General features: G+C 30.8%; 2 protein-coding genes across 3 annotated transcripts; one reads left to right on the forward strand and one right to left on the reverse strand.

Moving 5' to 3' along the window:
• The first annotated feature begins 4,711 nt into the window (after window positions 1-4,711).
• Window positions 4,712-5,638, forward strand: LOC130443019 (uncharacterized membrane protein DDB_G0293934-like). Its single transcript, XM_056777462.1, has one exon. It carries the CDS (start codon window positions 4,712-4,714, stop codon window positions 5,636-5,638), a length of 927 nt encoding a protein of 308 aa, XP_056633440.1.
• Window positions 5,639-17,904: 12,266 nt separating this feature from the next.
• LOC130442511 (homeotic protein Sex combs reduced-like) lies at window positions 17,905-113,722 on the reverse strand. Of its 2 annotated transcripts, XM_056776674.1 has the most exons (3): window positions 112,656-113,722; window positions 22,717-23,055; window positions 17,905-19,619 (listed from the first exon to the last, which is right to left on the reverse strand). In XM_056776674.1, exons 1-2 carry the CDS (start codon window positions 113,356-113,358, stop codon window positions 22,751-22,753), a joined length of 1,008 nt encoding a protein of 335 aa, XP_056632652.1. In that variant the 5' UTR covers window positions 113,359-113,722; the 3' UTR covers window positions 17,905-19,619; window positions 22,717-22,750. The 2 variants fall into 2 exon arrangements, with proteins under 2 accessions (XP_056632652.1, XP_056632653.1); XM_056776675.1 differs by lacking the exons at window positions 17,905-19,619; window positions 22,717-23,055 and adding an exon at window positions 97,382-97,410 and having other exon boundaries at window positions 112,656-113,644.
• Window positions 113,723-144,179: the final 30,457 nt, after the last annotated feature.

Below are 144,179 nucleotides of genomic sequence, written 5' to 3' on the forward strand. Positions count from 1 at the left end.
TTAGTATTTCACTAGAAAAATTAGAGTATTATACCACCATAAATAAGTTTTCTCAAATATATGTCAATACAAAAAAATGGTTCGAAGCAGCTTAATTGAGATAAACGCACAAGAAAACATCCAACAGTGTAGTTTGATAATCCAAAAAATATGTTCATTGTAGTAAAGATCCTTCGACTAACGATCGCGAAAATCTTGAAGCAAAACATTGAAAATTGTTAAACGAACAAGTGTATCTACAAACTCTACTCAACACCTTTAGGATAAAACGAATAGAAATATTTAAAAAGGGAAAAAACAAAGTAAATATATAAAAAAAGAGTTAGAGCCAGAATCTACCCTCCTAAGTCTAACAAAACATACAGTAACCATAAATGAAGAAGATGAACCTAATATCCAATTACCATCTCAAGAGTTACCAGTTAAGTCAGAATCATGAAATAGGTTGCCATTGTTAACTGGAGTTAAACTAAAATATAAAGTTAAAGTTGAAAGATTACAGAGGGCCGATTTCTATGCACGCAATTTCACTATAACGAAACCGAATCGCATAAGATTCTTGCTCCGAAAAAGAAAATTGATTTCTACAATTAGATTTTAACTTAATAATTTTATGACAAATGTTCTTACATTTATTGAGCACTGGATTTGGATCTTTTAATCATTTGAATGGGTATAACATATCATCTATTTCACTTTTCAGTTTTCAAATTTTTTTCTGCATATTTTTCCGTTATTCTCTCTTTTAATTCATTTTATTCGCTCTATTCGATATTACTTTGAAAAAGTAGTGTCTACCTCATTGTTTTCTTTTGACGAAAGAATATGATGCTCACTACATGTTTCTGAAGTTACTTGAAGACTTTAAATCATTGCGCTACGAACGAATGTGGAATCAAGTTAATATTTTCAATATCAGATAACAGGGAACAGTCAACGAACATATTTACTCGGCAAAATAGAATAGCACAATATTGGTGAAAACCAAGAAGCGTATTTTCAATACCTTTGTTGATAATACAATCATAAATTAAGCAGAAGTCGTTATTAAAACAAAATAGTAAATTCAAGGTAAATGCAATACAAATCGTAATCTGGGGAATATTGCGAAAGAAAACAACATAAAAACGGAGGAAATTAGAGAAAGAAGAGAAAATCAGCAATACGATCATATCAAAAATATCCACAATAAATATGAAATAAACCAAAAAATATATATAGGTTGGACAGTATGAGTAAAACTCAAGAATTGAACTTTGTATTTGCTTTCTTGATGAGGGTCTTTCCAATCTTTCGGTACAATATCAATTGAAACGGATTCTAGCTGTACTTGGTAATGTCAAATTACAAGAAAAATTATTAAAGAGAGAGTTGCGAAATCTAATGATCTGATTATATGGTGTATATACGGAGTTTTATCAAATACAAAATAAAAAAGTAACATAAAATTTGATTTGAGTTTTTTTCAAAATAATATCCCTGGCTAGTGAAAAACTTCTCCTAACATTTATTCTATAATTGGAAGTATTATATATAAGATTTCTTTCCGAATATGTTTTACTTGCTTTATCATAATAATCAGAAATTCTGTCAAATCTTCTACCTTTTATCACATATTTTATTTTAATGAATATCTGAATCTGGTAAATACAGTGGATGTAGACTGTCGGGAAGACTTTTAATAAACAATACAATGCCAATTAGAAGTGATTTGTGATATGGCGTTTTGTTATAGTGAAGAATGGCTAATTTTGAATTTCTGCGCACATGTTTTCGCAAATATTTCATTATCCCTTTATATAATTAGGAGTTTGATATTATCTTGATATTCGACTTCGATTTATAGACATTGATATTAGTATTCCATCGCTAGCTCTGAATTTTTTTGGGGTCACAGATACAGGTAAATAACAAAATTTCGCGAACTTCTATATAATTTTCTTTCAACTTCCAACAAAATTTTTTGCGCATTATTTGAAAATGTAAAAACCATTTTACAACTCGTAGCAGACTGCAAACTAAAGCGAGTTCAATCCTGTTACTGTCTAATATATAAGTTCTTGCATGATAAGCTTTCCCATTAAATTATTATCGCCCAAAATCTTTCTAATTTGTAACTTAATAAAAATAACTTTTTCTAACTTGGCTGCCCCGAAAAAACTTGTCTTAGATTTTTAAATTACTCTCTTCATTTATGTTTAAGTGAAGAGGAGGAAGAAAAATATTTTTGGTGTGAGGGGCACCTAACATTTCCAGATCCCGATTGAAATTCGATCCTAATAGATAAATTTCAACTCCTATTATGTATTAACATAGTTTTCAAATTGTGTTTGAACAACAAGCGCCATTCACAAGGAGAAATCGCAGCCTTCCTTTTTCTAAAATCTCCATTTTTCTTTTCTTTACCAAGTATATATTGAATCATTAAATTCTTTTTTTTATACAAATATGACTCGTAGAAACTGACATCAGACGTGAATATGTTTGTTCCGCAGAGCTTAGTGAAGGATACTTATTATTTCTATTATTCCTTAAATCAATATCTTGCCAATCCAAAAAGGCATATCTGCATTGAGAGGAACAGGTCTTACGACAGATTTCAGATTTGAAATTTAATCTTGCGTTTTTCTTTTTTAGAATTACTTTTTTGTCATGGAAAATAACAATAATCAAAATAGATGGTGGGTTTCCGCCAAACCATTGGAACAGCAAAATGCATACTTCTGTTCTTTTCCATTCACTGAGACAATGATACACTACATGAGGGACCTACTATTGGTCTTGAATTCAAGTCATAAAATTTGAAATCCGCAAACAGAAAATGACATTTTGAATAGTGGTATGTATTACTGCTTTGTGAAAATGTTTTTTATGATTTGTAAGGTATTAGCATTATAAAATTATTCTTTAATTTTTGTTAAAAAAATCAATTAGACCAGTGAAATTGTTAATCTACAGCTTTACATGATCTTCATTGAATTTGAACAACCGTACGACACTGTTAGTAGAGCAAAGTTGTAAGTAGCAATGAAATACCTTGAAGTATCTACTAATTAACATAATAAAGAATAGTAAAGTAGATGTAGGATGTAGACAAGGAGATCCACTCTCGTCGTCGTGGTTTATCATAATATTGGAAGCCATTTTGGAAAAAAGTCATATTGAGACTACAGGGACTATTTTTTAACTGAAACATTAATGTATTATTTATGTAAAGGATATAGTACTTTAAACTAAATCACAAATAGAAACGCAACGTCATAGCTGGACTATAAGTAAGAGCAAGAGAACATGGACTATACATAAATGAACAGGAAACGAAATATAGGGTTATGGAATGAAATTATCATCAACATCAAGACCAATAAGCAATTTATCAATAGACATGCACAATTGAACAAAATACTGTTTGAAAGTGGCAACACAATTAAAATATTTGGAGATAATACTTAGAAATAAATATGGGACGTTTTGCAATTTTACCGACAAAGACGCGTTTGCTTCGAAAAAAATCGACATTTTTTCAAAAATCTACTTTCTTTAATTTTATTTTCACAAGTTTTTTGGACAATATAGTCTTTATAATAATCCTAAAATTTCATTTTTATTGTTTTTACTCATTAGAAACTTATTTTGACGTAATATTCGAAATGTACGATTGAGTAAAATTAAAAATTGATCTTCCTTGAAAATCAAATAGAACCCTTCATTTCTTCATCGAACTTCTAAAAAATTAAAACAATATTATTGTTGAGTCGATATGTTTTATATTTCAGTTGTTATCTTCCGTCAAGCATTTTGTAAAACAAAATACGCGAGTTATGGCAATCATTTCCAAGAACCCCATATAGAAGAAGCTGACGACACTATAAAATTTCGCTTATCATAACGTACACATTATGTATAAATAAAAGAGACATGTTAATTAATCAGTCAGTTAGTTGTCATATAAGAAAACGTAAATTTTATTGTCGGGAGTTTTTTTAGTGTAAAGTAATAAATAAAGTTTTTTTAAAAATTTATTTTCCACCTTCGGTGATTTATTTGGCGCAGTCAGTAGGATTTTTCGGGTCGAACATATCATATGTGCGATTTCGTTTTAACGATTTACCGAAATAAATCGAACACTTAGCTACAATTGCTGAATTATTGTAGAGGACATTTGTGCAGTAAGTTACCATATCTTTGGTATCTTCCATCCACTGAGGATCTGTTCAAGCCGCCACCAACTATTCAACGAGATCTGGGACCCATATTGCCCAAAATCTGCGAGAATCCTGTCGTGAGTTCTCATAGCTAATAAGGCATGTTTAAAATCATCCTTTATGTTCTGTAAGTACAATTTATGAATTCTGAAGTAACTATTAACGAACTAACTCGAGCATTGAATAATTTATTATTAGAAACCACTACTGACTCTAACCCGACAAATTCAAGTAGTACAGTAAATAATCAAATAGATATGGCGGTATAATCTTTCAAATGGGAATATTCAAATTGTATTCCTGATTTTGACGGAAATCCAAATGACTTGAATAGATTTATTTCTGTTAGCGAATCACTCATAAGCAATTTCATTGATAGAACTAATCCTAATAATTGCCAAAATGTTTATTTGTTGAATTCGATAATAGCAAAAATAAAGGGTAAAGCTAAGACAGTAATTAATATCCAAACATGTAATACTTGGAACGAATTGAAAGATATCTTGATGAGAAATTTCTCGGATCAGCAAGATGAAGTATGTCTCAATAGGGATCTTGTAATGTTAAGACAAAGTTCTAATGAAAGCCCACAATCATTTTACGATAAGTGCTTACACATTTTGAACTTACTTTGCAGTTATGTAAACTTACACGAATCTACAGAAGAAGGTAAACATTTAAAACGACAATTATACCAAAATTTAACCTTGAAAACTTTTCTTTCTGGACTAAAAGAACCTATCGGGACTACAATACGTTGTATGAAACCAATCTCGTTAAGCGAAGCAATGCAATTCGTTTTACAGGAGGAAAACGTGCACTATTTACAAAATCCATCGAGAAATAATCATAGAACACAACCTTTTAAAAATAACTCGAGACCAGTATATGATTTCAAACCTAATTATCAATCACCTATCCAAAATCAGAATCGAAATTTTAATTCGCTCAGTTCCAGTTCACAAACATTCAATTCTCAAACTCCGAATAATTTGTTCACAAGACAGAACAACTTTCCTTCACAACCAATCCCAATAAATCCAAGAACTACATATCAAAAAATTCCTAGAGCGTCGCAAGTTTTCAACAGACCCAATCAAAATGTAAACGTCTTCATGCCAAATCCGAACGCAAACTTTCCTAAGCCAACACCCATGTCCATTAGCACACGAGCTACCGTTTCAAATACTCAAAATCAACCAATATATAAAAGGCCGCCGCCATCTACAAATAATTTTAGACAATCTAAAAGGCCGAACTATACTTCTGAAGAATTATATAACGTCGATATTCAAGAAAACTATGATATCGAAAATTGGGAATATTTGAATAATAATTATAATGATTCTGATCATACTACTGATCAACTTTACCTAAATAATTCTAATTCTAATAATGACGATAGAGTAGATAGAAACGAAAATTTTCGTTAAGTGCCTCGGAAAATTCGCCTATAAATAACAATCCTATCATAATACCTTTTAATAACGTCAAATCAAGTGAATTACCTTATATCATTTTACCTGAATATAATCTAAAATTTCTCGTAGATACCGGATCAAGTCGATCATTTATAAATCCCGACTTGGCTTTTAAATACTATTCTAGCGAAATTAAAAATGACCCTTTCGTAGTAACAACAGTATTCCAAAAGTCTGCCCATAAATATCGAGCCGACATTCCGGCCTCAAACATATTTAAACTCCCGAGTCCAACAAAATTAAAATTTTATCTTTTCAAATTTCATAATGTTTTTGATGGACTTATAGGATTAGACAATTTAAAGATATTACAAGCAAAATTAAATTTCCAAGAAGGATTTCTTATCACTCCTTCTAGTAAAATAAAACTACATTATCACGAAGTTAACGTTGACCTTAATCTTGTAACTGTATCCCCTTGAACACAACAAGTTGTTAAAATAAAAACAAGTGTCACTCATGGAGATATTATTGTACCTTATCAAAATTTTTATAACTGTGAAATTCCACAATGTCTTACTACTGCAAGAAATGGATATGCTCTAACAACAATATTAAATAAATCCGACAGTACCGTATCATTAGATTTTTCAGAACCATTTCAAGTAGAAAGCTTCGACGAAAACGAATTACAAAACGTTGACCTAAATAATATTGACTCACACAATACACCATTAGACCTTAACAAAATTAGAACGGATCACATGAACAAAGAAGAAAAGCAAAAAATACTAAAACTTTGTCAAGAATATAGCGATATATTTTATAAAGAGAGCGAACCACAATAAAAAACAATAAAATTAAACATAACATACGAACAACAGACGAAATACCTATATATTCAAAAACTTATCAGTACCCTTTCATACATAAGCAAGAAGTTGCTAATCAAATTCAAAAGATGCTAAATTCTAATATTATAAGGCCTTCAAATTCACCCTGGTCTTCCCCTATATGAGTCGTAAGCAAAAAATTAGATGCCAGTAATCAACAAAAATGGAGGGTAGTCATCGACTATAGAAAATTAAACGAGAAGACTATAGAGGATCGATACCCACTACCAAATATTACAGAACTACTTAGTAAATTAGGAAATTGTCAATACTTTTCTACAATTGACCTAGCTAGTGGGTTCCATCAAATAGAGATGGAAGAAAAGGACATTGAAAAAACAGCATTCAACACCGAAAATGGCCATTGGGAGTTTCTGCGCATGCCTTTCGGATTGAAAAATGCGCCAGCGACGTTCCAACGTGTTGCCGATAATATATTAAGAGGTATACAAAACGAGATGTGCCTTGTATACCTAGACGACATTATTGTGTATTCAACCTCCTTACAAGAACATTTAGAACGCTTAAAAACGGTTTTCCAAAGACTCAGAGAAGCAAACTTTAAAGTTCAGCTGGATAAATCGGAGTTCCTAAGGAAAGAAGTAGCTTATCTAGGCCACGTGGTTACGCCAGTTGGAGTTAATCCAAACCCTGAAAAAATTCAAGCAATACTTGACTATCCAATTCCTAAAACACCCAAGCAACTCAAAGGATTCTTAGGATTACTTGGATACTACAGACGTTTTATAAAAGACTTTGCACGATTAACCAAACCTTTCACGAAATGTTTAAAAAAAGGTGCAAAAATTGGACTTAACAACGAATACTTTACATGTTTTGAGACTTGTAAAACTCTATTGACTAACGAACCAATATTACAATACCCAGACTTCAATAAAACATTTAATCTTACTACCGATGCGTCTAATGTAGCACTAGTTGCTATCTTATCACAAGGTCCTATCGGACAAGATCTCCCTATAGCATATACTTCAAGAACACTCAATGACTCAGAGCAAAAGTACTCTACAATTGAGAAGGAGCTACTTGCTATTGTTTGGGCAACAAAATACTTTCGTCCATATTTATATGGCCGTCAGTTCAATATAATAACAGATCATAAACCTCTCGTGTGGTTAAACTATTTAAAAGAACCAAATTCCAAATTACTTCGTTGGAGAATTAAATTAGAAGAATTTGACTATAAAATTTTCTATAGAAAAGGAAAATCAAATAATGTAGATGGTTTATCGCGAATAGAACTCCATACTAAAGATACCAATTCATTTTGGAACGATAAGACATTTTGGAAAGATGTCGATGAAATTTTAGGCGAAACTTCAAATTATTACAATAACCCTAGTACGTCAAAACAAACGAATCAAACCTTAAATACCCCTTCACCAATTACCAATAAACAAATAAACGACACCACGATCGACAATACCCTACAAGATAATGACGATTTCTCAATGATAGTCAACATTGAAGAAAAAATTGCAGAAGACGACATTCAGGAAAACTCCAGTGACCAACAAAATAAAGATGTAACTGATAGCGGAGATACAATACATTCGAATTATGATGAAAATTCATCTATAGGCATACCGTCGATTGAATGTGCTTTTAATTATGGCAAAAATCAAATATTCCTTAAATCAGTTTTACATTCACCCGCAAAAATAAAAAGAATCGTTTTATTCGGCAATAAACAACGGTTCCTAGTTCAGCTATCTAAAAATAATTTTGAAATTGATGTAATCAATCTTATTAAAGAATATATAATTCCAAATGTTCAATATCATCTATACTTCGAAGATCCTAGCCTTTACAAACCATTTTCAGCTTGCTTACAAAAATATTTCAAGTCATCATCTATAAAACTAAAAAGATGTACCATAAAATTGCTAGATGTTACAAACAAGGACGATATCAAGGAAATAATAAAAAATTATCATGAAAGTAAATCAAATCACCGCGGAATTAATGAAACCCTTCAAAGAATCAAAGAAAGGTATTATTGGCCGGAAATGAAAAAATCTATTCAAACATTTATTAACGAGTGTGAAATATGCCAACAGTGCAAATATGATAGGCATCCTGTAAATTTAAAAATGAAGTTGACACCGACTGCGAATAAACCATTCGAAATCATCCACATAGATTCCTTCACTTTTGAAAACTCAAAATTTTTAACGATAGTTGATAGTTTTTTCTAAATATGCCCAAGCATACCAGTTAAATACACTTATATAAATAGCGAACAAATTGATAAAATACTTTTCCCATCCCGGTATACCAAATCAAATTATTTGCGATAATGGCACAGAATTCAAAAATACGGTAATTACAGAATTACTAGGATTACATAAAATCAAAATTCATTTTTGTTCCCCTGATCACCCTCAATCGAACGGAATTATAGAACGATTTCATTCAACGATAATAGAGCATTTAAGACTGTTAAATTCAGAAGGATTTTCCAACACATCTATAGAAACTAAAATGACAAATGCTATACTAGCATATAATAATACATTACATTCGGCTACTAAATTGAAACCAATGGATATAATTAACGGATATATTACTGACAATGATCCATTCGATATCGAGATCGATAAACTTCTAATCAATGACTATGTTAATAAACATAAAGAACGTTCCAAATTATTGTATGCCAAAATCAATGCTGATTTATCTAATCAAAAAGACAATCGATTAGAAATAATAAATAAAAATCGAGAAGGTCCTGAAATATTTGTAGCAAACCAAAAGATTTTTATAGAAAAGAAAAAGAGACAGAAAAACGCAAACAAATTTCATAAACCGGTTAGTATCAAATCAGTAAATACCAAACGCAAAGTAGTCTCGACGGCAAAACACGGAAAAATTCATATGAGTAACATAAAACGGCCTTTAAAAAGAATATATTCATTTGACACGTAATTATCATTTCAGGTTACCCGGAATCCTCGGATTCAAAGAAATAATTACACTTAGAAACCTCCAAGATAACTCTGGTCTACTACCCGTGAAACTTGGCACCGTAAAAGTAACCGAATACTATCACTCAATATTTTATTATTATGATATAAATCCCATAGTCACACAATTTCAAAATTTAAAAAATAAGCAAATACTAATTCTTGATACTGCAATCAAAAACAAAATTTGTCAAAATGAAATAACTAGTCACAAACATTTCTTAAAATTTTCGGAAAGAAAAATAGAAACAAAATTAGCAGAATTACTACCTCACGAAAACAGAACCAAACGAGGGTTAATCAATGGACTCGGTTCAATTTTCAAAACTATTAGTGGAAACTTAGACTCCAATGACGGAGAACGTTACGACACCCTTATTAGACAACTTCAACAAAACCAAAATCAATTAAGTGATAAAATTAAAACTAAAAATTCCGTAGCAATATCTCTAATAGACAATTTTAATAAAAGTATTCAACAAATAAACCAAAATCAATTTATATTACAACGCAAATTGGAATCAATTGATTCATATATAGGGAATCAATCTAGCTTTGAGACAACTGCCTTCATAAGAGACGTAATCTTCCAAATCTTGAATTTGTACGAAATATTAAATTCAATATTACAAGATATAGAAAATTCAGTATCATTTGCAAAAGTTGGGATCATGCACCCAAGTATAATAAAGCCTAGTGAATTGTTCAAACTTTTGGAAAAACTATACAGTAATGTCAATAAAGATCAAGTGCCTATAAAACTAAAGATAAAAAATATTCCAATTTTTGAAAATTTAATAAAAGTCTCCTATTACATAAGAAATAACAAAATCACATATATTTTACATGTACCTGTAGCCTATGCTTTTGATTTCGAACTTTATCATTTGTATCCCATACCAATTCAGAGTTCAACTTCTAAACCTCAAGACCACTTCCACCTGCCGTCAGATGCTCCTAAGTAACTCTCAAATATTATCAAAAAGACTCGAAGAATCAAACCAGTGGATCGTCGTCCTTCCCAAGAACACAAACATTGGTACCTACCTAGCCACTATCCCAGCATCCTGTCAAATTACCATAAATTCCGAAGTTATAATAAATAATGGCCCGATAGAAGCTGAAAGCCAACCCATTTTTATCCCAAGATTGTACATACCCAATCATGAAAATGTCATTAACAAGATTCCTAATTTTAGCCTTCCAAAAATAGACCTAGATGACCTTAACACCCTCCGAGAAAGAATTTTCAGAAATACTCCAAATTTTAAGAACTATACACCTTCCTATATTCCAAGCACTTGGACGATAATAATTTATTGTCTCCTAATCTTTCTATGTTTATACTGGGCCCTTAAAATAATTCGACGCAAAAAACCAATCCAAGAAAATCAACCCGAAGATGTTCACCTTCCTTAGCTGCACCCCATGGAAGCTGAAACTTCAGGAGGGAGGAGTTATGGCACTCATTTCCAAGAACCCCATATAGAAGAAGCTGACGACACTATAAAATTTCGCTTATCATAACGTACACATTATGTATAAATAAAAGAGACATGTTAATTAATCAGTCAGTTAGTCATATAAGAAAACGTAAATTTTATTGTCGGGAGTTTTTTTAGTGTAAAGTAATAAATAAAGTTTTTTTAAAAATTTATTTTCCACCTTCGGTGATTTATTTCGCGCTTTAGCTGTTTGGACTTCAACTCTAAGCAACACTATGGCTTCTTTTCCCCATTTGGCCTCAAGCCAAAATGGGAATCGGGTGGAACTAGGCGTTATTATTATATTATTGGTTTCCAGAAAATCTGTTGTATTACTCCTTCTCGTGATCAATTCGTAGTTAGGTGAATTTTACACCTCTGTCACGAAGGATGTCTGTAAAAAAACTGCGAAGGAGTGGAATAACTCATGACAGACTGATAATTTTTGTCTGCAGCTAATTGAGCCAGCCTACATTTGATAATTGATTGGGATAATAAGACTTATCTCATATTAAAACAGCCCACTTTTTTTCTGACGAACCAGTAACCCAGTACAAACGAAAGAATAATTTTCATCTCATTGTAGCAAAATTTTTTGAAAAGAGAGCAGCTGACGATATTGAAGAGTTTATTAAATTAATGAAATTTCACTATTTTATGTAGCACTTAAAGTCAGCTGGAAGATAAAGCTGTTTCTTGTTAGCAAAGACGAAAATACTCAGATTTTTATGCGAATTCTAATTGGAATTCTACCGTTGATAGGCACTTATATGTCCACCAATTAATTGATCAACCACGTGGAGTGCTAAGCTAACATTGAGTTACTTTTGCAAGAAATTTTGTTATTGTCATAATTTAGATTTTTTGAACGTAAGATAGATGTCATCGACAGCCCAATATCAGTTTAGGACCAGCGGCAGCCATGACAAGAGTTTCTCAAAAGAGATTGTATGAAACTGTATACATCTCCAATAGAAGATTATTAGCCTCAGCCTCTTGTTAAACTGGAAACTGTGAACATAAAATCGGGTTCTCGACATAACCTATCTATAGAAAACATCCACCCACAATTAAAGAAAAATGAATGAATAAAGAACCCAGTAAAAAGAAAGTCGACTACACTACGGATGAAGATAGGGATATTCGGGTGATGATTTATAAAACTATTCCTGGCATTGGAACAATATTCAAATTGGTAGAATCTGATATAAAAATAATTCCATATTCTATAGAAGACAAAAGAGAAAGGCGTGTTTGTTATAAATTTGCTGAACCAATAGATGTATTCGAAAAAAAAAAAAAAAGAAAATTAGTCTCATTTTACTTATATCAAAGAATGATTTTACCAGGAACTATTTTATGATACATTGTAAGAGAAATATTATATTTAGTTTTCGTTCAAACAAATTTCAAAATCTTGAAGGATCAAGTTCAAATGTTTGCTAATGCAAATCTACCACTCTGTGGTCCTAAATAACACATTATAATAATATTACACAGTAGCAAAACAAAGTATTAACATAATTTCTATATTTATTTCGATTATATGCAATATACTTCAAAGTTTGTTGTGTTATCAAGCAAAAATGTGGCAGAATAGTAATAACCTTTTCACTGCTAGAGTATTACTTTATCAGTAATTTCTGTAATCCATTGGAATGCGTTTATGGGACTGTTATAGTCTAGACGTACTAAAATGAGGCAAAGCCGGAAAAGCTTCAATGGCCCAACTATAGAGGGGCGTCGCATTGAAAAGGTTGAATGTCATTTATTTATATATTTATTATGGAAATTTTGAAAAATAGTAAATGCTCGTATTCTAGTTAAGAGAAGTTAAAAAATTTTACATAGTAACTAATGAATTATTTTTTTTGTAACTGGTGTGTCTACTTTTTCATACTGTTCCAATAAAAGTTGATCAATAAAACCTCGAAGCATTATACATTCTCTGATAACTGAACATACATTTTATGGAAAAACATACACTTTTTAAGAGCAGGAGCCATAAAAGTGGTGATATATTCCAAAATATTATCGATATCAGTGAGAAATTCAATCTGACAAAGGGGCCTAGAAAAGAAGAACGAATGAAGAAATAATAGCCGTGCATCAACCATTAATTAGTCAGGTATTACCGATTTCGATGGCAGTATCACGTCTTCCGAATAAATAATCAAAGCATATCAGAGAAGTTATTAAGAGCATGAGAAGTGGAGTGAGAAACAAAAGGAGAACAAACAAGAAATTAATAGACGAGGTGAAAATGGATCTAAGAAAGTCTGGCAATAGAGAGCACAGGACAGGATCAAATCAAGAAATTTACTAAAAAAGATCAAGTAAACAATACCATTCAAACTCTGAAGCCATGGTACAACGCAGCGATTTTGCACTTATATGTACTTATATAAAAACAGAAAAATTTCTCATAATAATTTTATTCAGATTGGACAATTACAACAGTAACTATTAAATCATAATTGTACATCTTAACTCTTCTTTTTCCACACATACACACATTTTACATCTATATAAATAAATTGAACAAAATAAAAAACAAAGTTTGAGCTAACAATATAAACATTATAATACAATTTACAATGCGTCTAACGAACACATCAACAGGAGACAAAGTATTTTGAAAATGTTTTCTAAAAACTAATTCCATTACAGGAAAAATTATTAAAAAGCAAAATTTTATTCATTGTTTGGAAGTATGTAGTTTTTTGTCTTTCATTATTGTATTCGTTAAATTTTACAATCAATCTCAGCACGTCATGTGTCTATTTTTTGGATATACAGTCCCTGGAGAATTAAATTTAATTTTATATTATAACAAATTATCTTATATGTTACAGAGACGGCTTGTTTTACTGCTATCCTTAAGATAAAATTTAAACAAAGTTTTGATTACAATTATAATAACATTTATTCCTAATAATTATCACTCCAATGCCGTCTTTTATCTGTTAGAACAATAGATGAGTATCACCATTGATTATTAACATTATTTAAATTTAATGAATATCATCAAATATATGTAAAAAAAGTCAATTTGAAATTTTTTGAATTGAGAAATGGAAAAATAAGAATATAATAGTTAAATGGAAAAAATAATAATTATAATTTTAAGAAAAATATTCTCCTATAAAAGTTCAAAAATTACCGTGTTGTAAATAGGAATTGGATACTTAGGTTGTGTGATTTTAATTCATAGATTCGCCCTATATTTGATTAAGCTACTATAATTGTTTACTTACTTTTATCCATCTTATCTTCACTGCTCCACAATTTTCTATCTGTTGTTAAAGGGAAACTGGGATTATAAAAAATTTGAATTCAAAATATTGGATACAAAAAGGACGAACTACGATAGAAAGTTGGCTGGTCGATTGTGAACTAATGGATCAAATTTTTCTCTGTGGCTTCTCTTTGGATAAAACAAAAATTAAAGCCAATTTGCATTTGTAATTAATACAAATTGATAAGTGTAAATGAGAGAATTAGTTGTACATAAAATGTTTCAGTCGACAAGAGAATCGTTAAGAAACCGTAAATCGATGTTTCCTTTTACAGAATTTGGTATCATAGTTCAGTTAATATAAATATGAGAAAAATGTTAGTGATAATATAGGGCTTTCCTGATTATTTGACTTCTAGGACTCTCAAAAGCCACGTTTCAAATTTTCCTTTTTAATTCAGTCGGGTGATATATTATTAGTGTTTATGTTGCTCAATATTCTTGATTTTAGGACTGTTATGTTTCAAAATAAGTTTTTTTTAATAATTTTTTAAAAGAAAAATGAAAATTGAGGATTTCGACATTTCTTTAAGTCTTTATGAAAATATAAACATATCAAAAGATCCAAGAAATTATTGGTGTTTTGTATTAAGTATTATTGAACAAGTCAGTCTCAGTAGTTTATTACTTACGTTGCTGAGAAGAGTTAGTTATATATGACCATATGACCATAAATAAGTGACTAACTGAAACAACTTGGCAAGGATCCTTATCATTCGGATCACGATTGGTTTAGCCCGATCATAGTTTTCGAAACAGAATAGAGTTGTTAAGCGGTCAGATTAAAACATCATTATTTAAAATGAAAACTAGATTCCAGAACTAGATAAAGAAATGGGTATAAACAAATCAGAAGAGAATGATCTTAGTCTTCTCTAGAACTGTCGTACGACTAGACAGTAGGTTTTTGTACGGTACACAATATTTGAACCAATATTTTCAAACATAAGATAAAAATATAAACAAACAAAACTTTTGTTGTGGAAACAGCTTCCAGAAATGACGAAATACATAATTATGTACCTCAAAGACATAACTATATGATCTATATATTGTGCTAATCTTGGCTTCAAATTCAAAATATGAATACCTAGAAATCCATTTAACGAAAGAAGAAAGGTAGGTTACCAAAACAATATTTTTGATTTGCTGCAGATTTTTTTCTCATCTTAAGACGTTTTTCCAATTTTTGAAATCAAACATGAAACTAAAATACATTTTTAATGCATTTGAGCAAAATTAAAGATAGAGGTGTGATTATTATATAGTATTGCTAAACAACCAAATTTTATAGGAATATTAGATAATTTCATATTTATTCATCACATGGTGATACAATCTATTGGCTTTTGTTTCATGTATTCTCGGTATATTTGTAAGATCATGCATTCGATACGGAACTAATATAATAATTTAATTTTAAAATCATGACCCTATTTACATGAAGGTGAACTAGTATTTACATAATATTCTTATAAGTATATAATCACACTTGTTTTCTTCTCAAACTAAACAGTCAGGATATTTTAGAAGGTTTTAAATTAGTAGTAAAATTTTTTGTAACAATGTTACTCTTTTCACTTTCATTATCAATAATGAGATATTTTATTCATCAATGATAGATAAAATGAATCACATACTCAATTAACTGCTCGATAGTTTACAAGATACTAAGACTAAAATAAATGAGATATTTCTAGCGAGGTTTTAATTCCATATTCTTAGAAGCAACTTCTGTAAGTTGGAGATGAGTTCATGAATCACACGACTGAGTATCAAAGCAATATGTAAGATTGTGAGCTAAATAACCGAGAATGCTAAGATGGCGTGATTAACTGAGTGGTAACCATAATCAGCATACGTATCTCTTGGAAAAAGTCAAATGTAAAAATGGCTTTTTTCTGAATAAAAAAGTTCTTCTTGAAGCTAGGAATGATATCAAACAGAGTCAAAACTCGAATGACGCTAAGCTTGGTTATTAAGGTGGATGAGGATAGACAAGAATCGGCCAAAAAGTCACTAATTATCGTATATTTTTGTTTTATCTTATATGAAGTTTCTGGATTGTGTAGTTTTATTTATCAATTAATACCAGTATTTCAAGTCTTAATCTTATTATAGCAAGAATCTACTCTTTTCTCTAATATATCTTTTACTACCAACATTGGATACGAACCATGGATTTTACTTGTGAGTATAACTTTATTCCATAAAGTGCTACAGTACTTTTCTTAATACGAATACAGCATTACTGCAAGTTCAGAAAATTTAGTTTCTCTGGGACTTACTTTGGTCACTTTAGTTAACAGTTGTTTTAGAAATTATAAATTGTTGTGACTCCTATATTGATTGGGATGACTTTGGTATTCCCGTCTCTCTATATAATATTTGTTTCTGAAATATAATAATAGTAGCGTTATGTGTTTTTACTAGTGTAAAGAACGTGGCTATGTGATCTTATAGTTGATAAAGCGCCTTATCACTAAGGAAAAAGTGTTGTTAAGCATTATTTTTGTATGTACGCGAGTGATTAGCAGGCCGGACTAAGTTTTAAGCTAGTAATAGTAAAATATGAGCTTTTTCATATAAAGGCACCAACCAATGTAATTATGCTTCTCGTTATTGACAAATATCGTTGTTTTGGTAGTATATTTAACCAACAGAAGCTTAATTGAAGGTGATTATTATAAATCTGTTACTGATACAAGAAACGTCTTAGAAAAAACGTGGGTTGAAAAAAAGTCTTTAGCGGTACATTTCTATCCAAAACTGTCAATGATGTACGTAAGAAAATTATATCGTTTTCGGCAACCTTTCCGTTCCAACTCTGGCTGAATATCCCCGGAAGGCTAGAACCTTACCTAAAATTACCTAAAGAAATGAAAATGTGGCAAAAAAGTGATGGGCAGCATACTAATTCTATTAAAATAAACTGAATGATACTAGAAACTTTGGGTTTTCATACAAAACACGTAGAATTCACGCGTAAGAGGAAAATTGTGTGTAGTTATACCACAAGTGTTGATTCCAGCTTCGTTCCATTGTTGGGTACTCCTTTGACACGAAACAAAACAACCGGTCAACTTTCCAATGTCGACGTTGGAAGCAAAACATTCGTCGAATGACATCCGCTCTACAACTACACGATGCGTCCAATCATAACAGCATCCTACGTTGCAAGTATTGGACCCATCGTGTGGTACCGGCTTTATAATCACGAATAAATAACATCAATTAGTCATTTTCTATCAATGAAACAGCAACAACCCGTTTTTTCTCTAAATGTATGGAACATTACAGTCATTCTCGAAGCGTTTTGGAATTTTTATTCCAATTTCAAAGAGCGCTTTATGTATATGAATATATTGATAATATCTTAGTTGCATAGAGATATATAAATGAATATACAATATTTTGTACATAGAACCCCTAGCAGACTTCACTTAACTGAACTGTAGAACAGTTTTGGAGCCAAAGTATTCCTTGTCATGGGTTTGCAAAAGTGGTGCAACAGAGTAGTCGACCAGATCACCGGATATCTAGACTTCGGAAATCGATAATACGCCACTACGTTTGTAAATGTTGCAAACGACAGTCAAGTTTCTGTTAGAATATAATTGGAAAGTTCTATTTCAATCAACAAATTTTGAACTACAAGAGCAGGTAAGTGTTACTAAAAGAAGAAATATATTTGATTAGTGGGAAATAAACCTCGTGTAATGCAAATTATCTATAAATAGATATATTTTTATTGTGGAAATAAGCTGGGAGGAATTTTATTCTCGACAATATTTACGATGAATGTATATAGATTTAAATATTTAAAGCTATAGGAAACGACATATTTGCAATTTTTGTGGATTTTGACCTCGAATACCTAACTAAACACGCAGACATGAGACGTTATAATACGAGTACTTGAGACAAGTTTTGCAATACCAAAATGAAGATATATACGAGTTTTCAGATTGTTGTTGTTAAGGTGAGTTTAGGTAAAACTTTCAACTACATTGGAGAATGTATCTCATGAATGTTATTTATCCGAGAAGGCTGATTTTTCAATATTATGTGTTAAGGTGAATACAAATAATGTCTAGGTCAAATAGTAAACCTATATTTATGACGAGTAGTCTCTGAAATTGCGAAAAAAATTTAAATTTAGCACCGTCTGGGAAGGAAAATTTTTCCAAGAAAAATATGTGATAAAGAAGTTCGTTTCGAAAGTACTAGCTCCATAAGTGGAGTGAGCAAACCAGAGTAGCTTTTGATTGTTTGACAACATAAACGTATTATACAAATAAAAACGACTAGAAGACCTATTTTTTATCATGTAATATACTATAACAGTAATGTAGCGAGTAATATTTGAAACATCTTTTTCGTGTATATCTATTACTTCAATAGGTATATCTTTTGTTTTTCTGCAGAATTTAATGTACACAAAACAACAATATGTGTTACTAACCTTCTTAAATACCCTGTTAAATTGTTAATAAAAATGTGAGCATAATGTCTTTTTTTGAAAAAGAAAAATATACAACAACATTGAAAATAAGATGTTCAACAATATTGCACTGTCATTCAAATTCAATTATGCATTAAATAATAAGTATATGTTAGAAAATATAAGAAACAAATAAAGCTGTTTATGTAATGTCATTAACAAAAAAAATTATAATAATAAATATTTTCATAATAACAGATAATTCATTCTCATCAACGCATCAAATATTTTACAACTCTCATCTGTTATTCTGAAAACATTAGGTTACATTTGAATTTTTAGCGTATTGTGTTTAAATCCTTTTTGTTTGATTTTAATATATTTCTATAAGGATTATCCAAGAATCAGCTGCACTATTCATTCACAGCTTTTTTTCATAGTAAACCAATACGTTTGAACGTTTATTGGCACGAAACAATAGGTTAATCGTGGTACTTCATGATGTTTCACATATTTCACTAGTAACTTTTTCATAAGCTGTAAGTAGAAGAAATTTCTTTTAGTTTCTTCTGTATTTCTACGAAACATCCAATTTAGTATAATTGACAATCTTCTGCAAATCTTGAGACAGATTTCAAATTACTTCATTGCTGTCCATTATTCATGATCTTCTCTCAATGTGATCCATCGCGTTACCACGACTCGAAGACTGCCCTAAGATCCGATTTCGACCTATGAAGGTCCGCAGTCTCCGTTGTAGGTGGCCCAGGGCTAGCTGTAGGGACTTCCGCAAGCGTAGAGTCCTCGCTGCATGCCTCCCATACCTCCCATCCCCATTGCCTGGTGGAATGCATATCCTTCGTCCTGGAGGGACGCCAGGTGGAAATCTGAAACACGTGAAATGATTCAGTACTGTTTTTTTTTGCGTTCCAGTTTTATTTTGTAGGGATGGAAGGATTTGGGAATTGCTTTTGATTAGATATTTTTATTCGAAAAATTTTTTTCAACATCTACAATAAATGAGTTTGAATTTCTAAAACGTTGGTAATATTTATACCTAGCACATCATTCACTACTGTCCTCACACCAGCATTCACAATTACACAAAACGATTATACTTTCGGTTCCCGAAGACGACAACTTGGCTATCAAAATGCACGTTAGACAGCGTAATTGTGCAATTGTGAATGTTTACGTAGTACGATCTGTGTTCAGGGAGCAAATGAAATTTGTTTTATGAACATATGATTTCACCATGACGCCTACAAAACTAAATTTTTAAAACTTTTCTGGAAATTATCAAGGTTGGTCTAGCATAGCACGACATTATAAGATATTTTATTTTTCTTGAGGTCATAAAATAAATGTAATTATAACTTAATATGAGATGAAATAGGTAAGAACAAATGAAATTATGTTTGAAAAAAAGATTAATTAAATGCATTTGTACATGGAATTGGCCGTAGTTTGATTTGATGTTGGAATAAATCAGGATCAATTATATGAATATTAACAAAGATAAGCTACGTTTGACGGGAAAACTAAATGGTACAGAAATGGTACAAATTTATGATATTGCTAGCCAAAAATATTATTTTAAGGCAGAAAAATTCGATTTCGAATATGTTATCTTGTTACTTAGTTTTTAATAGAATATTCCACCGTCTTTTTTAATAATATCATTTTGGTCGACATTTATATTCTTTTGTTTTCGTATAACAGTTATTTTTCGAATAAAATTATTCATCAGAAGTATGCTTGTAATTAAGAACTACGAAAAACAGAAAAGTTGAGCTAGAAATTGACTGTAAGCAAATGTGAACACATCATTTTTAAAATAAATATCTCCTATGAACAAAGAAATAATGCAATAATTTTATGAAGTGACTAATATAGCCAGAATACTAATTCTCACTGTTTTGAAAACATTGAAAATATACTTTTTCATTTGAATTTTCTAGCCTGTTTTTTTTTCAATTATTTTGGCGACGTTCATTTAGGTACGTTTGCCAATAATTGTTGGATTCGTCAACCATTAATCGTCAAATAATGGGTGTTTGTTTTAGAACCGGAGAGCTTAAATTTGATAACACAGTTGTCCACAACAGTAAATGTGACAGTTCTGAGCCATTTTAAGTTGTTTTGGTTTGGCAATTCTTCATAAATAGATTGATGTCGGTGTAATTTTCCACATTCATCTTGAAAGGAATAGTTCAGTTAGAGAAACATATCGGGCTATATGTGAGTTTGATGGTGTTCATAATCGACTTTTATGGTAATTAATTCGAGAAACTGTGGACCGTTTTCATAATACTTTTACTAGAATCGATAATGAATATCCAGGAGAAATTTGCATACAATAAGCAATTGCCGCCGTTAAGTGTAGTTATGATGATTAACCAAATTTATTAGTTGTCATCGTCCTTAACAAGTGAACTCAATAGAAAATCTGAATCTGAATTTGTGTGTACATAAAATTTAACGTATTCCGATCGTTTATCAACGGAGTAGCCGGAAGGAAACTTTGCCTTGATCCACCATTTAATTTAAAAAAATTATTCAGTAAAGAAGCACAATTTTGATTAAGTAGTTATCTAAAGAAACGAAAGTACAGGATTTTGGGCGATGACAATCGACAAGTTTTATCGAAACAATATTGTGCACAGAAAAGCTGCATTTTTGTTACGTTTTATGTGTCAGTCTCATAACAGAATGAAAACTACATCACTTAAAAGTCCCCTGGTAAACGGATGGTACCGCCAATGTCGAATAACTTTTTTTGTTAATACCAAACTTTGAAAAATGTATTTTAGTTTGGTTCATTCTGTGCCGGGATATTAAGATTAAGGACTCTACGTTATGCTTCATCGACCACAACGGTTGAAATGGTATGAGCAACCGCAAATGGCGTGAGATAGCCGTGGAATCAAAGATATCACCAGACAGTGTATTATGCTTAAATAATTGTTTGTGAGAAATATTTGCTTGAAGTAAGTACCGCTGATCAAAAACAACGACCCATCGACGAATCCAAGCTCTAGTTGAATGTCCTTATGTCGAATAAACAGTACTGCACTCCTGAATTAAAACTATTACCAGCTGAGTATACAATAGTTGCTAAAAGCTGTCCAAGGTAACCAAGAACTCAAACAATCAGCTGCCGAAGTTATGGCTTCGGGATATACAAGGTATTTTGTTCAACCCCAGAAATGTAAAACTACCGATAATGGATGTAACGTGTCTTTATTGGATTGATTTAGTGCAAAAAAATACAATATCCTCCTCATATATAAAAGTTAGAAATTCTGTTTCTTTAAGACAAGTTGAATAAATTGATTAGAGCCTTCTTGCAGGCTTTGAAACAATCCTCCAGAGAAATAAATTTGCTTCCACTGTCTGCGGTTAACGATATTGAAGACTATTTTGAAATCAAAGACAAATCGTTCACCAAAAAGGTATTGAAAAATTAAAGAGATGTTAGCGCAGATTCACTACTCTTGAAGGTGACTATGTGCTGATTAATGTTGGATTTGACATATTATAATTCGAAGTTTTTCATCCAAGTTTCCGATAAATGAATGGGATTCAATTTCTTTATAAATATGTATCTGAAATAAAAAATAGACCTTTTGATATAATATTTCATCTATTGCACCAGATCACATTTTTATAATTATTACAAATATTTTATAACTGTTATTAATTTATTGTTAATAATTAATTTAAAAATAATTTCTAAAATAACCAATATAAAATGGAATTGATTTATAATTATATCGGTCAATTTCTAGCTCTAAAAATAGAAGTGAAAACAGAAACAAATGAGCCTACAAAGAAGCAATTTTCAAATATACATAAATACAAAACTTCAATTATTTACAATATAAAGGTGTCCAAGAAACTATTCCCTGTGTAGCTCCGAATTTGTTAGAATTTTGGCGCAAATTAAAACTAAAATGGAACAAAAAACATAAATAAAAATACCTATATAATAACAGAATCACATTCAAAAAACATCCTAAGTTGCAAGATGAGCGAACTGGCTAGGATGCAGGTCAAATTGATAGGGGTGACCATATGGGGACATGTGATAAGGAACGATATTCATACTGGCCATCTTGTGCTCTTTTTTCCACTTCATTCGTCGATTTTGAAACCATATTTTGATTTGTCTCTCCGTTAAACAGAGTGCATGAGCTATTTCGATTCTTCTCCGCCTCGTAAGGTAACGGTTGAAGTGGAACTCTTTCTCCAATTCTAGTGTTTGATACCTAGTGTAAGATGTCCGTTGTCGTTTTGTTTCTCCATTTGCATTCACTGTACCTGCAAAGGAAAATGAAATTGAAATTGTTTCGACTTTTCAAGAGTTGAATTATTTGCGAAGTTTTGAGAATACCTAAATACCTAAAGTAAAATAATGGAAGACTAAAAGGCATTTCATAACGTATCAATACATTCAAGAGCTAGTTCATAATAAGTATCACTTTTAAAAAAAAATATGAATTATCGTTACTCATCAAATTTGTTCTTTTTTTGCACGAATCACGGAGATTTTTGGTATTCAATTCCACATAACAATTATCGAAAACTGAACTATGAATTCCCTAGACTATTAATCTTAAATCATTCCAATATGAGATCGACATATCTGCGAGGAATTAAAAACCATGAATATGAAATTTGCTTATTCAAATTTTTCTTCCAGAAAATGGGAAATAAACAGAAAAAATACGACGTTTCTTTCCACGGTGAAAGGCTTCGTTAAGTTAGCAGCAGCATAGTCTCATTTAATTTTTCATATAAGTCATAGTATTTATATGTAGATTCAGCACTGTATAATAATGAAAATTATTGTTTAGATTACTACAAACTACATGAATTATAATACCTTTTCGAGTGAAGAGCGAAAGTAAACAATCTGGTCAGTTTATCGCCAGTAATAATACGATTCGTTGGATGAATAATTATCAAGCAGATAGAAACAGTTCTGAATGACCAATGAAATGAGTAATAGAAAAATATAAGAAATAAAGCAGAATCAGTTTATTTTTGTATAAATCCACAGGTGCCTTATGTCTTTCATTTGGTCTTTTAATCTACTAAATGCAGGACAGATATATATCATATTTTACGCTATTGTTTATGTTCATTGGGAAACGAATTTTTTCGTCTAGAATTATGTTCAAAGTGAATATAGATATTAAATATAGAATAACCTTTTATTTTTTTTTTGTTTGGATACACCATGATTTACTGCGTCCACAAATGTTAACTAATATCAAAAGTGTCATCATGCCAAAAATATAGTTTTATACGCACATGCTGGGTAAAATGAAACATATACGATTCGGTTTTTTTCTTCTTCCTTGCCAAAACTTGTTCATTTAAATGAATTAATCATTTCTAATATACAAGTATTTTAAATTAGTCGATGCGCGTAATATATGTAAAAACAAAAATTTTATGTAGTTACTCATAAAAACAACAACTTGCAATACGAGTTGCTTATAAAATAGTACATACTCCGTTTTAGATGATTTGGACAAGATTTTATATATTATTCTCCTCAATATATGTTCAACACAATTCAGTACCTAACACTTTCTCTTGCTGTTAAAGTCATACCACTCAACCTTTTTGTTTTCGCAGAAAAAACTTGGTGTGGTACTGATAGCTAAATATATTAGACAATTTTTAATAGGACATTAATAAGAATTTTTTTCAATACGAGTATAACAAGTTTTTGAATCAAAATGTTTCTACTATGTAACTAGAAAAAGTAATTTATCGACTTTCAAGTTAGAGTACATTATAATCTATACAATTACAACTTGATATTTTATTATAAAATTAAAATAACTAAAAATAGGGATTGCGTCATCAACGATACCAAGCATAACCTTGTTTGACTTGCAGATGTCATCATTAGGTATGTACGACTTACTCAATTATCTGCTTGGCGGCTACAAAAGTTTCACAAATCTTTTTTTAGGGTAGAATAGAAAAAACTACATAGGTACCTCGAGAGAAGAAAGCGTTTCCTCCCTGTGATATTAATCAAATTATCCATATGAGGAAAAGCATAAATTTCTTCCTTGGTATGTGAATATGTATCATTTTTTGACATTGTCTGCGTTGAGTAATATGCACTATGCTCAACAATTCTTTACTGTCTGTCTCCTTTTCAAAGATATAAGATTGTCCAGTCCACCAAAATTGGTTGTAAAGTGCATCCTCAAACATTTTCTTTGCATGGTTTCTTGTATAACCCGGATTTTATAGTACTTAATAATTTGGATACTTTATTAAACAGTATAAAATTCCCCAACATTCTCTTTACTCTTTATTGTGATTTGTATCGATATTCATCTATATGCATCTCGTTTAAAGATAGATTAATCTATTTGTCTAACTCTTGATTTCATCTGATTTCTATGTATTGAAAAATTTTATAATAAAACAAAAATTTAACGTAATTGAAAAAATAGCCCGTGGGGGAAAGTAGGAAAGCATTGGCACTTGGGTACAGTGTAGGAAGCTGAACAATTTCAAACATATAAAACAAGAAGACAAGAATTAACAGGTATAATTTATTTTAAAGACTATTTTGGCTTTTTACTATGCATGTATTTTAGTTTTATTGGTCAATGTAAGTCCGACGCTCAGGTGCTAGAAAATCCGAACGGGAAGTTCAGTACCAAAAAATGGAACCTCGTTTGTATTTATGGTTCTGTAATAATTGAAACAGTTTTATAAGAAATCGTATGGAAATGATAATATTGAAGTTAGTAGAAGCTAGATTTCCTAGATAATAGACCTCTTTACGTTAAAAGGGTCTGGAGGAAATTAACCAATGATGGAATTATTTTTGAAGGGAAAAAAACAAATTGAGCCTTGTGCCTCCTCAAATTTATAACGCGAACGAATCAGCTCTTCACTAGAAAATGATTATTGCCAGAACGAAAAATGAGTAGAGAACGTGTAATTTTTCTAAGATGTTGCAATGCTAATTGTTCACTAAAATTAGATCAGCTTGTTCACCTCATATTGTCTGCTAAAGCACGGATAATTATAAAGAAATTATAATGTGGTATCATCAATTATCAATTCCATTTGTTACAAGAGTACTTTGTTAATATATTAAAAGTCAAGAACTTAATGGATGTTATATGTTGATTGTACAATGTCCGGAATTGTAATTCGTAAGCCTTCACTGTATTTACCAGATTTCACCCTCAGTGATATTTTTCCATTTCCTATCTGCAGAGTTTCACTTGCAAAAGAGATATAGATAGTTCTATAGAGTGTGTAGTATCTACCAAACAGTTTTCTATTGGATACATCCACAAATATTTCCAATGAAATTGTCACATTGTCACATCATAATCTACTATATTCACTAGCGAGAATTAATGTAATTTTCATTATTTTATACAATAATTTTAAATTTTATAAACTTGCATGTATAAATAGAAGAAAGTAGTTGAACTATCACAACATCTAAGAAACCTATACAATGATTAAGTCAAGTTTATTTGACATGAATTTCGAGTTGAAATTAATGTAGTAATCTATCTTTTACATTTTAAATTAAATTGGCCTGTCCGGGACACAAAACCGATTATTAATAATAACATTTGATTTTCTTTTTGTATTCATACATCACAAGATTCAAAACAATACATATCGCATTATAATAACAAAGAATATATTATAAACAGTACAGATTGAGTTACAACAGCCTCTCAAATATTCATGTACAGAGTGCGCCATTTAAAATGAAAAGTGTAAAATCTGAAGTGATTTACCGATCTTAATTAATTGAAATGTCAAACAAGTATAACATGTACTTCAATTAAGTTGGAATTTCTGAAACCGTTGGTGAAATTCATACTGAATATACCACCACTACATCAACACTCACAATTAAATTGTCTACAGCGCGTTTCGATAACCAAGTTATCGTCTTCAGATACTGAAGGTAAACTGTAAACGATACTTGTTATGGAAACGCGCGCAGTATAATTGTGAGTATTGGTGTAGTGGTGGTGCAAAAAGTGTATTCAGTATAATATCTACTTTAATAATATTTTTAAAGTCGAATGTCGAAACTTTCTATTATAAAAAATTGCTCCAACCAAAATATCCATTACCATCATCATTACATTACTTAAAATCATTTCTAATGTTACCGACTGATTGTTATATTGTATTTTGTTAGTTTGGTAGTGAAGACAGTATTTTGCTAACCCATATGTTTAAGTCAGTTTGACATAGTGCAAGACAACGTGTAAGGAATTGCAAGCAAGTTAAAATATTTCATAGCTAAATTTAGTACGTCGTTAGACATTTTGAAAATCTCTTACCACTATATTATCCATGCATCTAAAAACAATTCTATAAGTAAATTTAACATATAAGGTCAAATTTTATTTAATAGTTTTTGATCGGTTTAAAAATGAAAATAACGGAGTCAAGTGAAATGAACAAGGAAAAAGTGGTCAGTGAATAAATGGCAGTAATGATATCTGCTGCTGCTTCGCATCGATAATGTTTCGAGTGCAAAATTTTGCATGAAACAATCAGCTGAACTTCATCTGCGCATACTTTTGATCCAGAAATATTTTGTCTTGCATTGCACCATGTCAAACTGCCTTTAATTATTCCACTTACAATAATAATTTCTAACGTGTCACAATTATTATTGTCTCATATTAATCTATTAGCGTTCAGTAAATTGAATTGCTTCTGTTCCAAATGACAATTATACTCTATTTTCTAATAATTTTTAGAAAAAACTACCACTTGGTGAAGAGTAACGTCGATATTCAATAAATAAACCTAGTTACATTCAACTCTAAGTGTATGAAACAAATTAATAAGAATATTGAATAGACAATTAAATTATAATTTAATATTCCACTTTTTTCCAAAAATCCTAGTTTTCTTTATCAAAATACCATCTAATTGGAACCAATGGGCGTTACGCTTTCAAAAGTTGTTAACTCCTCAGCTTTTGCGCAATGATTTATGCACATGACTGTTGAATTCTTGAGGAAATTCTCTTACTTGGACAGGGTTTTATGGATTGATCCTCAGAGAAAAAAGTCTGGATTTATTAGAACAGAAATTATACCACATTGGATAATTTTTGTTCAGTCATTGGCTCACAACTGTACAAGATGATAATTTTAAATCCAATACATACTACAATATTTTTTTAATTGAGTACTCTCTAATGACATGACCGGAATTTATATCCAGTAATGTTGATTGGATGATTGAATATCGATATTCACAAGTTTCTGCAGTTGAAGAGTTCTAAAACGATTATTTGATTGAAAACTTGCTTCGACAACAGACAGTAGAAGGGTAGATGGAAAGACACTTTAATATGGTTCTGCTGAATCCTGCTTGCAGCGCCAATACTGTAAATTGCTCAGAGAATCAGATATTTATATCGGCAAATCTAAAATGTTTAATACTCTCTAGTAAAAACCACTTCTTGAGAAGTGACATGACTCGATTTTCTGTCTAATTGTGATGGTTATATAGTGGAATATTTGTGTTTAGAACTGAATGATAATATTTATCCATATTTATTAACGAAATTTGCATTAAATTTGAAGGTAAGAGTATGATGATAATTTTTGGTAGGAAAGTTTAACGAAGATGTTACAAATAATGTAGGAATGTTTTGATGTAATCATTTACCCAACAAAGTTCTTTGTATCAATAATTCATTTGTTCAGTCTATACCTAATGTTGTTTGATTTTACAGTTCATTATTCAATGGGAATTATCGGCTCAATAGACAAAATTATGTGACGAGCGTAGTGAGCATAGCTACGTCGATAAATAACATTTCTACATAATGTGAATGCTATTTTTTAAAGTGTTGAGAAAATAACTTTATTATACATTTTATTCTTCTAGTACCTCGGCTCGGAGTTTTTATATGAAAAAGCAATATGTTTAGTCATAATTATTTTCAGTTTTTAGTATTTAAATTGGATACAAATGAGCTTGGAATTGCATTGGATTTTTCAAGATTTTCCACAAAAAACTATTTGTAATCAATTGCGTACACTTCATGAGGTTCATGAGATTAGAAGTCGGTTCCACATAAATTAACCGAATCCAACCAAAATCTATGAGTACAGAAATGACAAACTGCCGCATTTTTCGCTGAATTCTGTTCCGAATTTGAAACATATGAAGTGGGTTCAGAGGAATTCCAGAGAAATTCTTCATAATGAACTTTTACCAACCAAATCATTATGAGAAAGGAGCATAACAGATACGCTGACAAGTTTGAAGGCTTCAATAGTATTTTTTTGCTAACAAGCAATACTTCACTAACAGACGAAATCTCTTTGCATCCATTGTTTCTTCACTCCAAATGCTACAATTTAAAAACTAATAGTACGACAGCTCTCAAATATATAAAAAAATAATTTATATTCAATACCAGCAGCTCCATCTTTGTGTCAGCTCATGAACTTTTCAGTCCACTTGATATTACAAAAACGAAAATGTTAGACGGAGCTTTTTGAGGAAAAGAGTCCTCGTTAACTAATGGGAAAGATTTAATTTTTGGACCAATAATGATCTATTGTATTCAGTAAGATTTGCGACGGAAAATCCATGGGATAAGAGTTATTTGATTATTCTACAGACATCACTATATCTCATTATTATTTGTTTCATTTCTTGCAAAATTGTGAATATCGAAATTATAGGCTGAGATTTCAATTAAGAAGATGTCTAAAAAATATGTAGATAAAATTTTTTGAATTAAAATCACAAGATTTTACATGCTATCTGCTTTATGTTAATCTAATAAATTGATGTCAAAATCTATTAGACTATAACGTTTAATACTGTTTGATGTTTTTATGATGATAGTGATACGAAGAGGCTCACTTATATAGGCCATGGAGCCAATCGTGCTCTATTATGAAATAAAATATAACGTTTGGTGGATGCGCTGGGTACATTCCCAAGAACATTATGTTTTTTACTATACGGTTGCAATTCTTTGAATCGTATTTATTAGTTGTTTATAATATGTTGTGATTATTTTTGTAGAGAAAATTTGTAAGAAATGCTTTCAGTTTGTTCATGGCATTCTAGAATCCGAATTATCTAAAAACCCGTCAGATAATAGGTTAGTGATAGTAAATAGTGTTTAGTGTATAAATAAACTATATCATTTAGAAACACCATGAGTATAAATTCATCCTACAGTTAAAAACTGTTCAAATAAATAACAAGGACATTACATTAGCTTCGACAGAACTTCTTGAGACAATAACTTCTCTAATTATCCCGCTATGTACATTTATTATCGATATGTTTCATAGTAGCTCAAGGAATAGACAGCATTGTATAAAATAAAAAGGTTGTATATTAAATTAACGATATTTATACCATTTTTTGAACTAAGTCAATTATAAAACTGAACTAATTCGTAAAGTTGCGTCGTATAATGTTGTGTGAAATATAAAAATCTGTCAGAATATAAGAAATATATTGTCCACCACTTGCTTATAATTTCTTAACACGCCCACATTGGTCGGAATATTTTGAAGAAAAAGTACAAACTTCATTTCTAATCCAATTATATTTGGAATAACAAAGTGGCGGAATCTAAAAAGCGACATTAAAGTGATATACAAACATTTTGCAATCCATAGACACGGCCAAATGACACGGTAAACAGTATTTCATTTTGGAGCATAGGTATTTTGTAGCCCGTCTCACTGAAACTTGCGACTGCCACTGAATAAATCACAAAACTGGCATGAGGCCAATGATGAACGCCTACGAGGAGATCATTTGTTACAGATTTTATGTTATGTTTTATGCGTGTGGGCTATTAATAGTCGCATTAACCAATTTAGGAAAATATTTCTCATTTACTTATGAATGAATAACTTTTGATATACATCTCTATTGGGATCGTTGAATATGACCCAAGATTGAGTAAATACTGATAGAATAGAATAGGTTCATAATTACCAGCTTATTTGAAAACATTTTCAGACTGCAAGACAGATTGCTTGAGCGATGAATACCCAGGAAGTAGAAAAATAAAAAACCGGGAAACATTTACTTTTAAATGTATGCTAAATAATCAACATGATGAAGATATTTTATCAGGCAAACTTCAAAACTGCAGCGTTAACAACCAAAAAGTGTATATAATTGTAGATTTATCAACGACACAAAAAATGCAAATTAGTAATGACCACAGTAATGTAGAAAAATCTGTATATAATTTGAGCACATGTCGTGATAATTTTAAGAAGAGATATGAATTTCAAATATCTACTATCTATCTATGAAATTTCTAGGTAAACGATTGCTTATCTCTCAATGTCTAGATGTGTAGAAAAAATCACAACAATTTCACCTTGAAAATTGTATTTTCAAATAAAATGAAGGTTACTTGTTAAATAAAATAACCCAATAGAAGATTCGACATTACATTTCTATGAAGATGCGTTCAAATCATTTTGAATAGATAGTGGTGTACCATGATATCTTACTATAATAATTTCTTGGAAAAAAAAAACTACTAAAAGGGGTAAGGGGAGTAATTAATGAAGCAAACACAGCTTGACAATGGAGTGGCTAATTGGATCAATATTGGAAAATTTGAAATTAAACTGGAGAAAAGACCGGTCGTACTCCTCATTAAAAGACGACAATATCGCCAATATAGTTGACATTACAGATTAAATACCAAAATTACTTTTTTCCCATACATGTAAATAACGCTGTAACGGTTGAGTAGATCGCCGAAACTGCTCCCTATATTGTTAAGGGTAGTAAATACGCATAACACAACATGCTTTGCTTGTTTGACATCCGGCAGCAGTTAATAAGAAACAAAAAAGGATATAGACTTATTCTAATTCGAGTTGCAATAATAGTAATATTCCAACTAAATATCGAATACGAAGAAAATGCGTGATAAATATGTAGCAATAATGGGTTTAATAAATACAAGAGAACACCTACCCTTCCAATAGCAAGAAAAATGAAAGAATATTTATGGTAGCTGTATATTAGACTAATTTGTAACACAAAGTCATAAAAGGTAAGAATTTATAATGTATATTATATTATCGCCCAAACTTCATTGAGACTCGAATGTTTAATGCCAAAGCAAGATATGTATTCGAGCAAAGGGAAATCATTCAATTAAATAAATATGATAAGTTTGTTCCAGCAGTATACTCAGAGCAGATTCCGAACTTTGGTGCACTACGCTTGACTTGACCATAATCTATTACGAACACGTATTCAACAATTTAAGCTGGAACACCATCTTTAACATAGGTAGGGAAACGAAGAAAACATCATCTTTGTTTTCAAACCGACTAAATATTCTATCTCCATCTTAAAAGTATTCTACAAGTTGATAAAGCACGATATACGATCTGAAATATGCGTTAACATGCGCGGATCTATTATTAAAAACATTTTTTTTTGTCTCGAACTAATATTGAGCATTCAATTTATTGCTGGAACGTGAAACTTTTGGAACTAAATGTTCATATCTAAAAACTATAATAAGTATTTCCAAATAAATTAGTCAGAAAGAAAAATTTCACTTCTAAATGTTTTTTCCTATACAGAAGAAATAATAAATTATGCGGTATATACACAATTCCCTTTTCTATTTTTATCAGATAGTAGCTAATGCGTACGAGCTAGTCATGTTGATTGATTCTAATTATTGTCTGCATTTTGCAGGCAGTCATTTTAGAAGAGTTGTATTGTACGGTCATAATACCGGTGGCAAGATTGCTATTCTTCATCCAGTTTGAGGATTATAAGAAGCTCCAATGCAGTTTTTTTGATAGATGCATTTTGTAATTGAGCTGTTGTGACTGTGGATTGGATTCTGAGGACCGGTACCATCACATTCTTAAGGGTCAAACACCACCGAGAGACTGGTGAGCCCGTCTTTGTATGTTTCTCGGACTTCATTTTGACTAATTTCAACGTTTTGTACCTTTTGGATGTAACTTTTATCAGAAGAACCATTCAGATTTGGTTGACAAGAATCCCAGTAGTAGATTGAATAGTAGATATATACAAATTTATGTTATTTTCCTATCTAAGTTACAGCTACCTATGTTGTAAACTCGTTATATACACATGGGGAAATCTGGGTAGATATCACTATATATATATATATATATATATATATATATATATATATATATATATATATATATATATATATATATATATTGTAAACGCTTCTAAATGTTTTTGATTTGAGGTCTTTTAAAATTAGTTTTTTTTTAAATAATTTTCGTAAAATTGATGAAAAATTGACGTTTCGAATAAACTTCAGTCAAAATTTGTATGAGGAAAAACATATTGATTAAATCTAATGTTTGTTATAAATTGTGCATTATGAGTAAACTTTTTTTATTGCAAAAAAAGGAAAAATTATGTCAATTTTTTATCAATCAAATTATTAAAAAAATTAAAAGAGAAGAGAGCTAAAATCAAGAACATTTAGAAGTATTAATATATCAAAAGGTCTAAGAAATTTTAACATATCGGATATGGATTATTAGATGTTATGGAACAGTTAGGAAACAGTTCAATATCACTGTGACTTAACATATATAGTTTTTGTATCACTTAGATGTAAAGTTTTATCCAGTTATTTTTCGGTAAAGTGTATATGTCACTCTGATTTAGTATATTTAACTTTCTTCTGTAAAGTATTTTGTTATTTAAAATTAGATAGGAGCTTTGCTTAAAGGTAACCAGTTGTGATATTGAGATAGCTTTTTGGAGTGGTCACGAGTGGTTTTTTCGATAGCCTATGCAAGAGCTTCTATCTACTTTTCTTATATTGCAATTCGCTAGATTAGCTTAACATTCATACTTTGTTTTTCTTCCTATAATTCGTTATGTTAACCCCATTTGGGTAGCCCTTACTTTTCGCGTTGATTCATATATAATATTTGGTAAACTTCAATTAACTCTCACATTTTTTTTTATAATAAAACTATACTATCCATACTATATTTTTATCGTGTAGTTAGAACTTCCCGATAATTACCCCGGTTTGGTAAAATAGATACAAGGTTATTAGGTATATGCTTATTATTCTGTTGATTAAAACTAACTTAAGCTCTTCAAGAATATAAATCCATAGTTTTCAATCGGAATTGAAAGTTCAGTTAGAAAAATTTGATGATGAGCCACACGAAATATACAAACTCAAAATGAAAACTCATGTTTTATACATACACACAGTTTGTTCAAACCTAAAGTGACTTAGTTCATTTAACATATATTTATTCATCAACATTCAATATCTTCCTTCACAATTATCACAATTTGCCTTTGTTTTATCCAATATTTGAGCGTTTCCGATTTGCGCTTTTTGGTATTTGGCATTATGTCGTCTTATCCAGTTCATTCACGGCACAGTGCTTTCTTCTCATATACTCAATATCCAGAATATATACTTTATTATTAGTTACCATTTTGAAAATGGATTAAATTTTTACTTATTTATATGATATTTGCCATAATCCTCAATTTCCATAAGCTTCCTGATATTGTTAATTTAAACTTTATATATCTTCAGCATGAAATATAAGAAATTAATTTAAATGGATTATGTTCTGAAACACAAAGTGAATACAGTACAATATGGTATGAATAATGCCAAGTAATGTTGTACATAATTTTTAAAGGACTCTGAACACTGCGATAATTAATTACATAATATACTTTTAGTTAGTTGTCTTGGTCGTGCGTTTCAGTCTATTAATTTATTTGGCTCGTGTTTATTCTCTGCGTGATAATTTATGTACAAACTTGTGTATTAATCTAAACAAAGCTTGAAAAATATGATGAAAAACAAAAGTAAATTTTTCAATATTTATTAAACTATATCATAAACCATACATTTGTTGCGATACGACTGTTTTCTCTTTTTGCTCTCCATTAAGATTAGAGACTAATACTTCTTATTTTTACGAAAACACACAACGGTGTAAAAATTGTAGCAGTGCCAGTTGAATAGATCATTGTGGAACTTTTGCGAAAGCGCAAGTGCTTCGAAGTACCTCTCTTTTATGAGTTCCTGCCTTATAAATATTTTTCCGGTATTCGAAAACAACAAATGTTTAATAATATCTAACTTTATCTGTCATAAATATATAAGAAAATACTTCAATAGTTGTACAATATATGGAGATACCTTCCATATTTATAGTTTCCACTGCATTAAGTTATAGCTGATGCCATCAGATTACGTGCGGCTGTGTATACGTCACAATTTAAATTAGTTCTGTATTGTATTAGAGATGAAACAAGTTAGGGTTCGTTATCTCATCTATACGTAATAAGCAAAAAAATGACATTATTTTATGTAACACACACGTTGTTAGTAGTATGACATATGTGTTTGTATGTTTGTTACTGAGTTTTTGGCTTCGAATTACCCTACTTTGAGCAATCAATCCAATTTAAACTTTTCAAGTACTGCTATCATTCAATCAAAATATCTGGATTATTTTGATTAGATTCGCCAGGAATCATAAATTTCTGATTGTATCCTCTACATGAGAGTAAGAAAGATGGAGATGGCAGGCGATCTACATGAGCGCGCAGTCCCAGACTTACAAAATCTAGATGCCACCATTAACACATCTGTACATATTAAAGACGGGTCCAAAATAGAATAACAAAAAAATAGTTATACTAGATAATCTAAAAAATAAATTATAGTTTGAATAAAATATAGTGCAAAACACTCAAAACACGCTTTTAGAATGTTTAATGGCACTATTATAGAAGCGTGGGGTATTTTTGTGTTTCGGAATTAAATTAGTAAGAAATTATAACGAGTCCTAGATTTCAATATCACTATATGGAGCGAGTTAGTTAAATGGTGAACTGGGGACATAAGAGTCCCATCGAGAAACTATACCGTCTATCTTACCGTAGATAACCAGTTTATTGAGAAGTGAAGAATTTTGAGTAATAAAAAAACCATGCCGTCAGTTTCCTGACTGGGAATCAGGCTCAGATCCATTGATTACAGAACGCAAAGTGAGTTTAAATATGTTATCCAAAGCATCCAAAGCTTTTATAATAGTGACATTAATTTTTGCCGTACTAATTCTATTCTTATGCTATGAATTATTTTTTACTTTTTAGTTCTTCTTTATCTCTCTATCTTCATCTTTATAACCTATAATTTATCTTGGTTTTACTCAACCTCCGTATTATTATAGTTATCATCAATTAATTATGATATACCTACATTCTTTCTTGTCTCTATCTTTTCTCGAATTAAAAACAGAATTTGATGAAAATCTTTGCATCATTAGATCAGTGGGTTTACCAAATTGTTAACAATAAACAATGTGTATGAGAAAGGTGCCAAAAATGTTAACAAAAGAACACAGCATGAAGCTGATAGCAATATTTTGAAAGCTCTTTAATAAGGATGCTAATAATTTTTAGTTTAGGTGCAACGTAAAATGCGCACTACTACAACATCAATGGTATCATTCAAACTCTTTGATAAGACCTAAAAATGGCAATGAATGTTGTGAGGTAAATATTATGAAATGATAATGAATCTTTAGCAATATATTTCTGCTTCACAACAATCTTCGGCAAAAACATACACGCAACAGTGTACTTTTCGTGGAAAGTATTGGATAATAAACAGCGCTGACCTAACATCTTCAAATATTCGTTTATAGTAAAAATCGTTCGAAAATGATAAGTTGGAGGAAATTGTTATTCAATATAAAGTTAATGATGATTATGTTAGAACATGACGAAATATTAAAATTTTAGTATGGAATATAATTCTTAAAAAATTACCTTCGTTTATCCATATTTAAACATACGTCTTGTATATATCGTCTTGAAGTATATAATGAATTAATACGAACTAGTGAATAAAAGATATTATAGTTTTTCTAGTGAATAATACAGTGGGACCAAAAATGTTCAGTTCACCAGTGCGTTATACACAAAATTAGCAGCTTATAAATAAATAATTTTCGATTTGCCTGATGAATAACTTTATAAATAATTAGTTTTTTCAATATTCATTATTATATTTGTTATAGTAGTTTCAAACTGTTCATAGAAATTGATTAAAACTTGTAGGCACTGTGTATTATATATCAAAACTATTTTTAACAAATATAATTCTTGTTACAAGACAGTTGCACAACCAAAACCTAATTTTTCATCAAGGTATCACTAGAAAATCTTGTCAAAGATGTAAATTTATGTGTATCAAATTCACAATAGAATATGGAACGCTATCAGATGGTAAAAAAATGATGAATGATTGTGGAGCACGTCATTCTCTTAAAATAATTATTGTTTGATAGTGGCCGATACAATAAAGAACGACAACTCCACTTACTTTTAATAAAAAAGTGTATTACTATTATTTGGGGGGAGGGAATATTGATAAAGGAATTTTTAAAAAGAGAAAAAGTTGGAAGAGGTTCTTATAATTTTGGTGTTAATAGAAAAAATGATTTCTTTCTCAAAAGCAAACAAATTGTATTGTTAAAATTTATAGATGCATACAAAAACAGTATAATAGAAACAATATAATAGAAAAATAATGAAACTACTACTTCTACAAAATTCTATATATACGAGGATGGTTCCAGAAGTACCTGGCCTGACCTAGACATGGTGGTAATTGCTTGAAAAATACCACTGTATAGGAAAGTACACAATGTAGACACCATATGTATCAAGGATGAAGAAGTCATGTTGTTTAGTATTTGCTTGGCAACCATCAATAGTGAACATTTCAGTGAATTTGTAGATATAGAAAAAATTGGACATCGTTATGGGATACAATACTTTTATTTGAAAGGCTAAAATAGATTCTACTTTGGGTAAGACTGCTCCTCCATTATCAATAGTAAATTATTGTGTACCAGGGTTTAAGCTAGGTACGATCTGAAAAGACCAGAACCGCAATTGTCGACCAAATGATGTGACGATTCCAGAAAGATTGAAGAAAATCAACAAAGCGGTATTGGATGATCGTTGACTGGAAGTGCGCCAGCTTGTAGATATAGTAGGCATTTAAAAAAGTGCAGTACATCGCATATTAACTGAACATTTGGACCTTGGAAAGCTATGCGCAAGATAAGTGCCACGGCTCCAAAGAAGGGAAAGATCATTCTACAGACAATGTCATGGCATCAGTTTTTTTGAAATGCGCGTGGGCTAATTTCCATTGAATACATTGAAAAAAGTAAAACTATCAATGGCGAATATTATGCGAAATCATTGCAATGTTTAAGGGTAGAAATTAAGCAAAAACAGCCGCATTTGGCTTATAAAAGTATTGTTTTATCAAGACAATGCACCAACTCACACATCGTTATTGCAATGGCCAAAATTATCGAATTTATATTTGAATTACTACCCCATTTGCCAGATTTAGCCCCTTCGGATTAACTTCTGTTCAGTAAGTATGAGAAAAGTATATAGAGCTGAAAGGAAATTACAACGAAAAATAAATATATTTTTTTCCATAATTTTTGTATTTTCTTTGTTAGGCCATCCTTATAATTAATAATATATTTTACTGTAATATAATTAATCTGTTTGGATCAAATTATAGCATACGCAGATGATAAAGTCCTGATAAAAAAATGAAGATGATGGAGAATTTGTAGCAGAAACTGAGAGGAGAGGGAAACGAAATTATGTTGGGAATACATGATGAAAATATAACGAAAATTGTATCAGTATATGGTGAGCAAATAAAAAAAATAAAAATTTTAATTTGATGAAGTACAAAACTTCAAATATCTGGCAATATTAGCAACTTATAGAGCATATCGTGCAAATATGTTAAAAAGCAAAATATTGAATAAAAAACCCAAAATGAATATTTACGAAACGGCGCGTGAACAATGGCGTTGACAAAAAATTGGGATTATCTGATCAAAATTAATGGAAATGAATACATATAAAGTATGAATTATGTAATGAAAAAGGTAAATGAAAGAATGAAGAACCCTTACTATAATGGGAGGTAGAAGAAGAAGAAAATCGAACTACGGGAAGAAAAATCGATGAATCGGGGAATTACGGAGAGAAAGAAATGAATATCTCAACATGAAAAATACTTCATTAGTTGATAGAAAAAATTAACAAAATTGAAAAAATTCAAGAATTAAATTAAGAATGAGGTTGATATTGAACTTAACTCAAATAATGTCTATAATTATAGAATTTTGACAAGAGGACAATTCAAAATATATGTCACAGGAAGGAACAGAAAAATTTGAGAAAGACTTGTTACAAATAAGATTTTTGCTTTTCGAGCTGTATTGGTCAATGTCTCTTCATAACTATTGTTAAAATCCTATATTTGATTATCTTTAGATGGTTAAAATCTCATGATTTATACTACTATTACTGCCTAAATATAAGAATATAGTATAAAAATACTATTTAGCTACTCAATTTAGATTATTATTAGTTAGAAAATCGGAACATATCCGAATAACATACCTCTTTTTCTTAGCCATCACTGTATTTTAGTATATTTGGTTATAGATATAGTTATTTTTCTGACTAGTTTGTGGTGGTGAGGGCAATGTTCAAAACAACACACTACCGGCAAGTACATTCCAAATGTATTGCTTTTATTCCTTTTTATAGTTCATCTCATTATGGTAGTACCCCAATTTCCTACTAACTTATGTACCTGGATTATATCCTGCTTCACTGAATGCATAAACAATAATAGCTCGAAGGCATTTGAAGATTCCTAAATTTTCTTTGTCGTTCAAGATTTTATTAATATCATGTGCATAAACATTGAACTTTCTTCTTCTCATGCTCATGAATTTTTCTCTCGAACTAACTCTCTTTTCAATAATACTCTTATGATGATTATGATTATTTTTTCTTTTCCATAAAACCTACTATGTTCTTTTAAGAGCGTTTCTTTACACTTCTTTCTTTGCAGTGATCTTTTCACAAAAAAATTAATGACAAACGCATGTAATGTTTTATTCGCTGGACGATAATTTAAATGCTGCTTCTAATATTTATTTTGCCAATTTTATCCAGAATTATGTTGGTCTATTCCCTTTCAATGTAGTAAAAGAGGCTATTCTATATTTACCTATCAACTAAGACTTACTGAAAATTCTACATAAAATTCGTGAATTAACACCAAGACATATTATTCCAAAGTTGGCACATCACTTTACTTTGAACTTAAGTATGAATAAGAAAGGTCATATATTAGAATCTAATGTCACTTATTGTAAGAAAATTGGTAATTAAATTTAGACTTACATATTATTATAATTCAAGATGTAGTATGGTGAATATATTATCAACTATTTTACTTATGTTTATCCATTGAATGTTTGATTTCCATATTATATTATTCTTGCCGGTAGTTTCCGGTTAGTTAGTAAGGTATTATTACTGTTTTTTAAAGTCTTTCTAGAGTAGAGAGAAAATTATTTTCTTCATACATTCAGTAAAATAGAATTTTCAAAGTAGTAGTCTTAACCTGTATAAATGAATACCTACCCAAAACAAAGCAGAACAATATGTAGTTTTGTACATTTGTAGTTACGAAATATATTATGTCACACACTACCCAAAACCAGTAAATACCAAAATAGTTTTCTTATTCCTCAAACAGTTCTGCAAATATGGATTAATTGGAGAATTTTTTTCAAATCTACATTAAAACTGGAACTTTCAGTGATTCACTCGTCAGGACATAATCTACGTTACTTTCCTATGTATGTAGATATGTTGACTTGTAGATCTACAGCTGGAATATTATATGAATGAGTTATTTAAAATTGTAAAACTACAGAAACTTGGATCACAATGTATTGAATGTTTGTAAATTTAAATGAATATTTCAGTTTACTTAATATTTTAAATTATTCTGTTGAACACTCAGTACATTTAAGACTAATCACAAATAAATCTCATTATAAATAATTTGCCTCCTACACAATGTAACTCATCCGTAATATATCTCTTAAGTTTTCTTCCTTTGGGTACGCAAAACTGTGGGTGACCGGTATATAACCGCGGTCCTGTTGCGAAATTAATTTATACAATATCTTCTCTGTTTTTACAAACTCTTAACTGCTTCATAACTGTGTTATAATTCATCACTTAGGTACTTAGGAGAAAATAATATTCATGTTGGATGACTGTTTACACAAGTATTTAAAACGTAATCCTTTAAATTATAAATTATGCGTTAACGTATACGCCAGGAAATAATTCTCAGTGTGTAAAACTTCAAAATGAATTGCTTGTTTAGGAAGTATTTAGCAGCAATATAAAATTATAGAAGATTCAAGATTAAATGTTTGTGTTTTAAGGAATAGCGACTTTTCAATGAAAAAATTTTATTTTTCAATATAATTCCGTTTCAATTTTTATCACAACATACAATAAATAATCTGCATTACCTTTTTATTTGGTAGAAATCAGTAAGCGATGGAACAAATCTCTTTTACAGCAAAGCCCAAAAACACTATGATCATGACTGCAAAAACAGTTTTTGTTTTCTTAGGAGCACATTCCTCAGATTAAATCCATTGTTTCGCCAGAATTTTTGTTTTTGGATATAATCTGTACTCAAGTTTCTTCTACTGAGAGTTATTAACAAAAAAATTGACAACTATTATGTTTGTAGATGTCGAAGTATCTGTTTGTATTAAACAAATATTTTTTTAATTCTTAAAAAACGAATTAACACTCGTAATTGATATTTTTCCATAGTTATTCAACAAACAAAAACAGTTTTTGTGAAATTTTGACGGATGACATCAAAAACATAGCGGCAACTGTTGATATAAATATTGGGAGAATCACTCTTATATCAAACCGTCCTCGTATCTTTCCCCTAACATTTCACAGAGATGTATCTTGAAAATTTCGGAAATAAACGTCCCTGTTCTCACTTTTTAAAATGATAAAATTTTTTTAAAATTTTGTAACTGTGCCGGCAATATCTAAACTATGTTATTTTTCAAAATTAATATAATTCAAAATCATTTTTCTCGTATCTCAAATAAAAAACAGATAAATATATTTAACATTAGAATCCTTTTCTCGAATTAGTTTTATTGTCCATTCGTATACCCGAAATACAGAAACCGAACAAGTCGATGTTAACGTCGTTTAATGGTTAGTAGTGGGTTGGTCTCGAAATCTCAAAATAATCTCTCGAACAAGAGTGCCATTGTCCCTTCCCTTGGGTTAAGCGAAAGGCATTCACGCTGCTTGACTGTCACTTCTAGCATTCCCGATAAAATAACAAGATCTGACATATTCCCCATGTTACCCATTCCAGGATAGCTCCAGACGCTGTCGCGACTCATCTCGGTCTCAGGCCTCACATATCATATATCTGAAGTATGATTGGCATGTTTTTCTTCTTTACTTTTGTTGAGAAATATCCAAATGGTATCGTATTTAACCGATACGTTACGAAATAAAGAACAATTTTGTGCTCAACAAATTTAGTTTTGAAATGATTATTAGAGTAGTTGAGAAAATACATAGACAAAATCTCTTGAAAATATGGTTGCACCTAACAATGGTAAATTCTATTGTCATCATTTGTAGTCCAGTAACTTTATACATCACAGTATGCTTCAAACCCGGTAGTTCTGATTTTTTACAGATCTGTTTATGATGCTCGCCCAATTAATAAACCAGGTTTCTGACCTTGAACGTCGAACGCAACTTTGTCAAAAATCGAAAAAACCGCGATAAAATAGGTTTTGTTTCAAATTTTGATAAAAAAAAAGTAGACTAAACTTGCTACAATATAGATAATGCTAGAACTACCTCTGTAAACCCAATAGTTTCCGAAACTAAACCTTTTAAAGTATAATTTTTTTCCAACTTCGCAAGTCTGTCTTTCTGATTGAATTTGGACCCTGATAATACTAAATGAAGCCCTTTACTTTTATAATGAGATGTTAAAAAATAAAATGAGAAGTGTGGACAATGATATTTAAGGGTGAAGAATGAACTAGGAAGAGAATTCAAAGAGGAGGTGTGAGTTGTGTTGTGTCGTACACTTGCGGCCGTATATCCTTTCGTATGACTTCAGCTACTGCTTTCACCAAGCGGAGTCTTTCTGCTTTCTGAGAATTTTGTGACCGGTGTTTTTAAAACAAACAGTCATGTATTTGAAAGGTCTATCAACGATGAAAATATCCTTCTCATACTTTGCAAATAAGCGAGTTTTGACTGTTCGTAAATAAGGTAGTTCTCCTTCTATCTCTTCCATGAGTTCATCAAGAGAGAACTGACACTTTTCAGCATTCTCTTCCACAAACGAATAAATCTTTTCCACGGCTTCATCAACTTTGGGATGCTGATGATTTACCCTGGACTTGGGCTTGGGCTTGAAAGGCTACTAATCTGTGTTCTTACTTATACGCTCTTCTATTCAAAGCCCCATTCATGATTACGTTCTCAGCTGCTTTCAAGATTGTTGCAATGGCTTTCTCTCCATTTCTGCTACAAAGAACTCTTCAGTTATGTTATCTCTATATAGACAACAACAATGCTCGATGCACTTGACCTTCACTTAAAGTCTCTTTACAAATAAAGCACAAACCTACGCTTGGACAGGATTTTTTCGATTTTTGGCAAGGTGCGTTTGGCGTTCGAAGTCAAAAGTTTGGATTATTCATTAGGCCAACTTCATAAACAAGTATGGAAAAAATCAAACTACCGGATTTGACAAATACTATCCTATACTTTCAGGCGAAAAAGTTACAGGATTATTGTAACGTTCAAAATTTGATTACTTGTATTGAAAAGCAAAGAATAACTATTTAATGAAGAGAGGTTTCGGTGATCGCAAAAGAACTATGATCAGGTAACTTGCTTATTTAATGATAATTATCCAAATGGCAAATAAACCTGCAGCTTCAAATGATACAGTTAGTGACCACGATAGTAGTAGATATTCGATTTAAGAGATGTTTAAATTTATACGGGCACATAAAGAGAAGAACATCACATAATAAGTCGAGTGAATGAAGCAAAAAGATATAAGAAAAGTAAGAAACGGAGTCTGAGGAAAACTTGGCTGCAGCAAGTAGTACAGTATGGATGAAGAAGAAAGAGAAAAACAATACAACCAAGTAGCAAAGGATTGGAAAGAGTGGAAAGAGTGAAAAACAAAAAGCCAAATGCTCTGACGCTCGAATAGGCATGAATAGTTCAAGAGAAGAAGGAGAAGAATAATTCTGAGGGATACAGGAACATGATAATTTATAATTTGAGTTGGTTTTAAAATGTACCGCTTAAAATAGATCATACTTCAGTGTTGCTGTTCGAAATCAAGTCAGATGTATCAGAAAATTTTTATGTACAATGTAATAACACGTCAAATAATAAATTGCGTAATTCCAAGTCAGCTTAGTAAACTATACTCACTGTCAATAAGAAGCAGGGATATAATTTAAATAATTTAATTAATTATAAATAATTATTGAATAAAATTAACAAGTTATTTAGATTTGTTAATTATTTTTGTAGGAAAAACGTCTCGTTAATTAAATTTTTAATATCTGAACACAAAATAATGTTATAATTATGCGGTCTTGACAGTTATTTTTATAATTTGACATATTATGGAAAAACAAATATATATAGGGTATACTAATTGAAAAAATAAATTCAAATAAGTTATTCAAAAGTAACACTGCACTATTGACGTGATTGACTAATTGAAAAAAAAACATTCTTTTGTACACAATTCGGAATCTTGTCAAGTTACGTTATTTTGTGATCATGTTGTATAAACTGAATTCAGCATATTTGTAAAATGTTTTTAATTTAATATTTTGTTATAATATTCTACAATTAAAAATTAAACTCAAAACTCTATTATGTAAACTTCAGTGGCAGGCAGCCATACAGGTAAAAAATGGTTTTTCGTATCTATTTATGAGCTCTCTATCTGTGTTTGGTTTGCGCCTAATCAAAGTACCAGAATGGTCAAGTTATACAGCAGAGGGTACATTAAATTTCCCTTTCTATTTATATATGAAAAATCTACTAAAACAGCCCCTATAAATATTTGTTTCACCACCGAAATTAAATGTTTTAAAAACAGATATTAAAATGCATAATATTCTTCTTGTTGCTCTAATCACAGCACATTATAGTCTCTAGACATTAAAAAGCTTGATTACGAGAAGGGCAGTTTCAAAAAATGAGCTTAGTATAATCCTCAACTTCATCGTTTTCTTGGACATAGCTCTGATATAATCATCCGTCAAGGGTCACCTTCATGACATTCAAGCTATTCATGAATACTCCACAATCTTCAAACTTTTGATTCAAAAATCCCCTAGATTTGATATAAATTGTTTCGGATGCTCTTCAGATATATAAGTAGTCTCAGAAAGGTTTTTCAAAGTTTTCTTTAGTGTTGTCTCATTTATGAAACTCCAAGTTTCTGCAGCCATATAACAGCCTCGATTATGTTTATTGCGTTATAGTTGGCAGTGTTTTCTATAATACCGTTCAAATTTTTCAATAACTCCTTCGTTCATTGGTTGTACTAAGTGGCAGTAATAAGCACGACCATGTTGAAAGTGCAAGAGTTTTGTCACGTGGGCAGTACCTTAGGTTCCGCCGGTCGCTAGCATGGCACGCGATTCAAATTTGGATATTTACATTTGGCTTATGAATTCGATTATTATCAACCCATCGATGATTATGTTTTATATCATTACAGTTAATGTGTTTTGAGGTTATTGAGTTATATATGTATATTTATTAAACTGTCCCAATTATTTGGAATTGTGGTAAAGTTTACACAAATTGTTTGACATCTTTTATGCTGTCGTTTTCTAGGTAAATGAGGTGAAAATATTGAAGGTTATTGTTAAATTTTATTCTGATTGTCACAAAAAGATGTTAAGGTTGAGAAAAGGAAAATAGAAGTAATTTCTTTTACTAAGGAAGTAAGAAGATGAAATTCTCACTGTATGTAAACTTATTTTATTTAAAAAAGGAAATTATAAACCACTAAACCAATATGTTACAATTATTTGAACACATCATTAATGGAACTATGCTATAATTACGAAAATAAAAAAAACTTACGGTAAGATTGTGTAGTACCTACTTCATTAATAAAGATAGGGATACATTTACAATTGAAGTACTTTTAATTAGTACATTACTTTATATCGTGGGTTTCGCAACGGCAACAAATATATCTGTAGCAATTAGCGATATAACAATCAAAATCGTTGTATAAAATGAAATTACCCGCACAATATTTTTTTTATTCTTCCGGTTTCACCCTTTTACTAACGGTTACATCTCTATCGGGTCGGTTGCCAGTAAATAAATTAGAAAAAATTATGAAAGTATTGGATAGAAGATTTTGTCATTACAAAAATAATGATATTAGTTGAAATACTGAACAGTCTATATTTTTAGGGAAACAATCGATCTCCAACACAACTATTACGATGAATAAAGATATGGAGTAAATTAAAGGATCTATTTTATCCCCTTCTCTTGCTGCGGTATTGGTGATGTTAAGTGATCTATTAATCCCTCTTCTTTCAGAAAGTTCATAATGTAGGGTGACTCTTCATCTTTGACAGATGTTGATCTTCTACTTCATCGGTACTCATGTGTAATACTTGGATAGAGATTTCGTCCTCTACGTAGCAAAACCTGAACGTTCCATTCTTTGCTAATCCTAGCATCTTCAGAAGTACATTGAGGTAGCAATAGCCCAACAGGAATTCTGTTAGTATTTGTAAATTGTTTCTACTTAGGTTGATACATTCCACTGTCTTGACACTTGTATATTTGTCCAGTAAGTAGTTTTTCCCTCTTTACTTCATTTTATAGAATTTTCTTGTGACTTATTTCACCGAAGGGTCCTACAAAGGGTTTATTCGTTCCTACGTATCGTATCGTATACTATTTTATTATATTTCTGATTATTTATAGTATAATGCTTTCGGTTTAGTTTTGAGATAAATTTGTTTCTAAAACCAAACTTTCTCAATAATGTATACCAGATTTGATTATTTTTTCAGAAAGATTTCCATTTATCACTGATGAATCCTTCTCTGAACATTGAGTGAGGTTTTTTCTGCTACGGATTCAAATAATATATGCGATAAGACTAAAAAACACTTCTAGTGTAACCGGGAATGACATGGTTGTACATAAGTAGTTCTTTGTACCTTTGAGCGATTGATTTTCGTGGTGTTGAAGATGAACTAATAGGTCATATTTCTATTCTATGATAATTTAAGCTGGTTCAATCAGGTAACTTCGCAAACAAAATCGAAAATCTGACTTATTTGACGAGACATTAGTTAATGCCGGTTATTCGGTTGAAGGAGTTGAGTTAACCACCACAAGCATCAAGATATTGTATTTCAAGGATGTTGGATAGGTTTTCAAGCAATAAGGTGAAAAACAGTGACTCATGATAACAAATACAGTGGATTTTTGGAGAAAAGTACAGGATCCTTGATTATGATACAATTAGCGACAAAGGCGTGATTGTAAACCGCTTCAAACTGTTGTTGGAGTCTGTCCTCCTATCATAATCAATAAAGCAAACGTATGCCCACTTCTAACAGTCAAGAATCTGAAATTCAATAATAACTACGTGATAATGGTATTGAATTTATTGTAATTGTATTTACACACATATTCACATGGAGCAACTGAAAAAAAACTGAACTCAAAAGTGACCAAAGTCACCAACTTGTTGCTAACTGATTAGAGGCATATCTCTGCACCTCAAAATATGACTGACTCAAAAGTAAACAATAGATCACTTTTTTGAATAAATAATGTTATTAGAAAAACATATTCATTTCCTCATTTTAACCAAGTGTGAGAAACAATTCTTCAGCCCCTTTTCAATTTTAACTATAATAAAATAAATTACCTCACGTCTAACCAAACCATCAAATCTAAACTTTTTTGCAAATGTACATACTATCATACTCGTCCATCTTTGGTATTTTGCTCGCACGTTTGGAGCTCGGTCCGCAAGCATACTTTGTAGATGCTCGACTCAATACGAAGAGAGCAATTTGACGTATAGGCAAAACAGAGTTGATCAGAAACTTGGACAGCTTAGAGCAAAAAAATGGTCATTGAACTGGCTCTGTTTAAATATACTTCTGCGGCAGATGCTCTTCCGAGCTGTCTAAGATAATTAAAAACACCAAATTTATTGGAAATCCGTTTTTTGAAGGAATGCAAGCTTGTGAAAGCCGCTACCAAGGCACGTTTTCCCCGAACACCACAACTTACAGAAGTTCAAGATCAAAATACACAGGGATCTCTACACGGCAGGCACCACTCTAACTATTCGAGTGTAATAGGGTTCAACTAGTTGCTTTTTACATAATAAATAACAATTATAATTACAAAAATTAATAAATAAATGGAATGAGGACAGTACTTGTATTAGAACGAGGTCCTACATTGTTGAAGTGAAAAACTTTTAATGCCTGATCAAACTTGGCGAAAATCGTGTATGAGAACTAGATCATCAATCTTTCTAATCACATTTTTTTTTAAATGACAACCAATACTTAAAATTATAATCATATAATTATTGTAATAAAATATTACAAATAATTCAGATCCATCCGCCACTGGTTCATGAATTAGAATGTTTCTATGTACCGATAATATGTAACTAATTTCATTTTTAGTTTGTTAGACTATACTAGAAATGTTGGACGTCTGTTAAGTTATTAGCATATAAGCAAGATGTAAATAGCCTACAAATTATTCTTATTCAAATCGACACGGTGTTTACTTTGGAGGGTAGGTCCCAAAAATTGTCATAAATTTTAATGAGACCTTGTAGCAGTTTAAAGTCGATTCATACTAAATACAGAACGAAACTATTTACAAACTTTTATCCTTGAAATTAATGTGAAGATAATATTTGCATGTAACAAACAAGGACTTTTGTTGGACTCCAGTTGACAGGTAAAGGGGTCTCTTCAATTTATCGACTATATAACAGTCAACATTCATTTTACAGATTTGTTAATTAGCCACGGTATTATTTGAATATAAAAGCTTTGGATATTTTATGTTTATTTAAATAGGTTTAATGATTTATTGCAAAAGTGAGCTGCATAAATAAATGAACTATTTGTATTATTTCTATAAATCCGAATATATTAATGATTTAATTGATTATTCTTTGTCGAAAACTAGTGGCATTTTAGGCATCCAGAGATTTATTTATCGTACATAAACTTTTTCATTTATACCTATTAGTTATTCCTTCCTTTTTTCTTTTGTTTTTCTACCTTCATTACTTTCCTCTTCATTCTATGGAGAGAATATAAAAGTTGAAGTGATAGGGTATTGGCATGTATTGATCGTATTAATTATATTGATGATAATGATTCAATTAAATATTATTGATTGAGTGATTTATAACTAATATACATACTTCCGCTTTAATGAACTGAACTAAATATAAGAAGTGACCTGGTTATTTTCAAAATTCATTATCGAAATTTAGCACGTTACTAATTTAGAAATAACCAAACGTGTGAGATAAAGCGTCGAATACAGTAAGGATGGATAGCTTTTGGCAAGTTGAGTAGTACCTTGAAATCAGACTTACCAATAAGCCTAAAGAGAAAAGTATATGAGCAGTGTGTTATGCCTGTGATGTCCTATGGGGCAGAGACGCTTACCCTCACGAGACAAACTGCAGGAAAGATGAGAGTGGCGAACGGACAATGGAAAGGGCAATGTTGGGAATTACGAGAAGGGATAGAATTACAAATGAGAACATAAGAAGAAGAACAAACGTTGAGGACATTATTGAAATTATAGCCCCAAAGAAATGGAAATGGGCAGGCCATGTAGCCCGAATGACTGATAATAGATGGACGAAAAGAATATTGGTGTGGAGGCCAAGAATGGATAAGAGAAGTAGAGGCAGGCCGCCAACAAGATGGAGTGACGATGTAAAGAAAACTGTAGGAAATTGGATACATACAGCTCAAAAGATAGAGATAGATGGTGTAAACTAGAGGAGGCCTATATCCAGCAGTGGATGGAAGATGGTTGATAGATGATGATGATGAGCACGTTCTTTAATTGTGAATAATATAATTTAGATTTTATGTTTTTATGATATTGTCATTGTTCCAAATCTTATGTAAGTAAATAACTAAAAATATACATGATTTATCCAAAGTTGGGAAAGCTTCTAAATTCAACATTTCCCAATAATGCATACATAAAGAATCAAATAATTTGTGATATTTCTAAGTTCAAGATCACACCAAAATTACTCAGACAAAATGTGGATTCTTGAACCATACGGTGAATTAGTTTCAAACTATTTGGCGTATAATTATCATAGTTTGCAATGATAATAGATACTCTACACCGTAGTAAACTTAGTTAATTGAACAACAATTAACGTGAGGCAGTGATTTTGGTATAGTTAATACCTGGAAGACACGATGCTAGTACATTACGAAAAATATTTAAAGCAAGTATTTTAAGTATTTTACATATTGCCACTGTAAATCATAGATTTTCTTACGGTTATGGTAATTATTAGTTCTCGTCAGAATGACATATATAATCTATCAAAATAATCAACAAGAGTATTATTTGTCCCTTTTTTCTTCTTTTCACGTTAACTAATGTTTTAATTATGTATTGAGAATTGATATTTGAGGTAAGTCTACCAGTTAATTACATATAATTTGAATAGCTGTGTGGTGCAGGTTCAGGTTTTACTCATATGTTTTGGTCTTGTATAACTTCACATTACTGGTGAACAGCCTGTGTATCTAATCCGACAAAAAGGTTTCTAAGTTGCAGGATATTAACATTCGAGTTGTGTTCATAATGTTCATGACCATATGAGCTTTAATTTTATATTTTTTATTATTTTATTCTATATATAAGTAGTGTATAAAATTTAGTATAAAATATCAACTATAACTTCTTATAATTAAACCGTGTGCGAGAGAGAGAAATGTTTTATTGTCAAAAAACTGTTACAATTTGTAGGCAAAAGCTTGTAAAAACTAAGAAACAAACATAAAAATAACTAAATAAAGATGATTTACTACAGTATACAATACGTCGTTTGGATATTTTCTTAACTAGAACAAGATTTCATAAGTAATATATCAGATAAATAGAAATTGTCTAGATAACTGGACTATACTTAGATAATACATAAAATATTCTCATTAATAACATTTTTAAATATAGGTATAGAAAAGTAGCGTATTTTGCTGAAAAACCTGTCCTTAACTGCTTACGAAATTCATTATATACCATAACTTTCCAAATATTCCTTTAAAGCTTTTGATTCAAAAGCACAATCAATTTATGATCGCGTGCTTTACTGCCGTAATATATTATATAGTTCTCTTTAAGTTCAAAATATTCAATGTCATGAAATTACTTTCCAGAGCTTTTCATTTCTCGAATTTCAAATACTTCGATTCACCTTTTGATTGATATGCAGGTGTTTTATATAAGTAGTAATAAGACATATTGTAACTACATATTCAAGAGGCATAAATAGAAATGGGTCTTACATTGTTACTAAAATTTATTTTCATCTATATTTTTTAACTTGTTTTCATCACCTTCAGCAAAGAATTAAAAGTCAAACTTTGTTGTTATTTTTCTCTATTGTTACAATTTAGTTAATATAAAAGTTAGTTGATGTGGCAGTTCTCATAGTACAATGTGCTTCGAAGACGCTTAGAATCCAATATACATAACGTACTGTAACATGAGGTTGCTCAACATTTATATTTTACACAAAGAGTACTTAATAATGCACTTGTAAACGATTTGTGAAAAATTTTGAAGCCTCATAAACTTAAATTGAGGAGCGTTAACCTTGTTACTGCAAGGAGAAACTCAATATATTGTGTTTCTCGCATCAATACAACGTTGTGTAACGCCACTGGCACAATAATTTTAAACAAAGTTATCATAAAAAGGTTAAATACGGTTGGTTTCAGGGCAAGCACAAACAGTTAACTAGGGAATCTAGGTTTTGAAACTGTCGGAGAACACTGCAAATGTACCATCAATGAATTTACTCCAATTGAGGCCAAGTTCCGTTTGACTAACTACAATTGACGTATCTTGGTTTGGAAGTAACGAGGCCCAAGATATAATGTCGAATTCAGGGCTCCGATAAGTGCTTTTGGCGAAAGTTCTATCAATTTTTTAGAGTGAAATTTATTTTAATGGTCGCATAGACTTAATAATATCAATCCGTACAAAAATTGTACCTTAGAGATTAACAAACATGATTTTGCCTTTTTTGGATGTAATTGACGAAAATTTCGTTTTAATTGATTCAGGTAGACGTACTCACCATTGGGAGAATGTACTCTGCCTGATCATTAGACATGACATCCATAAAACAGTTGGTTCCCCCTAGGGGGGCGAGAGACTGTTACAAGGGGGGCATGAAGCTGTTTACAAAATATCATTTTTATAAGATTTGTTTCTATAACATTTAAAATTGTCATTTCTTATAATAAGTAATTATTTTTTATGTATATTTTTATATAATATTGTTGTTATTTTGTAACCCATTAAATAAATTACAATATCAGTATTTTTGAAATAACATTGTTTAAAGGGGGGTGCAGGTACAAAAAGGTTGGAAACCACTGCCATTGAACATTTTTTTAGGCGCTGTCAACTGGTTGGTTGTTTTTATCAAGTAATAGCAGTATTTTTATTATTATTAATTTATAAGATATGGTTGATAATAGCAAGTCTGGGGTAGTGAATTATGAGTTGAATCTAACTCAATTTATATAAGTTATCAGGCATTATATATTCCTTGAAGAAAGCAGTGAAACTATATTATATCAATTCATAGTTTCACATCAAAATTTTTAAAATTAATTTCAAGCCATCTGAAAACATCCGATGATTAAGTGTTTGTATTAAATTTGTTTCTAATAATATCTAGTCTATAAGTTCATATATCATAATCAGCATAATATAATATAAAATTGAATAGCATACTAAGTTAACCAGGAGTTCGAGATGATTTAGACGTAAGGGACAAACCATGCTTAGAAACAAGCAAATGATCTAAAACTGTTATTTTGTCGAAAAAGACACATTTGAACTTATAGAGTCATACTTATAAACACAGGTATGCTACTTGAAAAGTTAAATTTTGTCGATGTACATACTCCAAATATACCAATTTTTAATTAACACATATCCTTCAAATTACTGGATATTTCAAAATAATCTCAGAAATATTATCAAAAATTTTTATATTTTCCATCACGAAATGTACGCTAGATATAACTTATCTAACTTATCTTCCGTTTGATTGCGGCCATGTTGTTGAAGCTACATATGTGAAATAGGCTGTGATTTTTTCAATTTATTTTGCTAACTTTTGATAAAATTGTATCAAAATAGTAAAGTTTCGTGTACTTTGTCTAGTTAACGATCGCCATAATCATTATTCTGAAAGGATTGTTTGTAGTGTGATCAATAGAATTGAATACACTGATTAAGTATTCGCAAAATCTACTAGGAACATATACGCTGTCCATGAGAATATATAGAAGAATACAAGGCAATCAATTCTACGTCGCTCATAAGTTCATGGCCTTCCTCATACGATATCATATCGAATTTTGCTTCCATATATAGAAAATGATGTGTGTTTGCTGAATAGGATCTGGAATAGTTGGAAATTAGCTCCAGTAATGAGTCCCATTTCTGAATGAATGGATGTATTAATAAACACAATTGTCAAAGTTAATTTTATGTCTTTGAAAGCCACGTTGGTCGGGAAATCACCGTTAATGGCAAGCGCTATGTTATATATATTCTAAATGAGTGGTATTAAGTCAACTATCATCTCACGTTAAGATGATTGACCTAAAAAAATTTTTCTCGTAGAGTTTTCTTGAGTCCTAATTTTATGTCTCAGCCACAAATATCAACAGCTTTTAAAGCCAATTTAACCCATGTGATCAGTCAAATACAGCTTGATTTATGCGCCAGATACTCGAAAATGTATCAAATGCTTATGACAACGCGCCGCTCTACAATACGCTTTTGATTCGCTAGTTTTTGACTGCTAAAATTTTTATGCTTATCCAAATTCTTCTTACTCGAGATATAGACACCATGCCATTTCAAGCTCTTTCCTAAAATAATGAATGTGTTTATAGCGTAACGGTCTTAGTGAGATAAAGAGATCAAAAAGAGAGTAGATGAAAGCCGTCTCGAAAGAATCTTTCTAGAAATGCTTCAAGTCCTGAATTCTATGTTAGGTGTTAGATAAAGTACATTTCTAGTATTATTTTGAAGGACATTGGTTTTTTATAAAATAAATCACTGTATTTTTAGACCACACCCTGTACATTCCAGTCAAAAGTTATAAATTTCATGTATCATGAATGAATGACAACGTTGACTGCTGTTAATATGAAAGGAAACCAAAACATAACCCTTTAGCTTGGATATTTGAGATGTTTTCGTATTCATGTGAACAAATTCTGAATACTCGCCTCCTGAAATAATAAATTTGACAAGAATTTATTTGTATTACCATATTTGATTCTCAATATCTCATTTTGTAATATTATAATTAATGAAAATATGAATTGTGACTGTGACAAACTACCGTATAATATATCTAAATATCACTGGCACTGTATATTTTACCAAGTTGAAATAATCAATCAACATGACTTCAAAAAACAAGTTCTTATAAACGCAAAATAATTTTATATGTGTATAATAAAATTTGGTATAATTAAAACAGCGGGATACACATCAACTCTTCACATGTTATCACATGCTGACATCCTTCTGACCATTTTTTATGATTTCGCTTCTGTTTAGTGAAACTATAATGCATTTTACATAAAGTGAACGCGGAGGGTTTCACGAAATTAATTTGACAGTAGTTGCGTGTCTAATGTAGGTAATCTAGTTGCTTAATGACTTATTTCGAGGGTCATAAATTTTCACTAAAAAAACATTTGATTCAATTGTGTGATCCATATTTCATTTCAATTATAACCCTACTATGTTCTTTATTGATAAAAAAAATTGGAAGTTTAAAATAATTTATTCTCCTCTCTGGAAAATACAATGTAGATCACTTACAGCAAAGGGTAGACCCCTCCAAGAAATGAATTGTCCAGTTAAATTAGACTTAATAACAGTGATCGGATAAAAAAAATTGACAGAGCTAAATTTCCTAGGACGCTTTGTATACAATAGTATAAATAAATTTTCAAAAGTCCCCATTAATACTATGTGTTGTAAAAAAGTTATCCAAGGTAGAAGTAAAAAATTTTTGAATTTTCCTCGAAAACTGTTATACATAAAATACAGTCCCCATTAATATTTCCTACAAAAGTGTTTACACGCTTTTTTTTCCCGAGAATGACCGTTTCTAAGATATCGCCGTTCTAAAACCTAAAGGATTTGCATTCTTTACAATATTCACACTTTTCCACATATGTACATCTAGTCAGGTACTCAATACCTATAAATTGAAATGTCTTTTTTGTATTGAAATCATAAAGTTCTGATAATATATAACCAAAAGAAACTATAATTGAACAACTCACTGCAACAAATAAAAAAGTTGCGGTTGGTGAAGATGTTGATTTGTTTGTACTACTGCACTAATTTCAAATTTGTAAACTTACCAACATTATAGAACTTAGAAAAGCCCAACAGTACACAGAAAATATTCTTCAAATAGTTTATTTGTGTAACTGATATGCCACAATCATATTCTATTTTCAAACACGATACATCAGCGATCTGCTGAAGAGATGAAACATCAAATTTTTTTGGAAAAAAGATTCGGTTTACTCCATTGAAGTAAGTACTAGAAGAAATTGACATTACTCGTCAAACGATAATCACAAAAGGAATTCGCTTTCTCCTTAATGTTTATGGAGCTCCAAAGAAAATTGATTATATCCACAAGCAGAGCCATCTTATCAATTCTTGCGTAATTAACATTCTATTAAGTTCAGACGTGGCTAGGAAATCAACCAAATCCCGAAAACTGGAGTTTTGAAAGCGATTCAAACTATCCTTCCACCTGCATCGTAAAAAACTTATCAAAATATTTCTAGCAGTTGTAAAAGAGGTTGTAGTACTAAATGTGACTGAAGAAGGTTGTCATATTCACCAGTGCCTTCTAATTTGCAAGGGGATTCTTAGACTAATGTTTATCATCAAAAGCGGAATAAGAAGAATTCGATTAAAACAGCTGAATAAAATATGAACATTGATTAAAACTATAAATTGAATTAATAACCTCTATCAATATCGCTAATATTATGAATGAATTTTTATTTATAACAGATCGTGAACAGGCTTATATATTGGAAAATGCGCTAAATACGCCAACTCATGGGTGTTGTGGAAAATGTATTCATGTAAAATGCAGTTTTTAGAATGGCGATATCTTTGGAATGGCAGACAATTTTTATGATGTAACGTTTTGATTCGAACAATATTCTCCAAAATTACAAATCCTGGAGTTTTGGCTTTTACCTTAAATAATTCATTCAGCTCACTTGGGTGTACCCCAAGGCCTCTATAAAAATTAAGCTCGGTCGGATATTTTGTTATTTTAAATATTGTAACCGGGCTATAAGTTATTTGACTAAATTGTTAGTGATTTACACGACATGAGATAGTTCAAAATTTCGACCCAATTTGGAAATCTCTTTAAAAATCGTTGGTATTAAAATGATAGACCAATAATAATTATGATTTGACCATCCACATTATAAATTTGAAAGTAATTTTTTTTGTTGCAAACAACGATATATGAAGAATTTTCATTTAAATATCGAGTTTAAAAAATTAAATTTATATTGAGCATCAGATAAACTGAAATATTAACTAATCTTAAATTACATTTCTTAAAAAACGGATAATTTATGTGAATTTACATTTATTAATCGAGAACGAGTTTGCAACCAAGCAATATCGAAGTTTAACCTGATAATATGTTTGTAGTTTAAACTTGAGGAATATAGGGGGTTTTTTGAGTAGATACACGGAATAAATTATTTCCACTCTAGGGTAATAAGTTGACTTATAGCCTGTCATCAAGTTGACTTATAAACCGTCGTCAAAAGCAATCGATACTTGGTATTTGAAAACGGTGTTAAAATATGTTGTTTACAATGAAAACTGTTTCAACTAGCTAAACACAATAATTTTCACTCTTCTACATATTCCACATAGACGATTCTTCTTTGACGACATGCAGTTTTTTTACTTGTCGCTCCTCACAGTACATTAAATGATGTATTCTTACCGCAATTGCGGTTTATATATGCCCTCATCTTAATTCAAAGGAATTTACTTCGCAACAATTTATCTACAAGATTTACTTGTTTTTGTTTTTTCAAAATTCGGTTTTAGTGCGTTATTAGGAGATAGGATTTTTTTCTAAATAAGCCAATTATGAAGTTGTGATTTAAGCAGTGTGGTCATGATCCCTTTAATCTTGAATGGTAACTTGGATTATACATAAACAGACATGGAGATTAGTATACATGCATTATTTATTACATTATAGAAACCTTTTGAAATAATATCTCATATTCACTCAAACTATTTCTCAAAATCATCATTGATCATGATTACTGTTGCTTAACTGTAGAAAAAAAACATTATTCAACTTTTTGTTTATGTAAAAACACCATTTGACCTTCCCATTTTTTCTTTATTGCTCCGTCGCCTTCTGAACAAAATCACATAATCCTAGACATTCTGTTTGAAATTATAATACTTGTAAATGCACTCAAACTGAACTATACTTTCTGAAATATTCATAAAGTGGTTGAAAATTAATTATTATTAATTAATTAATTATTATTTGTCCCATTTCAGTTATCAATTTATTTAGATGAAATATCTTTTTATACTAAACATATGACTAAATTTCCCTCGGGATTTTAAATTGAAATTTAAACTTTCGTGTCTTACAAATACACCAGTAAATTTTTTAATGGTAGTACGGTTTGATGTAATGTTTGTATAGTGTTCGAATCGAATAAGAAATGCTCTGATAATTTTTCTATCCATTTATATCTGTCTGTCTATTTCCTTTCTGATGTCGTCCTCCCCAACCCCTAGGCACAAGCGCCAGTAATGGGGGTATGTGACATATGCTACGAATGTTTCAACTACAGTAAGAAAGAAAAAGTATGAACGACTTTCAATTATAATAAACAGTGTAGATCTTATTAAAGTAAATTATAATCAAGAAAATCTAGAGCATTGTATTTGAAATCATTTGTATTTATCAATATACTTCTCGATATAATTTTCAAATAATATTTAGGTGTTCTGAATTTAAAAGAAAACTAAAATTCCAAATTTAATACAATTTTTTGCGTTATCTATTTCATAATCTTGAGATAAGGCTGCCAGTCTTCATTATTATCAAATTATCAACTCGCCTGCTTAACACAACTATTTGACCAGTTGATCATAAAACTATTTCAAGACAATATCGACTCACAAGTTTATTGATAGCTCTGAGGGCCTTTTTCACAACCTATGGTAAAACTGGAGATTAAACTATGGTTTGAACTCTAGTTGAAACCAAGAATAAACAAGATTGCTTTATTTTATTGGTCACACTTGTTATAAATATAACAAAATTTGTTCCAATATTTATTTTTATTTAAGAAAGTTGTATATACAAAATTGAACAGAAGAAGTTGTGCAATATCTATGAAGTAGTGCTTTTGGCTTGTGAAGACATACAAAGAAGGCAAAGGAATTTAATGATGAAAATAACAGAAACAGTTTTCTTTATACAAACAAATTTGAAAAATGTGGGACAATTTATCGCTCTAGAACGAATAACTTTTTGTTTCCACGGCGCGTCTACAATGTTTATAATTGCTTCATCATCGTCGTCAAGTTCATCCAAACTTTATCCAAATAATATCGAAACCCTTTATAATATTGTAGAAATGTTAACAGTTTGAAAAAGTTTGAATCGGATCCTCAGTCTCATGTTAACTGTTAATTCTCACTTCCACGCAGAGTTTAAAATTATTTTTATCATTGCTAAAAACTAGTGAATAAGACTTATTGCAGCAAAAATTAATTATTATTAATTCTGCAGAGATACTGAAAGTCTTTGACTGGAACCTTAAAAACCTTCTATAAGTTTTTGATTTTGGGGAATAAAAAGTCAAAGTCAAAGGGCGATATAGTCGATTTTAGTGTGGCTTGAAACTTGAGTTATACTCATTTCTTTTTCTTTTCTTGAGTTATTTAATGATGACATTTGCTGACTGTGACGGCTAGTTTCTGTTTGATACTGAACAAACCATCTTTAATTACCCGTAATATTGGGATCGAGCAATTTCTGCTCCCAGTTGATTATCTCAGGAACCAATAAGAACAGCTGAGAAAGAACTAATGACGCCACGCATTTGAGAAAATATGTATAGATAGAGCAGGGTTGCCACATTGTGCAGTGGGTGTGCTTATTTCAGGGTGATCTCAAGCGAGGTAAAAAGTCCCATCCGTTAAATATCAAACCTCCTACACCCAGATATTTGATTTTACTTCGATAGAAAACAGCAGAAAACCAATTAATATAATGGGTTGTTTTGATATTCCATTTGTCGTCGTAGTCACTTTCCAAATGCCAAAATAATATTGCGAAGGTTTCATATGAATATATTGTTATTATTTTCTATTTTACATGATAAATATGCTAGCTTATGCTTGAAAATAGTTTGACAAAACGTTGATCGCAACAAATACTTTTTGCACCAGTTTCAATCAATATTTTTTCTACGATCATACAAAATCTATGATTCCTCTCAACTTTTATGAAAAAACTTTATAAATTCTTTATAGTAATGCCTTCACAATACATACTGAGTCTACTTCATCCAAGTCTTGGGCACACAATTTTTAGAGCTCATATTGGTTCACTGTTTTATCATATACAGAAATTCATAAAGTGGCTTCCTATGAAATTTTTTTGATGAGCTACTACAAAGTTCTTTATTATGAATGCTATTAGTTTATTTGTAAAAATTGTATTATTTCATTTTTTTATTTACTAGGTAAAGATTTTAATGACACTATATATGCTTATTCTCTTATCTCTCTTATTCTCTTATCACCAAGACTTTATATGTTATAGTCATAATTAATTATTGAATGATGATCATATTTCCATCAATCAAAGTGTTACCCAAGATAGACAGGTGTTACAGAAAAGTAATAATCTATATAAACTTCATTTTATGGAAATGTAATACGTAAACCATCAAATTATCACATAATTAATTTCAACGTAATACTTAAATGATTGCATATTACTGGCTTATATTTCCCCTCTGGTATTGAAACGGGAGTCCCTGCTACTGAACTTGTGAGGAACGATAATCGCGTCGACGTTTCGAGGGTGAATTGTTAAAAGCTTGATAATTTTTAGTATTTGAATGTCGTTAATCAAACATCCTTTGGCAATTCTCTGTTGTTGTTGGTCGTGATTATGCGAGCACGAATTCGAATATGAATTAATGAATAAAATGTTGGAACGCTAAAAGCACCGAGGGATCGATATTTCTCGTCGTTTAAAAACAGTTTCAAGCTCATTAGAAATTAATTACCTGAAAGGCTTCATTTTCTAGTTCATACCGATTTACATTATTTATTGTTTATTCTTCAAGTTAACGGAGTAGTTTTAATAAAAAAATTAATAGTTATCATGAACTAAAAGCTATAGCTTCTGTAATGTGAATATAACCACATAAAATAAATGAAACACCAGGTGAACAAAGTGGTATTGGGAATACTTCGAATAAATAATTACAATTTATGTTAATTTTTTTATTGTGAACGGTTTCCTTGGCGTGTATTATGATCTAAAAATCATAATTTCCAAACCATAAATTTTATCGAGTTTAACAGAGTACCTTTTTGTTGAAAAATCGATTGAAAAATTGATTTTTGCTATCTTTAGATCATACAGGTTCCTCTTGCAAAAATTTCGTATTGTTAACCAGATAGTAATGTAGAATTAGTTATTTCGTCAAACACACATCATGGATACTTAATCATCCATTAAAAATTAATAATAATAACATTATAAAGAGTTTTCACAGTATCAAAGCGTATAATAAAGTTAAAGAAATGTTGTAATAGTGTTTGAATGATTTAATGTTATAGTGAGAATCGCTAAGTAGTGAATAATAGTGAAACGTTTTATAAACTAGTAGGACATTACAAGAAAATTTGATAACTTTGCAGGACAAGAGAAGCAAGCAGAATTTTAGAAAATCAAGACTTTGTATTCTAAATACAATAAGAATAATATAATTATAATTAAATTGAAGATGACTGTAAAGATTATATTCAAGCTAATCCGAAATAAAACCTGAGGAATTCAAAATTAGAAGACGACACGAGTTCGTTCTCTTTTCACGACATATCTTATCCTAGCATTGAAAATACATAATCACGAGAAACATCACAAAATATCATAAAATATCAGATATCAAATCAACACGTTACTTAACATCAATTGAAGAAACTAAAAAAACATTTGGACAATATATCAAAGATTTAGTATGACTTTGGAATAAATTATGAAGAAACTAACTATATGAGTATAGAAACATTAGAAAATGGGCCAGATGATTTGATACAAATAACGTTATAAAACAGCTAACGAAGGCTACATTGAATGTAGACGTTTGAGGATGTTAATAGTTTAAAAATATAGATGGGAGAGAACAAAAAAATTAGTAGTGTACTTGGATAAAGAAAAGGCAAATACATTCAAACTAAGTCTAAAGAATTGAAGTGCTATACATGTTACACACAATACGAATAATGAAATAGAATTGGAAAATCCCACAAAAAAACCCTTAGGAATCAGAAAATCCCTTATTTAATTGTTTTTTTCCCTGTTCCTTATAATAACGATATTTACGTTGAAACGTCACTTGATGCAATGTGTCATATATTTTTTATTCATTTTTCAGTCCATTCATTGTTTCGAGATACTTCATTGGAGTTAATCAATAAGGGGAGCAAAGTGGAGCATAACTAAATATTCATTCATATTTCCAAATTAGCATTGTTAAACTCTACATAATTATATATTCTTTCTACACCTTTGATATTACGAAATTTTTATATAACTCTCAAGTTATTGAAGTATTTTACCTAAATGTTTTTAAATAATGGTAAAGCAGAGCGGGCTCTAGTCCTCCTTCTATAGTATCTCGATCGTATAATGTATAAGACGAAGCAGAGGGTTGAAGGACCCGCGCTGGCCGGCGTTGGTTTTGAGTGACAGCACGTGATGATGGAAGTTTAGGGGTAAGTGAAAAAACCTCTTGCCATTGAAATTTGGTTTAAAAACTGCGAATATCATCATACAGTCTTCAAGTAATTGAATTTTGACTTTAACATGTTCACAGTAAATGTTTTAAATTTCATAAATAAATTATTCTCAATAAAATTTTATTATTATTTTATTAGATGACCTCTAATATTTAGACATGCTAAGCTTGAATGTTTTTACATTAATTTTTTTATTAGATAACCAAAATAGAACTACTCTTTCGAGGTGTGTTCATAACGCTGAGTCTGATGTGTTCAAGGGGTACACAAACACACGCTTTTCCAATTGAAAGCTCCTTCTATATTTTATGATTTAAATCTGTCAGATGTACGTGGGCTTACTTATCAATGCGTCGTCAAATATGATCGAGAAATATCTATAAAATATAAATTAGCTAGAAAGGATTAGTTCACCACTTTTCTCAAGAGGAATATTATGCTATCTAACCAGAACCAACCAGCTTAGGAAAGGCGACATCATTTTATATAACGAACGTTGGTTTGTTTTATTCTTCCAGCTTACACTTCTGACAGTTACTTTAGTATATTTTTTCGATATGAAATTTATGTTTGTTTTGGTTTCTATAAGAAGTTTTAAATATTTTTTTATGTCTTTGTTTCTATCAGAAATCTCAAATATTTTGTTATGTTTTTGTTTCTATGTTACATACGTTTTACTGTGATTAAATTTCTACAAAAACTTGGCCCTAGTTACCCTGTAGGATGGTTAAAGAAACCCTGCCTGTAGGGTCTTATGAGTCATATGAATGTTTACCTTATATAGTAAATTTATTCAGTAAACTACGGATTTGTTAAAAATCTTTTATCTCAATTTATGGTCCAATTAATAAAAATTGAAATCATTGCAATAATCTTTATCCTAATAGGTGAATTGATTTGGGCAAGAAGAAGAAGAAAAAAAATGTTGATTAGATTTAGATGTGGTCAATTACATTAAATTTTTCATACGTTATTAGAGAAGTACTTGTAATTGTCATTCCAAATAATTAGGATAATGCCTGGAAATGATCATTTGGAATACACAATGGGTATTTGAAATACATAGTGTATTTAGCGAAAATTAAGAAGTTGTTGGGGCAACACAAACAGCTACAGTTATACAAATTACCTATAAAACTTAAATTCAATTTATGAGAAATTTCATACAAAGTGTAATTAATCTGAGAGGGAATAAGGATAATTTAAAATAATGATCAACTTAATTGGCACACAAAATTTGAGCCCCGATATAGTTGATTATTCTTCAAGTCCAATTGGATACTCTAAATTTCAATATAATTGAAACTTGATATTGATACTTCAAAAGAAAGTCACCCTTATAAAATTAATTAAAATATAAAATTATTAAATTAGTATTGTAAGAGCTCCAATAATCCAAGGATTACTGACCATCCGTTATGACAACAGACTAGTGTTGAAATATTAGTGACCGCTTATATCCTGATCCTACGTTTATGATTGAGTACTCAGAAGATCTACTGTTCCAAAGTACTAAGACCGTGGACTGATATCGTAGATACAGAGATAATTAATGCATAATATTTAATTTTTTTTATATTAAAGCTTTTGTTTTAAGTATAGTGTTGAAACGAAACTGATATTATTAATATTTTGACCATCTACAAGCAAATGTTTCATATAGAATTTTATATTTTAAATACACAACTTATACATCTCGAAGTATTAGTATATTTATTCAGAGGTCATTAGTTTGGTTGCTTTTACTACAGCATGGCAAATGTGTGTACCACCTGTTGCTTCTCACACCTTGCTACCTTGATGTGTAATCCGTCTTGTAGTTTTATTTTTTGATTGTACAAATTTGAACAGACGCAAATACGCTTAAAAATATAGTGTATCAGTTGGAAATAGTTTTCATGCTGTGAAATGGAGAGAATATTTTAATGTCATAACAAAGATTTCATCATGTATGTTCGAGGAGTTTATTGGTTTTTAGAGCTTGAGGAGTGTTAACAAGTCATTATATTTTGACGCAATATCCTTCATACAAAAATTTGATGGAAGATGGAAATAAATTGGTTGTGTAATGATTGGTAGTATGCTATTCTATTTATAAGATTCTTTTCTTCACATTGATCAGTTGTTTATTTGTTCGGGAGTGAATCCGAAATCTCACGACACAAATTTTATTTGACTTTTGAGATAAGTACTTAAAATTTTACTCAACTGCATAAATACTTAATTTTGGGGCTTAATATGCCGCTAATCATTTTTAAATTTAATGTATATTATTGCATTCTTATTACAGGGTATTTGTGTTTGGATAGGGGATTTATTCTTTGAACAATATTTCTGTTTATGCTTTTATAAGAATAATTCTGTTTAATAATACACAATCATCAATAAATTTTCTAGCAATGTAAAAGGCCAGTTAAATTTATTTGAATGATAACAGGAAGAAAAGAATTTGCATATGGTGTTATTCATTAATTTAGATTAAAAAAGTATCATCTAATTAGAACAATTTCAATATAACCTATCATTTTAATATTGGTGTTATTTTACTAGTAAATAAATATATTGCTCTCGGTATTAAATACACAGGTGCTTCGAACTGGTATTAAGCAAGGTATATCCATTATATATATAAATACGATAAATTAATGGTTAGTTAAATAGAGAAAGACACTTTAAAATACTTGTAGTTATTAATACGGGTTTATAGTAACATTTTTTGAGCGATAATGTTGTTGACTATAAAGTAATGAAACAAGAATTGTATGTATGATATAAGAATGTAAAGCAATATTAATAAACATACGAACAGGTTAGTAAATTTATTTTTCAAAATGTTTTAACTATCCATGGGAAAGCATTTTTTACAGTTGATATATTTCTCAGCCTATTTTCAAATGGCAGTAACAATATCTGTTATTTCTAGTTAAAAGCATTAAGCTTTTTCTTTATAAACACAAATGAAATAGCTGCTTTTAAAATAAGTCTAGCAAACTGTTATAAAATTATCACTGGATTATAATAATTAATACTTTGTCTTGACTGTTGATATTCATTCATTGCCAACTGTATAAAAATACTCATTTATGCAACTATCCAGGCTACTTTATAAAGAAGACTTATTTACTGTTCATTGACATAGAAAAGTAGACAGTTACTGACTATCGTCACTTTATTTTTTTTAATGTTTCTCGTAACTAGCACTCAGTGAGAACTTATGATACAAACCAATTTGGAGATTTAAACCTACGATGACGGTTTTAAACGTTTGCTTGAGACTTATTAACGTATTCAACTTAAGCATCATTACCGAAAATTACATAAAATAGTGACAGTGATATCACCAGAAATTAAAAATGTTGCAAATACTCAGAACCCAATTTATGCAAATTTTTCCAAATAATCAAATACATAAAAATGTTCATCACCCGATGATCTCTTCAAAAAATGGTAATGACTTGAATCAATTCAAAGATTTAAGTCAGTTTTTCAAAAAATCAGGCAACGGATATGAACTTTAACAGTCTACCCTTTTCATAAAGCAAAATATATTATGGTGAGGCCCTTGACGAAATACTACTTCTTCTCCTTTTTCTTTATTTTTCTCTATAACTCTTTATACGTAAGAGTATTGGAATTTTAGTTTTCATTTACTTTTCAACAATTTTTTCCATTCTTTATGATCCTTTGCTACTTCATTCATCTGCTATATTATTATCCTTTATACTCCATCTTCCTGTGATACGAAATACTCAAATAGTAGATAGATATTTCTTTATTATAGGTTGTTCATGTTATTGGAATAACTCGTGCCTATAATATTATAAATGGATAGTAAAGATACTGCTTGATTAAAATACACATTAGATTTTAATTTCGGGAAATACAAGACTATGAGGGCTAGTAATAAAAATACACAGCCATGATTTTTAAATCTTCCAAAGGAGAATGTTCAAATCAAGTTGTAGAAATCAGCCCTATTGCCAAAAAACCGAACGAAATTGATACCTTCGCCGATCCTTGGCTACGTTACTGGTAAACTGTGACACAATTATAGCGTTACGGTGGATAGAAGAGCTCCACAGGTTCCGAAGGCTGATAATGAATGAATTGATAATATTAATGGAAAAATTGCCTGTGCCATTGAACAAAAGCCCATTATTATAAATCTAACATTTCTTCAGGTTTGGAATTATAATTAAGGGCGGCACTTTCAATTTCCTAACTACAAAATTAATGATTCAGAATAGTTTTAATTTCCAAGCCAGCGCACTGTCCGTGACAACCAGTGAAGAGTTACATAAAATACCAACTCACTGAGAGATTTCCACTTTTTATTACTGATTATTATTGTCAGGCAATTATGTATTACTCTTAGCTATACATAAATAAATATTTTTTCAATATTTCCAGTATCATTGTAGAAACACCCAGAAATTTATTATTGAAACAGTTGAATTGAAAGGATTTTCAAAAGTATGATAATCATATGTACAATTTTGTGAGATTACCTTATATGTTTCAAATTTTCCCAATTGACCAAACAAAGAGTCTATCTCAAAGAAACTGACCTCAACATCTTAAAAATAATACGTAATACGTAATAGTATCTCAAAAAGCAGAACATAGGAATGTTTCAAATTATCTTGTGCCAGAAATCGATTTCAACAATTTAAAATTAATAACATATTTCATTCTAAAGAAATAATTGCTAAAAACTCATCAAACCTTATAAGAAAATGGTAGATGTTTATGTCTCTACAAATCTCAAATAACCACTGTAAGACACCCGTTTCAAGATTACTGAAAATACAAGAAAATTACTGATCTCTATAAAAAGGATCAATCATTATTCTATCATTCTCATTACTATGCCTTTGAAAAAGTTTTTCAAAAATACTAAATTTTTGCCCTTCTATAAATGACGGAATTTTTCTGGAAATTTTGAAAATGTTAAAATATAATAAATAAATTTCATCACTTTATAATAAGGATAAAGAAAAAATTCTCTTATACATTATTCTATCAGAAACTTTTTGATTCATCAAGCCTCAACAGTTCATTCAGTTACTACTTTTTATTGTTTAAAATAAGGATTTAATGTAGAATGACATTGACTAATTCATTTCAATAGATCTAGTTGTAAAAATACGAAGAAACCTACAGGAAATAGTAAGATATATTCAAACTAGATATAATGATATATAAAGTTGTAGGAAGCTGTTTAAATACCTGTGTCTTATTCGACAGTCCATAAATAAATTTCTATGCAATTTTAAATTTATTTTCAGTCTCTTTCAAATACCCGAAATACCTATGTGAATACTTTCCAAACAATCTTTCCGACTAGACAGGTTTCCTTACCCTCTAAATTTACGAGCCGGCTCTGTATAATTAGAAATTGATTAATTTTTATGAATGTTTAGCAAACCTTACATAAAAGTGAACATTTAAAGATTTGAATTAAACAAGTTGCCGAATGTTAGGATCGGACTGGAAAATATTTGCCGCCGAAGTGTTTACTATTATTTTTTTTTGTTTGATTAACAGTACCGCTTTAGAAGTAGAAGAAATAATCTTAATTATATTATTTCTATTAATAGTAATCTCTAATTCATAATTGATTTGGCAAATTACTGGTAAATAATTAATGATTTAAAATCTTCACAAAGACAAGATTAAAACTTTTATTAAGCTAATTGTGAAATAAACTTTTGTTAAAGTTTGATTTAATTCCAACTCAGTTATGTTCAATTCAATCAAATACTACCTTTTTTCAAGTCTTATTGATTTACCAATTCTTACTCGGTCTAAAAATAGCTTTTTCTCCACTTTTTTGCTCCAGAATTCGCACATCAGCGAGAAATTTCGATTGTATTGTCTTTGAATGATTTATTCAAGATTAAATTTTTGAAAATTCCCCTTTTCGAATACAATTTCGTTTAAAATTTTCATTCATATATTGATCAAAAGTTTGCCTTTTAAGTTAAATTTTGCTTTTACAGATTTAATTACATACAAAAATGACTTTTGTTATATCAATTTACTTCTAAATTTGCCTTCAAGTTCAATTTCATGAAAGTTTTTCTTTTGTCGCAGTAACATTAGATCAATCGTTCACTTATCTATGTTAAATTTAAAAATTTTTCTAAATTTACTTTGATGAAAATTAGCATTCCAATTTTTCAAATAATCTTTTTCATAATTATTTTTTTTACTTAGAATGTCACCATATTCCCCTTAATTTCGTAAAAAAACTAATTTTCTCATGTTCAGTTTTGTTGAAAATTTACTTCTCTTTGATCAATTGGATCAAATGTTTTTTCTTTCATCCTTAATTTAATTATGAACACACTTTGTTAATTTTAGTTGAAAATTGGACAACATTCTTAATCCGCTTTTTAGAATAAAATTTATCAAAACTGCCTTTTGAAGTTCTCTTTAACTATTTAGCCTTATCTTTACTCTTACATTGTTCTCAAAAATATTCTCAATCAAGTAAAAAATGTTAAAAATTCTCGTTTCAAGTTCAGTTTGTTTGAAAATTGGCATTTTAGTTGTAATTCGGTTATTAATTCGCTTTCCTAAGATTAAATAGTTCAAAAATTCCGTTTTTCATATTCAATTTTACGAAAATTGATTTTAAAAATTCACTATTTACAAAATTCGTTGATGGTAAGATGAATTTATAGCTTTTATAGGTTAGTCTTTTCTATTGTTCTGTTCTTAAATAACAATTTTTTTGAATAAAATAAAAAAACTTTATTATACCTCATAATGATGACTGTTTCGTAACTTAAAGTTGTGAAATTATAAACCATGAGTCGTCGCAATAAAAAATGTTTTAAAAATGAAATTCACTAATTGTTTATTTGAATAAACATATACCCTTTTTGATTTTACTTCAGATGTTGAATGTCTCATAGTGCAGTCCGATGCTGTCCACTGCAAACACCAGGTATTAGAAAAAGCTTTTTATAAGCCACTTTTTCAAAAGTGTATAGGTTAAGTTGCCTATCGTATAAGTTATTTATAATCTGGAATATTTAACTACAACTGTTCGTAATTTACGAGGTCGCAGCAAGATTTATAGCGTTGGATTCTTATACGTTTCGGATTAAAACAGCCTCGAATTTTTATATAACCAAACAACAGGTATGTGTGAATAAATTATTGCTTCTTCTAGTAGCATTTGCTTTTTAAAGAAATATATGCATATTTATACTTTATTAGGAGATGAGACACGAGATTGTTATCGTTTGATTTATAAATTGTCAAGGGAGTCAAATGTGTACTTCACTTAAAATATTTTGGGATTGCTTTTAAATGAAAGAATTTCAAAAAACAATGCTGGCAATTTTAATGGCGGTATAATGTTACTAATTGGTTTGGTTTTAGAAAAATTATGGGAAACAACCAATAACGATTTGTATTTGTCTGATTATCTTCGAAAGCATTATATTTAAAATGTCAACAGATTCCGCGCTTATATGCCAAGAATAGAAAGATCGATAAAAAATTATAATTCTCATTTTCCGGTTAAGGTTCTAAATCAGAATTTTCGTAACATTACCAGGTTAATAATTACATGTTCATTAATTTACGAATATATAATTTTCTAACGGTGCCAAGACAATCAGGAGTCCGAGTCGAGGGGCATCGGATATAATCATTCTATATTACCAGCAATAACCCACTTAAATGTTATATGAATGGACAACACAACCTTGAGTAAAAGTGGATTATATTCCTAAAAAGAACAAAGTTGATTGATAAGGCAGTAAGTGGCAAACATGTTGTTTATTATAACAAATGTTAAACACGTTTTCATAGTTACTGTTTCCAATATACAAAAAAATTCTGTAAAAATTGTAATAGTAAACATAAACGCTGTAGCAATGATTGATTAGAAGCTATAGTCTCTTTTAGATAAGTCAATTTACGATGGATGAAGAGTGTAATGTTTTTAATTAAAAGACGACACCTATAGAAACTATTGCATCTGAAGGTAAAAGAGAAGTTGAGATACTGCAGATAGAACGACGCGTTTAATTGTAAATTTAATTTACAAAAAATGATTAACTTGCACCCAATTTGAATGAAATTCATTTAGTAGCATCAATAACTCTGTCGCAAATTGTGGCAAAATTGTTTACCGAAGTGTGCAGGTCTGATATATTCCAATTAACACTTAATAGAAATATTAAGTACATAAATAATCGAAAGCTTGGAAATATATTAATTAGAGTAAGTAGTACAATTTGGTGTTTATTAGTATTGAATCAATTCCATTACGAAAACGCTCATAAACTAGCTGGCAAGACCAAAATATATAAATATATTAATGCATCTAAATGTTCTTGATTTTAGGTCTCTTCTGTTTTAAAATTAGTTTTCATATTAATTTGTGTTTCCGGAATAACTGGACATAACCGTTCCATTGGAGAAATGTAGAAAGGTCAATACTGGATGATTGACAAGCATTGCCAGGAGTGTTCGTAAAAATCAGGGCAACCAATCGCATAAGACGAATCATTCTCCACCACGACAATGCGAGGTCTCCCATATCAGTTCAAAAAACGTTTTTAAAAAGTCAAACAGAATTGATGGGTCATACGCTATGCAGTCGTTGTTTGGCACCCTATGATTTCTTGTTATTGCGAGGTCAACGGTTTTCTACACCTGAAAAGCAATTGATGCGTTCAAATCACTTATTTTGAGGCACCTATACCAGAATGGAAAAAATGCTTCGACAATTTGTTCAAACGCATACCATAGTGTATTGATCTTAATAGAGAATATTTTAAAAAACAATTAAGCCATATCCAATTTCAAAATTGAATCATTAACGAAAAGAAAGCTAATTGATTATTTCATTGGAGGCATGACAAATGAATGTGAATCTAAAAATATATCAAGAAGAATGAGGAGTATACTAGATACATAGATGATAGTAGATAATACTAAACTTATTAAACTCATTAATAGTATGTATCCAAGTACCATTCATGTAAAAAGAACAAAAGAGATCAACAAAAACAATGCGGAATTTACTTTATTATTGTCAACACACAGGAAGATTTTCATTGTTCTAGTTTGTTGATTTTTCACCTCAATGATATTCCCAAAAAATTATTATTATTATATCATAGCACATATAAATGAGATAGAGCGCCGTCAAGCAGTGTCAACATCAACTAGAAAAATTGATATAAATGAGTTTATATTGTAAGCATTCACCATAAATATGGTTTTAATTTTAAATTCAATTGCAATTTGGAAAAATATCGTAAAAATCAATCAATAGAACACATAACCTATAGAAAGCATAGTTGACAAATATTTCAAATGGAAGTACATTTGAAATTCTGGAAAAAAATTCAGAAATAACTTCATGTTTAATGATGTAGATTTTATACTGCACATACTTTCCATTATTGCGCTGGGACATGTATGAAGTAAGTATTCAAATTGATACACATCCTTCGTATTCTCAATAATCTAATATGCACCTTTTTTCTATACAATAAGAAATATCAACTACACCCATTAATTAGAAAAAGACTTATGCAATGTTATGGTTAAATTATTATTTGTGGATATTAATGACCGATAAAAATTTGTAAACATTCATTAAGTCTTATATATAAAGGAATAACATGTCGGCATTTTAACTACCGCTCAAAGATGAATTACATTAAATAGACATTATCTCTTTCCTTTTTATCACATACATTGTTATTGAAGCTATTAATAAAAGCCAAGCATAATTATTTTCACTTTGTTTACGAGAAGATAAGAGTTTGTTAATATAATTATATGCCAGGTATTTTTTTTACAGCGATAAAAGCAGACTGACATTGCAAGTAGATTCCAATAACGCTTCCATTCATAAGTAGATTTGACCGTAAAACTGCATTTATAAGAATAGGTTAATCATTATGGCACAATAATAAATTACCCTTTTTCAAATTAATCTGATGTTATCAGCTCACTTGTTCTCATTTTGATATGATGGGCACGGTCTAAGATAGAGGTCTGGAAACCAAGCCCAAATTGTATATAGCGGTTTGGTTCATTTGTTGTCCGGTGTCTAAGTGTTTGCCATGGAGCGGTACTGCTTTCTAGAGATGCTAGAGATGAACGTGGGTAAGGCACGAATGAAACTTTTGACATAAAGCGTAATAAAACTCAACATCTCACTGTTTACACTAAAATATTCCTATACTAAATAAATGATTAATTTTGACGATATTTTATTTGGTAAGGTGAAGTAAAGTAAATAATGCTTTAAACATAATCACAAATTGGTAAATTTTTTATTTATTATACTTCTTACAAATTATAGTCTAACATATTGTCATTATCATAAATTATAACTTCATACAACACAGAACAAAAGAAAATATTAGATGATTGCTACTATATTTTCATTTATAAGAAATCTAAGCTCATGTCTGTCTTTTATAAAAAAATTCCGTATTATTTCCTCCAAGAGATAATATTTTTACGTGAGTTCATTCCACAGTACTCATTCGGAGGAAATGGTACGGTTTAAATCTCTAGTTCCTTGGTTCTACTTATTTTAAAACTTACAAGTCTGCATTTGCGAGAACTAAAACAATACCTATACGAATTTCACAAATAGATGACTTGGTGCAAAAAGTATAAATCACAGTACGTTCTTACGTCTCACTAGGACTAAACTACAATCACAAACAACGAAGAAGTCTTTTATAGTTGAAGAATAATAAACAAAGCATCCTGTACCTAGATGGAGTGAATTATTTTGTCATTTCCTGAATGGATTATGGGGTAGGCCAGAGCATTTGACCGGTTGTGTATGTGATCTGAACAAACTCTTTCTCTTGTGGCTATGTTGATCACAGGTATATAACGAATTCATGTAATATAAATCATAGTGTCAATGTTTTTTGAAAATATTTATAATAACAATATTAGTAGTTAAGCCACAATCGTACTGCAATCAAACAAGAATTCAAGGGTATTCAAACTACAGATAATAGAACAATGGAACAATTTTAGATCATCCCTTGTGCAAATAATTCACAAATATATGAATTGAGAACTTATTAGCAGTTTAAATTGGCCAGTTATATCTATTCCACAAAAAACTATGAGTCAATTGATTATCTTAATGTACAAGTTATTGAAACATTGAAAAGGTTACAGCGAATTCTACAGCTTTAACATGCTTTATTATAATTTTTCTATTGAATTTTATCGACACAGTCACTTAGTTTGTAGAAAGCATTTTTTATATTAATATATTCGGTAGAAATACACAGAGGAAGAAAGTATTCACTTTGTTTTTGACGATGTGTGTATTATATTTATATCACATGATCGGACTTCGGAAAGCGTTACTGAGTAGAGTATTTTATGAGAACTGCTTAAAACTATATACAATAATAAATTATTGGGTGCATTTGAAAGCATTGAAATTGCTAGATGGAAGAGTAAATAGCCTAAATAGGGACAAAGGGCAAATTCCTTACATTTTATAGTTTAGTAGCAAAAGAATGAATATGAAGATTCCCACCAAGGAGTTTTTTCCTACTGGAAATAATTTTCGCGGGAGAAAGTTTATTGGTGAGAAAATTTAGTATAAAACAGGTAAGGCAAGTCATTAGATTTTAGTTTACCTTCAGTCGTGATATTGTGAGTGTTGGTGTAGTTGTGGTGTAAACAGTGTATCATAAGAGATGTTGCATCACTCCGCAGCTCGGTTTTCTTAAAAGTTGGGTGGCGTCACTTTGTAAATAAACCAAGAATAATACTCAAATGAAGTGATGAAATGCAAAGTGACTAACATTTGCACGTTATTGCCACTAAGAAATAATTTTCCATTTTATGGTTTTTACATGTAATAAACATTTATTTGAATATAATGTGTTTTGCTTCTGATATATCAGACGGGCCAATAAATGTTTTTCTAATTACCAGTTAAAGTTTTCTTTCTTATTCATTATTATTAATAATTTGAATGATGAAATTCACTATGTCATATATTATTTTTTGATTCTGTATTTCTTGTTTTTTCGTCGGGCGGAAGAAAATCATCAAGTGTGAAAAATCAACGGACTGGGATGAATTTATCATACACTGACAATTCAATTGTAGGATATTTTCACTCGCCTACACTATTTTTCGTGGCTCTGTGAAGGAATTATTGATAGAAACAGAACCGACTTTAGAAAGAATGTAAACCTTTGATGAGAATGTTCAACTATCTTCCATTGAATGGCATTAACAAATGCACATATATGAAATGAGGAAAAATCAGTTAGTGTTACTTGTTTTTTTTGGCATAATTATTCACAGTATATGTGCTTAAGATAGTATTTTATACGCGCAAGAATGTTTAATCGAAAGAATTTTTAAGTGATTAAAATATATGTAAATCATTTTATTCACAAATCACATTTAGAATCTCTCATAAAAAAAGTGACAGTTGCTGTAACGAAATGGTGACTGGGGCTCTGTTGTATTAGAAAGGCATATCGAGTATTTTCTATGTAATAAGCTTGATTTAGCTAGAGTATTTCCTAGTACTAATCGTTCTTTAAAAGAGGAAGTTATCCATTGCTTCTGAAAACTGAACAAAAATTTCTGGATGAAATTTCAATTACACGGTATGGATGTGTGGATAAAATTTCTTCGAGTTTCTATGCTAATTTTATGTCATTTTTCTGCTGTAAAATTATTCAAGTGATGAGAAAGCTAATAAAAACAGATGATAGGATGAAGGAAATAAAATAATTTCGGTTAGATCAACAATTACGTTGCCAATCAATTAAAATATAGTTACCATTTCTTTAAATAAATGATTGAAACGTTCAATTTGATTTTATTCTGGACCTGAACATAATTTTAATTTCCATTAGAATTAAACTTAATGATTGGCACACGACTGTAGACAATAATCAGTAATACAAACAAAATAATGATTATTTGAACTTGTATTGAATAACTATATCGATGAACTTGATAAATGAATACAAAAATCATGTATTATCAAAAGATGGATTGGCTCAAACTGCGAAATTAGGAGTAGAAGGAAATTTGAGTGAAAATAAAAAAGTATAAATGACCACATAGGTATGTATTGAATTTACATATCTTGTATTTATATTTATATATAGTAGCTATATGATATCCTTTTTGTCTAAGTGTCAATGACTTTTTTGAGTGATGATTTGTTAGCCACATGTGAGGAGATACTTCATATTTAGTAGAATGCCATCAATCTGTTAATAAACGCAAATCTTTAATTGTATAACAGTTCTTAGAAAGTGGCAGAAACCCCCCAAAATTTCGCGAAAGTAACGAGCTTATTATTTAGTTCAACTTCGTTTTTTAGTATGTTGGACTATTTCAAGTGTAGATGACAATTTGCAGAACAAAACGGCGGTTCTAACTAGGTGGAGGATATTTTGACACAAAAACGTTGAAAGTGCAACTTAAAAATTGCCATCAAGAACATTTCCACAAAAAATGATGAGAACGTAAATAGAAATGGTCATTGTGTACGACTTTCTAAATCTTTTAAAAGCTACATAGAAACATCTCCAACATCTGACAGTATGTAATTACATCAATAAATATTAGAAAAATATTCTCAAAATACACAGGGTATAACGACATAAAATTTTTATTATATACTGTAAATTATTGTACGATAGAGCTCATGATATAATTCCGCACAAACAAGATGTTTAAGTAGTTTTGCCAGCTATTTAGAGCCGTAACTTTACTTTTTCACAGATTTATTACCCCCCTGGAATCGCGATTGGGCCTTATCCTCACGGATGCCACTTAGTTAGGATCTTCAGAGCTGTCTGTGAAAAAAAAAGGCCTTAACCAAATCATCAAAATCATCAAAAACGTTACTGTTTCTCTTACTATTATTCATGTTGTGATATTAATAGGGACAGTATCACTATGATCTTATAAAGTAACAGCAGTTTTCGTTATAAATTAAGGTACTCAGAGATATATAAAAAAATTAGTACAAAAGTTACACAAACTCAACTGATTTTTTGCCTAGTTATTATAAAATGGAAATTTCTTGGTGGAAAACATATCAAATCTAACTGAAAATTCTTATCTAAAATTTTATTTTCGTCATATTGTATGTCGAAGATGTGATTATATGCGTATATTGCTTTTTATTTCTTATTTTGAGAACTATGGTTGCTCAGTCTTGTAATAAGAAAATTCAGAATATCTACAGATCTATGTGAAATTATTCCAAAAACTTCTGAAAATACCAAATATATAAAATAAGAGAGTTCAGTGGAGTAAAATAAACAGTATGAACTAAAAAAAAGATCCAGGGGCAAGACTATTTTACCAATACGGTCATATCGTTTCCTCGAGTTAAACGAATTATTTTTTACCGCATTATAACGGCTCTTATTCTAATATGTAACATTTTTATTAAAGTAAATTTTTCCTCTGAGTTCGCTTGCAGATGTCAATTTATCGGGCATGTGGAATAAGCTAACAAGGCATGTCTTTCCAGAACACTACAGCATACAGAAGTTTGAGATCAATATCGACAGGCATCTTCACATGACACCACTCGGTCTACTCGAGTGTAAGAGGGCTTAAACTCTTGTGCCTGCTTGTTTCATAAAGAAACTATATGCAGAGCAACTGTTGCTAAATGATTTGTTTCACTTATTCATTGAAGAATATTTATTCCAAAATTTGAGTTAAATCTAAGAGTATATTTCCTAAATATGTTTCTTGTGTTAGCTTAAGCTTTCTTGCTTCTATTGCTCATTTGTAGAGCAATCAAAGTGGAAATAATTCGGATAATGAGTAATTTTACTAAATATTGACGTGTATCATTTATGTACATATTCAATGTATTGATTAACCACAGTCCATCACTTGACAATTAGTTACGTACTCACCAGGTGGTTTTCAGTAAAATTTAAAAATGTGGCCCTTCCTGTATATATTTCATTAGTTTATAATACGATATCCGTGTATGAATATTTATGAAGAATTGTATTAATTTAAATACAAACATGTAACTTACAATATATTCATATGTATGAAAGAAGTATGCTATTGAAGCCGGTTCTGTATGCGTTGTTTGTTCCCGCGCCTGTCTTTCACTTGTCACTTAAGCTGTCTTAACATGAGTTGTGATGACCTTTTGAAAGAATATATCTCGTTGAGGTCACTATTAAGCAGCTATTAACCTACACATGTGTTCATATACTCAAAAAACTCATGCACAAATAGTATGAAACATACAGTAGAAGAAGCTAGAAATTTTTATCATTTATACATTATCCAGCTCAAGCGAAAATATGTTTTTATTTTGTTGACTTGATATAAATTAATCCTATTTGCTGTTCATTAAAAATACATCAGTATTAATTTCCTTTATAGAAGAAACTGTCATCTTGTTTTTGTATTCTTATTATAAGAAATAAGCCAAAAAGAGAAGTTTTTTTATTTATCACATGGCGCACAAAAGTCGGTCCCACCGAGGTAACACAAAGAGACCTTACATGCGATACTCGCCGTGTATTCACTTTTTTATATGTAAATGACTAGCGTAACATTGGGCTTTGAGACTCAATGAAACGTGAATCAAAATATCTATTGCTAAATACACAAAATGTTGTGAAAATAAGTTGTGGAAATACAATAAATGTGCAAATAATCATATAATATAAAATATAAAACAATGAAATTATAGTTTATTTCAGAAAGGTATAGAGTAATAAAACCTCATTAAGTATGCAAAGGGACCACAGAGTGACCCAACGAATATTTAAGCCACTTTCATAGTTTGGCATTGATTTCATTGTAAAATTCTTTCTTTTTATCAATTACAAGTAGTACCACCCGGGTTGGGGTCAATATGTAGGTTTAGCCTATTGTTATCCATTCACAAACACTGAAAATATGCTGCTGCCAAAGGGTGTGCCGGTAGGATACACGTAAAAAGGAAAGTCGAATCTGAAGTAGGGTTGGAATTAGGCAGAGGTACTAGTAGAAGGTTAAACGGTACCTATTAAACGCGAAACCTAACTGTATAATCTACTACCTAAGTAATTCCTATACAATATTTCAATACCTACACCTATGACCGACACTAAAATTGAGCAGAACTGGACGTAATTCCCCATTTTATTACTCTATACCTTTCTAAAATACACTATAGGATAATAAGATGTTTTTGATATCACAAATCGATTCAGAAATTGTTTTGATTGTTTTTGTAAGCTGGTCTAGACTTTCTACTGTCTCCAATTGTCCCAGAAAAGTTGGAACACTTTTAACCATGTTGTTAAAAAATAAAATTCCACATGGTCACAACAGTCACAAAATCAAATGTTTTCAAATCCGATGAACTATCAAATGATCATGGCCCATGAGCATTATCGTTTCTCAATGGTATTCGATTATTTTACATTTATCAGTCGATTTTCAATACTTTCAATAATTAACTTGAATATAATGAACCATTTGGCGAAGCGGTTTTGAACTTTTTGATAATCATTCTAGTTATAATATGAAACTATAATGAAAATCCATTTAATAATATGAATTAAAATCAATCAACATAACGTGATTAATGAGTTGTACTTTATCCATGAAGATTCATATCTTTTTAATGATAATTCTTTGCATTCATTGATAATATTCCCATTATGGGAAATCGTACGTTCGGCGAGTTAAACATACGATTAAAGTAAAGATTAGATCCAGACCAAAATTACATTCAAAAATATGTTGGAGTAGTTATACCCCTATACTTGTGAAAATATTGTGGAACTCTCGAGAACAGAAAGAACTTCATTTCATTTAAAACATACAGTGATGTTGATGTCATCTCACGAGGGCTTATGGCTGATTTTTTCGCTCCGCCCATCACGCACAATAAAAATTTGTAAAAGTTTTATTTTTCCCTGTAGTATTTCTTTTTATACAAAAGAGAAATTGTCCAAAGAAAATCTAAGAAACAAAATCTTCTTATTTAAGTATATGAAACAGTTGGTAATCGATAGAATCTGAAGAATATGCGTATTCTCAAAACATTCAAAACCTATTTGACCAAATGTTGCTATTGCAACATAGACAAGTGCCTGAGAGTGTTATCTTGATGTTAAAGAAATAATTTGGACAACTTATCGGGAATTTTTCTCTGATCACCTCACGTGGCACTGAATTGGAATGATAAGCTCCTGGCTTGCATTTTGCAGTAAATGTACACAAATTAAATCTTTACTATTCCAAAATACGGTTAACATTATCTCCATGTTTCTACTCTTAATCTTAATTATTATTAATTATTACCAATGTTACCCAAACATTTTCTTTGTCTTGTATATACTGTGCTGAAAGACGACTACAAATGTCTTTTCGAGTTTATTTGTGTAAATCTGTTAGTATCAGATTGTGAGTGCTCAAACTGTATGATCACTTGTACACGACTGTCATGCCATGTAATATGATATTCCATTTCATGTTCAGACTTTTGACCAAATATACGACATTCCGCTCCTTTGAAGTTTCTATAATACAGTTTCAAGACCAGTTCATTCATTCACCCGAACTGAACTAAATGCAACCAGAAATGGACGGTAGACGATAGCAGCAAATAGAGGCCACGCTAGGTTGGAATCTAGTCTAATATCGAGCACCAAATATGTGGTAACGTACAAAATTACTATATTTCGTTATAGTTAGATACATGTCTATCATATAACTCATAAATGAATGAATGAAATCAAGTGTTGGAATTTTGCTCTTTGTTGGTGATCTTCGCATCAGTCAGAACTACATATGATGATGCATATTTCCTGACGAATAAACCAATTCTTGTGATTTTACTTTAAGGACTACTCTTTTAAACGCAAGTATTTAATCACCGCGCATTGCTTTACACGATATATTTTGATAATGGGATGCAGCTCTCTCGAATTCGGGTTTCTAATAGACATTCTTCAATAGGTTTGGACTTGTCAGCTTCTAGCGTGCGACTTTACATAATAGGTTACATTTTTATGTGAAACTTAAAGTTAGGGTATGGGTTTGGAAATTATCTTCCTCCTACTTAGGTAATGATTACTAATAGATTTCTGTTGTTATGGGGATTATTGATAACAATAATATTTATTATTTTCCGAACCCATTCAAATATCATTATAATGATCCAATTTTTTAAAATATTCACTTTTGATAATAATAGTAAGCACACCACTGTTGACGGTACATATTTTATAGTTGTTTGTCAGGCTCTTAAGAAGTTGAAAATTAATTTTACTCTTTATGGTACGCCAACTCCTTCCAGAGAACAAAAATAAATATTAATTTTTAAAATAAGTCAAGTATTTTGACAAATTTTTGGTATAAGCTGAAATAAAAAATGAATGACCAGTTTGTGAGTAAGAGTAAGTAGTTTAAAACATCTGAGTATATAAGGAGTGAAGGCGGAATTAGCATACTACAAATAGAATTACAAATGCCAGGAAGTCAAAATATGTATACTCGTATACTGACGTAATGTTTGTAATTTGGAATAAATGATGTTAGTAATACCATTCAGTTTCATTCTGTGTGCTGTGATCAGAAAAGAAGACCAGATTTATCATAAGGCAATGCTCCAGTGGAGCTGCCTGTAAATTGTGTTTTATGTATGCAACAATTTGATGGATGGTTTCAGTGAAAAAACGACAGAGTATGTATTATGGCTATAATCATGGGTTGGATAGTTTCTCTGATAACGTCATTTGCTATTTTTCCAAGGATGGCTCGGTTTCCTATTTTGTAATATTTTTTTTCTGTAGCTTCATTTTCTGTTCTTTCTACTTTATGTTCTGTTCCTTATTCTCGTCTTCTCTCTACTTTGCTCCATTATATTATTTTGAAGTACTGTAATATTGTTTGTATACCATTTACAAGAATTATTACTCTTGTTTCAATAAGTAACTGCTGATTCCTTCCTTGGCGATGTTCTAGATTTCTAATCATATTTCTACTTCATTCTTTTTTAGGAATATACAAACGCTCAATATCGCCACGTGGATGCAGAACATTGTAAATTGTGAGGAGCTTACGTATCTGGGCATCATTTTTATCATTCATTTCAATTAATTATTTCATTCCTATGGAAAAAGCAAATAGTGAATGTATAGAAACAAGTTATTTTGATGAATTTTCTCCTGATACACCAGTCAAGTCAGAATTCTGCGTAACATGATGGCTACGATTTGAGCTTTTATTAAATCATTCAATAGTTTAAAAATAGATATACCAATTTATTATCTCCACAAGCGAATCAGTTCACTGACTCAAAAATAAAAATGTCTAGTCTGGAAATAATTTTATCTTGATTTTTATTATTCATTCCTGTCTACTCGCTAACATCTGTTGAACTTTTCTTGTTCTAATAAAAAGGTAAAGCATGTTTGTTATTTGATTATGTACGAAGTAATATTTTGGAGTATGTTAGTCAACTATTCTAAAAATTCCTGTTGTTACTGAATTTACTTGGAGTCATACAAGTAACAAAATATGTATGTATACGAAGTGCGGTTCTTACCTTAACATATATTTTTCCTTCATTTCCACACACACTCTTCATAACTTCAGACTAAAGCTTCTATGCCACTATAAAGATATCTATCTTTAGAGTCAAAATGTCCGTATACTGCCTGTTTAATTTCATCCTCGCTGTTAAATCTCTTACCCCTTAACACAGTCTTCGGATTTACGAACAAAAACTAGTAGGACGAGATCAGGTCAGAGCTATATGGTGGGTGTGCCATCTGTGAGAGGCACAGTACCCTTGGGAAGCGAAGTAGGTGGGCTGGAGCATTGTAATGAAGCAACACCTCGGCCAATTTTGCCGTGTTTTCCGTCGATAATTTTTTGATTCAAATACCTCTGTAACTCGAAGCTGAGTTCACGTTAGTCTTTTATTCTTTGAAGTCAATCAAAAGGATACTCTCCCGTCAATTTTTTTGTACTTTTCGAGACCTTTGCTCTTTCATAGTAAAAAACCAAAATTTACATTACCCGGTACAATTGATCGAATTATACTTTCTGGATTCTCACGGGAAAGTTCTAAAAATCAACCACAACATTCTACTCGACGGTGCTTTTGCAGTGCACTGTGATATCGCCTTGCAAATTTTTGTCATATTTAAAGATCCTTTCTTTCACTAATTGAATGTTTTCTGGACTTGTCATCTTCATAGGATAATACTACCCCAAATGGTGACGGTTAACATTTACTATGCCATCTGATATCTACCACAAGCAAGTAGAAATTTAGGGGTGTGGGCATATGAACAACATGGGCATATTCCCTACACCTACCTTATAGGACCATAAATTAATGTTCTTATGAAAATTCGATGTGCGAAAATAGTAGATAAATGAAAGTTTCGTTAGGTTCATTTAGGTTGTTTTGTTTGAATGAGAAAGCACAGTTAAAAAATTACAATTAATGTGATAAATGAAAATTTCGTATTTTCTCACTCCAGCTGCGTAGTTATCACTGAAGTCATTAAAAAAAATTTTAATTCTGAAATGGCTCCATTTCCCTGGTAGATAAATAAACAGATTGATTACTAACGTTACTTGCTATAATTTTGGAGTAATAAACTATATTTATAACAACACTGTTTTCTGTGTTAACTTTTAGACGTTATGATATTAAGACTCAATCGAACACGAATAAAGCCGCCCAAAAATGTCCATCGACCGATAGAAGACTCAGACCTACCGGGCAGACACCACAAAATAAATCATCAATCACTCCTGTCTTGAAGCAGTTGAAACAAAGCGGTATAAAATCAGCGGGAAATACGAAGTATAAGATACTAACTAGACTATACTTGGAGAAAGATGCATTGTATCATGGTTTTTATATACGTAACAAAAACTACAACTACAGATTTCATAAATAGATGATGGATTAGCATTTCGGAGTCGTGAAACGGAAACTGTCTTCGTCAATACGCCAATTTCAACTTTCAACAGAGATATAAATGAAATACTTTTCAACTTTCCTTTATGTAGAGAAAAGATACGAGAACGATTAAGTGAATCGTAACACAATTAATCAAAAGAAATGATTTTCAGTCGAATGTTTTGATTCTAACATCGGCTGTGAACTTTTGACATATAACATCAAGGACATAAAATAGATTAGGATTTTGATTTGTGCACGTATCCCGAATGTGGGTTTTTTAAATAGATTTAAGGAGTTATATGAATGAAAGTAAACAATGGATATAATTCCAAAGTAATATTTAGATGAAGAAATGAGAATAATCTACATAAGACGCAATGTTTTTTTACCTAGAATAACTTGTATTTACAAATTAAGTTCTAGTGCGATACCGCAACACTTTTAATGGTGAACGCACTCAGAACGAGTTGTTATACGAGTGTTAAGTTATTTACAGATACTTGAAAAATTCATCTCCATGAAAAAATGGAATTAAATCGCGATTATTGTCTTGTTATTGGGCGCGAGCAGATTTTGTTGGATTGGGCTGGTTTTGAACGATCCTTACAGTCGATTTTTGTTTAGTTTTGGGTTGATATTCATAGATCTATGATTCGTCTCCTGTCACGATCTTATAGACGTTTTTTGAAGCACCAAGATTGAATTTTTTCAGTATTTATTTGCATCAATCGACACGATGTAAATTCATTCTGTAGCGAAGTGCCACACAATTGAATTCGGAAAACCAGCGAAAACTGGAGGCTCGAGGTGGTGCTTCCTTATCAAAATTCAAATCGAGTTGATCGGCACATTGATCTTAGTTTAATCCACGTCGAAAGTCATAGAAAATCATCGCACGATAATGTTCAAGATTCAATTCCATTTTTTGATCAAGTTAAATGTATCAAGTATCTGCAAACAACTCAAATGGTACTCGTATAGTAACACTGAGTATGGTTTATAATGGCAATTTCATGTTTGACATATTCACATCAGGTTGATTTATCACAAAACTTAAGTAGCAACCCTAGTACAAGTTGTCTTTTAAGAATGGAACTCCGCTGAAGACGGAATAATTATTTATTTTTCACTTTTACGTATAGAATGTCTGTTCCATATTATTCACCAGTAAGAGAAACAATATGAACAGTTTAATATATAATCTATCTAGTATAATACAGAATAAACACAGAATACGAGGTCTGGCTATTAAATAACAAGACTGCGCGCCTAGAGGGCCTTGACGAGTGGGGTAAAAAACGAATATCTGCATTGGGTATCTAGATATCATGTCTATGCACTTTCCAAAACAAGTTTCCGTCACTATGATAGTATTTGTGCAGTAGCAGTTTGAAACGAACGTGTTTTTTCTCGTGCCGAAAACCATGTGTGACGAAAAACAGGAACGACGTATTTATCTCACATTTTTCGTTACTCCGACTGAGTACTATAAATTGTTGCAAGAGGACTATGAGGACAATTCTCTATCTCGTGCGCGTGTTTTTGAGTCGTGTAAGCAGTTTAGTAAGGGCCGAGAGAGGACTGAAGATGACCAGCGCCCAGATCGCCATATGACTGTTTCAACTCGGAAAAAGTGACCAAAATCAACCAAATTATGCGTGCAGATCATCGAATGAGCATCCGGATGATTTCCGAGGCTGTAAATGCCGATAAAGAAACAGTTAGAAAAATTTTACAAGAGGAATTACACATGACAAATTCTGTGCGATGTAGGTGCCAAAAATCTGACTCCTGACACCCTAGCGTCTACGGGTCTGCTCAGATTTCCTTGAAAGGTTAGAAAAAGATCTTCTTTGAAAGGGACCCGATTTGAGTCGATGGCAGCGGTAAAGCAAAAAACGGCATAGCTCCTGATGGCCCTCACAAAGAAGACCAGCACTGCTTCGATCAATGGAAAAAACGTATGTAAAGGTGTGTGGCAAGGGGAAGGTGAGCATCCGACTGTAGAGTAATTTTTATAATAAAACCCTTTTTCGTAACCAGTCTCGTTATCCAATAGCCTGACCTCGTATGTCAAATATACTTGAATAAAGCATAGAAAAAGAAGATAAGAATTTTACCAAAGTTTTTCTTTTGTTTCATTCACATTAGTGATTATATATATATATATATATATATATATATATATATATATATATATATATATATATATATATATATATATATATATTTTGTTACTTATGCAATTTCAAACAGCTGGTAAAAGACGTATCTTTTCTAAACACGACGTTGAACTTTCAAACTGTTTAGTGTGTACTAAAATTTGTTTATTTTCTTGTAGAAACTATACAAAATCCAAACCTTAAACTGTTTTCGATCAAAAAAGGGGCTCATAACATTTGGGTTATCCTTTACTTAACAAAGCAATTAATAAAACCTTTCTATTTAAGTATTTCGATGATTTATCCTGGATTGAACTGTGAATAATGTGGTTTTGGTTTACATTAATAAAATAGTTTACGTATATAAATCAATCAGCAATCAAGAACTAATTTATATAATTTTGTTTTCTGTTTTATAGCAATTTTGGAATAGAAAAAATAATTTGTTTAAATCGGTACGAGAAATGGTTTTTAAACATTTCTGATAGATATATGGTGGGATCATGTCGGTGAGAAATAAAACAAAAGGTCACTTTTGAAATTTCTAGACAAGCTCTGTAAACTTCTAAAACATTAGTTGACATTTTTATATAGCTAAATAATCTCAACAACAAAATCTTCCAATTTAGAAACTTTAAAATAGTGATTATCTCATTTTTCTTTTATAACTTCGAAAGTAGTACTAGAATGTCACCTTAATGTAACGTAAAATAGATGTGTTACTAAGTGAACTAATGGAATTAGTGGTTATTTTGGTTATAGGGTTTTCAGTAAAATTATTTCAAAATATAGAAACGGTCACTACAGTTATTTTATTTCTTTTTCGCTAAAAATTTTTTCCCCATCAGCTACTCAGTCATTGAAGTTATACCGAGAATCTGTTAACAACTTATTTATTAGTTTGTTTTGATTCAAATTCCTTTCCTCAATTTTTAATAATGGACCATTACATTCTCTCATACTTCTCATAATAACGACGAAATAAATGATTGCTGATGATATGTAATGATTTTTCGAGTAAATTTGAATGTAAAATGTATACTGCTCAATTTCGAGGTTATATTTTAGAATTTTCTTATTCCTCAAGCTCATATTTATTTTTGAACATGAATAATTTTATTAATACAAATACATCTTATATGCACATCATAATGAATTTAATAATATTTCGAGGATATTAAGCGTTTACTACTTTATAATGTTTGCTATTTATAAACAAAGATCTGGCAAGTTATCCAACACATTGAGTGACATGAAAATTGTATAAACATTTAAAATATGTCATTTAAAATGGCTTTACATGTAACAATTAATCATCATGACTTTCGTAAAGTTTTGTAAGTATAAAGTACTTATTTTCAGATGAAGTAAGAAGCGCTGAGTGAAAATTGGAATAGCTTTATTCTTTTTAACTCCTCGAGAAAGTCCCCGGAAATGTCAGAAAGCTGTATAGAATACCAAATGTAAAATCGAGTGTCCATGATGATATTTGAAGTTAGAGAAAACGAGTCAAAAAAAGTATGAAAACAAAAAATGAATTGAAAACATGTACGTGAAATGAAGATGTTTGGTTCTCAATTGCAAATATTGGAATGCATTCTACAATTTATCAATACAATATTTTCCATTTTCTGTATCTCATTACATTTATATTTCTTCTTTACCATATTTGTTACAACTTTACTTTTATACCTTTTTTTTTAAATATTAATAATTTTGGCTTGTGGTTGCTAGTATTGTATAAAAATCCACATTTTCCAGAAACCAATTAATAAATTTTAGTGAACTATCGATTATTATGAAATGGTTCAACAACTATCTAAATGTAATATAAAATAATGATAAACTTCTAGGTGTTCTACAAACATTAATTGATAAGTAGACTACTACTTTCAATTACTGGAAAATATTTTCAAATATGTTATTCCGATTATATCATTGATATCTGAATATAGTTAGTGTTATTGCGAAAACATCATTATGATTCGTTAAATAAATTTGTATTTTCAAGGACGTAATCATGGATTGTGTTTTTGACCTTTTATTTTGTTCGTGAAATTGTCTAATGAAATACAATTCGTAATTAAGTTTATCTCATAGTCTCTCTTTTATTTCAAAACTCAATTGAGTAGCTTGAAGACAATGAGAAGCCAATAACTTGTAGTTTTACTATTAAATTAATTCCTTGATGCGACTATGTAGTCCAAAAATCTCATGTTTTGAATCAAAAAGAAGAAAGAGTCATCTAATGTCGATGTATTTCACGACAGCATTAACACAAAAATTGATGAGTATCTTCGGATAATAGGATAATGAGAATTCCTTACTTTACTTAAACATTTTGTTATAATAGATGTAACTCAATAAACGTAATTATAGTTATTTATGAAGTGAGTCCTATAAGTGATTTTTTTAGTTTGGGAATGAAATGAGTCAAGCGAATTAAACAGTTTCAACAACAAAATGAAATCACTTTTAAAACAAATGGCATACAATTTTTTTTTCTATAACTAACCTATTTTAATAATTAAATAGGAGAATTTGGAATGACATTAAACTGCAAACTGCATTTTAATATTCAAATGATAACAAATATTTCAAACGGAAAAAATTCAACGCATGAACAAGCTGATAAGACATACTTGATGGAAGCTGTAACTATTTTCGCATGGAGCCTGTTGGCATGAATATTGTGTAATTTATTGGTAGAAGACTTATCGAAATGACAAATAAATCATTGATCATACAACTTCCAAACATAAAAACGAAATTCAGTCGTTCTTTCTGTCTTATAGGGAGGTATATTGACATTGCACTGCGCCCTTCTGTTTTTTTCCTGAAATACATGAATAAAAAGTGAGCTACCATTCTAGTTGGTATAAATGCATTTGGGAAAATGCCCTTTCTTGTTACTGAATTTCTGAAACTGGCAGAACCAAAGCCACATAGGTAGAGGCCACTGTTTCATAGATTCTCAGCTTGATTGCCAATAGGGAGTAAGTGATGCTTCTCACTTTTATCTGTAGTTGTACAAAAAACATCTGAGAGAATATGTGGCATTCTGTGGCAATGTTTATTTATAAAATATTCTCAATCTGGTAAAGTTTGGGTTAAGTAATATTTAAAACAATTAACACTGTATTCCATACATGTATACTTATATTAATAGTTTTATTAAGGTTTCTTGTCCATTAAACTTTGCTGAAAGAGTGAAGAGTTTGTGTCATCCGACTTGCCTGTTCTATTATTTTTGTACTATAATAGAATTCTTGCCTGTACTTCTAAACAATATAAATATCGTGAGAATATAACAATGATAAATTTATCATTGAGATCAATTATTGTTAATAAAATTCGATTTCTTTTGAACAATTAGTCATCAGTATAGTATCATCCCAAAGATATACTAAGCAAACATTCTAGACAACGAGAAACTGGTTGTTACTTTAATTGATTGAAGTTATTTGTCTTTAAAGCTGTCATATTTCTCCAACATTTTAGGTTATAACTTCATGAAAATAATCAAAATCAAAACCAAGAAATTGAAGGCCAAGTTCAACCATTGATTTAAAAAATAAAATATCTGTAGATATTAAAATCACTTATTAATTAAAAATGAAATGAAATAACTGATAATAACTGATTTCTTCTAATCCTGTGTTTTTGTAATTATCAAAATACAAAACAAAAAAGAAAATTGAATTTAGACAAATATAATTTTCAAAATTGATCTATATTTTGATATATTTTTAAAAAAATACAGTAAAATGACTGAAAAAACTTGACATTTTGAACTAAACTATATCTATGAATAAGGAAGTGTGAGAGTGATAATATTCATGTTCTGTCAATGTCAAATAATTGTGTGTTGGACGAGATGTATTTCTATAAAAAAGATTTAGTGAAAGTCCATAAAATTTCTTTTACGAAGACGATTCGACATAACGTATAGTTACTGATATAAAAATCTTGGAATAAAGTTTGTTGCCTTATTTCATAAGTTTTTCTGATTCATTTGAGCCACTAACCAAATATATCAGTATATTGCGTTTGTCACGCCTCTAATAGCCTATTCATACATTCGATTCGCAATTGAGTCAAATTTCTCCCATTATTTCCAAAAACCGAATAACCCAATAATTTAAAATTGGGACAAAAGGACGGAAACAAAATTGACATTTTTAGATACGTACTCGTTGGAATTAGTCACATAAAAATGCATCTGTAACACCCCTAATTCACATATGGCAGAAATACGAGGTAATCTTAAAATATTATGCAACAAACCAATGTTTCAAATATTTTTCTTAACCTTTATGTTGAAAATAAATTGTCTTTTTTCGATAATAATCATACAGTTTGAGTACAAAGGAAGTATATATAATTTTTCATTTGATTATACTCCATAATCTATGTATTTTTATAGACAATTTCAGTTAGGCTAATGATCAATTCAAACGACTATAGTAATACGATTTACTGCTTGAAATAGGAGCTATATATTATACTATCTAATCATGTTTCATATGAATTATTCCCTTTAATGTTAATTGTGCATCTTTGTCTTTTAGTATAAAATTAGGTATTGCTATAAGTAGCCCTTCTCAATTGTCTCAATATACTAATAATATCATTATATACCAATTTTACTCTATTTCAACGATTATGTCTTCTTCCTTCATGTATTAAGACTAGCAGCTACAATCTGGGACCGCTACGGCTTCTTAATCTGCTAAAATAGTCGCTTTAGAGACATCGTGTTTAGGGTCAAACATATCTCTTGAATAATACATTAACATCCAATATTTGGATGGATGGTTATATGTTCACAATAGAAAACGAATAATTGACCTTTTCCGTTATTCAAAGTCGTAGAAAATTATTGTCAATGTTTTATTTCAAGTAGAAAAATTATAAGCTCTGCAGTCCACAAGGGTAATGGAAGATTTGCCAAATGATATACGAAGAATGAGGTCAGAAAAACTTGCCGACGCTTTGTTCCTCATCAAAAATAAGCTGGAATGGAACCATTTTGATTCCAATTCTTTTATTGTGATGGTCATGATATGGGAGCCAATCCTAAAGAAGCGTAATGGATTGACATAAAGTTAAAAGCTAAAAATTGGTATGATTTTTATAAACACAAATGAATATTTTCAAAAATGAGGAATCATTGTCTATTACTTCTGCTTCCTCTTCTTCTTGTTCTATTGTTTGGTGCAAGTAAATTGCTTCGATAACGGAATGTCTTCTCCTTGGTATCGTATAAATCCTTTTTAGATGGTGAGTCAATCACGACAGGTCTTGACAATTAGTACATGCAAAAGGGCGAAAAAATGTAAATATTTGAGGTCGCTTATTGCATTATATCTGTCTTTACAGTTTCCAAAAATTGTGTTGAGGAAATTTTCCTGTTGACGAATAGAGACCACTCTAGGTAGTCGATCTTCTTCCAACCCCATGAAGTGAACTACATCTTGTTTATCAAATATATTAAAACAGTTGTTTCATACCTAATGAAAAATGCTGACGTGTGGATATATTTATAAATTATCATATGATCTACATATTTGACATATTTAATTTTATTATTAAGTTTTTGCTCACACGGCAGAAACTAAAAGTTTGACACCATCACTGGTAGAAATGCTCACCGAAGAGCAACTTTTGCAGTATTGGTTATCAAGAATTGCAAAAAATGGCTGATACATTGATAGACAGGCTTATATGGTAAGCAGCAATTTTTTCGGTAGCTTCGTCTTAATGGCTAGAATAGACTCTTTGGTTTTATATTTCGAGAATATCACTGTTGTATGTGCACTGCTACCTTGAGATATATTGCCTCTAAATCTTTCAAATTATAAAACGATTGATTCTGTTTATGCTGAGGTATGACGAGATTTCTGTAGAAACTTTCGATTTTCTTCAAAATATTATACCTTATAATCAATCTATTATAATATACTCTTTAGAAAATTTCACAACTATTATTTCATAATAAATGAGCAAACAGGAGAGAAATAAGTATAAACAAATAAATATAAAATATCATCCTTTGTTTCAACATGTCTCTCTAGATAGAATCCATTATGCACCAAATTATCGATTATCTTGGATAAATATAATTATTGCATTCCTTAAAAATAGTTGAATGGATGTATACTTCTGTAGAAAACTTTCAAAACTGTCCTCGTAGAGATAACTGAGAAGTAAAATCGGTGTCTATTTTGAACCGTCATTTCTTGTCCCTTTGCTTTCCCAAAGACTCCCGAGGATATTTATGGCTCTAGGGTCACAAGCCATTGCTTTTACCCGCCGCATTATTACCCAACAGGGTTTATATTCGATTGTGCAGACGTTAGCAAAATATATACACCTGTTGGATCCAAGTTGTTGCTTCGTCGTTGGTTAGTATCTGTGAAGGCACGAGGCTATCAAATTCCCATAAATAACTTGGAGATTTAGTACTCGAAAGTTTTTGTGGGTTCATTTCTAGTCGTTTTAAATTCATGCAAATTGGCTACATTAATGTTTCATACAGATTTTATTCAATAGTAATGAATTTTGACTAAATGCTAGTCAATAATAACAAGAAACATGCGATTAACATATCATTATATTATCCTAATTTCATATTTCCCATCATGATGTCACTGTGTGTAGCTTTACATTAAATAAATTTCTTTAGATGTTAAAATATTTGAAAATAGAATGAATGAAATATATTGGGTTGTTCGATTAAATTTAGATGTCAAATAAAATAACTTTTTCCACTACCGTGCGTAAAGTACGTTCTATAGACACATGTGTGAAACATACTTTACGCACTAATGCGTATGTTCTAATTTTGTTCAAAATATTATTTAACATATAATATATTTTATCAAAAATCAATATAAACGTTATATTTTCTTCTTAAGAAAAATGAAACTTACTTTACGCACTAGTGCGTGAAAGAAATTACTAATAAACTTTTGTAATTCGATAAAATATTATATGCAATTAGTGTGTAAAGGCCTCTTTTCAGCTCATGTCATTGCGAGAATATTCATATTCGTCCAAAAAAGTCTACTTTACACACTTATTACATAAATAACTATTTTACATTTTCTTAGTTATTTTCGGTTGTATATTGGAGTTTTATATGAATTTGGTATAGAATATCTAGTTACATATGTATACAAATTTAAATGCTCTTTTAAGTTTAGAAATTATTGTATGAAAAAACTTGGTTTTGAATACAGAGAATAGAATTTCGCTTTGATCATTTTCTGTAATAAAACGCGTACAATTTAATTATTGAAATGATGTTGAAAGTGAAATATTACACAAAAAACAGTAACATAGAGGCAATTTTATAATATTGACAGTGAGATTATCTTAAGTAAATGTGTCCAGCTTTCAATATGCTCTGAAATTAATCAAAAACAACTTTTCTATAAAATACTTAAAAGTATTTCTATTCATACCATAGTCATTTTTAAAATAATTTTATTACTAGTAGCGTTACTAGGGTTAAATTTTTCCCATAATTTTCCATTATTGGCATAATCTTCTTCTGAGTATATACACTCGTTTTAAAGGAGCTCTAACATTTCTGATCATTCCAAATAATAATTGCCGTTTTTGTCCTCGAAATGTATGCGTGTTAGGATATTTTGTTCCTTATAACAAAAAGTTCTCATTCTACGAAAAATAAAAATTAATTAAAATGTGATCTAGAAATGTTCGAATAACGTGTGAGGTTTATTACACAACCATGTATTTATCAAATCACATAAGTTGAATGAATAAAATCTGATGTTATGATGATTCGACCCATGAATTAACGACCAACAATTTTGCAAAGAAATGGATCAAATAATTCATAAAGAACCAATGATATTGCTCCAAATAAATATTGGCTCTAGCAATAAATAAAATAATAATATGAAAATAGAATACCTAGTTTCATTGAGAAAAATCCAAATGCAAGTCCAGAAAGTGTAATGTAATGACAAGTAACATTTCATTTTATAATAAATTTGCTAAATTATCTCAACATATGGCGTAGAATTGAGATTTCCTAATAAGACTGAAACTGAAAGGCTTCCTGAGCATGAAATGAATACTGAATTTTCATTTATTTTTTGTAGTTTCTAGACCTACAAATATAAATTTGGGTTTCGCTCACAGACAATATTAATATTTAAGAAAGTAAAAAACCTGGACTTAATTCAAGACGCAGAGGAAGTAATCATTTTTTGAAGGTAAAATAAACCGTTAAATTTAACACTATTTTATTTTGGTATGTAAGTAGTTCTTGAAGGTCACATTAACTGAATGTTACACACACATCACATCTATTATTAACGCGTCCTTTTTGTTCACATGTAAAACAGAAATACCAATAATAAGCTTTCCATTTTCACTTTCCATTCAGCACAAATGAAACATTTATGAGTATGGTTGGTATGAATTTACTATTTTATATTGCTCTAAAGTCAAATCTCTGATTTCTGATTAGGGGATTTGACTTGAATTGACTAAGAAATGTTACATTTTTGGTGTCCTTTCTTTACCTCTTCATCTACCATTTTTTAGTTAGTTGAAATATGTTCAGTCTTAGGCTGAGTTATCTAAATATCGAAATGTTTTGTAGTAGACAAAATATGTGGATATTTCATTGGATACTTAATTTTTTTTAAAACATTAGTAAAGTAGCTATTGGTCACATTATACTCTTATCGTCATATTACAGGTTGACCGAAAGATATTCCATAAAAGACCCCTTCAAATTTTGGTTTTCGGTGACAGATTAGATGAGATAACAAATATTTATAACCAAGTATCTATTTTGATGATAAATATTCATGTTGCAATATGTAACAATTTTCAATCAGAGCTGCAATGTTAAAAATTTACTTTTAAAAATTTCTCAATTTAAAACATGATAAAAAAATTATATGACCACATTTGACTCATTTTGTCACTAGTGTAGCGATTGAATAAAACAGTTTAAAAAATTAAATGCATCTTCTATTTGTGCTGTATTCCGTATATTTGTGAGGTTCTGGAATTTTAATCATTCATGCACATTAACAATTTATATATTATAATTTTATAGCTTCGAATGAATTTCACTCTACTTTCTGTGTATACGAGGTTTACGCCAAAATTATCCAGCTCACCTTGATATTTCCGATTGATCTCAGACTTGCACAAATTCATCAGTAAGTCGGCTTGTTTATGAACGACCAGCATTTGTTAACAGGTGAATATATCAACAATTTCACATTTAGCTGAGTTTTAATCTTGCAATCTTGCAAAAACTAGTCAAAATATTTCTGATGAAGAACTAACCATGATTTAGAAACATTCTCATGAGTGCAAATGCTCTTAATTAATATGGCCAAAAGTCAAAGATAGAATAAATTGACAATGTTGACATTTGACATTTGACATTTCACACTATCACTAAAGGATAATTTATAGAAGTAATGGAAATATTGCGTGACCTAAACAGATGAAAAGCGCTTTGGAGAAGCTTTTGAATGACAATTTATCAGCGCACATTCATAGAACCTCATACAGCAATATTGACTGAAAGTCCAAGCACCGTCGGCCTCCATACAATCCCGACTTTGCTCTCTGTTACTTTGGCTCTCTACCAAACTACCGAATACCGGTTCGATGAAATTAGACATCCAGGACTGCTAAGGATTTAGTAACACCGCTGAGAAAGTGTTATTTAATTGAATGGAGACTATTCTGGAGGATATAAGTAGGTATATTTGAGTAAATTGAATTTATTGATAATTATATTTTATTATAATTCATATAGTAATAAATCAGGCAGTAACTTCAATATTGGCTAATGTAAAAGAAAATTTATGCTTTTAATTAAATAATTGAAAGTACGTCGTCAAATTTGAATTTATATATTCGGACCAGGAAAATAGTTAATTTTGAATAAAATAACAAACTGTTCCAATTGCGTTAGTAATAGCACCTTACATCATTAAGGTGAATGGGAATCGAATGGGAAAATTTCAACATGTGATAAAGACATAAAAAAAATGCTGCATCTATTATAGTAATAATAAAAAATTGAGTCTCAAAATGTTCCTGTATTGAGATTAAGACGATTTAATCAAATTCCCACAAATTTCCATCATGACTCAAATTTGGCTAAAAAACGAAGCAATAGAAAATTTTGTTTTTCCTCACAAAATTGAATTCGTTTCCACTCCATAATACGTGATTTATTTAACAGGATATAATATATTCAACGTCAATGCATAGTTAGAAATATTCTATTTATTCTAAATAGTACATTGAAATATTTTTGTTTAAGACTTATTTCTAGAGTAAATTGATGATCTCATTCCTGTTTCTCTTCCTGATCCGATTTTTTATTTATTTAACAGTTGAAAGGGGCTGTTAATAGACCGTAAATAGGTATTGTATTAGAACAATATATCGGAAGGTATACAATTCCTCTTTCTCAATATATAGCAGCAAACCATATTAAAAAAGAAACAGTCTATTTTATTGTGAGTCAACCACAACCAAAGCCGAAATAAACATATTCGCACAATATTACCTTCTACTGGGAATAAAATCATCAACAATAAAACCCCGTTATCAATAAATCTTCTTCAAAGTAAAGCACTCTTTGTGCTTCAAATTGAAATGGGGTGAAAATTTCATTGCCCTCTTCACACGTCGTAAAGTATCTCCTGCGTCTGTATCTGTATTGCCCTTTTTTAAATTATCTCCAAACAAAAGGGATCAAAACATTCGAGATATACTTACAAGCCACATTATCAGAGTAATATTTCAGGTAGAAAGAAGTTCGGTAATTTATAAATGAGCCTCACAGGACGATTCAATCAAGATATATTATTATTATTATTTTGAAGTTAACAATAGAAAAGCTACTAACTTCGTATTTAAAAATTGAATACATTTCAACATTATTTGATATATCACGGATATGTATAGAATTTACATTATTTCCAAAAGTGGATATTTTTAATCCATTAAAATTTATATTAAATCAAAATTGATTTCCAATTCCGAGCTCCGTCAGGCGTTCTATGGGACCGATTTTTGAATTTTTTTAATGTAATTCATTCATACTTTGAAAGTCACTTATTAAATTCTTCTCAATGTATATTATATTTCTGTCTTGATTCAGTAACACTAAGGTATACTTTAATGAACTATTCTCCCAACTACTTCATTTGGAGAAGATTCCAGCTAATTTTTTTATTCTATTTCACACATTTATGACTGATACAATGAAAAATTTTTAACGGTTCCTTGGTTACTATTCAAAGTTTTCAAACTCATCAAATATATGACGCTAACTAAAGTGATGGTAGCTTGGTGGACACCTAATAGTTTTAGAATCTTATATCGCAAGTAAAATATGCTGCCGAAATTTCTCTCAAGATGAGCATTGTGAAGAAATTGGTAGGATAGCTTTAATTATCCTTCATGGCGGCTAATTCTAGGTTAATTCTGCAATTCTTGAACAGCCTTACCATCCCATGAATTAATCTTTAAGGTAGCGATAACGCTATTGATGAATTTAAATTTAACGAACAGACAACAAACTGATACCAATGTTAGAAAAAGGGTATTGTTATCGCTCATTGATATATGACCCTTGGACACTGTTATTTCATTTTCTTTTAAGCAAATGCTACTAACATAAACACGGATAAACAAATGAACCAGTAGGAATTTACTTACCTCAACCACTATTCAGTATTGGTTGGTTGTCATTATCCCTATCGTACGGAAAATCTTTGAAAAAGAAAAGTAGAAAACCCATCTGAGGGTATCCGTACAGCGAATGTTATTTGAAACAAAGTATTGTCCAGTCTATATTAAGATCAGAATGAAATTAGTACGTAGTTTATTATTTTTCTTTGCTTATCAAAACTGCTCCACGGTTTAACTAATAATAACTAGAGAAATTTCATTACGGAGTATGGAAGAACGGTGTACGTCAGGATCTGTGTTCTAAAAAATCAAATAAACAGGAATTATATAAAATTAGAATTGATCTTTCAGTGAATTCATGAAATTGAAAAATTTTTAGCAAGTACTTAAGCAACTGCAAGCTTAATTATTTCATATGCACTTATAAGAATATTAACAACTATATTCAAATGCTTGTTTTCTTTCTTTTCTTTTCAAGGAAATATATTAGCTCAAACCACATAACAAAGGACACTTGGGTCCAATATCTTGAAGAATTTTCAAAAAGAAGATACAGAAACCCTACCGGACACTCCAAAAATCACAACTAACGGAGCTGCTGAAATAGAAGAAAGAGATATAGAAACCGTATTAATGAAACTTAAGATCAGAAAAAGTCCAGGCCCAGACGGCATTCATAATGAACGTTTTAAATACAGCGGGAGAAGCCTAAAACAGCTGCTAAAAGCTATAACTCGCAAAATCCTATTACATCATTAAATGGCGCCTAAGTATCACAATTTTACTGCTCAAAAGAGGAGAAATATACCCGAATACTACCTAGGCATAAACCTTCTAAATACAACTTTGAAGGTAGTAACAAAGATCATGACATACAAAATAAATGAAATCACCACATAGAGCGATGAACTGCAAGGATTCAGATCAGGAAGATCTTGTACATTTGCGATATTTGTATTGCGACAAATAACTGATAAATCCATCGGGTATAACAAACCGGCGTTCATGTGTTTTATAGATCTGGGAAAGGCGTTTGACCGAATACAACTGGAGGACGTGGTACACCTTCTAGACAACAGGCAAATCCATGTAACATCATAAAAACATATATATTGGAAAGAAAGAGAGAATGGAACGAACACAATGATCTAATGAATGACGATAGAATGGTCAAAATAGCTAGAGACAAGTCGCCCTTCGGGAGTCGAAGCGTTGAAAGACCCCGCAAGAGATGGAGCGACAACTTCTTTAATAATTAAACGGCAGAGGATTCGAGGAAAAACAAGCATTTTGCTTACATTGAAGAAAGAAGAAGAGCACGATATTCAAATTCCTTCAATAAAGTTTATTTCATAAAATAATTTAAGTTTGGAATGTTCTCATCATAGAAAACTCGATGAATTCGATTAAAGGTGAAGTTTGTCTTGTTGGGAATTCAGGAATTCAAAAATCTTGACTGAGACTACTATGAATGCGGCTTCATGTGATTATGGTTATATGAAATTTAATGATTGATTGATGATTGTTCATTTTTCTCAAATATGAACAAAACATGAATGATAATGTGTGAACTAATAATCTTAATTTTGTGTATTCGTTTAGATAAAGAGCTTCCCAATCCAACCTGTTGTCGATTTCTTCGAAATGGCGCAAAATGTGTGCTAAGATTGAATATGACAATACTAAATTTACTTTCTTATTGAGACTATGCGTAATATTTATTTGGTACGTTTATTTCCATATTATCCATAATTTCATACAAATTTGGAAAAAAATGTTAATTCGTATACCCCACTTGAATTTTAGATAAAATTTCTAAGCTAATAAAATTTTGGTGATTTCAACTACTTAAGCACTTATATGGTTCTCATATGATCAATTATTTCTTTATATTATTTGAAGTGGAAAAGGTAATCACCCCACAGTGACTTCAAGATTATATTTATCGTTCTACATATTTAATAATTGTACCTTCTCTATAGTGGCGAATAAATAAAAAAAAATCGAATAACCGGAAAATGATGGTAATTTACATGAACAGCAATACATAAATAAATGCTTTGGCAGTATCTGCGATTAAGATGTAAAAGCATACAGACAATTAAAGATGAAGCTAAACGAATAAGATAATAACATAGTGTAGTACCTGAAGGCCTGATTCCATTCTTAAAAAAATATAAATATATATATATATTTACGCCCCTGCAAATCTTAACACTGTGTATAACATTTATATGGAGGGTAAAACAAGATATAACGAATACAAAATAAAAAGAAATCGACAAAAGCATTGCCTCTTGTTCTGGCAACATAATAATTGCTTTCACAACTTCATTCTCTTTTTTTAGTTCGTTTTTTGATCGTAGAGTTGATTCACCACTCGCAAAGGAGGAGTGGTATTCATATTTATACAGTGATTATCGATGTTATGGATCAATTCGAAATCTAGAAGTTTATACAGTGTGGGGAAAAATTTATAAGTATAATTTACTCTCAACTATTGTCTTCTCCGAGTTAAAAGGAGTTTTTGTGAATTAAACTATTTCGAATGTTCCAAAAAATAGTCCATCCATGAACATTGTCAAATAACCAGCGCCCCATTTGGAATATATACAAAACAATTAAACCAGTAACAGCCTGGATGTTAGGTTCACAACCAATATTCAAAGCTTGATAATTCTGTATTGAAATTAGAACTAGCCCTTATCAACTGAGGAAAAATCTTCATAGGTATGTCAACTAAATTTGTACAACCTACTTTCGCTGTAGAATTTTGACGTTTTATATCACCTTTAATGTAATTGGTGATATGATGAACTTATCGGTGAGCACAAAAGAGTCAAAGAAAATTTTTAATTACAATTTAGGGATATTCCATATAGAATATTTTAGGACAAATGAGTGGATGACTGATGGCGAAGAGACAACATTTGAATACTATTGGGAATAATCTATCTTACCTTCATAAACAGAAAATGCTGTCTGCTGTGATGTTACTTACGATAAACTAAATATACTAGAAGTAAAGATGTAAATTATTATCTGATAATATTTTTGCTTACATCTTTACTAGAAAATCACCAATTATACATAAAGATTCCTTGTAACTAAGTTATAAATTCTCCCTCTCCTCTTCCATAATTTTCTATAAGAAAAGCGGACACATTGGCGGACATTAGAGCTCGGATATTAAGCCATGTTTCTTCTATATATCCAGCTTCAGTAGAATTTTCCTTGAAGAATATGTGTCAGCTTAAAGAATGATTTGATACTTTTCCAGTACAATAACCTACATGTTATAATCATAAATAATTTGGAAGATTCCAATTTCTATTGAGAAATATGTTTTATAATCAAACATTGAGGTTTATTTTTGTCTAATCATCTTTAACCTTCTGACTTTTAAATCAACAATTTACAAATATTTCAAAAAAAAATGTTCCAAGGCTAGAGAGGTTAAATATCAGGTGAGAAAGTGATAGATAAGGATTTTATTAGGAGAGGAATATTAAAACCATAGATGGTTTTGATATCTGATTTCTAGCAGAACAATTTGCTGTTACACAAATAAGATGGTGAGCCTTCTTTCTCTATACAAATTGGTGTATTTTCATGAAGTTAGTTATATGAATAGTAAAATGATGCAGAGATGAAGATCGGATTGATTGATATTTTTAATACTCATTAAAAAAAAATTACGCATGGAAATTAAGAAATTTGCCTATAGGTACATATAAAGAATACTAGTGTTTTTTGTTCTGCCTCTCTAAGTTTACTGTATTGGAATCAATGACACTTGGTTTTATCTAATAAAGAGAATAACACATAATTTTCAGCATATTTTGATTATAGTTGACATGATTCAGTATGTTCTCAGCTTAACTTTCGATAAATATTGTTAGCAAACGTTTTGTGAATAGCCAAAAAATACAACAATGTCTGAGATTGAACATAGTAAAGAAGCCAAAATTCTGAACTTGTTTTGTATTATTTGAGAAAAAAAAAAAAGAAACGATGCCGACATATCAATAAATATTCCTGATAGCTAATAAAAAAACAGAGGTCGGCATAAGTTAGGCAACAATTTTGCATTAAGAGAAAAAAATGAAGGGTCAAAATAAATTTATTAATGAAAATTACAAAAGGTATTCAATAAAACGTTACCTCTCAACGGAGAGGCATGTCCAGAGAAGCATGTCAAGCTATCCACGAAAAGTTTCAAATTCTGCTTCAATTACAGTTCGGAGTTACGAGATCTCCCCTATGGAGACCTGCCTACACACACACCCCAGGCAGGTTTAATACTTCTTCAATGAAGACGTGAGGATTCTGGTCGTTCCAGTACACGCAGTTATGCCGATTGACCGTACCGTTCAGCTTGAAGGTTACTTCATCCGACCACAAATTGGAATGCTGATCATCCTGACTGCATCCAAGGGACCACTCCTGCGATCGAAATCATTTTCGTGAAGTGCGTGTACGAGACGTGGACAGTAATTTGGATAGTGCATACGTTTCAGCATTCGTCATAGAGAACGATCAGATATTTCAGATATAAGTTCTCCTACAATTAGTTCGGCTGTTAGTTGTTAGAGATACCGGTTTTCCTAACGCGTCGCGTCGTCAACAGAACTCGTTGAATTTTTGGTACGTCTTCCACACTGTTGAACGTTTTGATAGTGGAGAGTTGTAATTCGGTAAGCATAGTTTCTCAATCCGCGTTCGTACGCAGATGCAACGTAACAAAAAAAAAATTTTTCTTGAAGCGTGAACTTGTATCAGTTATTCATTCTGAGAACGCGTCTACTCGACGAGCACATGTTATCATGACACAAACAGAACTGTCCGAAGCACAAATTTCGTTTTGATCGTTTTCGACAGCGTTGCTAGACTTATGAGCGTTGCCAAACTTACGCCGATTTTTCGAGAACGTGTCCTGACTTTCGCTGACCTCTGTATTTTCATCATATTCTATACATTTCAGGAAATGGCAAGTAAGTCAACGGATTGGAGAATATAATTAGAAGCTTACACTAAATTGAGGGTCATGTTTAACAATCCTTTTGAATGATTTCATCAGTTGTTGGCGCATCTAATGGGGATCAGAAATTATACAGATTATAAACATTCTTATGTCTGCATATGTCGGCGGAATAACTAGTCCGTGTTTTTTTAAATGGAAATAAAGTTTTTGTTTAGAAACTTCATATTTTTCAATGTAGTTTCCTTTGAGCTCTATACATTTTACCAAACGTTTCTACGATAAAATTCTTTGTTGTAACCACCACCTTCTAGCTATTTCTTCAAGTTTTAAAATAAGAAATGGTGCACCCTTGCATTCTTCTGCTGCAAAAGAATTATCTTCGCCAACTGAGATTGTTTTCGTGCTGGTATTCTCATTCAATCGACCTCTTAATCATAATATACGCTTGATAAATGCTATAACTTATCAAGGGTAGTAAATATGGAAGCCAAAAAACTATGGATATGATTTTATTCGTGGACAAATTCACTTTAATATGTTTTAGAACTGATTGACTACGAGAAATTTCGAAAACTGTTTGGTTACGTATGTATTGCGATGGATCCACGTTTCATCGACTTTCAACAAGCGTAGCAAAAGCTCAAACAAAATAAAGTTAAACAATGATAAATACTTGGTCTTGTGAAAAGCTTTCCCTTATACAAACCACGTTTGTTAATAATAAATCCAACACAAACTAAATGACGCAACTTTTTCACATTTACACAGGTCAAATGACAGATGTCAGCACTTTTAGGTAATAGGCGGAATTTCTTGGCCCATCCTCGTACTTATAACCATTTTAGTTTCAGAATGAGTCGTCTGGGCAATTTGTATTCTCGATCAGTTGAAAGTAAAAATATTTTTTGCAACAATATTTATGATAAACAGTTATTAGTGCGTACGTCATGTATAGGGTATGAAGAAAAAATTATAGATAATCTACACACTGATAATTTACATGCAAAATCTTAATTACTAGGTGGAATGAGTTTCGAAGTCTTGGCAGTTTAAACGCCTATACGTTTTTCAGCACCAATCAAGCCCTGCTTATCATTTTTTATTTATTTAACGTCTTGTTTTCAGATGATGTGCAAATTATCGATAATTTTGTAATTGGATTCGATTGGCTGTTCTTGAAGCAGATTTTATGTTAATTTTTTGTCGAGACATGTGTGTAGGATGACTATGAAATACGTAAATGTCTGCATATTAATGGCAACATGTTTCCACGTCTTTTACCAAATAAAACTAATTAAAAAATAAAAACAAGAACTCATTACTTTACATGAATACATACAGATACTTTCAAAAAGTTGATGAAACGAGTGTCAAATTAACCAGATATCAGGATACTCAGCTTTAATTATCAAATTAATCTCGTTCGTCATATCCACGATATAGAAAGACACCGAAGTGCAAAAAAAAATTGTCAATTTCAATAATAACGTGCTAGATATTCCTTACAATTGATTCAAAATTGATGATCATAATTTATATAAGTATATTAAAATAAAGAAAAGCCGTAAATTGTAAAGGAATCGGTGAGGTTTTTCAAATTGGAAGGGCAGCTAAATTAGAATGGAGAGTTAACAACGAGAAATTATTAGAACATATTGCAGAAGAAAAGAGAAAATCCGAAAAATAAAAAAGTATACCTCGTCTTTAAAAATCTCATACTAACCTCAAAACTTTGACAGTTATTGATACTTAATAGTTCATCTCAGTATTTTCTGTCCAGGAAATTACCGAATTTTACTGAACCTCATCTGCTATTCCTGTAACATGGCCATGTTTCCTTTAAGATATAGTTTAATTATATGGGATTACATTACTTTCTTTTTCATTCACCATGAGAGGATACCGGGGTTGCTACTTAATTTCTGAGATATGGCAATATGTGAATATGTTAAATCTGACATTGCTATCATCAAGTTTAACATGCTAAATGGGGAACGTACTCATACGAGTACGAATTGAGTTGTTTACTTGAAACACCACGAATAACGGATCTATGTATATGAACCCGAAACTAGGCAACAATCAACTGTATAAAAATAAATTGCCAGGTAAACGTTTCTCTACAACTGAAGTAACGTTTGATGCATTCAAATCACATGTTTTGTAGGTAAGTACTCCAATCGGAATGGAAAAAATGATTCGACAATTGGTTTAAACGCATGCAAAAATTTATTTATCTTAATGGAGAATATTTTGAAAAACAACGAAACCAGATCCTTGCTCAAGTTCATAACACCGCATAAATAAAAAATGAGAACTTTTCAGGAGAGCATGGTTATATATTGCGATTATAACACATGAAAATTCATGAACATAGATCGATTCCAAGATTTATGTGTCATTTGTCTAGCCCTGCATCTTTCGATTCTGTATCGAATGATATGCAAAAATCAAAAAGGCATTTTTTGGACTCAAGGGAAGATATCCAAATATGCATATTTTTTATTTGTCTCTATCTCAAATCTTAAGTAGCAACACTCGTGTAAATATTAGCTCCTGCTTCGTGACTTCGTCTTTATCCAGATTAAAACATCAGACAATGTGACTAAACAGAAATAAAAAAATAAATCGCTATGTCAGAAGATGGGCAGTTGCTTTTGCCGTCAAACAATTATGAAAAATGTGTGACAACATTTTCATCTAAGAAACCATCATATGTGGATTGGAGTCTATTTTTTTTATCACCCCGATTTTCAGATCCTACCTGTTTGGACTTCTTCCTATTGTGTAGGTTTCTAAATTTCTCCAACACCACAAATACAAGTTGCCATTCGTAGAGCAGAACTTCTATTATATCGGTCCTTTTTTTATTAAGCCCCTATTATGTAAAGATTTTCAAATTATGGAATTTTATCACTAAATCTCAAGGGAAACAAATTTATAACAGTGTAATTAGTGTAATCAACAGCGTATCATCCAAATTACATACTGTTATATAGAAAATTTTCCTATTCGACATTAAGGCTACAAGTAACATATCGAAATGACGTTTATTCAACTTTTTCAGGTATTACTGCTCTATATTTCTATATAAAAAGTCATAGATGTTATTTTATCTAATTTATGGAGGATTTTATGATTTGTTCGCATCCTCATCTGGCCACCATATTCATATTTTTCAGTTATAAAATTTCACATCATTTGCCTGAGATTTCTCTTTTTGTCTATCCCGTAATACTTTTCATTTCATTCATTCATTTCATCCATATTCAAATGCTTCATAAAATTAGTTTCTAATAGATTTTTATGCGCTAATCAAATCTGATGATGTAACTAGAGCCACTAACTATAAATAATTGCTCAATTTAGAATACAAAATACGTTGACAAACCAACAAATTACATAAATTGAGAGAAAAACTTTATTTTTCATTTTTGCAAAGAGTCAGAGCTTAGCTAATGAGCAATAATAACATGAATCTTTCGACAGATAAAATTCTAATTATAATATTCGTTCAAATATAAAAAAATACTAATTAGAAAAATATTTGGTTATTGAACTCATATGATAATTGTAATTTATCACATTCGACATTTCAACTTTACGGCTGTGTGTGAAAACACGTGTTTTTACTTTGCAATATTTATAAATATTATTTTATTTATACCGTAGCAATTATCTTCTTATGTCAAGTTTCCTTCTGATCCGACGTAAATCAGTAATAAAGTAACATCGTTAACTTGAAGGGATGGGCTGTAGATAAAACAATGTTGCCATACCATCAAGGAATTATAATTTAATAAACAATATTTGATTTTAATTCATATATCAACAATTTATTTTTCACGCGTGTAAATATTGAAATAACTAACTGTTGATGGAATTAATGGAATTAAATATTTCAATGTAAATATTGAAGATAGCAGATATTAACTTCACGATATATTTTACTAAATGATAATTTGGCAACATTGACTGCTCGGTTACGAAGTAATAAATCAAATGGTTTGATGTTGGGCGACCTTTAGGGCTTTAAGATCAAAACCGACCACTTTACTCTCTTACATTTCTGGTTTAAATATTAATGCAAGTGTGGAATGAATCATGAGGTGAAACAGAATTGAGATTTATTACAACTAATGTTCAATTTCTTTCCACCCTTGATAAAAAAAAACTTGAATATGTGATAGTAGGGGATGAATTTCAAAGTGTTTACATGCTTCTGAGTAATTGTTCATCTCTAATTTATCTCCTCCTAATGTATAGTTATATTTCATAGTGCTCTAGTTCTTGTTATTAAAATTATCCCTGAAATACTTCTAAGCGATTTTTAATTTCATTGAAAATCGATTATGTAGCTAATAAACTTCGAATCCTTCTACCATCTGCACATTAAACAAATATATAATCTATTGATTTCCTAAAAACAATTAGATCTTCATTAATTCAATAAAATTACTGTTTTGCGGTCCGTTTACATTTAAATTTACATTATACTTTTCTATCTCTAATTCTTTTAAGGTAGATATTTCGAGCGTCAGCTCACTATGAGTATAATTGATATAATGCCGTTTCGACTCTTTTCAGTTAGTGGTGCCGCTAAGATAAAATAACCATTAAAGGAGTACTGATCTTAATTTGTTACTTGCCTCTTTTAAAAGATATTTTGTATTCTATTTTCATTAGGACACGTTTGAGCTAAGTAACCTTCCAGAAACGATTCAAAAAAATTTGAGGAAAAAGTGAAAACCAAATTTTCGTAATGTAATAAGTGAAGTATGGATTAACTCCATTTTCGACAGACGTTTATTTTTGAAGATACTCTTCCATATCAAAAATAAGGTACTTCAGAGGAAATAAGGTCCAATACCGATCTATTAGGTTGAGTACTCGGCCGAACTCCGCCATGGGTGTTACACTTCTACGAGAATATTGTGGAAGGCTCCTCAGCAACATGGCACCATAGCCAGAATTTTCAAATAAAGTGCGTTTTACAGACAAATCAAAAATATTTTAGAATTTTTGAACCCTTTTGATTCATAAAAAGCGCATTCAACTGCGCCAGAATGTTTTGAAACCTGTACCCCATTTTCTTAAGTTTTTGATTCAGTATTTGATTATTACCACTCCAAAGTCAACAAACACTGTGTGATATGTAGTACCTCTTCTGTTTTCGAGTTTATACGAGTTCCATAAACATCAGTCTCAATTAACTCATGAGACATTATGAAAACGCAGCTTATAAATTGAATTACTTTTTGAAGGAAAGAAATCTAACCAATAGAAAAAATTTTGCTAACAACAAAAAAGGGATAGAAGCAAGGTGAGTGCATGTTGACACTTATTACTCTAGTCGAATGCAGGAAGACATAAGTGAATTAGTCATGTTTCGATCAATAAAAGAGAGTATGGTTTTATTCACTGATTCGCCCACAACCACGCTTCGATTGATCCAGTACTGTCTTGATTGGTTACATTGTGACTTATTGAGCTGAATGCACATTCTAGGCTAATTATAAATAAAATTGGCGCTTTGTTTTCACTTTGTGTCTGCATCCGTCCAGTTACTTTTCCAACGGCTTCGAATATTCATTCTGTAGTCCATTTTTGTTTGTAGTAAATCATTCAATCAAAATTGTTCGTCATAATTCACAAGTGAATTGTATTGAAATTTCTTTGAATAATGGATCAAACCAAATTCAATGTAATGGATTGTTGCATTCTGAAGAATATTTACTATTTTTTTGAACCTGAGTGGAATTACTTTGAAGTAAAACAGTAACTAGCTGATAAGTATTTCCATTAGTTGATAATAGTTTAATTGAGATAAATACCGCTTATTCTGAATGAGAACATTAGAAAATCACTTATGCATTCAATTATGTCCAAACAAGTGGTAATTACTCACCAGCATCCCAATTTGAATGACTTATACAAGGTGTTTTACATAAGAACCGACTCAAAGTATAGAGAAGCCCAAAATATGACTATATAGCAATTTACCTCTATACAGTTGCATCCCTGAAAATATATGGTACCTCAAATTAGAGCCCTAAATTTCGAAAAAAATTAAAATCTTTCCAATCCTTCAATTTATAAAATCAAATTTGATATACTGTACGAAACTGTTTAGGGTACTAAGTAATGGTAAGTAGAAAGCGGTCGAACTATTCTGGGAGTTACTTAACAGGACGTTAGTTGATTTAAAAAGTTTTTTCTCATTAACATGGATAATTTGATTCCAGTAATTTCTCATAAAACATTATTATGAGAACAGCAACTTGTTAAATTTGATGTATAAATTCAATTCATATATTTTCCTTTAAAATGGCAAAGTTGTATGAAAAACTTCAAAAGAGGTAAGAAGTTTTAGCTTTAGATTATCCATGGTATGACAATAACATTTCGAAAATGGAGTGACCCATAAAAAATATGATATTTCAAGGTTAGGTTACCCCCCACAATAGTTCGATGGCCTACCACTTACCATTACTTAATGCTCTTAACATTTGCATACAAACGTACAAAATTCGATATTTTTAAGTTGAATTGATTAGTTTTTTTCTAAATTCTGGGCCCTAATTTGAGGCCCTATAGCTCTACAAATATACAACTTTGTATTGAGGTAAAATGAACTAATGAACTTTTGGACTCTCCTCTGTGTAGGTTTTTATACGGGACAACCCTGTATAATAAATATAAACTTATAAACGTAATTTATACTCAAGCATATTACCCTATACATTTCTATTAGGCAATTGATTTTTATACATATAATTTAATTTGAAATCATCAACAAAAAATATCTTGTGCTGGGATTGAGTAGAGGCTACAAATCCAGTGCTGAGTATTTTCACAAAATATCCTAGTCAAGTTACTGATTACCGAAATCATTCTCAAATGAAAAACGAACAAAAAATTGCATTGAATTGAAGCGTTGAATATGTCACATTTCTACATGCAAATTGTACTTAAATGAAAAGGAACCATTATTATCTGATACTCGTTGATGCCCAACTAGAATCTCCATCTCCAATATCATCCTAAGAAATGTGGAGTTTTAGAAAATTACTAAATACTAGATGAATATTTCATTGAAACCAGATACGAAGCTGAAAATAGTTTATTTCAAATTTAACGGTATAATGTTAATTTAGATTTACATTAAATATACTTGAATCAGCTACACTATAAATGTCATACTAGCTGTTTGGATAGCAAGAAAAGATTTGTGACGTATAGTTATTTGAGAATAATAATTACGCATTAAGTGTATGAGCTAAATTATGATTAATCTATTACTCGATAAAAATGGAAATACTTTCAAAGAGGAATAGGTCATTGAATATGTTCTATTGGTGCAAGTGATCTAAACTAATCTGCAAGCTTGAATACTTGTACTATATAATAAAATTATGAAATATCTAAAGAAGGTTTTAATTACACCGTTCATAATCCACATTTTAAATAGAAAATCATAATATATCAGAATACTTTTTTGTCCTATAGTAACAAGAGAACTGGAATTCATTGAAAGGTAATGAAACCATATGTAAATGTACTTTTTTGAACATTCTTTCCTTTCTATATATCAGTGGAATAAATTCATTTCGTGTCAAAGTTCAATTAATCGTAAGCATATGATATATATTAAGTGTCGAACATAAAAAGCTTAGAACCAAGCTTCAGTAGTATGTATTTATGCCAAAAATATTCATTTCCGCGTGGAAACTGAATTGCTTATTCTAGTTAATGATTTTGGATAGAGTGAGCTTCATAATAATATTAAGAAAAAATTACATCCATTTTAGGTAAGTTGAAAAATGATCTAAAGTTTTTCAAGTACCTCAAAATTCAAATGACAGTTATGTCGTAAGATTTTGAATATAAACAAAACAAACAAACAACGAAGCACAGTGACAGATTGTAACAATTTCCAAGGCGTATCCAAAAAACCAAATCCAAATTTTTTTATTACGTTAAATATAATTTTTGGAAAATACAGTAATTTACCATCTAATAAGTTTTCTGTGATTATAGATCATGAAATATTATCTGAATTTGCTAATTCATGATTTAAAACAAGACCATGGGCTCCATTTAATGAGTTTCAAAGCATAGGATATTGTTGATGGGCCAAAATAAGAGCTAATAATTTCGCGGCATGGTAGAAATGAATGAAAAACAACTAACCAATTCACTTTTATTTCAGATCTAGAAGCACTAACATGTTTCGGAAGATGTGTCACCATTTGCACCACTTCATTTAAAGAGTGTAATTGAAACAGATATTTGGAGAAATTACGTCCCATTGATCAGAATGTTCAGTTGGACCTACATTAGTAGGAGCTAGACATGGAAATCTATTAATAATTGTAGCCAATCTATTAGATACACGTTTAAATTTAGTAACTCAACAAACCAGTTATGCAAATACGTGGTTAGGTACTCTACTTTCGCTCAATCAGAAACAAATGCTTCATGCAAGAAATTTGTTCCAAGTGATTGTGCAAAATTTAAAAATTGATGATTCTAGAATGGACCGAATACTAGTGATTATTTTTTCATTTTGTTTTGTTCCATTCACAACAAATTTCACCCGGTTCATGAAATTTACAAGGTTATATAATGAATCGTTTTCTAAACCTACTAAAGAATGAATCAAATTTAAATAAGAACAAATTCTAATGTATTTTTAGATAAAAAAAAACAGAGTACATGATGAACTTATAAAGTAGTATATTATTCTGATAGATAATTGATATAATATTGGAGGAATTACTGAAAACGCTTAGGTGTTAATAAGATGAATTACTATAATTGATTATTTATAAACGTCGGTGGGGTATTTTGTCACTTCTATGATTCGAGCTGAAATGTTAACCATTCAGTTAACATTAAAACGGAATAGACACGTACGCATAGCTATCAATTACCGTCTAGGCAGGTAAGCATTATTTTGATTAATAGTTTTATAATAATAATCCCTTTCATTATTTTTGAAAAGTGATTTGTCTTATACAAAACTGTTGGATATCACTCATTGATACTGATTATAATGAATTGAAATATGATAATGTTCGTGACTAAAATTTTTGGTCTATTTTTGAGTTTATAAAACTAAGCACTAATTATTGATGAATAAATTGAATATGTTATAAACAAAAAATGGTTTTTTATTAATGAATCAACTATATAAGTGATAGTAACCAGGTAAATGTGTTACTTTGGAAAAAAATTATACAGGCGATTATAATATTTACTATACAAAAATTTTCATCAACCAAATTAAAAATATGTATTTCGTCTAAGGGTTTGGAATTATTCATTTGTTTCTTTCTAATAGGGTAATATTTGAAGTAAATTAATATTATCTAAAAGTTCAAAAAATTTTTGATTTTTCAATTGCTTTTCAACCAATGTCTCTTACGAATTGAAAGCATACATTTTATAGTCTCGTATAAAATAGATCTATCAAGACAAATAGCCTTAAAGATCTAATTTTGTAGCGGAAATATTTGGAACTTGTTAGGATTTATTTCTTATAACTGTAAATTATGTCAATACAACTAACATTTAACGATGAAATCATAAGTTTTATACAGATTTGTAAATCGTGTTTGTTTCTCAAGAGTTTTGTATTTGAATGCCATAACATTAGTATACCAAATTTGAGAATGTATCTATATCTGCGTCGTAGAATACGGTATACCACAACGATTGTGGATTTATAAAGTAAAGCCAATATTTACATTTTTTTTTTTGTTTTTTAAAAAATAATAATAACGACAATAATTTAATGGTAAGTACCTATTCTATTTTTCAAGTCAAACTATACCAGTGTTTACGAATGCTAATGAATTTTCTAAATTTACTGTTCCATTATTATATATTTTGTTGGTTTATTGATAAATACCTAATAATTTGGATAAAAAAATTAAAAATGTAGTATACTAATATATTAGACATGTTATGATACTGGCTCGTAATTTAATTACACTCTAGTTTATGAAAATCTTATTAATAATATGACATGTCGTAGATAGACATTTTTTTAAATTTAGGGCCTTTTACACACATTTTAAAATAACGATACGAACTATTAAATAAAATTATGAACAAATGCTAATGGTACCAAATATGATAGACCACACAGTAAAAACGATTTTAAGATAATGGAGAAAATGATTCAAATGTTACGACCATTCAAAAAATGTAAATTTATTTTTCGTAAAGTTTGAAAGCGTGATATAACTTGAGAATAAATATGTCATTAGTTCCCTATTAATCGATGTAATAAACATATTTGTCTACCTAATTAAACTACCAATAATTCTTATAAACTAAAAATAGATTTTAACTTATCTTTATTTTAAGGATATTCCAAAAATATCCAAAAGAAAACATAATATTCTCTATTTTGAATATTAGTAAATAACTTTTTAATAGAGTTCTTGATTACTGTAAGTTAAGGCATAACGAATGGTTTATAAACAAGACTTAACATCGGTATTAAACTTGTGCGCTGGGTTTAAACAGTTTAAAAAAATAGAATACTCACTTTGTCCAAGATGAACTCTCTTCATCCAAGGATAAATTTGTGGAGGATTTGAAGAAGAGCCACTCTTTGAATTATTATTCGATCCAGATTTCTCGTTGCTAGATGTAGAGCTGGTGCTTGAAGCCGGAGAAGAAAGATTTTGCGAAGCAGTAGAAGATCCTGTTACTGGTTTACCACTAGGAGAAGTACTTACAGATAAGGGTGAAGTTAAGCCGGAACTTTTCGAAGTTATTGTGGCATTTGGCGTGTTACTTGTTTGAGTATTTATCAGTGGTGGTGTGGCTCTAGTCGGTGGACCACTAGTACTTAAATCTTGTGGAGAAGCAACGCCAGTTGAAGATGTTGAATCGGCATACTTACAACTAGCTGCAGGGTTCAACATACCAGGACTTTGTCCACCCGGGCTGGCATGGTGCATATGTGTATTTGTTCCTCCAGATATTCTTTGAGGTTGAAGTTGAGTATAATCTCCTATTGTTGGTTGTAATCCGTGGCCAGGTGCTGGTGTCGCATAAGGATGTGGAGGATACTGAGGACCGACTTGGGGTGGCGAATAACAAGCAGGTGGATAACTAGAAGCTGCCGTAGCATTAGGATTGTAGTAATCACCTCCTTGATTATTATTCTGATGAGATTGTTCACCAGAACGACCTGGTTGTCCATAGCACTGTGCTAAAGAATTAACAAACTGATAAGAACTCATCGTCAATTGATTGTTTAAATAACGGTCCAATTACATATCGTCAAATACACATAAAACAGTTTGTAGATTGTTTTTAACACTTGTAGACCAATAAACACAACACTAAACGTTGACACGTGATTTGAGTTATAAAAATGTTGAATCAAAATTTTACGATGATGAATCAAGTGACATAAATATTGAGAAACATCGCGTTATGACGAAACGGGTTCAAAAGTTGTGTCTCACGTGGGGACTTATATGATAGTGACAGACGAGACGTTTCGCGTCGAGTTTAGCGGCGCCACGACTGGGCAATACCTCACGTTCATTGGATTTAGTATACTAGGTTGTGATACTCACAACAGTCGTGATCGCGGGGCGTAAGTGCTTCGCTCCCGACAGAAACAACCATTCCCATCTCAGTTCAGTAGAATGAAACGGATATACGAGAGGGGATAAGTCAGTGTCGGCATACACGCTGCAGACTAACGGCATGTTAGAAGATTGCCGGCGCAGGCTTGGGGAGGAGTTACAGAGGGGAAAGAGGCGGGACCCACAAATTCAAATTGATAATTTGTGAATTGTTTAAGATTTGACGCTCAACGGAGCGGTATGTATACTGGATTCCGGTAGCTGGCCACTCTGATGGATCGCCCTAAGCATAATTTTACAAAGATACTGCTTAGGACTCACCTGATGAAGAAGTTGATTGAAAATTTATGTGAGTTGATTTTCTAGTGGCGTGTTGGAAAATTTCACCTGTTATCTATACCAGGAGTTTTTTCGATCAATTGAACATAATTTTTGTAACTTAACGGTTTGTGTATAAAATAATTTCGTTTGTTGGTTTTAGTGTAAGTACGTGAAAAATATCGTTTTTCTTGTAACTGCTAGGTATAGAATTTTCTGATCACTTCTTGAAAATTGAGCTTGGTTATCTAATTTTGTGCAATAGTTATAAGTTTTTCAAGTTCATTTAATATTTGCACAGTGGTTTCCAGGAGTTTTCGACAAAGTTTTATCTTATATCAATTTCTATATTACCATCTATCTAGTAGATATTGGTATTAGGTAATTATTTCATTTATATAAATTTCAATTGATACTAATTTCCACTAGTGAACATTTATAGTACCTACAAAATATTAGACAGTTTCTCATTCTCAGAATTGTCAAATTTCATTTATAAGTGAAATAAAGAATAGATTTACAGAGAAGCTAAGATTTGATTTTTAAAAACTGATATATTTTTGTTATGAATATTACCAAATACACGATAAAAGTATCGCGATAAGCAATATCCAGGTATTAAATTATCAACATATGAATGGGAAGAATCGTACATTTAAATATCCAATCCAATTAACTTTTATAAAATGTGAATAATGTGAATTGATATTTCAACATCTCTAAATCAAATTTGTTTGTGATTTACTAATTTTCTATTGTATAACTCACTCCATCCATATGTATGTTTTGAAAATATAGAGTTAGCTGATCTGAAAATAAGCTTCGTAGCCAACATTAGTGTTTAACCTTCGCATTAGATTTGCGTTCTCTTCTAGCGTATGATTCAAAATTACCAAAACAGTTTCCAATGCTTTATGCTTTTCCATAACACTCCATATCTGTTTCTCCATCAACAAAAGAATTAAACAAATGACAATGAAATGAAAAAGTACATAACACAAAGTTAGGTACTTAGTACAAGTAGGTTTTCAACAGCGTTAATAAAGTCACTCATAGAGAGCATTTTCTTGTATAATACAGATATTTAGTTGTTGAGATCCACTTTTGCATAGCTTTGTTCAGTAATTATATAAATAAATTCCATATGCTAAACATTACTAATTAAACTTTGATACAATAATACAATTATGTCAATATCCATTGATCATAATCATTATTATTTACGAGTGTGATACTTGAATTCAAATATATTTTGCTTACTCCATTTCTTAATATGATATGCCAATAGCTGTCTTATTGTATGTATTTTGCTACTTTTCGATAATCATATGTGGGATTTTTGATGCTTTTGGTTTGTTTGTTTCAAGCCTTTGGTTTGTTACCTGTAATTCCTGGTAATACTTATATTTGATTATGCATATAATGAGTTGGTTTAGTGTATTCTGTATCGACACCCTAGTTCCCAATAACCATACTAGATCTCTTTACTCGCTCTCACTGTTTATCATTTTTATAATATATTTAACCCCATTATTTGACTGTTTATGTGCATGTTCGAATATACTATTTCTGGATGAATTGAAGTGCTTTTCTCGGTGTATATGTTACCTTGAATTCCTACAACTGCTGATATAATTTAGACTATTCATTTGCCTAAGTTTAGCTAATACCAGAAGAATGGTTGATACTAGTTTACTGCAACATGAAAAAAATTTCAAAAATCAATTGAGTTATGTAAAAACTAAAGCCAATTAAAATTTATGGCCTATTTCACATATCTCCCTATTAATTGTTGAAGAAGAGGAGTTGACAATTGCTATGGTATAGTATATTATATAATGCTGTCAATTTGTCCAGTCTTTCTAGGTCACAGGTATGATATGAGCCAGAAAAATCTTTGTTATAACATTGCTGAACTGTTTGGAAGCTGATCTCAATAGATCTCATTAGAAATATATTTTGAATTACGTCATCAGGAGAAAATCAGTCCAGAATACCGTATTTTGCCGAAAGTTTTACTGATTTCGATGTGGACTCCTCTACAGTTCTACACATTTTATAAAGCTTTCATTTCAAAAATTTCGCGATAATAGAAAGCAACTGTGTGCTTATAATTATTACATTTGTTAGAAATTTGTGTTCCAATTTTGTGAGGAAGGAAATCTATATCAGTCGATGTCATTGGTTGGTTGATAAAATAATATCGCAAACTGTTCTAATTAGATGAGATATCAAATATAATACACTTTAATTAATTTTTTGAGTATAACACCAATCAACATACGAAGGCTGCTACTTAAGTTTCGAGATATACAAATAAAAACATATATACAGTGCTTTTCAGATAAAAGTATCCACCTTTAATAACTTTTGTAATACTGGTATTTAGAAAAAATCCAAAAACACGTCAATTTATGTTGGAAGGGGCAAGCATTATGGCTTACTTAAACTTACTGGAAAAGCCACCCCCTCACCCCTAGCAGCATCCCCTTTATTTTTTTAAATTACTTTACATATTTTTTATGTAAAATTTGGATACTCCTCTTTGAGCTGATTTCAAAAATGTATAATACTTGTAGGTTAAAGTGGTTAGTTTATGAGATAAACAATTTTTCTTTTAAGAGCACAAATTTTTACTTATTATTTACTTTCACCTTATTTGCCTGTACTAAAATGGGTTGTACAACAGTTCAAACTCTTTAATCTTTTTAACTGTGCTATTTATTCTACTTAAAAAATCCAAACAACAAAAAACTCTACTTTTTATTAAAGTTTGACATTGTCAACTAGAATTTGTAGTCACTATTGATAGTGTAATTTGATACATTATTTATTTTGTTTCTCTGAAATGGTTTACTCTTTGCAAGAAAGAATTGAAATTGTAGGTTTATACTACCAAAATAATAATTGTGCCAGAGCTGCTGCTAGAATATTTAACGAATTACATGACGGAAGACATGCAACTCATAAGTATGTAATTCAACTGATGGAGAAATTTACCACAACAGGGTCTGTTTGCAATAAAGTGCATAAGCGAGAGGGACTCGTAAATAACGAAGCAATCCAAGTGACAATTTTAGGGCAAGTCAGCTTAGAAGCTCAACAACCCCAATTGTTGTCAACAATAAGTAGAGCGATCGGTGTTTCATCTTCTACAGTTTTCCGAGTTCTACATAAATTCAAGTACCACCCATACAAAGTTAAGTTGGTGCACGAGTTGAATGAAGATGATTTTGATCGTCGTCTAGAGTTTTGCGAATCAATGACGCAAATTATCAATAACAATCCACAATTGTTAAACAATATTTGCTTCTCTGATGAATGCTCATGGTCATTAAATGGCTTAGTAAGTAGGCATAATTGTAGATATTGGGCTGAAAGTGATCCACATATTATGCGTGAATTCCATACACAACATCCCCAAAAGTTAAACGTTTGGTGTGGTATCCTAGGTGACCACATTGTCAGACCTTTCTTCATCAACGGAAATTTAAATGGTGAATCATATCTTGAGTTACTCAGGGAAGGGGTTGACCCACGTATTACAACAATAATAGAAAATGATGATAACCTTTCCGAAGATTTACTGGTATTTCAACAAGACGAAGCTCCCCCACACTATGCTATGTCTGTCCGACAATTTTTAAACGAAACATTCCCCGCTCGTTGGATAGGTAGAAGGGGGCAGATGATGGAGTGGCCACCTAGGTCACCGGATTTAACACCCCTAGACTTCTTTTATGGGGGTATTTAAAAACAAAAGCTTATGCTACCCTACCAGAATCTCTGAATGATTTACTAGAGAGGATAGAAAATGAATGTCGACAATTAAATCCAGCCGTATTAAGCAATGTCAGAGAGGCATTTCAAAATAGATTATACCATTATATGGAAGTGAATGGTACTCATTTTGAACACTTATTGTAACTTCATAATAAATAGCACAGTTAAAAAGATTAAAGAGTTTAAACTGTTGTACAACCCATTTTAGTACAGGCAAATAAGGTGAAAGTAAATAATACGTAAAATTTGTGCTCTTAAAAGAAAAATTGTTTATCTCATAAACTAACCACTTCAACCTACAAGTATTGTAAATTTTTGAAATCAGCTCAAAGAGGAGTATCCAAATTTTACATAAAAAATATGTAAAGTAATTTAAAAAAATAAAGGGGATGCTGCTAGGGGTGAGGGGGTGGCTTTTCCAGTAAGTTTAAGTAAGCCATAATGCTTGCCCCTTCCAACATAAATTGACGTGTTTTTGGATTTTTTCTAAATACCAGTATTACAAAAGTTATTAAAGGTGGATACTTTTATCTGAAAAGCACTGTATATATATATATATATATATATATATATATATATATATATATATATATATATAGCTTTCTTGTTTTTCAAAAGTAAGATTCAAAAGTAAGCTACAATACAAACAATCAAAGCAAGTTCATCGGCTCTCTGCTGTTGGTTTAATCCATGTCGAGGGTCATAGAAAATCGTCGCACGAAAATATTCTCGTTTTAATTCCTTTATTTGACCAAGATAAATATTTCAAATATCTGTAAAACACTCAAATAACCTCGTATGACAACACTGAGCACGTTCGCCATTAAAAATGTCAAACTCTTTTATGGCATTGTCAGATTTTATCTATTCACATCCATGTTGCCATTACTCGAATCGTAAGTAGTTTCCCTCTTATGAGTTTCTTTTCCATGTCGTTCGTTCATATGTTTCTGTAGGTCCCAATATTTAACTTATCGACTAGTTTCTCCAAATCTACGAAATGTCTTTTTACCTATTTTGATATTTTAAACACTCTTTACATTGATGGATTAGATGATGAAACATTTATTAAGCCAATAGTTACTTTTAGATATGTGGTCACTAAGACTGGATGCGAATGTAAAAAAGGAAAACAAATTTTGTTGAATATTTCTATGGTGATTATTATATTTATGGAATCAGCCAGAAGTTTTTTACCATAATGAACTTTGGCATAATATTCATAATATTGTGAGCAGCAAGATAAGGAGAATGTTGCGAATCACAAACAAAACAAAAGAAGCAACAGCAAGAATATTCCTATGATAGTTATAGGTGTCGATTTCTTTAATCATCAATCAAATTATGGATGTTTAAGATACATATTGAAATGCTGTAAGCTCTTTCGGATTCATGAGGAGAATTCAGTATATTTAACATGAGTTCAAAGAGTGGAGAATACTATAAATTTGAGGTTCCTACTGGTTATCTTTTTAGTTATCTATTATATTTTGAGTATTTTAAACCATTGTAACGACAACTTTTGAATAGCTATAGGATAAATGAAGCAATCTTTCAAACATTTTCGAATAAGTAACACTTCTGTTCTGTAATTGTGTAGTAATGTGAAAAATAGTATATAACTTAGGGAATTTATACAAATTTCTCATTATCTGAAAAAATCCGCTTGAAGGAGATAACTGTAATATCAGTAGTTGCACTTTATGTTTCATTAGAAACACCTCACCTACGTCTAGTAGGTAAGTGTAACTAGTTGATGAGAGTTACCAGTTTCTTTCAATTATACAACTCACCTAACAAACCCTTGAATCTTCCCAAATATTCCAACACCATATAAATTTATAATTCAATTACTAAAATGTGTTGCCGCCTTCAAATACTATTCATGCATTACATTTTTATGTCCAATGTTATAATTCCTAATTGTATATACTCTAAAGCCTAGTTGAGTTTCCTATATATTCTATATCTCCGCAGTGAAAGATTTGAACTATTAATTCACTATTCTAGTCTAGTTTCTTATTCTCGATTAACCGCTATAATCTGGTGCTGATGAGTAAAGGGTGGGGTGATTCTTTCAGATATCACTCTTCCCAATCGGATTCATATCTGGTGAAGTTGGTAGCAAATATAATCTTTTCATATACACATTTTGGATTATTCTTGTGTTCGAACATTATTGACCATACAAATTATATATTCCCTAAGCTCTGTTCTCAAAGGTTCAATGATTATTGATGATTCCTATCATAATACCTGATTTATAATTGAGTTTTATCTTAAAACGGTAAGCGAGTGGCTGTGCATTGCATAGTGAATCGAGGCACTCTATCTTCTAATCACTCTTCCAGTCAATGAACAATTATCCTAGCTTATGCCACTGTACACAGTCATTCTAAAATGATCCGCTCGTTTCTGCTTGTCTTTCACTCTTTGGTAAATTAACACACAATTGTGACTGTTTTTTTCCTTACGCTATCCTCAGTCATTCGGAAATTCGCTTTTCTCTCTTGTCTCTCACATGGTGAGTCAATACATAATTATACATAATTGTACACCGTACTCCTGTTTTCAATTATTCTGGACTGATACGCTCTTTTCTGTTGTTTTCCACTTTTTGGTCAGTCAATATACAATTATACCAGTCATTCCTAGATAATCCTTCCTTCTCTCCTTATCTTTTTCTCTTTGGTAAATAAACACATAATTGTGCCTGTTTTCTTTCTTTCAACTATACTCAGTCATTCTGAAGTACGTTTTTCTTTGTTGTTCTTCACACTTCAGTACATCAACAGATAATTGTGCCTGGTTCATCATACTACTGTACTCAGTTATTCTGGAATAATCTGCTCTTCTTTGATGTTTCGTCTTTGGTAAGTCGATACACCATTATTGTTTTTCACTGTTTAGTACCCAAGTCATCACACAGCTATGCCCAATTCACCATACCACAGTACTCTGTACACACAGTACTAAGAGACCTAATAATTCATATTGATATTTATATAGTTTTGCTTTGATATTCTCCCACGAGTCTTCCCAAGTACTAACTGATTTTTCTTACGTTTGTAAGCAGCTTTTATTCCCGTAAATTATTGGTTTAACTGAATCACAATTGAATCTATATTTATCAAATGTCGAATAACTCAATGATTCATAAGCTCATGTAATTAAAAAAGCTTTTTCTGCTAAGCGGACACCCCTAATCGAGCCAAGCGCACACGCTTTCAGCTAATTACTCGCGTGAGTATTCTAATTATTCCCCTATGTAGGTAGGTTTGTGTTTATTAGAAGGTTATATTATTCTGGAAACTTAGAAAATAGTATAGTTAATCCCTACAGCACAAATAATCAAAATTTCAAATACTCAATCAAATAAAGCTTCCAACACTTCTATTATCAAGCTAATTCTCAACTCATATAATTAATAAGCAATCCAACAGACAATCAGCGAAACTCTCAAACATTCAAGCGGATTCCAAACATCTATTCACCCGAACATTCTAGCGTTGCTAATATCCATAAGCATGTACATCGACTAGTACAAGAAGTTATTTACCTACGTACACACCCACACAGATAAAGGGTAAACTGTTTAACTTCGACTTCTAAATACATGGTTATAGAAATGCGCGGCAGACAGTGTAGTTGTGAGCGTTGCTGTTGTGGTATGTTCTGTATGAATAATAGTACTAAAGGTTTCAGAAATCCGGCTTTTTTAAACAATAAAACAATCAAAGATATCAACACATCTTTAGAGAACTAATTTGACTTTTTATTCATTTGCATCGATAAAATGCCATACGGTGGAAAGATTACAACGCTTATGTTACACTTTTTTAAAGGTTTATAATTTTTATACAATTTGTAAATCTATGTAGAATTTCCAAAAGTGCATCAATCAAGTGTCTGATTGTACTTGTAACGGTATATTAACCAACATTATGTATATAAATATGGAACACAGTGCTCAGGAGGATATATAATTGATTGTTTATTTTGAGAGGGAAAAACAGCAGGCAATTTCAACCTCTCACATCTGTTCAGGAGGTATAACAAAGTTAACATCTACGAGGATGGTCCCAGAAGTACCTGGCCCAACGAAGAAAACGCAAAAATTTTGGAAAAACGTATTTTTCTGTTTTTAGCTCAATACACTTTTTCCAACGATGTTTAATAAGTTCAATACTCTCTTCATAATAAGAATCGTCAAGCTTCTCAAAATAGCCATTAACTACCGACATCACCTTTTCATTGTTGGAAAATATTTGACCACCCAGCCATTTTTTCATGTTTGGGAACAAAAAATAATCCGAGGGGGGCTAAATCTAGTGAATAGATAGCATGATGTAGCAGTTAAAACTCTATTTCTTTATTTTGGCTGGTGAATTTTCTTGATGAAAAAATACTTTCTTCTTAGCCAAATGCAACCGTTTTTGCTTGATTTCTTCGCTAAAACGTTGCGTTAAATTCGTATAATACTTGCCGTTGATGGTTTTTCCTTTTTTAAGATGGTCAAGAAACATTATCCTATACGAATCCCAAAAACCGACGCCATAATAAATAAAAATTCGGCTTAGTGTCTATGATTTCTATGAGACTAGTTTCGATGGAAACATCTTAGCTATTGTGATCAAACGCGGCACCCATCTTGCCTACTTCTTTCTCATGACCAAATTTTCAGTTAATATGCGATATATCACACTTTTTGAAATGCCTATCATGTCTGATAGCTCACGCATTTTCAGTAGACGATCATCCAGTATTGCTTTGTGGATTTTGCTCAACATTTTTGGAGTAGTCAACTCATTTGGTCGACCACTGCGATGATAGACTTCGCAAGTTCGAAGACCCCTGTTTACATTCTGCTCCCCAATATTTTACTGTTGTTATGAAGGAGCAGTCTCATTCAGAGTAGACTTTAGGTCAGCTTTTATATTGGTTGGGCTAATGCCTTTCAAATAAAAGTATTGTATCACATAACGATGACCAATTTTTTCTATGCTCACAAATTCACTGAAAACATTCACTATTGATAGCTGCTAAGCAAATACTAAACAACTTGAGGTCTTAAAAACCTGAAATATATGCTATATAGATTGTATACTTCCTAATACAGTTGTATTTTTCAAGCAACTACCGCTATCTCTAGGTCAGGCCAGGTACTTCTGGGATCATCCTCGTATTTAAGTACATTTCTATCTATATATCCCAGGGATCCAAAATGGCAGGACGGATTATGGGAGATCCTCATATGTCGACACGGGAAATATCAAAACAAACCGACAAAGTCGTACTATCGTCAAAAAATTCTATCTAAGAACAAAATGCGTTCTTACCGTATACAGCGAATGCAGGAACTATTTGATAACGATTATGAAAAGCGGTTAACCTTCTGTGAGTCGGCTGAAGAACAAATTCAGCAAAACAGAAGTTTTTTCAATTTAGTATTATTTGCTGATGAAGCAACATTTCATAAAAATGGGTTGGTTAATAGACATAATTTCCATTATTATGCAACAGATCAACCGCATTGTATACGGACTATCAATCAAACAAGGTGGTCATTAAATGTATGGGGTGGAATAATTGGGAATCATGACATAGGCCCATATTTCTTCGACGGAACTGCTAATGGGAAAGTTTATTTAAAGTTCCTACAAAACCAATTACCCTAACTATTTCAGCAATTACCTGCTCATGATAGGCGGCGAATGTGGTAACTACATGACGGTGCAGCAGTTCACCATACCCAACTGATCAATACACTATTAAATAATGAATTTCCCGGACGATGGATAGGTAGAGGAGGACCCCATAAATGGCCATCTCTTTCACCGGACCTTACAAAAAAGGATTTTTTTTTGGTGGGGTTATGTCAAAGAACAAGTGTACAAAACACCCGCGACTACTAAGAAAGACATGAAGAATAGCATTAAAGAAGTTTTCTGAACAACTGATATCAATATGTCACATCGTGCTAGTAGAGCTTTTGAAGATTGCTAACATTATTGTATGGAAGTAGATGGTGTTCATTTTGAACATTTAATAAAATAGTTATCTAAAATTTTTAGTTCTTTCTTATTTGTTGTTAGTTATTACTGGGTTGATTTTGTCACAAAAGTTAGAAATGAATATTTTTAAATCATAAACTAAAAATGCAATTTTCTCAAAAACAGTCAATTTTATAGTGTTTATTAGACATAATTTGAAGATATAAAATCGTTTTATAAGATGGTGAAATAATATACTGGATGTTCCATTTAAAAAAATGAAGTTTTTTCTAATTGAAATCTCCTGAATTGAAGCTTATCTAAAAAACACCCCAAACCCCAAACGAAACTTCTACTCTGTTCAGACATTTCAGCCATCCCTTACCTTCGTACTAATCAAACAAGTAAAGTTACTTCTCACTAATAACGTTTACTAGGCAGCATTTATAATGCACCAATTTTCGTGAAATCTTCATATTTTTCGCTTCCAACTTGGCAACATCACAATTTATGGCAAAAGAAAAAACAGGGCTAGATGCAGAATTTTACTCTTAATTCGATGGTAAGCAGATATGCAGATATACAGGGTCTATTCAAAAAAACTCTACTTCGTGTTGTCACGCTTAGACTGAACACACTGTGTACCTTTAAATGTATATTTTTGCAAATATAACAACTTTTATTAAAATTTTTTTCCATATTTTAACTTAAGTAAGTTATTGCACTTCCACATTTTAATGGACCACCCTGTATAGAGATAAGTTATATTTGTAGATGAATATGCCAACGGAAAGAAATCTAGCTCTTGGTAGTATATCGATATTTTTATCAATAAAGTTTTACTAAATATGTTGATGTTGACCAATATAATACAATTATTTTTCGTATTGTATATAAATAGTGAAAGTTACAGTTATCCTTATAGAAAATATCTATATATCACCCATATAATATAAAAGTTTCCTTGGTTTAGATTCTATTAAAAAGAGTGATGGTGGCAGGTACTATATAATATGGTGATATCAGACTTTTCGACTACTAAGTATAATAAAAAGGATGTGACATAAAACAGTTGATGTATATCTGGTGAAAAAATAACTCAACGATATTTTAAAATCATGTAATTCAGAAAATAACGTGTCCAAACTGATGTCTAAATTAGAAGAGAAAGGTTTATGTAATTGTGACTAAATATATTAAATGTCTGAACTATGATTACATAAATGGAATAATATAAAATATATGATCATATTTTAAATGGAGAAACTTGAATTTCTCAATCGATATTGCTTATTGATAGATATTTCATTTTTATAATGAGGTTGCTTAAGCAGCAACAATCTGCATTATAAATATTTATCCAAACATATATCTGTTTTGTATGCCCAAAAGTATATTATTTGAAATATATAAATATATAACAATAACTTTGAATAAAACAACAACAACCATCAAAAGTGGGTAGTACCAATTTTTGTTTTTTTTTGTATGCCAAACGACGTCCACCTTATTAAATTGATGGTCATTGGTCGTTGCCGAACATGTCAAACATAAATTTCAAGTTGGTTGTTCTCTTATCGTTAAACGTTGCCGGCTTATGTGTAATTGTATTCAAAAACGCAACTCGTTTTAACAAATGGGTTTAAATATTTCTTAGAAGTTATAATTTGTGCTTTTATTTGCACATCTTTAGATGTCTGGACAATTATGCACAAAACTGGCGTACTGTGAGTGAGAGTATAATTGTTCCTTTTGTCATTTAAATTGGAATGTGCATACAAGGTTGTTCGGGGATACACATTCAGTGGCGCACAATGACATACGCTGTTTTAGAAATAGTTTTTACATTTTTCAATAATATTTTGTTTTAGTATTATTGTAAGTATTATAAGTAATTAGACTAGAGAAATCCGAGAAAATTGATAGATTATAGATATTTCACACTAATATTATATTTAAGGGGTATACCATTTTTTCGCCTATGATCATGTAGTTACGAATATATTATTTTACTCACTTATCAAAAAATCAGTAGAGAGTAACTCCAGAAATGGTTGGAGTGGATTGAATACCCAAAAAAGGGAGAAATATAACTTAGCCGGCTATAGGGGAGACATGGTGAGGTTATGTTATTGGTTGTAAAAGTTTACTTGTGATTTATTATTTACTGGAACCTAACTCAAATATTACAGTAGTCCCTGTAATCAGTGCAATCTTCGTGGAGCCAGAGGTGGCATCAAATACATGGAATACAGTAGGCATTTCATGTGTCTGACTCTTCTTCTTCTTTGTGGAAAAAGTTTCCGACTCAGTGTCTGTATTATATTCCACACTTAGTTAATACCATTCGTTTCAAATCTGACGTCACCTCTACTATTCATCTACTACTACTTTAATGATTTATTTTTTCCTTTATATGTGTTCTCTTGATAATTCTTTTTGCATTAATTTTGTACACATGCCCCAGCCACCTGACCTTATATGTTCTGCCTATTTCTCTAATATTAGGCTTGTTATATATTTCTTCCAGCTCAGCATTCCTTCTTCTTCTCCATGAATCGTTCATTTTCATGCCTCCAATATTTTTCTTCCACTTCCATTTTTCAGCACTCCTATGACTCACACTCATACAGTACAATCGTATATTCGTTGCTTTGAGTATTGTTTTTTCTACCAGAATATTCCATTTTCTCTCAGAATATTATTTGTGAATTCCATTGTCCTAAAAACTTTTGCTATTTGACAAAATATTTTCAAATCTACATTCATAGATCTCAGACCTGAGAAGTTTTTTTGCCTGATTCCTCCTTCGCCGTTCTTTTCCATATATTCGATTTTTTGCCGATTACATTGAGCCAAATCTATTTGATTTCGTTTTCAATTTATTACACACATTTTCTAGCCTAGGGATCTGGCTAGCAATACAATATTATCTGCATAAGCCATGATTTGATTCCACCGGTAGTAGATTAAGCCTTATGTCAGTATTTTCGCTTTACTTACGATTACCTCTGTTTTGATATTAATAATTAAAGTGGATAAGGTGTCTTCCCGATTCAGCCTTCTTTTTCCTTGAAAACTTTAAGATAACCTTCCTTCCGATAATACTTTGATCTCAGTTCTATACAGAGTCAGATCCATAATTCTTATTAGTTTTCTTGAGACATATATAACAACAAAAGCCTCTCACATTTTTTCCTTCTCTATTATAACTTGAGCGGTTTTTACTCTCTGTATATTTCAAGATAAAAATCTGGTCAGCTGTGATTCGCCCTTTCGTAAACTATCCTTGATATCCATCAACTTCTTGTTCATGAATTGGTCCCAGTATCATTACATACCAAAAGTTTGTAGGTAATATCCAGTAGTGCTATATTTCTGTAGTTTTCGCAGGAGGTCTTCCTGCCTTCCTTCCTACCTATCTTATAGATATGGAATATTGCAGCGTTGTTCTGATTATCTAGTAACCGCTCTTTTTTCTTTATTTTTCTCTTCAGTTTGCAGATCCTTTTATACAGTTCTCGTCCTCCTACTTCCAAATCTCCGTTGTGATTTTTATTTGATACTTCTTGTTTTATCTCCTTGTCTTAAGGCTCCCCTATTATCTTTCCATCATCCTGTTCTGTTCTTCTGTTGTAATTCAATAATATCATTATCTAAATATTCGGCCCACTGGATTGTTTCATTTTGTTTTTTTATTGTATCTTTAGTCTTTGCTCGATATTCTCCACAGGGTTCAATATAATTGCTAAATTGTGATAATTTTTTCTGATTCTTCCTAACTGAAAAATAGCCGGTACGAGTTCAATATTGTCCAACATTTTCCTTGGAGTCGACTCATCGGATACATCTATAGTTTATGGATTAGAACAACCATTATTTTTTTCACTACTGATAAGAGGTGACTCATAAGAGAGTATCTGTTGAAAGGACTCACTTTCCAAAGGCAAAATATTGCAAGTACTGAAATTATAGTAGTGATTTAAGAAAAGCTTTATCTAGCTGTCACAGATAGTGTGTTGTGTGATTGGGTAGACACAATAAAATTATCTCGTGTTGTCTGCATATTCAAAGTTCACTGCAATGTGAACTTTGTCCATCCAGTGTCAACATAATAATTCATTCAGGTTTACTAAGTGTAAAATGAAGTTTTAGACTCAAACAAAAAAGCAATCTTTTATCACTGAATATCTTGCAATGAATCCAAAAATTTGGTAACACTTTTTTTAATCCAGCTACAATAACGAACTTTCGAAGTTCCTTTATCTTTTAATACACTCAGTTTTGAATTTCTAAACAAAAATTGATTCAGCCAATCCAGACTAGCTTTTCTTTGCCATTACGCAAACATCGCCGGGAAACAAAATTTTGTCACATTATTGTGCGTCACTAAATCATTTCCGTTTTGATCTGATAATATGGAAGTTGACTCTGTGGGTTTCTTAATAAGACTCCCAGCTTGAGTATAGTCTAAAGATATTCGTACTCTTTAAATCTTCTTCGGTCCAATTACTTCGAGTTCAGCTCTTCTTGCGTTAAAAAATATAGACTTTCAGCTCCAAATTGCAAAGAAATCACAAAAAATCATAAAGAAAAGACAACGATTCACTATACATCCCGCATGCATCTCTACCATCTATCCTGTCGTGAACCCAATGTGATGTTTCGTAGGTTATACCAATGGGCTTGGCAAATTTCAAAAAAGTATATTCTTTTTATTTGAAATAAATACTCAATTTTATATGAAGTTGATCAGTATTAACAAACTTACAAAGATTAGAAATCTAGATATATATTATACCGCTCGATATCCGTTCCAAATAGGTGTACTACTTAATCAGCATCGATTGTGTAGGAGAATGGCCAGCTTGTTTGACATAGTGTATTTTCATAGTTCCAAATAGATTCTCTTGCAATGGCTAGTTATTTTAACATAAATAACGATTTCATGACTGCTGAAATAGACAACATAAAACTGTGTAACTGCTCTTTTCAATGGAGAACATAATACATCAGATGTGTTTATGGCACTTGTTTAGATCGAGAGAAGTCTCTTCTTCTCACTTGTATTTTTTTATTACTCATACGATCATTCATTGGAGCACGACTACGTCCGTCATCAGAGGGGTCGAGTTGGTCGTCTTTTGTTCTACTACCACCTATAATTAACCGACCCCCCATTTGAAGTATGTGTGAAATTTGATGACTTTTTATTTTGGAGAATTTTTGCGGGACCTATTTCATGTTTGATAGACTGCTGATACTTAAAAATATGAAGTAAGAGACCTCTTCTGATTCTTACGTTCTCGCTCATCATCTTGCACTTCATATAATTTTCCATATTAGTTTCAAGCTGGAATGAAAAATTCATAGACATTACATTCCGGTCTTTAGATATTTAAAAACATGTTGTAAATGTTTTTGTTTTCAGCGAGAGCCCATGTATCAAATATGAATACAAATGTCTTTACTTTTCAAACATTTTAGTTGTAGTATTGGGGAAATCCCATAAATTTATATGACAGTAGACCCATAATAAAGTAACAGATTATTCACTACTACTTATCTGCATATGTCCATATTTTTGTAAAATTTCAACTCACAATTTACATATATGTACTTATATACAGGGTGTTCTATATTCGACCGACAACGCTCTACCACAGAGAGATCTCAATAAATGATTCATTTTGATACGAATCGTTACGGGGCGCGTAGTTGCAGCTAAAATGAACGGAGTTGTAGAAATTTGCCTCTAAACAAAAGTCTGCAGGTAATTAAATACTATTTGACACCATTTTCCAAAATATGTGTTGTATATCGATAAGGCTAGATTCAATTGGGAAGGAATTTTCAACTCTAGAAATAGTCATCTTTGGGATGAAGAAAATCAGCACTTTGTTCGTGAAAGGTGGGTATGGCTGGAGAGGGCTTAATCGGTCCTTAAATTTTACCAAATAAATTGTATGGAGCAATTTATATGCGCCTTCTGGAAGAAATGTTGGATCAATCGTTGGAGAATGTACCGTTAAAGATTAGACAACACATGTGGTTTCAACACAATGGGACAACTGTTCATTTTGTGGCAACGATAAGAAATTACTTAAACAGACGTTTTAGAAAAATATGGATTGGTCGGGGTGGACCCATTTGTTGGCCTCCAAGATCACCTGACTTAAATCCTATCGATTTTTTATATGGGGCTATATGAAGTCCTTAGTGTATGAAACAATCATCGAATTTGAACAAGATCTAATAGGTAGAATTCAAGCTGCGACAGAAATCATTCAATCTCATCCCGAATTATTCTCAAAGACACGTTTTCCAATGACAAAACGGTGTAATAAATAAGTCTATTGAAGTAAGCGACCAACAGTTTGAACAACTACTGTAATTGTCAATTTTGTTATTGTTGTAATACAGTGTTGTTTAAATTCAATTTGTGCTATTATTATTTATTTTTATTTGTTTTAAACTACTTACACTTAATCATTATTCGACATTAAATGAATAATTAATTAATTTGTAAATTACTAACGTGCTTGCAGAGTTTTGTTTAAAGGCATATTTCTACAACACCGTTAATTTAGCTCCTTAAAAGGTTATAATTTTTTAACTAAAAATAATCGGACAATTTAAAAAAAAATTGAGAAGAGAATTTGCTCCACTGACGTAAAAAATAGAGGTATAAAAGTGACAACTAACCCTGACAGCGCGCCACAGGTTAAATTTTTCCAAAGTTTGTTTATGTTCTTGACTTATGGCGAAATTTTGATTTTGATTTAAAATTTTGAACACCCTATATCACAGATACAGGCCCCGTAAGGGTTCGTATTCCCATATCAAAATGAATCATTTATTGAGATCTCTTTGTGGTAGAGCGTTGTCGGTCGAATATAGAAACAGTCTGTATATTATATTACTTCATAATAGTAAGCAAATACATGAAGTTTGTCTAGTATTTAATGAGTGTTATAATGATTTGTATTAATATTTACATGAAATAAAGTACTTAATCCATTGCTATATGTTTTGCATTATTAAATAATTTGCAAGACCTTTCAAGTTAGCACTTGTACTAAAAATTCAACTGTATGAGGTACCTTAATTAATTCAAAATCAACCTACCTCTAGATGATCTTCATAACAAAACCGATTACATATACTCGAAGGAACCTGGAAATTTTTTGTCCCTCTTCATGGCATTGCACCTGCAATTATTTATGTATATTCTTTCCTTTTGGCACACTAATGAATACTTTATTTGGTGTAGTTATTTTTGTATTTGTACATTTTTGTACAGACATAGTACAATATTTATATTGAATATTTCGACATTGCAGAAAATACATATAACAGAAAAGGCGTAATGTATTTTTTAATAAATCCTTTTGGCACACTAATGAATATAGTAGATATTTTTTCACATTTTTCTACAGACACAGTATAATATTTATGTAGAATTTATTGGCATTTCAAAAAACACATAAAACAGCAAATGCGTAAAACTAATTCTGCTATCAGGCTATTAGCACTAATGACGTAGTTTATCGGCAGAGTCACTACAAGGAAATTGAATGGATCGATGTATTTATTCGAATTTTGATAATGAATTGTGAAGTAATTATGAATGCTAGAGAAACTGAATGAATTACTTAATTTAAGGTGTACAGTGCACTTTCCTATAACATAATAATCCAAATGTCGTTCAACTCATTGTTTGTAATATGATCGCATGAAATTATAAAACTGCAACAAAATGACGGGCTATATTTCGATATGTATAAAATATTAAAAAATTAGAACGTATTAATTAAAAATTTCTCAATTTAGATACTTATTGACCAGAAAACTTAACGCTACACTTGCAACGCAACTACTTTATACCAATTTGCGCGTTTTTAGCCGAATTAGAGCCGTTTAGATCTTATCCGATTATTTATCTCAGCCGATGCTACTCTTTATGTTGGTGTGCGATTTATGAAAACACCAATGATACTTCTAGAAAATGGAGCATGGAGTGGCTTAAATTAGATTAAATTGTATTTTTTATCTGTGCTTTTGTATTTAGCAAATATAAATGAAAAATAAAGGCCAGAAAAGTAAATATTTCTATGGATCATTTTTTAGATGAATTCAATAGAATAAGTACTTAAATGATTCTACTAAGTACTGAAGTGAGGAAAATATATAAGTTTACCGAATAAAAAAATAAAATTCTTAAATCAACGTTATTAATCGAGCTTGTTTCATTATTCTGGTCCTCTATTTTCATATTTATACTTACTATTATTCACCCTTACATGTTCATTCGCTTCTTGGAAACGTTTGGAATATTTGAGCTTCCAATTAACCGTGTTTCTTATTATCAACTAAGTGATCAACTAATAATTTCATTCAGTACAGTTACATTGAAAAAATAAACCTCAAAATGGGAGATAATAAGCTGGAAACTCGTATAAATCTTCATGTTAACCCTGAAAGTTGTCTGAGGAGTCCAATGATGTCCACGTTTTAAGATATTCAAGATTAAAAATATCAATTTTTCACTTAAAATCTTTTCTATTTATTTTTATTTAGATTTAGATTTAACAATTCTATGTTAAAATTCTATTAACTACGAGGATAGTCCGAAAAGTACTTCTCCTGAACAAGTACCAACATAAAAGTTGGATTAGATTCTACTCTGGGTATGACTGCTCCTTCATTATCAACATTAAAATATTGGGTACCGTACGACTCCAGAAACGTTGAATAAAATCCACAAAGCAGTCCAAGTTGTTACTAGACTGAAAGTGCGCGAGCTAGCAGACATAGCAGGCAATTCAAAACGTGAGGTACATCGCATTTTAACTGAAAATTTGGACATAAGAAATCTGAGCAAAAGGTGTTGTTGGCTCAAAATGGAATAAAAACAACGTCGTGAATATGTTTTCTTTGAGAGTTTGGCATGTTTCACATAAATAAAGCAAAATTTTTGTCTCGTTTCATAACCATCGATGAAATGTTGGTCTATCACTTCACACCCGAAACAAAAAAACAATCAAAACAATGGACTGAAAAGAGAGAACAGGCTCCAAAAAAGACAAAAATCGTTCCATCTACAAGCAAGGTCATGGCGTCGTATTTTTGGGATGTGCGAGGGATAATTTTATTTGACTATCTTGATAGAGGAAAAACTAGCTAAGGCAAGTAATGACAATGCACCAGCTCACACATCCTTTATTGCAATGGCCAAAATTAATGAATTAATATTCCAATTGCTACCTCATGTATCCTATTCGCCAGATTTAGCTCCCACGGATTATTTTGTTCCGAGACATGAACAAATGGTTTGGTGGTTAAACATTTTACATTAATGAAGAGGTGATGTTGACAGTTATCGGCTATTTTTAGGAGCTTGACGATTTTTATTATAAAAAGGGTATCGAACTTATTGAAAATTGGAGAAATCTATGACATTCCTATTATACTTATGTTTATAAGAATTACGGTTTTTTTTTTAGAAGAATCATAATAGAACTTCAGAAATAAAATGGGATTCTACAAAACTAATTATTGGATCCTACTACGAAAGCCACCAGCTTTAGATGAATCTCTAAATACAATATTTTGCAGCTGTCAGAATGGGTTCACGCCGTGTGGAATCTTCTTCGGTTTGTAGTCAGTAGTCAGTGTAATGGTCAAGCTTGTTTCACCAAACTAAAGTGACCTCGATGAAGATAGTACTTTAGTTTGTATATTGAAGTCATATAGAACCTCCCATAAGCGAATTTTAGTTATAATAAATAAATTTACTTTTGTTTTTTTTATAATTGGAATGTAGACCAAATCATTAACTTTTGAAGTACAGAACTTTTCAAGGAGTCATTTTTTTATATTTATTACAACAATACATATTATTAGATATAATGCAACAATTGAAATAAATTGTAAATTATTTTATAGTATTATAGACAGTGACTAGGTTTTGACATTGTATTATCCTGTTTCCTCTCCTCTATATCATAAAAGCTGTTCGGTGTATGGAAAACATTCGAAAAGAAAAATTAATCAAGAGTTTATTATATATTTATCACAATATTTTAGTAGTTATTATTCACCTTCAATATCTCAAGGATCTGACGCGAGACAATCTTTCTTAGTGCCTAATTGTGGATACATTTAATTCATCAATAATAAGTTTTTAGATTAAAATCTTAGTCCTAAATCAAATCCCTAATGTTCGGTATTTGTTATTTTTAGAAATTGGTTGAGTTAGTGATTTGTGATACTGTAACAATAATTTTCGTAATTCGAATACGCATCCAAACTTTTGAGGTGTTAACTAACTAACAATAACTACACAATTAGCTAAATTTCTTGCTGAACATTTACAAGGACACAATTTCAACATTAAGTTGCTTAGGGATTCACTGAAATTAAGTATAAATTATTTGATTACATGCAACAGAAAATTTATTTTTCACGAAATAGGCGAAATTTTGTTAGGTTTGATAAGTTTTCTAGGGAATTTGGATCAGAACAAATTTGCATTGAAAGAAAAAAATGCAGTGTCAGAATAAATTTATTAAAAAAAATTACAAAAGGAATTCAAAAAGGTTACTGTAAATGTTCAAATTGATCTTGACCAATGCATTTACCGTCACGTGACCCTCAAAAAGTATAAACCCACGAGACCTCCCCTATTTATACCTGTCCATACATACACACACACACAACACACTCACACACACACCCAATGAAGATGTGTGGATTCTGGTCGTTCCAGTACATGAAGTTATGCCGATTGACCGTACTGTTCAGCTTGAAGGTTGCTTCATCCGACCACAAAATAGAATGCTGGGACTACCGATTATCCTGACTCCATCCGAGGTACCACTCGCAAAATTCCAATCTGTGATCGAAATCATCCTCGAGAAGTGCATGGAGAAGACACGGACGGTAAACTGGATAGTGCATGCGTTTCAGCATTCGTCACAACAAACAATCGGATAACTGAAGTTTCCATATTTTCGTTAGGTGCTACACATACCGATCGTCCAGAATACGGCGCGTTGGCAACAGAGCCCGTTTTTAAGAATTTCTGGTACGTCTTTCTGACTGTTGAACGATTTGGTAGCTCGGAAATTGTTGTTTGCACAAATTCGGTTGTTTTCTTGACGTTGCATCCCAGATCTGAAACAATATTGTAAAAGGAAGTAGTTTAAAATAGATATGAGAAATATATACGAATAGTTGACACCTCAAACTTAAAAAGCAGGAGGTTCTTCAAAATAAAAAGTCGTGAAATTTAGGGGAGAACGAATTTTCATACAAAATCGTCCCCCTGCAATGTATCAATTGTTTACAATAAGTGTGATCAAGTGAGTGACACATCATTTAACTTTTTTTTTCAATTTATGAAATAAATTTCAAGATAGGTTAGATTTAATTTCTGTTTATCTATAATAGAAACAAATTTCATCAATAAAATAAATTAATCATTAGAAACATGTAGGCTGACTATGGGTTTCTACTTCCGGCCTTCCATAGAGATTCAGTAAATAACGGTCCAATAATGTAATTCCATGAAATGCAGCTCATCTATTTAATTTTGGGTTTCTATGAGTAAAAAAGAATTACTTTCACCCCAATAGCGATAGTAAGTATGAATTTTTGTATTATGTAGATACGTACTATTTGGAATAAATATATATTTACAAGAGATCGATGACAGTGCTATCATGATAAGAACGGTAGTGCCGAAGCTTATTTTATTAGTTACCTTCAAATCATACAGATCATTATAGTGTCTAACTCTTGGGGTTATAGTTGACAAAGTAGTTGCTATTGAAAATAGGAAAAACGTTTTTAATGAAGCGATTGAAATAGAGTAATAGAAAATGTGATTATTTATATAGATGAGGACGCAAATACGGAATTGAAAGGAATTTCATCTCGTTATTCTCACTAGAGCTATGATCAGCTAAGCACCGTACATAAGGAAATTCTAAATTGAAATAACAGCTGAAATATAATACATAAAACAGATGCAAAAGCAAGATTTTAAGAATCACTAATCTGAGAAGAGGTTTTTGGTATAATTTTGGTTAATTTCGATGTTAAGTCAAAAACGCTACAGATCGACTACAAGTATATGGAATCATAACAGAAATGCCCAAAGGAAGTTGGGTTACGCATATCTGGATGAAATCAATTTTTGTGAAGCTAATTGCGTCATTAACCAGGGTCATGAAAGATGCGATGTACGATTGGATTTTCTCTTATCATCAGTGTCATCATCACTAAAATTGATTTCAATACCTATATATTCAAATATTCATCACCCAACATTTTTTGGGTGTTTCTGGTATGATTAGACATTTTGAAGATTAATAAAAAAAATTGTGTGATGTTTTAATGTTTCATGGAACACAAATATGTGAAAATAATGAAGAAAACCCCAACAGAATAAAGCATAATCGTAGCCTTAATATTAATAATAAATTGAAATTTGAAATTAAATATTTATTTTTGTCGACTTCAAAATAGCAAACAAATTTTCTGTTTTGTAGACAAGAATAAACATTTAAAACGTGAGAAATTGCCGAAGAATAGAAATACAAATATAATTGAGTAAGCAGCAACACAGATCATTGTTAACACCGTGCACCGCCGCGGCCGTATAAGGGTGAAGATTTTGAATTGGAATAATTGTTGTTGAGATAAACTTGAGACTTTTTAGGTCTGTATGTTTCGATAATTTACCGCATTTTTAAAAGAACGTGAGGAGAGCTACGTTATCAAAAAATTTGACGACATAGAAATTGAAGCAAACAATATCTTCTATATATTTGCAAAAAGATAGAGGTCCAAAAAAGTCTACGAAGCACTTTGTTTTCCTAAATGAAGAACGTTATATACTAGGCAAAAATGTATTGTCTAATAGATTGGAATTTGAAATTTCTTTCATATTTCTTCTTATCGACATCAAACAAATTTTCTATTTACTACTCAAGAATAAAAGTGTAAGACGTAAGAAATAGGCAACTAAAGATACAATTGAGTAAGCAGCATCACTGGTCATTGTTATTATCGCTTTCAGCGATATAATAAGAAAATGCACGGACATACAAATGACTGTGAAGCTCGAGAGAAAGCGGCTTCTAGATCAACAAACAAACAATCGGTTTAACTTATAACCTCATTTAATACTTATTTTTTAATACATTAACATATTCAGTTTTAAGATGTCTTAGAAATTACCTAGACTGTTGGATTGTTAGATCCAGATGTCGCCAAAAACACAAAACGTGCAGTATGCGATATTCTACGGAAACAAGCGTATAGCTATCAAATCAGAAATGATATTATATAGAATAACCCATGGTTTTAATAATTTAGCTGTATAAAATATGTAATGAAATAATTGTTCTTGTGGTATACCATGAAACTAGACACTTTTTAGGTCTGGATTTTTCGACACTCCTCGCATCTTTTAAAAAACGGATAGAGACCTACGTTATTAAAAAATTAAATGACATAGAAAGGGAAACCAACAATTTTTTCTATATATTAACGAGGGCAAGATAGAGAACAAAAGAAGTCCAGGTAGGACGTGGTATTCCTGAATGAAGACGTTATAGACTAGACAAAAATATATTTTAAGACACTGATACGAATAGAAGAGAACAAAAAATGAGAGACGTTTCAACGCAATTTTAGAAAAATAAAGGAAGAGCTGTTGTAAAAAGAAAAGAAAAATGTATTTGAATAAAGAACTTCTTCAATGAATTACTGAAGGCAAGATGAAGAGTAAGAGAAGTTGAGAAAAGACACAGTTATGCTTTACGAAGGCAATTATAAACTAGAGAAACGTGAACATCCAGGCACCAATACAAACGGTAGAGAACAGATTTCGTAGGCATTTTATTTGTAACTCTGAAACCATAAAGTGCTACTCATATGTTTCATTTTTATATGGAAAATATGTTCAAAACATATTTAATAAGATTTAATAAGATATAAATATATTTTTAACATGTGCTGTTTTCAACAATTTGTTTTCGGAAAATATTGTTTATTCATGATCATCTGCAAAACAAATTTTTAGCATATGAGGTAAATTGATGCTTGTTTTAATGACATTGATTGAATTGGAAGCACATAATTAGAAAAAAAGGATAATTTAAACAACAATTTATAATATCTATGATTTTTGATAATTGAAATGGTACAAAAAGAATTAAAGAGGGCAAAGTATGTGACAGAATATAATAAATACTTCTCAAAATATTTTATCCGCAGTTTCTAACAATAAAAACTTCCTGCTGACTCTTTGACAATACGCATCTTTGTTATTTTATTAGAGTTTATTTAAAAAAGTGAATAAATGCAAACATATATTTTTAGATACATTACATGATTGAGCAGCTGAAATTATCAAGAATTTAAGCGGTGAAAGACACTGTTTAGATCCAAATCTAAATATTATGATTTACACCAGAACTTTCGACGAGTAGACGGAATTGTTACGCAAAGAATATAGTTTTAAAAATACCTAGTGAAACATCTAATATTATTATGAATTACGAATTGTTCGATCTCATATCAGACAATCTTTGATCAGAGTGGTTTATTGAAAAATGGCAATAACTTTTTTATATGGTGGACATAATTACATTAAGCATTATCCCCAAAATAAAGTGCATTGAGATGAAACTTCCCAATTGATTAAATTAAGAAATTTAAATAACCTATACTGGATTTATAATTATTCATAAAAATAACATAATATTACATATCCCCAAGCACACTCCACTTTTACTCAGATCACTGATATATATATCAAAGTACCAATAGATGTTCTATTAAATTCTATATTTTTCAGATTTCTATGAACTGGAATAATTAATTCTAAAAAATCCTTGTCTTATATCTTCTAGCTCTACTGATAGGAAGAGTTAAAAATTGGAAAGACGAATGAACAACACACTGAGGCTCAATTTTACAAGTGAGGCTAGGCCTCAAACGACGGTTTATGTTACAGATACCGTTTTTTTTTCAAGTTTCATAGATGGTGTTTACTGACAAAATTCGGCTTAAACCTTAACGGTTTACTGGCAGTACTTGACATGAAACGGAGGATCCGAACTTAACTTTTCTAAATTGATCACATTTTCACAATACTTTAAAATGTTCTGGAAGAATGATTGAAGCTTTGATGAACTTGACGATGATGAAGAAGAAATTATCAACATTGTCGGCACGCCGAGAAAACAAAAATCTATCGGACATAATGTCCGAAGTATACGGTTACTTCAATGTCGTTATATCCGGTTTCGACTGTATATTGAAAATCTCAAGGAAGGTGGATTTTTTGGAATTAAGAGTTTATCTGCAATAAATACCTTTCGAATTTTCGAATTTCCAACGAATAAAGTTCTAAAATTGCGTGGGTTTTCTTACATGTATGTTTTATTTGATTAAACTTGTAACGCAAGTACCGCTGATTCCAATTACAAGTCAAAAGTTAGAAATTAGAATATGTTCGGAAAAACGTCACTCGTAAGGAAAGGAAACCTTTCGGAATTTCCGTGGAAAGCTGTCGACGGACCATCAACAGCAAAGTGAAGTTTGCCAGTGTTATTGGAAACAGCGCACTTCCATTAGAACAGATGTGCCGTGGCGGTGTTGAGCTTTCTCCCTGAATATGCAAGGGTGTATATTGGTACATAATAGGTTCAGTGACGTGTTCCACTAACCCTGACAGGAGGGTCGCGTCGGGTCGGACAAACACAGACGACTAGCGAGGGGGTCGCGGGATGCGGGTTTGAAACGAGCTGATGGATTACTCGGCTACCCTGTCAAACGCAAGATGGATTTGCCATTTTCAAACTCTTTTCTCTTTCCCGGTTTTGCTCTAATAGTTCTAATCGCCAAGAAATACATGTGGAATTATTTTAAACAACAATAATTGTTATATTGTCACGATTACACAAAGTGAATTAGATGGTAAATTCTTACTATGTATACGAGTTAGGTTACTTACAGTGTTAAATTTTTTTGTTTTATTTGTTTTATTGAACATATGAAACATTAAATTGTGAATTAGACAATTGAGGAAATTTATTAAGATGATGGTTAATTTTACAACATTGTATTTATGCTTGAATTTAGAACACTTAAGCCTCTTGTTTATAAATAAATTTAGTAAGTTACTGATTTATACTTTAGAGATATTTTAAATTCAGAAATGAATCATAAGAATATCATTCTACCATTAAACATGATAGCATGTCAGAGAAAGATAATTTGTTTATTGTAGAGTAAATTTCAAATATATTTTGTCAGTTTCTCTGACCTCAAGTTAATTTAGTAGTATACTAGTAACATACATTTACTGAGTAACCTGATAATAAATCTTTGAATAAAATTACAAAATTATGAAGTTAAAATTGTCTATAAATGCTCAGGGGACTTTATAAAATGTTTTGGGATTCTCTCAAACTGAATTAAATTATTTTGTTGAACTAAATTCAATAAATTATTTTCGGTTAAAACTTCCTTCCATCTTTAATAAAATTACCATAGAAATTTTTGACAATATAATTTACAGAATTTTCGTCATCTAAAGGGAAACAAAACGTGAACCATAAAATTGAAATAATATCAATCGTTTATTGAGCTTTTCATCTCTTTTTGTCGTCTTTAGTTTATAATAATTCGAAATGTAAAAATGTTTTTATAACTAAAATATTTCTACATCTATGTTTTCAATATTTTGCTATCTTTATCGAAGCGTAATGAATGTTGTATTTTAGCCGACCATTTTGAAGTAAAAATTCATTTCCCTAGAGACTGACAAGGTACATCCATTCTTATTGTTACCATTGGGCTCCCACCATATATTCTGGGTAAATTCTACTCATCTTTCTAGAATTTGTCAGTCGTATAGCAATTTCTTTTTTGAATTTCATCAAATATTTTAGGTTACATATGTAATCTACGTAATGATAATTCAGAATGTCGTCAAAAACAAGGTCAATTCTGATTAGCTAGACCAATTATACTCTATTCGGAAAGAGTGTAGACTAATAAATCAATCCCTCTCCTGGCCACCATAGCCGTAGTCACATTTAAGAACAATTTATTATTTTATTTTATTAAACCTTAGCAAATGAATCTAACATTTATTTTCTAAGAAATTTATTATTATTATTATAATTTCAAGAAAGGAATGATGTTGACAGGTAAATATTTCAAGCCCTTTATAGTATATATCTATACCAAACAGGTTAATTTCAAAAAACGATTTGTAAAATGTTTTTAGGGAAAAATGATAATTAGGTACATTTTGCAAGAGGGTAATAGAAGATTAAAATCTGAGGTATACTTAAATAGTTATTGACAATTTTCAGTTTGAGAAAAAGTCCTATAAGAGAAAATTTTCAATACACAACTGCATTTCTAGCGCAGTGCTTGTCAGAGAAACGTTTAGAAAACTTTAGTGAATATTCAATATGGCAATTGGAAACTATATTCCAATATATAAAGTGAAGACGCATGCACTCTCTGTTAACGAGAAAGCCATGACTTTAAATGTATATGGTGCATTAAAATATCAGTACCCTTCAGTGAATGTGGATAATCTAACAAGTATGTGTTCGATGATGACAGGTCTAGGAAAATCATCGGTCTACAAACTTCTTAAGGAAAGAAAACAAGTGGATGTTTAAGTGGTCCAAAGTCTCGGTTAGGAAGACCAAAGGTTTACATCGATAAAGATTACAAATAAAAAGAAAATTCCTACCATTGATAATATTTTGGCGTCCTTTTTGAAAGACGGAGGACTACCAATCAGCAGAAATAAGCTTTGGCAGGTTCTACATGAACTAAATTTTTGTTGGAAATAACAACGTAAAAATTCATATTTAAAAAATTCCAAAGAAATCGTGTGTTGGAGGTCATATTACGAAACTCCGGAGAAAGGAAAAACTATTTTTTATTTGGACGAGACTTGGGTTAATGAGGGGCACACTGTAGGAAAAATATGGCACGATAAGACGGTTAACAATTTTAGACAAGCTTTCTTGGAGTGGTTATCAACAGGATTGAGAGCTCCATCAGGGAAAGGCAGACGATTAATAGTAACACATATTGGCAGTGACAGTGGTTTTGTTGTTGGTGGTCTACTTTTATTTGAATAAAAAAACCGGTGACTATCACGAGGATATGATTGCAGATTTGGTCGAGGAATACTTTATACAAATGCTAGATGTTATTCCAGTCGGATCTGTAATTATTCTTGACAACGCCAGTCACCACTCGAGACAAGTTGAAAGTCTACCTACGACGTCATGGAGAAAACAAGACATTATTAACTGGCTAATACAAAAATATATTACATTCGACAATAACTTGGTGAAAAACGAACTTTTGTCAATTGTCGAAATAAATAAAAATCCCCACAAGAAATATAATATTGATGAAGTGGCAAGTAATCGCCAAATTACTATTATTCGTCTTCCTCCCTATCACTGTGAACTCAATCCGATCGAATTGATACGGGCCCAAGTTAAAGGCGAAGTAGCTCGGAAAAAGACAATATTTAAATTAAAGGACGTTAGAATATTACTAAACGAAGCTTTAAAAAACGATACTGCTGAAAACTGGCGAAAATGCATTCTGCATGTTATCAAAGAGGAAAAAAATGTGGGAATTGGACAACATTATTGATCAAACTGTAGAATCTCTCATGATTAATTTAAACAACTAGTTCTTCGGAATGAAATACATATATTGCAAATATGTACATACTTTAAATATGTTATGTGTAGTTTAGTATATTTTGTATTTTTATTTATCATACTTACATATATATACTCGTATTTGTAAATAATTAAAAAAATAACCGTATATATTAAAAAGCAATAATAATATTTTATTAATTACGAAAAACGTATTGTAACGGCTGTGATGGTAAGGGTCTTCTTACTTTTGGAAAGTTTCAGAGGTTGGTGTGAAAGTATTAAAATAGAGAGAGAAATAAAGATATCCTTCAATTTTGGAAAGAAAAGGATGGCCATTCGGCTTATCTAGGTAACAGTTTACATTTTAGTACGGTCAATTATGGGGAAAATATATCTCTGTCTAGTTACTTATTTATCATTGGCATATTTAAGTATTCCAATTTTTTTACGTAAAGTACCGTACTAAAAATTTCAGGGTTTTGCATTTATGATGAGCATTTATTACTCTACGCTCTTTCCAAATAGAGTATAGTTGTACCATTGGCAAAGATAAAACTTAGTTATTTTTTATTAATCGACATATTCTTATAAATTGAAGAATACTCTAGAGCAACTTCAATCAAACATCTGTTCAATAAATCCATAGAGTGGAAACCAAAAAGTAAGATAATTATTCCGCAGCATCCATTAAAAGGTTCGTACATGATAAATTGAAAGTGGACACAATACAAACCATTAAGATAGCTGAATAATGATGATTAAAATATCGGCTCACATCTCCCTCATAACATGGTCATTATCGGTTTATTGAAGATACGTTTCTTATCGGTGAGGGTAGCCACATTTCAGTGACGTGAAATGTGTAAAAGAACATGAAGTAATATTTATCATTGTTGAAAGCAAAAGTGTTCATTTGTTGATCCGGGTTAATTATGTTCAATACGATATATTATAAATCGGTTAATGTGGGTGATGCTACAGGTGGAATATTCTGTTGGAAATGATCACAATCAATCAACAAATTAAGATCGTTTATTTTTAAGTTAAACGACCAGTTTGTTGTTCGAGATGTTGGGGCGTTCAATCTCCTTTTTTACCGTTAACGATAATCCTGCCATTGGTACGTTTCTAAATAATCCTTGTATAAACGAAAACTTCTTGATACCATAAATGTATTAAAAAAACTAGAACTTATAATCTTAAAATTGTGAAATTATCATGGCTTTGCTATACATATTATGACTAAAATTACTAATCAGTGTGTAAGAATTCAGATTATAATAGCATTATAAAATTTACTAAGATGAGGTGATTTTTGAGTATAAATCTACTTAGAGAGTGATTTTTCTCAACTGCTGTTTTCCAATCTTTGAAGATTTTCAAAAATTCATGTTTTACTGTGAAATTACAGAAAAAAATGTGATTTGAGATACTATAAAAAAATTGGATAGATGGGGCTAGCTACTTAGTTTGCTGATTGTAGAAAATTAGAGCTTCTTATTTTTAAATAAATTTAATTTCTGATTTAGAAAGAACGGGGTAAAAAGTGAAAAAAAAATGATGGGAGTGTCAGTGTACATTTTAGCTCTGTTGGCAGGTAACAAATTGTTACGTTTTATGAAATTACTTTCTTCTTCGG

The sequence above is a fragment of the Diorhabda sublineata genome, chromosome 4, assembly GCF_026230105.1.
Source record: "Diorhabda sublineata isolate icDioSubl1.1 chromosome 4, icDioSubl1.1, whole genome shotgun sequence".
Lineage (NCBI taxonomy): Eukaryota > Metazoa > Arthropoda > Insecta > Coleoptera > Chrysomelidae > Diorhabda > Diorhabda sublineata.

Excerpts from the sequence above, each read along its gene's own strand:
- LOC130443019 (XM_056777462.1), top strand. The coding sequence starts at position 4,712 with ATGAGAAATTTCTCGGATCAGCAAGATGAAGTATGTCTCAATAGGGAT.
- LOC130442511 (XM_056776674.1), bottom strand. The coding sequence starts at position 113,358 with ATGAGTTCTTATCAGTTTGTTAATTCTTTAGCACAGTGCTATGGACAA. Across the intron at positions 23,056-112,655 it reads GAGAGTTCATCTTGGACAAA|GTACAGTGAATGCAAATGGA; the intron begins GTGAGTATTCTA and ends TTTCCTTTGCAG.